The 142,500-nt window shown below is 49.0% G+C and overlaps 3 protein-coding genes and 1 long non-coding RNA gene across 4 annotated transcripts; 2 read left to right on the forward strand and 2 right to left on the reverse strand.

Moving 5' to 3' along the window:
- Positions 1-3,029: 3,029 nt before the first annotated feature.
- On the reverse strand, positions 3,030-13,768 carry NOA1 (nitric oxide associated 1). Its single transcript, XM_029073681.1, has 8 exons — positions 13,756-13,768; positions 11,061-12,116; positions 9,293-9,457; positions 8,459-8,667; positions 6,990-7,121; positions 5,915-6,031; positions 4,263-4,380; positions 3,030-3,723 (listed from the first exon to the last, which is right to left on the reverse strand). The coding sequence occupies exons 1-8, from the start codon at positions 13,766-13,768 to the stop codon at positions 3,476-3,478; spliced, it is 2,058 nt and encodes a 685-aa protein (XP_028929514.1). The 3' UTR covers positions 3,030-3,475.
- Positions 13,769-15,870: 2,102 nt separating this feature from the next.
- On the forward strand, positions 15,871-43,009 carry POLR2B (RNA polymerase II subunit B). The gene is made up of 25 exons (XM_029074255.2): positions 15,871-15,992; positions 19,598-19,670; positions 20,176-20,326; positions 21,047-21,159; positions 21,329-21,548; positions 23,154-23,312; positions 24,171-24,335; positions 25,317-25,513; positions 25,700-25,819; positions 28,026-28,212; positions 28,792-28,935; positions 29,112-29,251; positions 29,340-29,451; positions 30,462-30,616; positions 31,996-32,194; positions 32,516-32,684; positions 34,096-34,192; positions 35,382-35,476; positions 38,297-38,547; positions 38,629-38,718; positions 39,562-39,669; positions 40,975-41,088; positions 41,317-41,477; positions 41,942-42,137; positions 42,820-43,009. Exons 1-25 carry the CDS (start codon positions 15,974-15,976, stop codon positions 42,907-42,909), a joined length of 3,525 nt encoding a protein of 1,174 aa, XP_028930088.1. The 5' UTR covers positions 15,871-15,973; the 3' UTR covers positions 42,910-43,009.
- Positions 42,953-85,584, reverse strand: IGFBP7 (insulin like growth factor binding protein 7). Its single transcript, XM_029074256.2, has 5 exons — positions 84,803-85,584; positions 49,550-49,659; positions 44,895-45,011; positions 44,179-44,305; positions 42,953-43,201 (listed from the first exon to the last, which is right to left on the reverse strand). The coding sequence occupies exons 1-5, from the start codon at positions 85,392-85,394 to the stop codon at positions 43,182-43,184; spliced, it is 966 nt and encodes a 321-aa protein (XP_028930089.1). The 5' UTR covers positions 85,395-85,584; the 3' UTR covers positions 42,953-43,181.
- A 12,218-nt stretch (positions 85,585-97,802) lies between these two features.
- Positions 97,803-102,057, forward strand: LOC114814791. The gene is made up of 3 exons (XR_003762591.1): positions 97,803-98,325; positions 99,013-99,039; positions 101,162-102,057. It is a non-coding gene; the product is annotated as an uncharacterized LOC114814791 (long non-coding RNA).
- The last annotated feature ends 40,443 nt before the right edge of the window (positions 102,058-142,500 follow it).

A 142,500-nucleotide genomic window follows, 5' to 3' on the forward strand; every position in this document is an offset into this window, starting at 1 on the left:
GCAGGAGGAGGAAGAAGGAAGGGTCTAGGAGAGAAGAGCTGGTCCTCCGTGCTGTGGGTAGAGGGAAGCCCGGGGAGAAATGAGTCCAAAAGTAGGGCCCTAAAGCAGTGTGGGCTGCTTTACAGTGGGATGACCCAAGGGAAGTCAGGGGAACGTGCCAGGACCATCCACCAATCAGCCCATCAGTGAACCCTTACCCAGTGCTGGACACTGGACTAAGCCCTTGGGAGAGTGCAGCAGTAGCCAGGAACATAGTCCCTGCCCTCAAGGAGCATGCCTTCTAATGAGGGAGACAAGTGAAAATGATTTACAGGGATGACAGCCAGAGAAAGAGCAAGGATAAACAGGAAGCAGTCAGGAAAACACACCAGGACAAAACAGTTGAACAAATCGAACGTTCAGATAATTGCAGATATAATCTATCAACTAAAATCTGCATATGTACACCAGTGCTGAGGATAGGATTGAAGTTCACAGGTGATAAGGGTGGGTGTTGGGAATCAATCAGGGAGGGCTTTCTAAACTTCTTGGAAGCTCTTGGAAGCAGGTTGACTCTCTGAAAAGTAGGTAAGAGGGGATTCTGGGGGCAAGGGGAGAGGGAGAGAGGAGGGGAGAAAAGAGGGAAAGGGGGGAAAAGGAGGAAGGAATGGACAAGAAGAGGATGGTAGGAAAGGGAGAAAGGAGGCCGGGAGGGTGGAAGAGGAGACAAAGATGGAGGGAAGACTGGGCATACGGGGCGAGGAGGGTTGGGAGGAAGTGAGGAGAGGGCAGGAAGATAGGGAAAGGGACCGTGGAGAGAGGAAAAAAGGATGTCAGGGTTGGGAAGGATGCCAAAGAAGGAGGATGCTGAGAACAGTGACACCAGTTTACCTTTTGTGTTTGGGCCATAATCATCATCAATGGTACTTCCTAAGCACTTGGGTGTGCTGAGCACTGTAAGTGCCTGAAAGAGTACAGTACAACATAATGTCCCAGTAAAGCCCACAAAAGGGAGGGAAACTCAGCCAAGGCTGGGCTGGGAAGGAGCAGCTACGGGAACTTCTAAAATTACGACACTGGAGGGTTTTTATGTTTCCTGCTTCAATTTCTGCATCTGCGTGTGGCAATTGGTAGCATCCCCCTCCACTCTGGGGAATGTCTCCGGCAGCAACCTGACTACACAGCACACACGTACATACACCCATGTGCACATACATGCAGCACTCACCAGTACCCCCACACATCCGTGTGCATGCACACACACACACATACGTGTGCAGACCGGAGAGAGGGGAAAGGAGCTGCTCTTGGTGCTCCTGGCTAAGTGGAGCCAAGTGGGAACGCAGCCAGAGCAAATGTTCCGAGCTGCCACCTGAAACAACACGCCCCTGCTCGAAAACTTCGCCCTGGACGCACCCAGCACATCACCCTCCCGGGGTCCCTGCAGCTGGAAGCCAAGGAACAGCTCCATTTAGGAGAAAGTTTCCCAATCGTCAAAGGTGACAGAGAAGGCGAGTGAGAGAAAAAAAGGGAGAGAGTGAGTTCTGGGCTTTGCCTCCACCCACTGCCACTGTTACCATGGGAAGTAAAATGCCCAAACAAAAACAAAGTTTAGCTTTGGGAGGGTAGGGCCAAGGCTCTCCATGGTGACTGGTTCAGGTTAGCCCTCCAACAGCTGCTGGGAATTGTGGAGTGGGCAGGGCAACTCTGTTATATTCTAGTCTCCCAAGTGGTTAGTACAGTGTTGTGCACACACTAAGTGCTCAATAAATACCATGGAGGTTTTCCTCGTGGATTTCAGCTGGATTTAATAACTCATGGCCCCCTGTGACTGAGGGAGAGAAGACAAGTAGTTAGTAGAAGTAGGAGCAGCTGCAAGAAGCAGCATGACCTAGTGGAAAGAGCATGAGCCTGGGAGTCAAGAGGACCTGGGTTCTAATCCCAGCTCTGCCATGTATTTGCTGTATGACCTTGGGCAAGTCACTTCCCATCTCTGTGTCTCAGTTGCCTAGCTGTAAAATGGGGATAAAAATAATGACAGTATGTGTTAAATGCTTACTCTGTGCCAGGTACTGTACTAAGTGTTGGGATGGCTCAAGCCAATTGGGTTGGATATAGTCCCTGTCCCATGTGGAGGTCAGTCTCAATCCCTATTTTACAGACGAGGGAACTGAAGCACAGAGAAGTGAAATGACTTGCCCAAGGTCACACAATGGACAAGTGGTGGAGTTGGAATTAGAACCCACAACCTTCTCACTCCCAGGCCCGGGCTTTATCCTCTAGGATGCTGCTTCCCATCCTACCCTCTCCTGCTTAGACTGAACTCCATGTGGGACAGGGACTGTATCCAACCTGATTCATTCATTCAGTTGTATTTATTAAGCGCTTAGTGTGTGCCCAACACTGGACTCAGGGCTGGGGAAGAATGTATAGGTGGGAATTAGATGGGGTCCCTGGGCCTCAGGGCTCTTGCAACCTGAAAACAAAAAGGAGGAGATAGGACTGGTAACCCTAGGGAGTTTGGACTTAACACACTCTTTTGATAAGGAAACCTGGGACCCTTTCCCAGCTTGTGGTTCATCTCATTCTCTTTCACTGAGGCTTTGCAATTGCTCCCCCTTTTATTCCCTCCTCAGTAGCTTGCAGGCTTTAACTGTGAACCACACTCTAGCTACTTATCTGCCTTTTCCTCCTTTGGATAGTGACTGCTCCGTGGTCTGTGGCCCGGTCTTCCACACCTTCCCAGTTCTCTGCCCAGACTCCAGTTTGAGGGCCTCATGGCGGAATCAAAGAGGCTCCGCAGCAGCTGGGAGATAACCGCAGCAGATGGATCGGCCTGTGGCATGGGAACCAGCCACAGGGCGTTTCTTTTGGATCGGACCGGGCAGATCCCGATAGCAGGAGTCGCAGATCAAACAGTACAGTCAGGGAGGTCAACCTGTGTGGGTGCCGTGCGGAGGCCCTGTCAGTCACATACGGGTGGGCAGCCCACGCCGGGCCCCGGGGACAACAGTGCCCTGGCAAGGAACCTCTTCACATGCACACACACGTCAATTTTTAAAAACGGCATTTACTCTCACCGATTGCTGAAGCAAAGATGGTATCCACACGATATACTACATACAAATGTGGAGCGAGAAGGGCACCGAGGGGCCAACAAATATAGGAAAACCCCCAAAGGGGAATGTGAAAGAGGTGCATCTCCTCGGAACGCCCATTATGGCTGCCTTCGCCCTATAACTCTCACTACTGAAAACCCACATCCCTCCACTCTTCTCCCCAGGCCACCGACCCCTTGTTTGGGCAAGGTGGGATGGGGCGTTGGTAGGAACTGGGGAAGAGTCTAGGTAGGCAGATGCCTGCCAACCTCCCTGCATCAACGACTCGTTCAGTGCACGGCCAACAGACACCCCAAAGCCCGTCGACGACAGGGCCGAAGGGCTTCGAGGTTGGGGGAGACTCCAGGGCCGGTGCCTGCGACTGTGCTGGGGGTCAGCTAGACCAACCCTTCCGCGTGGAGGAGTTTCGAGTCTCTCTGAGGTCGGCTTCTGCGTGACTTCAGGTTGCTCACCAGGGCCGGAGGCTTCTTGGTCTTATAAGCGACGCTCTTCTTGATCCGTTCGCCTTTGAGATTGACGATGTGGGGCAGCAGGGGAGGCTGGCGCACCGTCAAAGCACAGCCCCCGGGAACGTGGCCACGGAGTTGCAGCGGCCCCAGCTCCTGAACTGTTATGGCCACCCAACCTGCACAATAATAATCATCATTATGGTACCTGTTAAGGACTTATTGAATACCAAGTACTGTTCTAAGTGTTGAGGTAGATACAAACCATCAGGATGGACACAGTTCCTGTCCCACACGGGGCTCACACTCTTATTCATCCTTTTACGGATGAGGGAACTGAGGCTCAGAGAAGTTAAGTGACCCACTCAAGTGTCACAGAGCAGACATGTGGGGGAGCTGGGATTAGAACCCAGGTCCTTTTGACTCCCAGTCCTGTGCTCGATCCACTAAGTCACGTTGCTTCTAGGTTGTGTCAGTAGGATGGACGATGTAGCCGAGCTGCCGACTTGTCAGTGGCCAGTCCGGGCCCCGCCCCACCCAGAACCACCCCGGAATGTCTGGGACAGCAGTGGTTCCGGGTAACCCGGGCAAAACTGCCCCATGGCTCCATACCGTCCTTCTGGATTCTTGGGCCTGGTCCAGTTGGCACCAGCCATTGCTTCCGCCCAGAAAAACCCTGGCAAACTCAAGCCTCAAGGCAGAGCCCGGGCGGAATTACCGGCAGAGGACAGCTTAATGTCGGCCACAGCTTCCTGGAGCACGTTCCCTTCCAGTGTGAGATCCTGGGGGATGAGAGGCGGGAACTCCGACATGCGCTCTGTCCCGCCCATAGGTACCTGTTGTTGAAACAAGGCGCAAAGGCTCACAACTTCACACTCCTTTGGCAGGAAGCAGAGTCACGAAAGGATTTTATTGAGCAAGAAACTCCACCGTGGAAACATTTTAGCATTCTGTAATGCACAGAAAACATTCTCACGCAATCTCTTATACTCTATGCACTGAGAACAGATCCACTTTTTCTTCCTCGCACCTGCAAATTATCTTGGTGTCTCTCTCTTCCATTAGACCATAAAACCCTTCAGGGTAAACTACAGACTCTACTCTCCCAAGCACTTAGTAAAGTGCTTTGCGCAGCATAGGTTCTCAAGCAATACTATTGATTGACTGACTGAAATGAACACACCAGAAGTGCCCCGTGCTGCGTTTCCTTATGAAGTACCACGTCTCGGATGGAAGTCCGGCTTAGCCTACACAAAGTGCAGACGAGAGGGGAGCCGAGGAGCTGAAGCCTAGGCATTTTTTCTCTCGTTGAATAACCGAACCTGCCAAGAGCAGAATTAGAAGCCAAAGGCTCAGATTCAGCTAAGGTCAATATTTCAGGGGACAAAGAGTATGAAGAAGCTAAGGAAAACGGCAGTGATCCCCAAGTAAGGTTTTTCCAAGCTGATCGCACAAGCGTCTGGGCTTGGCTGCACTTTCTTCACACTAGCTGCTGGGCACTTTTCTCCTTATTTAACCAAGTCACTTAGCTCCCAAGCACTTAGCACAGTGCTCTGCCAATCGACCAGTTGATCAATGGTATTTATTGAGCGCTTACTGTGTGCAGAGCACTGGACTGAGCAGTTGGGAGCATGCAATATGATGGAGTTGGTAGACACAATCTCTGCCCCCAAGGAGCCTACAACCAAAAAGGGTGACAGACATTAAAAATAAGTGACCTACAGGGAGACTGAGTAGAGTAAGCACGTTCTGTGGGGCTGAGGGTGGGATGAATAGCTAGTATTTAAGGAAGTACTCAATAGATACTACCGCTTGACTGCATCCTCCATGTATATGGGGTCCCTGAGGCTACCTTAAGGTTGCCTCACTTTTAATTACAAGCTGACTGAGCCAAACTATGACCGTTCCTTGTGGGCTCCAGATCGTGTGGCGTCATTACTCTGTACTTCCAAAGCACCTTGTGTGGTGCAACCAGGGGGTGCCAAATAAACACCATTACTACCACAATTTCCCTCTCACAGAAAATCAAATCAACCAATCAATGATATTAATTGAGTACTAAGGGCAGAGCACTTGGGAGAGTTCACTCCAACAGAGTTGGCAGACATGTTCCCTGCCCACAAAAAGCTTACAGTCTAGAGGGAGCTCTAGAATGTACTAAGCCCTTAGGACATTTAAAGGAGCAGGACCCCTGTCCAAAGGTGAGAACTGGGCCGACTTAGCGCCCAGGAAATGCTTCTTGTGTCTGCCCTCTCACAAAGCTTCACTGGCCCAGCCACACCAACAGCGATCAAGGCCTGGCGTGAAGGTCTACAGTGATAGGGACATCTGTGCTCACACACATGATCACGTATGTAGGAGACGCCTCACCTGTAGCAATGCTTGGCCTGCGTGCTTCTGATAGATAGCATCTGCTTTCTCCACCGTAGTTATGTGGACCGGCAGCAAGTTGGAAGCCATCACCGAAAACCAAGCTGACTTACTTCCCTGATGCGAGGGGCAATAAGATATGAAGTTATTTCCCCAAATGGAACCCAATCAATCAAAGGTATTTTTTGAGCACTTACTATGTGTAGAGCATTGTAATAATAATAATAGCGGTATTTATTAAGTGCTTTCTGTGTGCCAGAGACTGTACTATGCGCTGGGGTGGATACAAGCAAATAGGGTTGGACACGGTCCCTGTCCCACTTGGGGCTCAGTCTCAATCCCCATTTTTCAGATGAGGAAACTGAGGCCCAGAGAAATGAAGTGACTTTGCCCAAGGTCACACAAGTGGCAAGTAGTGTAGCCAGGACTAGAACCCAGGTCCTCTGACTCCCTGGCCTGTGCTTTTTCCACTATGCCACACTGCTGACTGGCAAAAGGGATTAACATAACATTTCCCTGGTCCATTTGAGCAATTTTTTTTAGGATTTCCTACTATCCCTCTTCCCCACCAACTTTAATTCTCTTTAAAAAAAATAAATCACACTTTAGTGAAAACTGATTCTTTGCATGGTCTGGTGGAAAGAGAATGTGGCTGGGAGTCAGGAGAGATGGATTCTAGTCATGGCTCCACTACTGGCCTGCCATTTGATTGTGGGCAGGTTATTTAACCTCTCTGGACCTCAGGTTCCCCTTCTGTAAAATGGGTTTAAGGTAGATTGGGAACCCTGTGTGGGATAGGGATTGGGTCCAATCCTAATTATCTGGGATTTACCCCATTATTAAAATTATTTAGCAGCATCCTGACTGCAATGTTGTTGTCAGATCAAAATGCTAAAACATATCCAAGCTAGTTTGGATAAGTGGGTGAAAAAAAAAAATTGAGAAACGTAGAGGTCTGGGACCAGATCTTTTCTGGAAGCCATTTTGTATGCTGATAAGAAAACTGTCATTTCAGAAATCAGAAAATGCAAACCACTGGAAGAATCAGGCTTTTCAAGAGACAGGGCTTACTTACCTGCAGATAATCTATGCGACCCAAAGCTCCCAAAAACAGAACCATTCCGGGCTTAAGCATATAGGTTCTTGGGATAATGGAATGCGTTGGCAAGACGAGCTTTACTTCCTTATCTGTCAGCAGATTCAAGACCTGTAAAATAAACAGGACAGAGCTAAGTTGGCACCCCATCCCCAGTGACACAGCAAGGCTAGACTGTGGGAGCCTTGTGGGACGGGGGAACCGTGTCTGAGCTGATCACTGAGAAGCTACCCCAGCACTCAGCACATCACCTAGTAAGTGCTCTACGGATATCGCTGCCATCGTGAAGACTATCAATCCGCTCATGTGCACAGCTAATCTAGCCTCTTTTTTTTTAAAATGATATTTGCTAAGGGCTTACTATGTGCCAAGCACTGTGGTAGGTACACGATAATCATGTTGGGCACAGTCCCTGTCCCACATAGGGCTCAGGGTCTTACTCTCCATTATACAGATATTATACCTGAGGCATAGAGAAGTTAAATGACTTGCCCAAGATCACACAGAAGACAAGTAGCAGGGCTGGGAATAAAATTTGGATCCTCTGAGTCCCAAGCCCATGCTCTTTCCATTGGGCCAAGCTGCCTCTTGGCAGAACTCCTCGCCAACCTCCCTGCCTCCCGTCTCTCCCCACTCCAACCAATACTTCACTAGGCTGCCTGGATCATTTCTCTACAAAAATGCTCAAGACATGTTTCCCCACTCCTCAAGAACACCCAATGGTTGCCCATCCAACTTCGCAAGAAGCAGAAACTCCTCACCATTGGCTTTTAAGCAGTCCATCACCTTGCCTTGCTACTCTAACTACATCCCAGCCTGCACAGTTTGCTCCTCTAATGCTAACCTTCTCACTGAACCTTGATCTCATCTATCTCACCGCTGACCTCTTGCCCATGCCCTGCCTGTGGCCCAGAACACCCTCCCTCCTCCTCTGACAATTTACTCTGCCCCCTTCAAAGCCTTATTGAAGGCACATCTCCAGCGGGCCTTCCCTGACTAAGCCCTCCTTTACTTTTTTCCCCACTCTCTTCTGGGTCGCCCTGACTTGCTCCCTCTATCCATTCCCCCTCCCAGACCCGGAGCAAACTTGTAATTTATTTATATTCATGTCTGCCTCCAACTGTAGACAGGGAATGTGTGTTTATTGTTATATTGTACTCTCTCAAGCGCTTAGTACAGTGCTCTGCACACAGTAAACATGATTGACTGACCGACTGAATACTTATTAATCACGAATTAATAAGCTGTCTATTTTTCTAAATTAACCCTTGGGGGTGCCCAATATAAATGGAAGGACAGGGCTCTTTTTCCAAACCTTGAAATCTCTAGGCAATTTTTCCTAAATTTGTTCTGCCTTAGTATAACTGCGGGGAAGGGGAAGAGGATGCCAGGGATTAGGGGAGGAGATCGGGACAGCCGATCATTCCTTAACAAAACAAAGCCCATACACAGTTCTCTTTCATAATCCCGGGGGTGTCATAAAACCAGTGAGCATCTTTCACGTCTTGAGGGGTCAGTTCCACTCTGTCTGCAGGGGGCTTGGGCTCTGTCACTCCTGGCTCCATGCTAAAGGCGAGGCTGTCCGCATCAAATTCAAAGACCTCAGCATTGTTTTGGATTTGCTTTTGTGAATAATGGAACGTTTTTCCAACTCTTCCTAGAATAAGAGAACAGCCAAGTGAAATGAATGAGTTTATCATAAACAAGTCATTAATTAGTTACTGAGTCCACAAAAACCAGGAGTGATTGATTAGGGAGGCAGTGTAGCTAAGTGGAAAGAGCATGGACAAGGGCTGGGGAGGTCAGGAGGCCTGGGTTCTAGTCCCAGCTCTGCCCCTGGCTTGGTGTATGGTCTTGGGCATTTCGCTTAACCTCTCTGGGCCTTAGTTTGCTAACCTGCCTGTAAAATGGAGATACTGCTCTAAACCCTGGAGTACCACATCAGTTGCTGAGCCCCTTGTGGCACTGATCTGATGATTATGTACCTCCCCAAGACTAGCATAGTGCTTTGACACACAATAAGTACTTAATATACCAGTAACAATAATACAATATGAAAAAGGACAGCAAGGCCACTGAAGCTTGGCTAAGCGTGGCATTTCAATCTTTTCTCTGTTTTACCTCTCCAGCATGTTGAAAGGAGGCCTCGATCAAGTCACCCTTCAACACCTGGGCATCGTAATTTGCCCAGTCAATAAAAAGATGGAAAATGGGACCCTGACTTCATAATCAAGAATTTTATGACAAACCCATTAACATGACTCCCCAAAGAAACTACTTACCTACTAAGTAGCCACATTTCTTAAGGTGATTGAGATGCTTTTGCTCCTGCTTACTAAGGTCTTCTTCAGCTTTAGCCGCATCTTCTTTGAGTCTCTTATGCCTTTTGAACATCCGGTAAGGAGTGGGGTTGCTAATGGGGAACTTCAGAAGGTTTAAGGTAGTACCTATAAGTGGAGAACACACACCTGAGTTTTTGAAACAAAGTTGCAGGCCCAAACCAATCAGAAGCATTTAGGGTCTGTGGGCACTATGGGCAGGCCACCCTGGAGGCCTAATGGAAAGACACGGGCCTGGGAATGAGGAAACCTGAGTTCTGATCCTGGCTTTGCCACTTGCCTGCTGGGCATCTTTGGGCAAGTCACTTAACCTCTCTGTGCCTCATATTCCTCACTGCAAAATGGGGACCACATAGCTGTTCTCCCACTCAGACTGTGAGCCTCAGGAGGGACAGGGCCCTGACTCATCTGACCGTGTTGACTCTACTGCAGGATTTAGCACAGTCCTGGGCACACTGTAAGTACTTAAATACCACCTGTATAATTACCATTGCTGTTTGCTGAGCGATTGGGAGGTGCAACGCACTGCACTTATCAATCAATCCTATTTACTAAGCTCTTACTTTTTTATGATATTTGTTAAGCACTTACTATGTGCCAGGCACTGTTCTAAGAACTGGGGTAGATACGTGCCTTTCATTCATTTATTCAGGTCGGACTTCTCAATGAATGTCTCACATGGGGCTCACGGTCTTAACGGAGGCCCAGAGAAGTGAAGTGAGTTGCCCAAGGTCACGCAGCAGACAACTGGAGAAGCTGGGATTAGAACCTTCTGATTCCCAAGCTGTGCTCTATCCACTAGGCCGTGATGAGTCCCACGCTGCTTCCTGTGTGCAGAGCACTGTACTAAGGGCTTACGAGGGTATTAGAGAAGCAGCATGGCTTAGTGGAAAGAGCCCGGGCTTGGGCGTCAGAGGACGTGGGTTCTAATCCCGGCTCCGCCACTTGTCTGCTGTGTGACCTTGGGCAAGTTATTTCACTTTCTCTATTCCTCAGTTACCTCACCTGTAAAATGGGGATTAAGACTGTGATGAGCTGATGGGATGAGCCCCATGTGGGACAAGCCGATTACCTTATATCCACCCCAGGGCTTAGAACAGTGCTTGGCATATAGTAAGCGCTTAACAAATACCATTATTATTATTACTAGTATACTAGACTTGGCAGGTACGTTCCCTGCCCACCACGGGCTTACAGTCTAGATGGCTGTAGAGTCTCTGGCGTGTCCATCTTGGAGGGTGTGGGGCCTCTCTGGGCTCGTGACCTCCTTGCCTCCTGCCACCGCTCGTCTGGCCAGGGGGAGATGGTGGGCCGACTCGCCTGGCCAGGAGGTGATGGTAGCTCGCTCACCTGGACAGAGGGAGATGGCAGCCTGCTCACCAGGCCAGGGGGAGATGGTGGCCTGCTCTCCTGGCTGGTGGAGACGGTGGCCCGCTCACCTGGCCAGGGGGAGACGGTGGCCCTTTCACCCGATCGGGGGGGACGGTGGCCCTTTCGCCTGTCCAGGGGGAGACGGTGGCCCTTTCGCCTGTCCAGGAGGAGACGGTGGCCCACTCGCCTGTCCAGGAGGAGACGGTGGCCCTTTTCCTGGCTAGGGAGAGACGGTGGCCCGCTCGCCTGTCCAGGAGGAGACGGTGGCCCTTTTATTTACCTGGCTAGGGAGAGACGGCGGCCCTTTCACCTGGCTAGGGAGAGACGGTGGCCCGCTCACCTGGCCAGGGGGAGATGGTGGCCCGGTCGATGGCCTCGGCGCCTTTGGCGGTGCAGTAGTCGGACTGCAGGAGGGTGTTGAAGAGGGTCGACTTGCCGGCGTTGGTGGCCCCGACCAGGTAGACGTCTCCCCGGTAGCGCCAGGACCGCTGCAGCGTGGAGATCAGCTCCTCCACCCCGTAGCCCGTCTTGGCGCTGATGAGCAGCACGTCCGGGAGCTTGGGCTTGGAGCCCGACCCCGACCCCGACCCCGACCCCGTCCCCAGCCCGGCCCGGGCGCACTCGGCCCCCAGCCGGTCCCGGAGGCGGCGCAGGTAGCCGGCCGAGTCCCCGGGCAGCAGGTCCACCTTGTTGCCCAGCACGAGCAGCCGCCGGGGGCCCAGCAGCTTGGGCAGGCCGGGCAGGAAGGCGTCGGGCAGGTCGAGGAGGTCGGCCACGTAGAGCAGCAGGGCCGGGCCGGGCCGGCGGAGCGCGTCGCTCAGCAGCTGTCGGTGGTGGCCGGGGGGCAGCCGGACTCGCAGCGCCCGCCGGTGATGCACCAGCAGCCAGCAGCGCCGGCACACCAACCGCCCCGGCCCCGGCCCCGGCCCCGGCCCCGGCCCCGGCCCCGGCCCGTCCTCCGCCTCCAGCCCCGGGCCCGGCCCGTCCTCCGCCTCCAGCCCCTCGTACTTGGCGGCGGGCAGGTAGCCGGGCCCGCCGGGGTCCCCGCACTGCAGCTCCGCGCCGCAGCCCGAGCAGTGCACGCCGCTGGCAGGACCCCCCGGCTCCCCCGGACCCCCGGACCCCCGGGCCTCGGCCTCCCAACGCCGCTCCTGCAGCCGCCGCCTCCTCTCCTCCCGCTCCCGCTCCCGCTCCCGCTCCTGCTCCCGCAGCCGCCGCCGCAGCCGCTCCTCGAACTCGGGCCCCGGCTCGGGCTCCGGCTCATACTCGGGAAAGACGAAGGGCTCCTCCGGCACGGCTCCCTCCGGGGCCAAGCTCGCCGCCCAGCTCCGGCCCGCCCCGGGCCCCCCACCGAGGCCCGAGCCGGAGGCCCAGGCGGAGGCGGAGGCCAGGCGGAGGCGGAGGCGGGGCGGCCGGGCCGGCCACCGCCAGCCCCAGGGCGGCCTCGGGATCCGCGGCAGCAACAGCAGCAGGCGGCGCGGGAGCATGCGGGGAAAGGCCCCGGCCTCCCGGGAGCAGGAGCAGGAGCAGGAGCAGGAGGAGGAGCAGGAGGAGGAGGGGCAGGAGGAAGCAGGAGGAGGAGGAGGGGAGAGGAGGAGGAGCAAGAGGGAGAAGAGGAGGAGCAGGAGGAAGAAGGAGGAACAGGAGGAGGAGGAGGGGAGAAGAGGACGAGCAAGAGGGAGAAGAGGACGAGCAGGAGGAAGAAGAGAAGGAGGAGGAGCAAGAGGGGGAAGAGGAGCAGGAGGAAGAAGAGAAGGAGGAACAGGAGGAACAGGAGGAGGAGGAGGGGAGAAGAGGAGGAGCAAGAGGGAGAAGAAGAGGAGCAGGAGGAAGAAGAGAAGGAGGAACAGGAGGAGGAGGAGGGGAGAAGAGGAGGAGCAGGAGAAGAGGAGGAGCAGGAGGAAGAAGAGGAGGAACAGGAGGAGGAGCAGGGGAAAGAAGAGGATCAGGAGCAGAAGAATGAGGAGGAGGAGGAGGAGCGTAGGGCGGGTGACGAGCAGGGCCTTGGCCTCGGCCACCGGGGACAGCCGAGAGGGTGACTTCCGGGCCAGCCAGGAGGGCTACATCCGGGCCACCAACGCGGCCTCCCTCTCTCCTTCCCTCCCTGCGGGCCCCTGTCAGAGCCCACCCCAGACCCCCGGGCCCTCACTTACCCCAGAGGGGGCATTAGGAATCTGGGCCCCAAGTGGCACGGAGACTTTTTCCAACCTGACCAGCGTGTAATAATTATAATTAAGCGCTTACAATGCGGCAGACACTGAACTAAGCGCCGGGGCGGATACAGACATCGCGTTGGACACAGTCCCCGTCTCACGTGACGCTCCTTGGCCCATTTTACAGAGGCAACGGAGGCCCGGAGAAGTGAAGGGAGTTGCCCGAGATCACACAGCGGACAAGTGGCAGAGCTGGGATTAGAAGTCATGACCTCTCGGCTCCCAGGCCCGTGCTCTGTCCACTGTGCCATGCTGCTTCTCTGCCTACCCCAGTGTTTAGTACAGTGCCGGGCACATAGGAAGTGCTTAAACACCATAAAAAATAAAACAAACAGCCCTGGGGCTGAAGCCTTAGTTTCTCCAACTGAGCTCAAAGGGGTCCGGGATAATTTGGAGGGCTAGGGCGGATCCGGGTGCTATTCATAGCGGGAGGGACAATGCCTCTCCCTCCTTCAAAGCCCTATAGAAGGCACATCTCCTCCAAGAGGCCCTCCCTGACTAAGCCCTCTTTTCATTGTCTTCAATTCCCTTCTGTGTCGCCCTGAATCACAGCCTTTATTAATCCCCTCTCCCAGCCCCACCAGCACTTAAGTACATATCTATAATTTCTTTATATATTAATGCCTGCCACCCTCTCTGGAGTGTAAGCTCGTTGTGGGCAGGGAATATGTGTTATATTGTTATAGCGTACTTTCCCACAGTAGGCAAGTGGCAGAGCAGAGATTAGAACCCAGGTCTTTCCACTACAACTCAACCAACACACTTCAGTCCACTAACACCAACCTACCATTGTACCTGGATCTCATCTGTCTCACCACCAACCCCTTGACCACATCTTTCCCCTGACACAGAACTCCCAGCCCCTTCATATCTGACAGACCACCACTCTCCCCATCTTCAAAGCCTTATTAAAATCACCTCCAAGAAAACTTCCTTGATTATCCTCTCATTCCTCATTCTATTGGCCCTCCTTTCCGCAACGCCTATGCAGTTTGTTCTGTTCCTAATCATACTTGGTCCAAGTGGCCTTCCCAGACTAAGCCCTCATTTCCCTTCCTCCCTCTTCCTTCTGCATTGTCCTTGTACTTGGATTTGTACCCTATATTCACCCCACCCTCAGCCCCACAGCACTTATGTAGGTATCTGTAATTTATTTAATGTCTGCAATGTTTCTACCAACTCCACTGTATCATTACTCTCCCCAGCGCTTAGTGTAGTTCTACAGTAAATGCTTAATAAAATGACTGATTTTATTCCTCTAGACTGTAAGGTCCTTATTGTCAGGAAACATGTCCACCAACTCTGTAATATTGTATTTTCCCAAATGCTTAGTATAGTGCCCTGCACAAAGTAAGCACTCAATAAATACCCCTGATTGATTGACCCTACTTAGATCGTGAGTCCCATGAGGGACAGGGACTGTCCAAACAGGTTATTTCATTCATCCATTCAGTTGTATTTATTGAGTGCTTACTCTGTGCAGAGCACAGTACTAAGCACTTGTTTTCATTCATTCATTCATTCATTCATTCAATTCAATCGTATTTATTGAGTGCTTAGTGTATGCAAAGCACCGTACTAAGTGCTTATCCCAGTGTTTAGAACAGTGCTTGAAGAACAGCGCTTGGCCCAGAGTAGACCCTTAATAAATACCACAGTTATTCAGTGCTTAGAACAGTGCCAGTGCTAGAGCAATGCTTGTCACATAGTAAATCCTTAACAAATACCTCCATTATTATTTATCCCTATTATTACTAGAAGCGTTTTCTGTGTTCAAAGCGGCTTAGCCCAGGAAGGCCTTCCCAGACTGAACCCCCTGCTTTCCCTCTGCTCCCCCTCTCCTCCCCTCCCTTTCTTCTCCCTTTCCCTCCCCTCAGCACTGTGGTCATTTGCATATATTATTTATTACCCTATTTATTTTGTTAACCTTGATGATGTTTTTGTTTTGTTTTGCTTTGCTGTCCATCTCCCCCGTTTAGACCATGAGCCTGTCATTGGGCAGGGATGGTCTCTATCTGTGGCCCGATAGTCCAAGTGCTTAGAACAGCGCTTTGCACATAGTAAGCACTCACTAAATACTATCGAATGAATATATATTCTTATTACCCTATTTATTTTGTTAATGAGGTGTCCATCCCCTTGATTTTATTTATTGCCATTGTTTTTGTCTGTGTCTCCCCCGATTAGACTGTAAGCCCGTCACCGGGCAGGGATGGTCTCTCTCTGTTGCCAAATTGTCCATTCCAAGCGCTTAGTACATTGCTCTCACACACAGTAAGCGCTCAATAAATACTATTGAGTGAGTGAATGAATGCTCTGCACATAATAATAATAATGTTGGTATTAGTTAAGCGCTTACTACATGCAGAGCACTGTTCTAAGCACTGGGGTAGACACAAGGGAATCAGGTGGTCCCACGTGGGGCTCACAGTCTTCGAGAAGCATCGTGGCTCAGTGGAAAGAGCAGGGGCTTTGGAGTCAGAGGTCATGGGTTCGAATCCCAACTCGGCCACTTGTCAGCTGTGTGACTTTGGGCAAGTCACTTCACTTCTCGGTGCCTCAGTTCCCTCCTCTGTAAAATGGGGATGAAGACTGTGAGCCCCACGAGGGACAACCTGATTCCCCCGGGCCTACCCCAGCGCTTAGAACAGTGCTCGGCACTTATAGTAAGCGCTTAAGAAATACCAACATTATTATTAATCCCCATTTCCCAGATGAGGTAACTGAGGCCCAGCGGAAGGACTTGCCCCCAAGTGGCCGAGCCGGGATTCGAACCCATGACTTCTAACTCCAAAGCCCGGGCTCTTTCCACTGAGCCACGCTAGTGAATGAAGGAGAGGAGGGAGGGAGGAAGGAAAGCGGGTGGGGAAGGGGCGGGGAAAGGGGCGCCGTGCGCAGGCGCGGAAGGGCGGGCGGGCGGGAGCAGCGCGAGCCGGGGGCGCATGCGCGGCGGGCGGAGGCAGACCGGGCCCTGCGGCGCTTCGGGCCTTTTGGCCTCCATCTTTCTCGTCGGTTTAAGTAGCCGGGACCGTTTGCCAAGATGTACGACGCGGACGAGGGTAGGTGGGCATGCCTCCTCACCCCCGACTCCCACATCCCCCTCGTGGGCCGGCGGCGGGAGAGGAAGCGCGCCTCCCAACCGCGCGACCCCGAACCAAGCGCCCCCGCGCCCTCCCCCCCCCCCCCCGGCCCCCCATAATCATCAGGCGCTTACTATGTGCCGAACACTGTGCTAAGCGCGGGGGGACAGAGGAGCTCATCGGGTTGTCCCACATGGGGCTCCCAGGCTTCAGCCCCATTTTGATAATAATGACACTTGTTAAGCGCTTACTACGTGTCGAGCACTGTTCTAAGCGCTGGGGGACAGAGGAGCTCATCAGGTTGCCCCACATGGGGCTCCCAGTCTACGTCCCCATTTTAATAGTAGTAATAATGGCACCTGGTAAACCCTGACTATGTGCCAAGCACTGTTCTAAGCGCTGGGGGACAGAGGAGCTCATCGGGTTGTCCCACATGGGGCTCCCAGTCCACATCCCCATTTTAATAATAGTAATAATGGCAGTTGTTAAGCGCTTACTATGTGCCAAACACTGTTCTAAGCGCTGGGGCACATAGGAGCTCATCAGGTAGTCCCACATGGGGCTCCCAGTCTTCACCCCCATTTTAATAATAATGACACTTGTTAAGTGCTTACTGTATGCCAAGCACTGTTCTAAGCGCTGGGGGACAGAGGAGCTCATCGGGTTGTCCCACATGGGGCTCCCAGTCCTCACCCCCATTTTAATAATAACAATAATATTTGTTAAGCCTTGACTATGTGCAAAGCACTGTTCTGAGCGCTGGAGGACATAGGAGCTAAGGTTGTCCCACATGGGGGTTCCCAAGTCTTCATCCCCATTTTAATAATAATAATGATGGCACTTGTTAAGCCCTATGTGCCGAGCACTATTCTAAGCACTGGGGGACAGAGGAGCTCATCGGGTTGTCCCACATGGGGCTCCCAGTCTTCATCCCTATTTTAATAATAATGGCACTTGTTAAGTACTTACTGTGTGCCGAGCACTGTTCTAAGCGCTGGGGGAGATACAGGGTAATCAGGTTGTCCCACGTGAGGGTCGCAGTCTTAATCCCCATTTTAATATGGTGCCTCTTAGTCTCTCGTCCCTTCCTCCCCCCCATATACCTCCTTGGGGTCTGGCCACTAGGAGAAGGCTGACAATGACAAATCCCCAAGTCTCGTCTTCTGCACCTGCCAGACCCATTTTCCTCTCAGTACATCAGTAAACACCATTACCACTAATCAAACTCTTCCTAAATGCCCGGGAGGGTGCCAAGACATGCATAGACAGTACTCTGCGCATGGTAGATGCTCAGTAAATACGACTGAAAGAATATTTTCTGCCCTCAAGAAGATTATGGTTTAGCTGGGCAGAGAGAAACTGAAATAAACCCTGTCCCCTTGTCACCCACAGCCTTAAAAAGTGGGCTGGGACATATCTGGGCAAAGCTGCCCCCCCAAATTCTTGCATAAATGCCATGTGCCCGGTAATAAAGATAACTGTGTACATCCCTTCATGAGAACTCTAGGCTCCTTTTGGTCAGGGATTGTGTTTACCAACCCTGTTGTAGTCTCCCAAGTGTTTAATACAGTGCTGTGCGCACAGTAAGTACTCAATATCTACCACTGATTGAGAAGGTACAGTTTCCCACATTGCCGCACCACCGACCCTGTAGCTGGGTTTGGTGCTACTGGAGTTTCCTTTAGAAGGGGGTTATAGAAGTAGTAATGGGTAGTCTTGAAGTTATTACTATGTGCCAAGCACTGTGTACAGAGTGCTGAAGTAGATGCAAGATAATCAGGTCAGACCACAACCCCTTTCCCATGGGAGGGAGAACAGGTATTGAATTACCATTTTACAAATGAGGACACTGAGACCCAGAGAAGCTAAGTGACATGCTTGAAGTCACACAGCAGGCAAGGGACAGAGCTAGGATTGGTGAGCTCCAGGTTCTCTAACTCCCAGTCTTGTGCTTGAGGCTACACTGCTTCTTGTGGTGCCTAATGTTGTCAACCGACAGTGCTCTAACAAACATCTCAGAAACAACAGCAGACTTTTCCAGGTTTGGCTTGGGGTTATCCAGTGTGATGGGAGGATTGCAGTAAACTCTCAATTCCTCAAATGTTATTTATTACTGTTGTAGTTCAGGCAGCAGCCTTTGCAAATCTTTATTACAGTGTGACACTTCGAATGTGTTGTTCTTATAAATCAGTCAATGGGATTTATTGAATGCTTTCTGTGTGCAGAGCACTGTACTAACTGCTTGGGAGAGTTCAGTACAACAGAGTTGGCAGGCACATTCTCTGCCCACAATGAGCTTACAGGCTAGAGGGGGAGAAAGACATTAATATAAATAAATTGTGGATATTTACTGTGGGACTGAAGTTGAGCTGAGAACCAAGTTCCCAAAGGGTGCTGATCAAAATACAGGCACAGATACAAGTGCTTGTAAAGCTTATCTGGTATGGTTGGACATCACTTTCTGAAAAAACAAATTATTTTAATTTTATTTCTTAACTTTGTGTTCTAGTGTTAATTAAGTCTTCCAGAAAGAAAGTCTGAACTTCATACAGTTTAAATGATCTATTACCATTTCTGTGTAGTCACCACAAGATTATGGGCATAAGAGCTTGGAAGGTCTCTTTAGTTAAATACACTGGGAAGCAGTGATGATTTTTGCATATGTGTTTTCCAATGGGCCTTTGGCAGAATCACTGGGCCTTTGCATTAACAGGCGCCTAAATTCTTTCAGGGACCTGCATACTTCCTGGGTGCTTGCCCGTTGTGGGCCAGTTATCATTTAGTAGAAGACAGCAAACTTTCCAGGTCCAACCATTCAGGGAATCAATTCAAAAAGTGCTGCTGAGTATATACGCCTAAGTACTTAGGTACTCCCACACTCCTGTTGCACTTATGTACCTAGTTTTATGCCCTATCGCTTCCTTTTAGCAGTCATTTATTGTCTCCCCCGCTAGACTAGAAGCTCCCTGAGGAGAGGGATTGTTTTTGCTACCTCAGTACATCACTCAGTATAGTGCTCGCATCCACAATGAGCACTTAGTAAGTCCTATTAATTGGTTAGTTCAAAAAGTGTCACCCTAGCTAAATCACTGCTTCCAAATTGCCCAGACGTGAAAAGACAGGTGTAAGTCTAAAAAAGCCTTGATCTCGGAATCAAGTACAGTGCCCTGCACTCAGGAAGCGCTCAATAAGTACGATTGATTGATTCTTCCCTTAACTCTGAGTTTCTCTTTAGTGTACTATTTAAATTCCTTTCCAATCTGTGCTTTCAAGAAATTCATGGTCATGTGGAGTGGGGATGGTTTTCTACATAATAAATACATGGGCAAGGCTATTGAATAAATTTCAGCCCAAGTGATAAAGTAAACTAGATTTTATTCCATCATCAATTCCAGAACTTGGCCCACTGAGAGTGGAAGATCTATTAATTCTCTTGGTTGAAAGCTTATTGAGTTGAAAAAGCTTTATTTAAATTTAGAAAAAAAGTGGTAGTGATTCTAACCTAACGCAAGCAGGTTTATGACAGTGAAGTGGGCCGAAGTGAAATATGGAGAGTTAAGATTTTAATCCCTTTTCCCTTGCAGATATGCAGTATGATGAAGATGATGATGAAATCACTCCAGATTTGTGGCAGGAAGCATGCTGGATTGTAATTAGGTAACAGTTTTTTATGGCAATTGGAGGGAGGGCAATTGGAGGGATGAAGGCTCCCTGTCTTCATCCCCATTTTAATAATAATAATGATGGCAGCCAGCCATCTTTTCCTTCCTTCTTTAGCATCTACTTGTGGGTTGGAAAAATCTATAGAGATGAAGAGACAAATTTTGTCATTGTCTATGGAAGTGATGAATGTTAAGAATATTGATGGGGTAATAACTCATTCGATAGTATTTATTGAGCGCTTACTATGTGCAGAGCACTGTACTAAACGCTTGGAATGTACAATTCGGCCACAGGTAGAGACAATCCCTGCCCAATGACCGGCTTATAGCCCAGTAGGATTCGAAGAAACATTTGGAAGTGTAAGAAAATTTCCAAATGAACTAACCTCAACTCTTCTCTCTCATTCCGCCCGCATGTTCAATCAGTCATGCCTCCTTTTATTTATTAGACTGTATATATGTACCGTAAAATGTGTGTCAACAAGCTGTTTTCTTCTCAGCTCCTATTTTGATGAAAAGGGCTTGGTCCGACAACAGCTGGACTCTTTTGATGAGTTCATCCAGATGTCTGTGCAGAGAATTGTGGAGGACGCTCCTCCTATTGACCTGCAGGCTGAAGCCCAGCATGCTACTGGAGAAGTGGAAGAGCCGGTGAGTTAGCCATAGAAATGGAGACTCTTATGTTCCCAGGAGTAGCCCCTCTAGAGGCTCTGGCCTGGTAGTTCCCTTGAATCCAGGGCCCTTGGCTGAGCAGCTTCATGCCGGGAGCCTTCCTGAGTTGATGGGTTTCTCCTTGGAGGGGCTCACGGGGAGTGGAACAGGGTGGTGGGGGTCTGAACCTTGGCCAAAGATGCATCCTTGGTGGATCCTGAGTGGATCCCTTTGAGGTACCGGAGTCTCTTGGGGCTCCCTGAGGCGGGAGCAGAAGGGGACGCTGACTGTTTAGCTGCTCTCCCTCCCTTCCTCTCTCCCTCCCTCTCGAGATGCAGGGTCTCTTGCCGCGATTTGCCCCTGGGAAGAGGGCAAAAATATCACCCACTTAGGAAAGTGTGTTCACCAAGTCCAGTCTTTGAGCGTAAAAAAGCAGTGATGCTAGGAGTGAAGTAGTGGGTATTTTAACGGGGATGCAGTTTTTCCTCTCAGCCGTCGATCTTGGTTGCAAAATGTGTTTATGTAATCCCTGAAGTGTAAGCCCCTTATTGCCCCTGCAGAATGCCAGCCTGCCAGCCGTTTTAGAGCCCAAGCCCCTCCGAAGTATCTGACCTGGTTGTTGCGGGATGATGTCGATCCCTCTCAGAGCCTACAAACCGGAAAAGGCAAGCACGTCCTGCCCTTTGGTTATAACGTGGATGTGTTTTTGGTGAATTTCAGCCTCGGTACCTGCTGAAGTTTGAGCAGATTTACCTCTCCAAGCCTACTCACTGGGAAAGAGATGGCGCCCCATCCCCGATGATGCCGAATGAAGCCAGACTGCGCAACCTCACGTGAGAAATGGTTCCTTCTGCCGGTGGAGTGGGCACCCCCTTGAGGGCCAAATTGGAGCCCATTGGTAGTTGGGATTTGGCCCCCTGGATGTGGCGGATCAGCCCCCTGGCGAGCCCCACACCGTATCCCGGCTGTCCGTCCGAGCCTTCCGTGCCGTTCTTTCTGCAGGTATTCCGCCCCCCTCTACGTGGACATCACCAAAACCGTCATCAAGGAGGGAGAAGAGCAGCTTCAGACGCAGCACCAGAAAACCTTCATTGGGAAAATTCCCATCATGCTGCGGTCCACCTACTGCCTCTTGAACGGTCTGACCGATCGTGATCTCTGTGAATTGAACGAGTGCCCCCTCGACCCCGGTGGCTACTTCATCATTAACGGATCAGAAAAGGTAGGGAATCCCTCCTGGGGAAACATTCCTTTTGGCTGTGAATATGCCTTTTCGTCCATCTCTTCCCTCACCCCCCACCCAATGAATTTTACCTTTCTTATTTCCTATCGAGGCACCTCCTGACGGCCACCAGGCAACCCTTCTGACCTCCCAGTGAAGGGGGCGGGTTTGTTGGAACAGTCCTTCCTGTGGCTCCCTGGGGAAAAGTCACGTGTGAGATGGGGCAGTCCTTAGTTGGGGATAAGGGATTGGGGTTGTGGTTCTGTGGGCCAAGGAATGCCCCAGGTGCCTCAAACCAAACTGTCCCCCTGGGGAAGCCTGAGCACCTATAGGGCCTGGCGGGAGGGGGGAGGGGGCGTTTCTGAGCTCTGGGTCTCCTTGGTTCCAGGGAAACTGGACTCAGTTTGGCTCTGCTTAAGGAACTGGACCAGCTCCCAAATTATAGAGAGGGACTGGTGAAGGATGCAGTGAACCCACCATGTGATGTCTTTCCTGGTCTCTCTGTGGGCGATGAACAGGTGGAGGAGAAGAGATGAGCTTGGCTGTGGGGTGGGAAGAGGAATTGGGCGGTGCAGCCTAGGGGGTCTCTGGCTGCACCCTCACTGCATCCACTCAGAAGCCACTTGCAGCACTTGTGTCCTTCCTCCCGGCTTATGTACGTGTGCGCTCACTGACCTGTTGCCTCACTGTTTACTCCTCTGTTTCTCCTGGACGTATTCAAACCATTTCCTGCTGGATTCTTTTTCTTCTTCTTCCTTCTGCTCCTGTTTGTGAACACTGATCATGTCCCCCATCTAACTGCTGCTTGAGGACAGGGAACACGTGTCTCACTTGTCTCAAGGTCCCCCGAGGGCACAGGCCACATCCCTGAACCTGGACCCTCACGAATCACCGTGGGTCAGTCTCCAGCCCCTTACCGCAGCAGCCTGGTGCTCTAGGAAAAAAATTTTAGTTAGTGGTATATATTAAGCATCTATTCTCTGGCAAGCACTATGCTAAATGCTAGGGTAGGTATCAAATTGGACAGAGTCCCTGTCCCACCTGGCATCTTGTTCCTATTTTCCAGGTGAAGAATATGAGGCTCAAAGAGGTTAAGTGACTTGATCAAAGTCACGCAGCAGGCCAGTGGCAGAACAAGGATTAGAATCAATCAATTCGAACCCAGGTCTCGCGACACTCTGTGCTGGTCTCTTTCCACTATGCTATGTCTGTCAGAGCTTTAAACTGAGGTGAGCTCCTGCCCTAGGTTTGGACCACTACTGGTTACTATCACAAGATTGTAAACTCATTGAGGACCTAGATTAGGTCTACCTGCGCTGTTGTAAACTGTACTCAAACGCATAGTGTTCTGCACAGAGTAAGCAGTCAGTAAATATTATTGATTGTGTGTGCATGCCCACTGATACAGAAATTTGGGTGCAAAGAAGACAGTGAATGAAGATCAGGAGCCAATCTCTGAGCATGGTTTTGGGTCAGTAAAGAATAAGAGTTGGTAAAGCCATCGAATGAGAGAACGATTTCAAAATGTCATTCCAAATTTAGGCACTGTTTTTTCTAAGATGAAAGTTTTTTGGTTAATGTTCAGGCTTTGCTTTTCCATTGTAGGTTCTGATTGCTCAAGAGAAAATGGCTACAAACACCGTGTATGTCTTTGCCAAAAAAGATTCCAAGTACGCGTACACTGGAGAATGCAGATCTTGCCTGGAGAACTCTTCCCGCCCCACGAGTACCATATGGGTCAGCATGCTAGCCAGAGGAGGGCAGGTAAGGCCCGTGGTGATTGCGCTGCGAGCAGTGAGGCCTGGGGGCCGAGGGGCTAGAGATGAAGGGTAGAAACTTTTCCTGCCCTACAAGAGATGGGTAGACAACCTGGCTTCGTACAAGGCAGGATTGGGTTTTCTCACAGCTTTTGCCCCAGGAGCCTCCACCCTGGGCCCAGGCCCTAGGGGCTTTGGGGTGCCTCTTCTGCTTTCACATTCTCACAGAAAAAATCCCAGAGTTCCAAATGCGATTCAGAAATGTACACTGTTTCTCTAAACCAAAGCGCTCGAGTTCTTTCCAGTTGGAAGGAGGAGTGGGCTAGGGCTCAGATGGTTCTGGGATGTCATAGCGACATTGTGACTCCTTCCAAAACGGAAGGAAGTCGAGATTTGAAGGTGTTGGCCAAGACTGTGGCTTTGTAGTGACTTCCCCAAGCACAGGACTCCACTGGAGGGATGAATGGGAAAAGAGTGGTTCATTTTACTGGCAATGTGGAGTGATCTGCACAGTGACATGTTGCATTTTCTTACCTCCTTCTCCCTCCCCCCCCCATTCCCCTCTCCCTGTCCTAGTCCCTCATCCCCTCCCACTGGTCTGTGAGTCTGGGGGAAGGGTGGCAGAGTTGCAGTGCCACGTGGCTAGAGGAAACTTAGGAGTTGGAGAGCCCTGAAGAGACCAGTTGGTTTCTAACAGATCAGGAAGCATTGGCTTGGTGTTTTCTGACAGTTTGGGGTTTCTGGGAGTGGATGGGTTTTCAGGGTGCCTTGGGATCCCTATAAAAATGCAGTCCCATGTAGGTGCTGGCTGGGGTATGCGGATTCTTCTACATTGGTGTCTAATGAACCTTGCTTGTTTTCGTAGGGGGCAAAGAAGAGTGCTATCGGTCAGCGCATTGTAGCCACTTTACCATATATCAAGCAAGAAGTCCCTATCATCATTGTCTTTCGGGCATTAGGTTTTGTGTCTGACAGAGACATTTTAGAGCACATAATTTATGACTTTGAAGATCCAGAGATGATGGAAATGGTAATGTATAAGTGAAGCCCTTTTGCAATGTTAAATGACTTTTGGGAAGCAGCGTGGCTCACTGGAAAGAGCACGGGCTTTGGAGTCAGAGGTCATGGGTTCGAACCCCGGCTCTACCACTTGTCAGCTGTGTGACTTTGGGCAAGTCACTTAACTTCTCAGTGCCTCAGTTACCTCATCTTTAAAATGGGGATTAAGACTGTGAGCCCCACGTGGGACAACCTGATTCCCCTGTGTCTACCCCAGCGCTTAGAACAGTGCTCGGCACATAGTAGGCGCTTAACAAGTACCAACATTATTATTATTAAAGTTGGATCCTTCAGAAATCATCTGGGGCTCATTGGGTGCTTTGGGCACTCATTCCCATAATGTGGGTTTTCACCTCGGATTTTGGATCGAATGTGTCGGGAAAGTAGGGAACCTTCTTTCGATCTGGTCAGGTGTGTGGCCATTTCTTCCCTGTGCCCCCAGTGCCCTGGGCTGAGGGCTGGGGTTTGTGTCCCTCTTCCAATTTCATCATTCTGAGAAATGCTCCTGAGAACTTCCTGACTGCGGAGCAGAAGACCGGAAACCCCTATAGCGTGGGTCTGTTCTCAAAAACACGTGGCCTTTTTAATAGACGATACGAAAACCACAGGTAAATGTGGTGGGAAAATACCCCATACTACCTTTTGGCTAAATTTCCATTTGATTAGGAACCAGTCAAACCCTAGTTAGAGAAGTCTTGTCTTGAATTCCCGAGGCACACTCTTTTGGAGGGTTGAAGGACTTTCCTGCACACCATTGAACAATGGAGCTGTTGCCCCTTTTTTTTTTGTGCCCCGTTTCCTGACATTTGTTCCAAAATATTTCCTCCTTCTAGGAGTTTCGGGAGGCTGCCTGGGATTGGGCGTCGGATGGTCAGTGCCCATCAAATTTGAGGGGAGGACTATTTTGGAAAAGATTTTTGTTAGTTTCAGTGGCTTTCCTGTTACCCTGTAGGTGAAGCCATCTCTGGATGAAGCGTTCGTCATCCAGGAGCAGAACGTCGCCCTGAACTTTATCGGCTCCAGAGGGGCAAAACCCGGCGTTACCAAAGAGAAGAGGATTAAATATGCCAAAGAAGTCTTGCAAAAGGAAATGCTTCCTCACGTGGGTGTCAGTGACTTCTGTGAAACAAAAAAAGCCTATTTCTTGGGGTACGTTAAGCATCCTCGCTCTGAATGCTCTCTGGGTCCAGGGTGCCGTTTCGGGTGCCGAGGAGACGGCTTTAAAGCGTTCTCCTTCGTCGAAAGAAAGTCAGTATCTAGTATTTTGACTTGTGTTTGGAAGTGCCCCTTTCTCCCCCACCAAAATGTGACCACCTACTCTTCCTATGTTCTCAGGTATATGGTCCATAGATTGCTGCTGGCCGCTTTGGGCCGGAGAGAACTGGATGACCGAGATCACTATGGAAACAAAAGGCTGGACCTCGCTGGACCCCTGCTTGCGTTTTTGTTTCGAGGGTAAGGATCGGACACTACCGACTCAGACGATACTGGCAGGTTTTGGGTGGAGGAGAGGGCTCGTTGTTGGGCGGATCGTCGCCCAGGAACTGAGCTCTAGCCCTGCACTTTCTGCTCACTGTATTCATGTGCACAGGGGCCTCCTCCACTGCTAGGTTCCACACTGGCGTTGCAAGTTGGGCCTGGATATTCAGGGAACTTTCTCAACGTTCAATCTTGGGGATGCTGGAAACAAGAACTACCAGTTGTTCACCACCAGAGGGGGGCCTTGCTTAGTGTTTTTGGCTCGTGGACCCCTCCACCCTCAAATCTGGTTCTTAATAATAATAATAATAATAATAATTCAATAGTATTTATTGAGCGCTTACCATGTGCAGAACACTGTACTAAGCACTTGGAATGTACAATTCGGCAACAGATGGAGACAATCCCTGCCCATTGACGGGCTCACAGTCTAGTCGGGGGAGGCAGACGGACAAAAGCAAGACAACTTAATAGCAATAAATAGAATCAAGGGGATGGACACCTCATTAACTAAATAAATAGGGTAATAACAATATATACAAATGAGTACAGTGCTGAGGGGGGAAGGGAGGGGAGAGATTGCTATTTGATAATAATAATGATTGCTATTTGGTAAGCGCTTACTATGTGCCAAGCATTATTCTAAGCACTGGGGGAGATACATGGTCATCAGGTTGTCCCACGTGGGGCTCACAGTCTTACTCCCAATTTTACAGATGAGGTAACTGAGGCCCAGAGAGGTTAAGTGACTTGCCCAAAGTCACACAGCTGAAAAGTGGCAGAGCCAGGATTAGAACTCACAACCTCTGACTCCCAAGCCCGTGCTCTTTCCACTAAGCCACGCTGGTTCTTCCCCTTGGGACAGTCTTGGAAAGGGATCCCCAGCCTAAGTCCCACCAGACAACTGCTCAAACCAAACTAGCCCATCGTGGCCTGAAACAGACTCACCCGTATGAGTGAATGGTGCTTCCGGCCAAGTACACCTGCCCCCAGCCCCCTTCTTTGCAGCACACTGAGCTGTTTGTTGTGCTGAATTGCTGTGCTACAGGAGCCTTTCAGGTGGGAGGGGCCTGTGGGTTCAGGCACTTTCTCATCCTCCCTTGCCTCCCAAGGTACATGTGCACTGTGGCCTCTGCTACTTGCTGGAACATCAAGTCCCAAGCATTGGAAGCAGTGTGGCCTAGTGGAAATAGCACAGGACTTGGAGTCCGGGGTCCTGGATCTCGATCCCAGCTCTGCCACTTGCCTGCTATGTGACCTTTGGCAAGGCATTTCACTCTCTGGGCTTCACTTTCCTCATATGTTAAATAGCATTGATTGATTAGTAGTAACAGTGTTTATTGAGCACTAAAAGTGTGCAGAGCAATATACTAAGCACAGGGAAAGAATTGACAGTTGGGAATTAGCCATGGACCCTGTCCCCTAGACTCTCTCATGGGGTTCAGCTGGGGCTGACATAGGATGGAGTCCTTGGGCTTGAGTCAGTTCAACACAGAGCCCTCTCCCCCTGCCAACTGGACTCGAGCTCAGTCCCTCAGCTTCATAGAGGTCCCCAGTGGTGATGCGGTCACGGGATGTGGGGAGTTGTGGCCCCAGAAAGGGTTAGCCCCGGGTGGCCGAAATAGCCAGGAAGGTGTTGGTTTGGGCTGGGCTCAGCAGAAACCATGCTGGGGGCTCCCCCACTGTGGCGAGGGCACAGCTCCACATTCTCCCTTCCAGGGCAGGGTTCTTCTGACTGGGCTTTGGCCCAGGGGTCCCAGGGTGCAGGGCATGAAGCGGGAGAGTCCAACCTGGTCTGGATTCCATGGGGCTTATGGAAGGGTGTTGCATAGGGGGAGGAGGAGGGGTGGCCATGACCTATGGTTGACCTAGGGGGGCCCCTGTGCATTGAGAGGTACCTCGATTCATTCTGGACAATCCAGCTCGCTCTGGGCAGTAGGAGAATGTGGAGTGGGGTGATGGAGGGTGCTTAGTACTTTAGGGTCATGCCTGTGACTTTTTGGAGCAATAGGGTCTGCCAGGGGGACGTGCTGAGTTTAAAAAAACCCTCTAGACTGTGAGTCTGTGGGCCGCGAGCATAACTACCAACTATTGTGCTCTCCCCAGGGCTTAGTACGGTGCTCTGCACAAAATAGACATTTAATAAGTGTGATTGATAACAAATGCTGTATTTTTGTCACAGTATGTTTAAGAATTTGCTCAAGGAAGTGAGAATATATGCCCAGAAGTTTATTGACCGAGGGAAGGACTTTAACTTGGAATTGGCGATTAAGACGAGGATCATATCTGATGGGCTGAAGTACTCCCTGGCCACAGGCAACTGGGGAGATCAGAAGAAGGCCCACCAGGCCCGAGCTGGGGTGTCTCAGGTGAGGGACCTATTGGAAAAGAGGCTGACGGATCAGAATCTAGGAGAATTTTTTTTAGGTATATTTACTGTGAATGGAAATTGGCTTAATTTTTTCCCCTGAGTTACTAAGTACGTGTTAATAGAAGCCCTTAAATCAGAAGGTGCCTAAGGAATTCTTATCCCTGGATGACCCCCACAATGGAGCTGGACTCCTAGACTTCATCCCCCACAGGGCTGAAAAGATCCAAAATGGCTGCTTTCTTTCTTGACTGTTCACTCTTTGAAGCCTGCCTCCTCCTAGTTCCCCTGCCACCCTCCCTCCCCCCTGCCAAAAAAAGCCAGCCCTCTTCTCACTCTGCATTCACAGTGATGAGTTGGCACCTCTGCACTTCACCCATTTTGACATTTTGGCCTCTCCTCCCAGCTAACTCCCAGGGTGTTGAGTTGTGAAGGAACTCAGGAAGTCCCACAGTCGGAAAACGCAATGTGGCCCCAGCTTGGTGCCTCTTGGCTTTTCTGGTGGAAAACTGCCCGCTCAGTGGCAATAGGCAGGCACGGCTGGGCCTAGAATCTCTGGAAAACCTGTGCCCGTCTGTAGGTGCTGAACCGCCTGACCTTCGCCTCCACCCTTTCTCACTTACGTCGCTTGAATTCTCCCATCGGGCGAGACGGGAAGCTCGCGAAGCCACGGCAGCTGCACAACACCCTGTGGGGGATGGTGTGTCCTGCCGAGACGCCGGAGGTAAGCCGTCCCGCTGGCTGGCCTGCAATCAGCCCCCGGCTGGCCCGCCTCGGCGGGAAGGGCCGAAGCGGAATTTGAAGGGCTGGTGCTCGGACAGTAGAGCTTGTGTGGCTCGTGGGGCTTGTGAGTATTTTGGGCCCTGCGGGGTGTTCCACAATCCAACCTGTCTGCTCTAGGGCCATGCGGTCGGCCTGGTGAAGAACCTAGCCCTGATGGCCTACATCTCCGTGGGCTCACAGCCGTCGCCGATCCTGGAGTTTTTGGAAGAGTGGAGCATGGAGAACCTGGAGGAGATCTCTCCCGCAGCCATCGCCGAGTACGTATGCCTGACCTGAGCCTTTGGGGGCTCTGCTGGGCGGCCCGGTGGGACCGAGGGGCTAATCCGAATCGATCCCCTTTCACAGCGCCACCAAGATCTTCGTCAACGGCTGCTGGGTCGGGATCCACAAAGACCCCGAACAGCTGATGAACACTCTGAGGAAGCTGCGCCGCCAGATGGACATCATTGTGTCGGAGGCAAGCCGGGCCCCTTGGCCGGGGGTGGAGTTCAGGGGTCCGCTCGTCTGCCCACCCCCTGACCATGCCCTGCCCTGCAGTGACCGGCAAACCTTTGCTCTCACCGTCTGGCTCCGGGGTGATTTCCCTCCTGTCTCTTCTGTCACTTGTGTCACCTGTTTCACAGAGGCCCATGATAACACCAGCATGTTTGTCGTATTTCAATTAAATGCTAAAGCATTTAGGGGAAGTAATACTTCAGTGGTATTTATTAAGTCCTCATCATGAGCCAAGCGGTTTGCTTAGCGCTGGAGTAAGTAATTGAATCAGACCCAATCCCTGGCTTAGAGGGGGCTCACAGGTTTAAGAGGAAGGTAGAGTAGATAGCTTATCCCCATTTTGTAGATGGAGAAACTGAGGCCTGGAGAGGTCAAGTGTCTTGCCCAGAGGACACACAGCAGCCTGGATAAGAATCCAGGCCTCCTGACTCCCAACTCTCAGCCCTTTCCACTAGGCCATGCTGCTTTTTGAGTGGCCTGGCTTGGTGGGGTGGGAGGGGAGTTTTGCAGGGAGCAGTGTGATTCTATTTGTATTCTGTTGTATTTACACCGTCACCGTGTATTTATACTTTCAATCGTTATGCTGCTTCAGCATCCATTCTTAGCCAGCATTTAAATGAGGGCAATGTCTGCCCTCTCCTGGGCGGGTGCTTTTGGATGGGGCCTGGCCCTTCCGTGGAATCTTCCCAACGGGAATGGTGTCTAGAAGCCGATGGGTGGCTGAGTTGGGGGTGGGTGTTAGAAATTTCCTCAGGTTCTGTGGCAGAGAAAAATTGGTCTCTGTGGCAGAAAGAAATTGGTCTAGCAAATCCCGACCCTAAATTTGTTTGCTGCTCAGGAGGACGGTCTGCCTCGAATGGCTGGCTGTCGTGCTTTATACCCCTTGCATTGGCTCAGAGGCATCCAAGCTCATGGGCGCGGATGGTTGTTCCTCGGCCGGGCCTCCTTCATCCCACTTTGCCTTTTAACTAGGTGTCCATGATCAGAGACATCCGCGAGCGAGAGATCCGGATCTACACGGATGCGGGCCGCATCTGCAGGCCCCTGCTCATTGTGGAGAAACAGAAGCTGCTCCTCAAGAAGAGACACATCGATCAGCTCAAGGAGCGAGAGTACAACAACTACAGGTAGGATAATAATAATGTTGGTATTTGTTAAGCGCTTACTATGTGCAGAGCACTGTTCTAAGCACTTGGGGGAGATACAGGGTAATCAGGTTGTCCCACGTGAGGCTCACAGTTAACCCCCATTTTACAGATGAGGTAACTGAGGCTCAGAGAAGTTAAGTGACCTGACCACAGTCACACAGCTGACAAATGGCAGAGCCGGGAGTCGAACTCGGGGCTCTCAGGGTGCTGCCTGAAAGCCTTCCTTGTCTCTGCAGCCCCACATCGCTTATCAAAGCAATTCCATTTAAAATTTGAAAACTAGAGGAAACACTGCTCTTTACTTTGAAGCCATGGGTGTTAATGTTTAAAATGGCCCAGAAAGACTGTTTTCCTTCTTCCTTTTTCAAGTAATTCATATTAAGGTCTGTCTCCCATGTAGGCTGACTCAACCGTATGCTCTGGAGTGCTAGCACAGTGCTGTGAACCAAGCGGGTCCTCAGTCAGTGCTATTGATGACATGGGTGACGATGACTGGTGACTGCTAGTCAGGACCCCAAGCGACTCCTCTACTTGTTTCCCACTCACAAGCGATGCTGAGGCCTTTTGGCTCTGGTCCAGAGCAGTCAATCAATCAGTGGTATTTATTGAGCACTTCGTATGTGCAGAGCACGGTACTCAGCGCCTGGGAGAGTACAGTATAACAGAGTTGGTAGACACGTTCCCTGTAGACACGTTCCCTGCCCACAAGGATCTTACAGTCTAGAGGGAGAGGCAGACATTAATACATATAAATTATGGATATGGACCTAAGTGCTCTGGGGCTGTGGATGGCAGATCTAAGTTATCTGACACCAAGCAACACTCACTATGTGAATAGAGCTGAGTTCATTGCCTGAATCACTCATTAGGCTCTCGCCGCAAGAACTAAAGATCCATCCTCCTGCCTCCGGTCCCACACTTGGGCTCTTGTTTTCTCACCCGTGGTTCACGTGAGCGTCACCCAGAGGGGGAAATGTTGGTCACTTCCTTTCCCATTCACGCAGTGTACTACACACGCCTAGTGTGAGCTTATATGTTACCCAGACTTGGAATGAACATTCGAATGAGTTTCTCTCTACGTCAGGATCGTCATCTTTGCTGCTGCACACGTTTGGTAGCTGTGGTGAGGCCACGGGTCAGCTCCCGGGTGGCCCGCTCCCTACATCACAGTGGCGTTCCTCGTGAATTTCCAGCTGGCTCCACCGAGTCTCGAGGCTTCCCCACTATCCGTTGTATTTCCACACGATCTGTTCTCTCGGGGGACCCTCCCCCAACCATCAGGGGCACCTCAATGCTCACCCTTTGATTTCCCCACTAGTGACCAGGCAGGGTTCAGAGCGCTGTCTGCGTCTGTTCAGTTGGCAGGATCTGGTGGCTAGTGGAGTGGTGGAGTACATTGACACCTTGGAGGAGGAAACTGTGATGTTAGCAATGACCCCGGACGATCTGCAGGAGAAGGGAGTTGCCTATTGTTCCACTTACACACACTGCGAGATTCACCCGTCCATGATCCTGGGGGTGTGCGCATCCATCATTCCTTTCCCGGACCACAATCAGGTAGGTTCCCCTTTCCATCTCCCTTTAGGCCCGGCGTGTCGCGGCCCCACGGCCAGGCAGTGTCCGGGCCCAGGGTTCGTTTTTCAACCGTGGTGGGCCCTGTGGTGGTGGTGATGCCCGTTGCCAGAGAATGGTGTGGGTCTCTGCAGAACTTCCACGGGGCCCGGTTGGTGTTGGGTTTTCAGTCCTAAGATCTGCCCGGGGCAGACTTGTCCGCGACAGGGGGTTCTCCCAGGCAGATGAAGAGCTCCCAGAAGGGAGCTCGGCTCCTTCTCTGGCTAGCATGCGGTGAGGCCTGACCGGGGTTTTTTTTTGCCTCAGTCTCCTAGGAACACATACCAGTCTGCCATGGGCAAGCAAGCGATGGGCGTCTACATCACCAACTTCCACGTGCGAATGGACACGCTGGCTCACGTGCTGTATTACCCGCAGAAGCCTCTGGTGACCACCCGCTCAATGGAGTACCTGCGCTTCAGGGAGTTGCCTGCAGGTACGGTTCAGGACGACCGAGACCTCCAATGACTTGCCTCTTAAGACCGACTGAGCCCGGGGACGTGGCCAAGCTGCTGGTCAGCACTCCCTATGTAGGAAAAGGGTCGGGTGCTTTGGCCAGAGGCGTCCATGCGGTCACCGCTGCAGGGATCGACCGTCACCTCGAGAGTGGCAGCCCCTGAACTTGGCAGCCCGAGAACCGTGGCCAGAAGAAATACATACCCCTGGCACCACTGTGGTGGATAGGATCCCTAAGGGAGAGGCTATTGTGCCAGGCCCTGATCCTCGAGGCTTCTCCGAGGCCAGTATTTCCAGAATGGGAAAGCAGCAGCCTGCTCTAAGAGCAGCCCCCAGGGCGGCTCTAGGAAAGAGCCATGATAACCAAAGTGTGCAGGGGCTTGGTGGGGGTAAACGGAGGGGGTGCACTGTCTCCTGGAGGGAGCCTCTCGGAGGACAGAGGCAGCAGCGTGGTCTGAACCTTTCCCCGAGAATAGGAGTCATTTAACCATTTCTGCTACAACAGTGTCCTCAACCCCCAGCTTGGGGAAAGTGCCCTGGACCAATAAGAGAACATAGGTAGGTCCCTCAGCAGTGAATTGGCCTCTGCCAGGAATGCTGTTTCAAGAAGGTGGCAGAGGGGAAACCCTGCTTTTCGAAGAGAACCAGGTGCCTAACAATCGCAGACATTTTAAGTGAATGAAAAAATCAAAAATATTCCGTCAGAAACTGATGGATGGATCGGTCCTTCGAGGTGCTGACGATGACCCGGAAGTTGGCGGTCGATAGCTCGAGCTTCAAGAGGCTCTCAGAGTTGAATTTCAACGGTCTTGAGAGGGCTTTTTAATTTTCTACCAGCCCCTTTAATTTGTCCCGCTGTGACAGTTGCTTTGGGATCCTCTCGAGCCCCTGGTTTTTCGACGAAGTGATGGTTGGCCTAGTGAGATTGGTTTTTGGACAGTGCAGCGAGGAACACGTCTGTTCATAGGGCCAGTAGAGGAGTAAAGAGGAGAGAGGAGCACTGTGGGAGTGGTGCTTCTCTTGCGATGATAGGTTGAAGCGTTACCGTTTAGAAGTAACCAGGATTAGAGGGTGCACTTGCTAGGTTCTTCACAAGAGGGAACTGTTGTATTGAAGAAAAGGAAACTCTGTTTTCTTTGTCCCTTGAGCATTTATCTTGTTCCTGTTTCCATGGAGGAAAGGCAAGTTTTTGTGCGATTCCAGCCACTTTCCATTTCATTTTGTCCTCCCAGTCCTTCTCAGTAAGGACGCTACCTCTCAGTGCCGGTATTTGGTATTCTTGAGAAACGGTGTTTTCACACAGTAATAGCAGCTAGCCCACGGTGGCGTATGACTGAACAACAAAAAAAGCCAGACTGGCAAGTGTTAAGCGTCTACTGTAAACGTTGCAGGAATCAACTCCATTGTGGCCATCGCGTCATACACTGGGTACAACCAAGAGGACTCAGTCATCATGAACCGTTCTGCTGTGGACCGAGGCTTTTTCAGGTTGGTTCTGGACACTCGGGAATCTTGTGAGAGCTATAAAGGGGTAGGGGCAGGGAGGGGGCCCAGAGAGTGAGGGAGGCAGTGATAATTTCAAAAAGTTCCTTTGGGGTTTGATTTCCCGACTTCTACGTTCAGTTGACGAATGCTCTGTGCCCGTTTGAACTCTGAGAGGATGATGGGAAAGTGTCTGTGTCTTTGTGGCCAGCCAAGTGCAGCCAGTGAAAAAATTCCTTTGAAACTCTTGAATGTCTTGTCCCTGCCTAGCAGCAGCAGCAGCAGCAGCAGCAGCAGCAGCAGCAGCAGCAGCAGCAGCAGCAGCAAGCACACCAAACGGCTACTGAACGGGGCCTCTGTGTCCAGTAGAACCAGGGCCAAGTGTTCCAAAGACCCGTGAAGCTGCACTGCAGCGGATTCTGTATCTAGCTTTTCCTGCCAGGGAACTGTACTAGAGGCCAGGACTGAGGGTGGGGAGGAGTGGTATGGGCAACTTCACTTGAGGTCCTAGAAAGGCTTCCCCATGGAACCTGGGTTGCTGATGGGCTTGTCAGTCTCGTGGAAAATGTCAGGGCAAGGACAGAGGAGTTGGGAGCTTCAGTGGGCACCCTTTTCAATCATTGTAGCCAGACAAAGCCACACTGAAGGCCTGGAGCATTTACTAGTCGGAGTGTTAAGAATGACAGTGCTGGGTTTAGAACCTGGGTCTCCCAGGACCCAGTTCATTCATTCATTCAGTAGTATTTATTGAGCGCTTTCTATGTGCAGAGCACTGTACTAAGTGCTTGGAATGTACAATTCGGCAACAGATAGAGACCATCCCTGCCCAGTGACGGGCTCACAGTCCGATTGGGGGAGGCAGATGAACACGATCACAGGGTGGGCATTGGGAGCCCTTCAGGAAAAGAGTCTGTTCAGGAAAAGAGTCTAGTTAGGAGAGTTCTTGAGTTTATTTAGATTTCTGGCCATAAATATTGTGTAGTTATTCTTGCACAGTGCTTTGATTAAAATCTGGTGCCAGCTGTTTGAATAAAGCACGTACTGTGTGTGGAATCCCATCCTGAGCGCCTGGGCAGTAGAATGAGGAGATACGATCCCTGCCCTCAAGGAGCCTTCGGTCTGACTTATTAATTGGAAAGAGACAGGAGGTGTCCCCACGTTAAAACTAAGCGAGCGTGTGTGTGTTATATTCCAGATCTGTCTTCTATCGATCTTACAAGGAACAGGAGTCGAAGAAAGGCTTTGATCAAGAAGAAGTTTTTGAGAAACCGACGCGGGAAACCTGCCAAGGTGAGAGCCGTAAAGCACTCGCTCTCCCTGGGGAGACGTGTCCAGGGCAACAGACTCTTTTCCTGAAGGGCTCCCAATGCACACCCTGTGATCTGCGAGTGTTGGCATTAGCCAGCCGGTCACCAGTTGTCATGGAAAGGGTCGGTCGCCAGGGGTTGGGAGGAGCAACTCTGGGCAAGAGGAGAATTCCCAGGGCCCTAACGGGGCACCTATAAGAAGAAATGGATCCTCTGCCAATCTCACTGGCATCCAGCTGGTGCTGGGCTGTGGGAGCACTAATCTGCACTGATCTACCCAGTCCCAAGAAGACCCCAAAACCTGTTCTAGTGGGAGACGTGGATTTTGAGGCCAAAAATCCAAGCGTGGGAGGCAGCATGACTTGGTGGGATAGAGCACGGAACTATTGTGTCAGCCTTCTCTTATTGTGTCAGCGTTCTCTCTGGTCTCTCCCTTCCTTCTGTCTCTCCCCACTCCAGTCTATTCTTCATTCCGCTGCCCGGGTCATCTTCCTACAGAAACGCTCTAGGCATGTCACTCCCCTCCTTAAAAACCTCCAGTGGTTGCCTGTCAACCTCCGCACGAAACAAAAACTCCTCACTCTTGGCTTCAAAGCTCTCCATCACCTTGCCCTCTCCTACCTCACCTCCCTTCTCTCTTTCTACTGCCTACCCCGTACGCTCCGCTCCTCTGCCGCGCAACTCCTCACCGTCCCCCGTTCACTCCTAACCCGCCGTCGACCTCTGGCCCACATCCTACTGCTGTCCTGGAATACCCTCCCTCCTCACCTCCGCCAAACTAACTCTCTTCCCCTCTTCAAAGCCCTACTGAGAGCTCACCTCCTCCAAGAGGCCTTCCTAGATTGAGCTCCCCCCTTTTCCCTCTGCTCCCCCTCCACCCTCTGCTCCTCCCCTTTCCCCCTTCACCTCCCCTCAGCTGAGCCCCCTTTCCCTCTGCTCCCCATCCCCACCCCGTCCTCGGCTTCTCCCCCCTCTCCTTCCCCTCAGCACTGTGCTCATTTGTATATATTGTTTATTACCCTATTTGTTTTGTTAATGAGGTTTACATCCCCTTGATTCTGTTTATCGTGATAATGTTGTCTTGTTTTTGTTTCGTTCTGTTTTGCTCTGCCGTCTGTCTCCCCCGATTAGACTGTGAGCCTGTCATTGGGCAGGGATTGTCTCTATCTGTTGCTGAATTGTACATTCCAAGCAGTTAGTACAGTGCTCTACACATAGTAAGTGCTCAATAAATAATAATAATAATAATGTTGGTATTTGTTAAGCGCTTACTAGGTGCCGAGCACTGTTCTAAGCGCTGGGGTAGACACAGGGGAATCAGGTTGTCCCAAGTGGGGCTCACAGTCTTCATCCCCATTTTACAGATGAGGTAACTGAGGCACTGAGAAGTTAAGTGACTTGCCCAAAGTCACACAGCTGACAAGTGGCCGAGCCGGGATTCCAACCCATGACCTCTGACTCCAAAGTCCGTGCTCTTTCCACTGAGCCACACTGCTTCAATAAATACTGTTGAATGAATGAATGAATGAACTGGGTCCTGGGAGACCCAGGTTCTGGGACACTCAGGTTCTAAACCCAGCACTGCCATCGGCCTGCTGTGTGACTTTGGGTAGATCACTTAGCCTCTCTGAGTCTCTCTTTCCTCCTCTGTAATCGAGGACAAGATATCCATTCTCCCTCTCTCACACTGTGAGCATCCTGTGGAAGAAGCACTGAGTCTTATCTGAATCTTTTGGACCTACCCCTGCACATTGCTTGGCACACAGTGGGCAACTAGAAAATACGATCGTCACCATCATCATTATTATTATTGTCAAAGCGTGAACTGTTCCAACCCACGGGCCCCAAGAGCTGTCAGGCTGCTTGCACTGAGGTTGACCCTCTGTTGGCGGGGGGGGGGCAGGGGGGTGTATGTGTGTGTGACTGTACTCAGTGCTTGGGAGAGTACAATAGAGTTAACAGGAATCATCCCTGCTCCCAAGGAGGTTGCAGTATTGCAGTGGGGAGACAGATCCTGAGGTAATTTTACTGAGAGAAGGAAGAAGTAGAAGTGGCTGTGTATAAGCAAGCGCTGAAGTAATAGGAATTGTAAGTCCCATTGAGCACATACTCCGTACAGAGCATGATCGGTATGTGCAGAAGCGCATAGTTGGGGTTGAAGTGGTAGTTAGACTGGGACTTCGGGGTTGAGAACTTAATCGGGGAGGTGTTTCTGGAATATATGGGATTTCAGAAGGAGTTTGTCAGTTGGGGAGAGCTGTGGTCTGTCGGATATGAAGCGGGAAGGCGTTCCAGGTTGAAGGAAGGGTGTGAGAAGGAGATCGGGGGGCGAGAGTGATGAGAATGATATCTGGTGAACTGGATCTTTTAGGGTCTTCCTGCCACCCTGATTTATTTGGAGAAAGGTTGAAAGGCTCTTGTCTCTGTAGAATAATAATAATAATTACGGTATTTGTTAAGCACTTACTATGTGCCAAGCACTGTTCTTAGCACTGGGGTAGATACAAGGCGATCAGGTTGTCCCACATGGGGCTCACAGTCTCGATTCCCATTTTATAGATGAGGTAACTGAGGCATAGAGAAGTGAAGTGACTTGCCCAGGGTCACACAGCAGATGTGTGGAGCCAGGTTCAGAACCCACGTCCTCTGACTCCCAAGCCCATGCTCAAGGCCACTAGGCCACGCTGCTTCTCAGCAGTGTAGAACACAGTCCTGGACCTGTTCCCTTTAGAGACAATGGATGACTGTCGCCTCCCACCTCATATCCGCTCAGTGACCTCTGTCCTCTCCCTCACCCCCGCAGGAATGAGGCACGCCATCTACGACAAGCTGGATGACGATGGCCTGATCGCCCCAGGCGTGCGCGTGTCGGGAGACGACGTCATCATCGGGAAGACCGTCACCCTGCCGGAAAATGAGGACGAGCTGGAGAGCACCAACAGGAGGTACACCAAGCGGGACTGCAGCACTTTCCTCCGTACGAGCGAGACGGGGATCGTGGACCAGGTTATGGTCACGCTCAACCAGGAAGGCTACAAGTTCTGCAAGATTCGGGTGAGCTCGGGAGACTTTTGGCCACCGGAGCCTGGGCTAGAAAATGAAGGGTTTCACTGACCCAGCGTCTTTTGGTTCCAGGTTCGCTCCGTTCGGATCCCGCAGATAGGAGACAAATTTGCCAGTCGACATGGGCAGAAGGGTACCTGTGGCATCCAGTATCGACAAGAGGTACCGAGGCTTCTCTCTTTCCCAGAAGTTGTGGGGGTGGGAGAAGAGGTTGGCTTTCCGCATGAACCGAATTTTGCCTTTTTTAAAAAATGGAATTTGTTAAGTGCTTATTACCTGACAAGTACTGTTCTAAGTGCCAAGGTAGATACAAGTTAGGTCAGGTCAGACACAGTGCCTGTCCCTCATGGGACTCGCAGTCTAAGTAGAGGGAGAACAGGTATTGAATACTCCTTTTGCAGTGGAGGAAACTGAAGCACAGAGAAGGTTGAGTGACTTGCCCAAGGTCACCCAGCAGGCAAATGGTAGAGCCGGGATAAGGACCCAGGTCTTCTGGCTCCTAAGCCTACACTTTATCCAGTAGGTCCCGCTGCTTGCCTTGAGAAATGTTCTGTTTAGGAGCGTAATCTGTAACTGGCATACAGTCAATTTCTCGCTATTTAACAATAATAATCACAGTCATAGAACTTAACCCTTACTGGGTACCAAACGCTGGGGTAGATGTAAGATAATTGGGACAGGTACAGTGCCCGTCCCTCCCGGGACTCAACAGTCTAAGAGGGAGGCAGATAGAACAGGCACCCCCATTACTCAGATGACCAATCTGAGGCCCAGAGAGGTTGTGACTTGCTCAAGGTCACGCAGGAGGTAATGGCAAAGGTTGGGCCAGGCCTGGGTGTCTCCTGATTCCCCAGGCCCTTGCTCTGCCCCTTAGGCAACCCTGCCTCCCTGCTCCGTCTGGTCGGTGGCTTGTAAGAAGTTGGGTGATCTGGGTCCCGAGTGTTGTTCTGGAGCTGCATTAGGGGTTCCGTGTTGGTGTGATAAGTGTTTCTCTCCCCTCTCTAGGATATGCCTTTCACCTGTGAGGGCATCACACCAGACATCATCATCAACCCCCACGCCATCCCCTCCCGGATGACTATTGGTCACTTGATTGAATGTCTTCAGGGGAAGGTAAGGATATCTTGTTCTTACAACTTTTCCCGAGGTGATGGCCTGGTCGAACCATCACCAATGCCCGTTCCTGCCCTCCCTTCCAGGCAGGGGTGCCCTGGGATAGACCAAAATGGTGGGTAGGCTGCAGCCTATTTTTTTGTTCTCATCCTGGACTTATGAGCTCCTGCACTTGGTAGCTAAACAGGGCATTTTGGCCACCTTAAATTGACCTGGTTAAGGTGGAAATGTTTGTAACTAGACCTGCTATTGTCAGTCAGTGGTATTTATTGAGCACTTACTGGGTTCAGAGCCCTTTCCTAAGCACTGGGGAGCGTACGATACAGTAGAATCAGTAGACATGTTCTCTGCCCACAAAGAGCGTACAACCTAGAAGAGAAGTCAGACATTAAAGTATGGGGTAGAGGGTGGAGTGACTATTAAGGGTTTAAGGGTAGAGATCCAGGTGCATAGGTCACACAGAAGGGAGAGGGAGTAGTGGAAAAGAGGGTGTAATCGGGGAAGCCCTCCTGAAGGACATGCGATTTTAATAAGGTTTTGAAAGAGGGGAGAGTGGTGGTCTGCTGGCTATGGAGGGGGAGGAAGTTCCAGGCCAAAGAGAGAATGTGGGCAAGAAGTTGAAGATGAGAAGGAGGTAGAGTGAGAAGGTTGGCGTCAGAGGAGCAAAGCATGTGGACCGGAATGTAGTAAGAAATCAGCGAGGTTAAGGTAGGAGGGGCTGAGCTAATAGAGTGCTATGTTATGTGGGTGACTGGGGTTTCAGGGTGGAGTTGTTGTATATTAAGCTATACTATCCCAATATGGATGTGCACATTGGCTGCCTCCCACCCTGAAGGCTTGGGCCCTGTTGATCTCCTAGGGACTCTGTTCTGGGTTGCTGTGAAACAGAAGTGGGTACCAGAGTTTTCTGGTATCCAAGGTAGTCTTGGTCCAGGCATCACCTGAGGTGAGAGCTTCTTGCTTCATTAAAGGAATCAGCTTTTCATTCAGTCCCCATTATTTCCAATAATGGTATTTCTTAAGTGCTTATTATGTGCCAAGAGACAAGGTAGTCGGGTGGTCCCACGTGGGGCTCACAGTCCTAATCCCCATTTTCCACATGAGGTAACTGAGGCCCAATGAAGTGACTTGCCCTAGGTCACACAGCAGACAAGTGGAGGAACGGGGATTAGAACCCATGACCTTCTGATTTGCAGGCTTGAGTTCTATCCACTACTCTGTGCTGCTTCATGCCGTCAGGCTTGTGGATGGAGAAGAAGAGAAAGTGTTTAACGAAGACCCCTCCCAAACTGTTGCTTCCCTCAGGTTTCAGCCAACAAGGGAGAAATCGGTGATGCCACGCCTTTTAACGACGCGGTCAACGTGCAGAAGATTTCCAACCTGCTCTCCGACTACGGCTACCATCTCAGGGGCAATGAGGTGCGAGAAAGTCCTGTTGGATCAGCCTGCGGCTGAGGGGTGGGGAGATGCAAGGGGCTGGAGATCGGCCTAGGGCCACTGGGGCTTATCAAGGCTAGGGGATTTTTGAACTCCTGCCTGCTCCCAGCCCCGCCAGGGCCAGACAAATGGGCTCCTGTTCCCTGCAGTAAGCTCGCCCTCCACTTCTGGGCCCTGCTTGCATTCAGAATCCCTCTTCTCCTGTTTCAGGTTCTCTACAATGGCTTCACTGGGCGCAAAATCACCTCGCAGATCTTTATCGGCCCCACATACTATCAGCGCCTGAAACACATGGTGGATGACAAGATCCACTCTCGGGCCCGAGGGCCCATCCAGATCCTTAATCGGCAGCCCATGGAGGGGAGATCACGGTAAGCCTGACAACTCCTCCCAGTAGGTCCTTAGCATGGGGCAAGGTGGGCTACGGTTCTCCTGGCTTACCACACCCTTGTCTGAAGGTCCCAGAGCCCCATCACCTCAGCTGGGAGCCAGACGGTCTGCTGGCAATCCAAAAACTGCTTAGTACTAAGGAGGGCAAATGTGAGGGCAAGTTCCTGGTATTTGTTAAGCACAGTCTCTGTACTAAGTGCTGAGGTAGCTTTATTATAAATTGGATACTGTCCCATGCTGGGTAGGCTGTTTACCCGCCCCTCCATCCCCTTGTTTTACAGACAAGGAAATGGAGGGCCAGTTGGCTAAGTGATTTGTCCAGGGTCACACAGCAGACTTGGGGCAGAGCTGGGACTAGAACCCGGCTACCTCCATGGATCTTCTCTTCTTGGAAGCTTTTCATCTAGTGGAGGTGTTGGGTTCTAGTGATCATCTCTCTCGGTAGGGACGGCGGCCTGCGGTTTGGAGAGATGGAGCGTGACTGTCAGATTGCCCACGGAGCAGCTCAGTTCCTGAGGGAGAGGCTGTTCGAAGCGTCAGACCCCTACCAGGTTCACGTGTGTAACCTCTGTGGCATCATGGCCATCGCCAACACCAGGACCCACACGTACGAGTGCCGCGGCTGCCGCAACAAAACCCAGGTAGGTTCGGGTGGGGGAACTCAAGAAATGGTGGCCGATGCGTAGGAACTGGGCTTTTTCCTTTTGCTTCTTTTGTCTTTCCAAAAATCCAGAAGCTTAAGCGCCCAGGGCTACTTCTGGCTCTTTCCCAAACCAAAAACTCAGCTGACTTTGAAATTCTGCCCGATCCGAAAACACATTAAGTTCTGCCACCAGCTCTTGTGCTCTCACCGCATGCTTTGGGTAGGACGTCGTCAGGGAATCTCGGCCCAAGAGCGTGAGCCTGACTGCCTGTCTGGATCCAAAACCCGCAACACTCTGGTCAGAGTTCTTTCCAGTTGCCTACCAGCCTGTTGCGGAGAGAAAGTTGGAGGTGGTGGTGCAGAACAAGGACATTTTTAAAGATGATATCCGCTTGAAAAATAGGTGCTGGGGCAGGGAATGCTTAAGAGAGCCTCAAGGTGTTGTGGGGATCCCTCCCCCCACCAAACAGGCCTCCCTTTGGGCTTCTCCCAGGTACACAGCACCCAGGCAAACTGAAAGCAGAGAGAGCTTGTCCAGGGGCTCTCTTTGGGGGCCTACGCTTGTCACCAGCTGTGAGAAGAGCCCAGGACTTTTTCCACCTACAGTTTGCCCGACACCAGGTACCCAATAGTTAGGTTGCATTTACCTGGTCCTTCATGGCAGTCTCCTTCCTTTGCAGATCTCCCTGGTGCGAATGCCGTATGCCTGTAAACTTCTCTTCCAAGAACTGATGTCCATGAGCATTGCCCCCCGCATGATGAGCGTGTAGAGATCCGGCGCACCCTGCCCGGGCCCACACACGACGCAACGTGTTCCGTTTGGCCGGTTGGCTTTATTTGTAAATAGACAATAAACATTTTGTAGTTAGACGTGGTGAGGCCGCACACTTACTCTGCTGCAGTTGTGGGCAAACCGTGAATGAAGGCAGCTAAAGGGATTAGTGAATTAAGGTAAGAAGAAAGAGGTTACTGGGCAAGAGCAGCCATTGCCGTTTCCGGGATTATACTAGGCGTAAAGATGGATATGGATTGCTTCGGGTCTTCACAGCTCAGCATCTTCCTCTGTATAAAGGAAGAGAGACTCAATTAGGAATGATCACCTCCAGGCCTTTCTCAACCAATCAGTCAGCGGTATTTGAGCGCTATGTGCAGAGCACTGTAGTAAGAGTATAACAGGGACACGATTCTTGCCTACAAGGAGCGTACGGTCTAGATAGTACATGGCTTCGCTATTGCCACGGACTTGGCTGCGTCGGCCAAACGGAAGTCTCCCCCCAACCAATGAGTCAATCGTATTTATTGAGCGCTTACTGTATGTAAAGCACTGTACTTACCGCTTGGGAGAATGCAATATAACAGACACCTTCCCTGCCCACATTAAACTTACAGTCTTAGAGATCAAACTAGTGTTTGTGACAAGCCAAGGAGGAGAGCCGCTCTTTCTCTCTCAGAGGGCTGTGCAGAACTTGTCACACAATGTCAGGGGAAGTTATTGCACACTGTCACCATCCGGGACTGCTCCCACCCTCGGGGTTTGGATGCTCACGCACTGTGTGTCTGGAGGTGAAGGGAAAATTCCCACAGTGCTGCATGAGAAAAGTTTGCAGGTAAACCCTACTCCTACAGGAAGCAGAGCTGGGGGCACCCCTACCCCTGCTAGTGGCCCAAACTAAACGTTCTCATGTTTGTTCAAAGTGAATTTAACCCACACCTTGCCCTGACCCGAGGGAAGGAGAGAGCAGAGGTTTGTGGGAAAAGAAAATAAGGAGTAGCCTTAGCCTACCTCTCCCCTGTGCACACAGCCAGTGCTCAATAACTACTATTGGTCGATGAGTTTAGAAATCCTGGACTAAGGGGTTGACAGTGTCGAGTCATGACTGCCACTGTGACGCTGGCTTGCCAGAGGTATTTTTAGCAAGTTCGCTGGGGTGCGTGTCCAGAACACCCATTCGTGTCTGTTCCTGCATCCCCGGCCCCCTCTACATAGGGAACTGCAAGTCTGTGTCGCAGTAGCAGCGACACCCATCCGCCAGTCTTACCTTTCTTCACTGGCAGTTCTTGCAAGCTATTGACCACGGTGATTTTGGCGGCCGCAGCTGCCTGGCCTTGAGAGTTGGATGCGTGGCACTCGTACTCTCCCTCGTCCTCCTTGTTCAGTGGCGAGATCTGAGAAAGGAGCAGCTCAGTCACCTGAGGGCTCAGCCTGGCCCTCCCAGCCCTCCCTCCTGGGTTGGGGGATGAGGGGATTTGAGAAAGAATCAGGAGGAAACGTTTGTGAAGCCTGACTGCCCTGGGCTCGTCTGTGGTGCGGGCAGGGCTGCCTGACTGGCCAGAGAGGATGGAGGCTCTTTTAGCCCCCCACCTCCCCGAGCTCCACCCCAAGCAAGGGCAAGGGGAAACGATTGCTGTGGTGAGAGCCCCTGCCCTGGTCCTTAAGCATTTGGGACAAGGGCTCAATTAAGATTTCTGCCAGTTATTACCCCCTTAGAGTGTCCCTCCACACCTGTGAACGATCTTTACCATCATCCACATTCTCTGCCCACTGCTTCCCGGCCTCAAGCCTCAGGTCCGGCTGGGATTATGCCTCCAGCCCTTGGGAGGGAGGAAGAGAGCACATCCGGGCTTGCTTCTGGCTCGCTTCCAAGCGGACGGCCAAACCCCCGCCCCTCCCTGACTGCCCGCTGGATCTGTGAAGGGTGGTCTGCCCGGGCTCCCCTCCCCCAGTGCCGCGGATGCACGGGACCCCAGGACTCACCAGCACCCAGCCAGTGACCTCATGCTTCTCTGGACCACCCCGTGTCTGGATGGCTAGGTTGTCCCGGTCCCCGGGCAGGAGCTCTGTCCTCTGGACCCCAAACTGGCCTCTCTTCACCTGTGAGACAAAAGGTTAGCATCACCAGGGTCGGCTGTTGTAGGGGCTCAGCTTTAGTCGGGGAGACGTGAGCAGGCACATGCACAGCACAAATGTACCCTCAGATGCACACACAGTAAACAACCAATTTTGCCAAGAGTGACAGGCCGAGACTGGCCCAAGGCAGAGGGGCCAGCAGTGAGGGGCTCCTCTTCATATCCTCGGGGATGACTCCCTCACACTTCCTGCTAGCCCGGGGTCCCTGAGGCGAAGCAAAGCATACCAAAGGGGACTTCCCACTCCAACATGTGCTGACCTCCACTTCCCCCCCGACACAGACACTACAGAAGACAGTTGCGGGGTCAGGGGGTGGCAAGGCTAGGGTCGCCTTAGAGATATCCACCGAGACAGAGTCTGGCCTGTCATTCCCCTCAGGATGAATGTGGATTACTAACTACCCTGAGGGAACATAGTCACCTCTTCCCCCTTCGATAATTGACTTAAATGCCAGTTTCCCCCGACAGACTGTAAAGCTACCTGAGGGCAAAGAACAAATGGGTGTAAAGTCAATCAGTGGTAAAGAGCACTGTACTAAGCACTTGGGAGAGTAGGATACAACAGACTAGGTAAACATGTTCCCTACCCACAAGGAGCTTACAGTCTGGTTACAATCAATAAATGCTATTGCTGCTATTACTATTTTGGTTCCTCACATACTTAGAACAGTCTTCCCATAAAATTCCTGTCTTCTCCAAGACATTGATCAAGCCACTCCAGCTTTCCCTTCCCTATGCTAACCAACCTCAACTCCTTTAGCTTTTACTTGTAAATATTTTTCTCTCTCTCCCCTGTTACAAGTGGATCTCCTTATGGGTAAGGTATACATCTTGTGCTTCTTTTGAACTTTCCTAAAGGGGATGTGCCCAAAGGTGCTCAGTTAAATGCCATTATTACTTCTACAACTCAAAAGACCTACTAGTTCCCAGCCCTTCACTCTTGCTACAGTTTTCTGCACCGGTTCCAGTTTCTCCATACCCTTCTTAAAATGCTAAGCTCATTTCTGAACCCAGACCTCCAGCTTCAGGATGACATCTGCTCCTCCCAGTCGGATTCCTGTCGGTGGGAACGTTTACCTTCCAATCCTCGGGGACTTTCTGGGGGGTCCACAGAGCTTTCAAAAACAACAGCCGGTGGCCTTGTAATAACATCCGTCCATGCCTGAAATCCCCTGGGCCGCCAGCATTAAACTCGGCCTTCAGAATCCCCTCTGACTGTTTCTCCCAATCTGGTCATCCATTTTCTAACCTTCAGTCCTATAAGCCTCGCTTAGTCAGCTAGCAGGGGAGAAAGGATGCAAAGGTTGGGGGTGAGGGGTGGCACTTTTGATCTTTTTCATAAACCAAAGTGAAAAACTCATTCAAAGTCTCTGTCTCTGTCACCTGTGTCCTACTTTCTCTTTGTGTCTGGCAGAGGTCTGTCCCTCCCACAGGCCTAATATAATTAAGATTTTTTTGGTGACATTTTATGCTTTGGATTAAATAGCTTCTTTCCAACTTCTGTAATCTTTTTTTGCATATTATGCTAACAGCCCACAAATCTACCATTTTGCATCTCTTCTTGCCCCTAGGACATCACCACATAGATGTCAAACTCAACATGTTTGAAGCTCAACTTAACATTTTCCCCCATCCCCACCCCCAGCAAATTCAATCCTTCTCTTTACTTTCCCATCTCTCCTGATGACAGCAACATCCTCCCTGTCTCGCAAGTTTGCAACCTCGGTGTCATCCTCCAAATCTCCCAGTCTTTCAACTCTCTGACTTCAGCCCATTGTCAAATCCTGTGGATTTTTCCTACAAAACATTTCCTGCCCCCACCCCTTCCCCTCGACCTAGACTGCCACCTCCCTGGTTCAAGCTCTCATATCACAGTCAAACTAGGACTCTAACATCCTCCCCACTGGCTTCTCAGTCTCCTGCCTCTCCCCGCTTCAGTCCATCCTCCACTATCAATCCAACAGTAGTATTTAGTGGGCACCTACTCTGCAGAGAATTGTACTTAATCTCTTGGGAAAGTACAGTACAGCATGTTTGTTGTTGCCCAGATCATCTTTCTGAAATTTTGATTAGCTGTCTTCCCTCCCCTCTCCTCCAAAACCTTCTGCAGTCCTCAATTTAAATACTGGCTCCTTCACGTGCTTCCCTTGGTTTGTTCTCTGCACTCTTCCCAATCTAATTTAACTCTGCTACTCATTGGTTTCCCTGTCTCAGTCAATCATCAACCATAACTACTGAGAGCTTACTGTGTGCAGAGCACTCTACTAAACGTTTGGGAGAGTACAATATAACAGAGTTAGTAGACATGTTCCCTGCCCACAACGAGCTTACAGTTTAGATGAAAATGTCAGTCCCCCTGCTCCTAATAACAACTGTAGTATTTGTTAAGCGCTTACTATGTGATGGGCACTGTACTAAGCACTGGGGTGGAGCCAAGCAAATCAGGTTGGACACAGTCCTGTCCCATGTGGGGCTCACAGTCTCAATCCCCATTTTACAGATGAGGTAAATGAGGCACAGAGAAGTTAAGTGACTTGCTCAAAGTCACACAGCAGACAAGTGGCAGAGGCAGGATTAGAATCCATGACCTCCTGACTCCCAGGCCTGTGCACTATCCACTATACCATGCTGCTCATGCTGTCCCACCTGCCTCCTGCCTGGAACACCATTTCTCCCTGCACCTTCATATCCACCAGACCACAGCTCTCCCCTTTAAAACCCTCTTGAAATCCCCTCTTCCTGGAAGCCTTCCCTGCTTCATTCTCATTACATAACCATTCTCATTACAACCTGCTAAGTTGTATCAAGTCCATAGACGTCCCCCCAAGGAACATATACATTTCTACCATCCTCAGCACTCTACTCAATTGCACATTGCTTATTTATTCTGATTTCCTCAGCTAAACCATCCTGGCCCAGTCTCTACTCCCTCTCCGAGACTCGCTCTTCCTTGTGTGCAGTCGGTTCTCTGGGGTCCTCCCAGGTGCCCGCGGGACCTCTGACCAATGCTTTGGGCATTTTTCCTCTTCTGATCCACAGTCCTCGAGGGGTATTCCCACATCTCGTTTGAAAGGCCTGGAACGCCCCTGGGGGGGCAACTGGCCTGGGAACCGGCATCAGCCTCGCCCTCCTACCTGCTTCCAGCTGCCATCTCAGGGTAAGGGGCAGTGGCATTCTCCTTGGGGCCAAGAGCTAAATTTGGGACCACTCTAATTTAATCATCGTATTATTTAAGCATTTCCGATGTGCCAGTAAATACCATGGATTGATTATCAAGCACCGTGCTAAACCCTGGGGTATATAAAAGCTAATCAGATTGTACACAGTCCTTGTACCACATGAGGCTCAAGGTCTAAGAGGGATTGGAAGGCAAGTAGTAATAATAATAGTAATAATTATGGTACTTCTTAAACGCTTACTATGTGCCAAGCACTATTCTAAGTGCTGGGGTAGATTCAAGGTAATCAGGTTGGACACAGTCCCTTGTCCCACAGAGGGCTCACAGTCTTAATCCCCATTTTACAGATGAGGTAACTGAGGCCCAGAGAAGTGAAGTGACTTGCCCAAGGTCACACGGCATTATCCCCATTTCACAGATGAGGAAATGGAGGGTGAGAGAAGTTAAGGGGCTTTACCCGAGGTCTCACAGCAGGCCAGGGATGGAGCTCTGATTAGAACCCAGGTCTCCTGGCTCCCAGCCTGTGCTCCTTCCACCAGGCCAAGCTGGTTGATCGTTTCCAGTGGTGTCAGAGCCAGTTGCAAATCCTGCCCGGTCCCAGGGGGCAGCCTGCTGAGCCCAAATGCTACCAGTTAGCCCCGGATGGATTGCCCAAGCAAACTCTGCTCCGATCCTTCTGGCACCCGGGATCTGGGAGGCAGTTACCCGCAGCGGGGAAGGAGAGAAGAGACACCGCGAGGAGCATCTAGCAAAGGCCAGGCAGGACAGGCCCCAACAACTGCAACTATTTTAGCCCCTAAAACCACATGCAGCGGTGCCTAGTGGAGAAAGAGAGCACAGGGATGGGAGGCGGCAGATCTGCCTGGGTTCTAGTCTCGGGCATATCGCTGAACTTCTCTAGGCCTCAGTTTTCTCACCTGTAGAATGGGAATTAATAAATCCCTGGGGCAGGACAGGACCAGACCCGGCTCACCGCAAGCCCGGGCCCATCTCTGGGCAGCAGCATGGCGTAGTGGATAGAGCACAGGCCTGGGAGTCAGAAGCTCATGAGTTCTGAGCCCGGCTCCACCACTTGACTGCTGTGTGACCTTGGGGAAGTCAATTTACTTCTCTGGGCCTCAGTTACTTCAACTGTAAAATGGGGATTGAGACTGTGAACCCCATGTGGGACAGGGTCTGTGTCCAACCTGATTTGCTTGTATCCATCCCAGCGCTTAGTACAGTGCCTGGCACGTAGTAAGCACCTAACAGATACCACAATTAATTAAATACCACAGGGAAAGCCACCCTCGGGGCCGGCGAAGTACCCAGCCTTCTGGCCCGACCTTGTTCCAGATGAGCACCGGCGTTGGGATTCCGATGACCTCACAGCTCAGGTAGACCTGGGCCCCGGTGACATTCCAGATGTCCTTAGGTGGGGTCACAATGGAGGCACCTGCAAGCACACACACAATACGTGTCTCCCAAGTGAATGGTTTCAAGCCAGATGGGGCCGGGGTTGCTGTGGAGCCCGGGAAGCCCACCCCTCCCGAGTCCATGCCCCTTAGCCAGTGACGACGATGATGAAGATGTGGGACCCTGAAGATCACTTCCACTGGCCCCCCACACAGGAAAGGAAGGAGAAAGTCAGGAGAGTCCCCCTGAAATGTAAACACAACCAATCAAGAAGAATCGGGGACGAAACGGAGGGGCCAGGTACAGGGAAGGAGAATCTCAATCACCTTGAGGTGAGGGGAAGTGAGCTGAGGACCTGGGAGAGCAGGACACGGGGAGGGCTTGTATCGTGGACCCTGGACAGACATCGGGCACCGGGTGGAATCGGAGAGGATCTGAGGAGTTTTGGAGTCCAGTGGCCAACACTCTGGAGGAGTGAGGCTCCTGCCCCTGAGGGGGAGAAGAACGTGAGCCCCAAGGTGAGCCCCAAGATGCCTACAGGGAAGGACAAAGGCTCCTGAAGGAGGAAGTAGTAGATACAGGAAAAGTTGGTTTAAACTGGTTTTGCTTTTTTTTGTTACCTGGTTAAGAATATGTTAAATACTGTGGTGGTCCCAGATCTTGGTGTCTGCCTGTGGTAGGGGGTGGGGGAGAAACTCTGTGGACCAGGAAAACGTGACCTAGGGAGCCGGGGACCCGAATGCTTTGCCCACGGCTTCCTGCACCAGTCCCAGAGTGAGGTTGATTGGCTAGTTCCCAGTGAGTTTTATACCTCTGAGGAGACACCTGGGCTTCAGCCATAGAGTAGTGGGAGCAAGAGGGGTTCAGGGACTTGGGAGGCAGTGAGTGGGAACTCCCACAAACTGTGATAGAAGAATGAGAAATATAGAGGCCCAGCGGAGGCTGACCAGGGTCTCCGGACACCGCTGAAGTGACTCCGGAAGCTCTTTCGGCTGGGTTTTAGTGCTGAAGACCCCGACGACCATGACAACGTCATCCTCCCCTCTCTGCCGCAGGTTGCCTGGGAGGCCTGAGCCCCACGGTCAGAACAGGGGCAGGAGAAGGAGCAAGCGGTGACGGGTCAGTGAGCTCACAGCTGCACCGGAAACCAAGTGGAACGAATAAGACTTGGAGCTTGAGGCCAGGCCGGGAGAGGAGAGTAAAGTGGGAGTAAAGTGCTCTGCACACCTTAAGTGCTTAATAAATACGACTGAACGAATGAGCAGGGACAGAGCCCTGGGCCTGGGGCCTGAGCTACAAGACTCAAGTGGCCCATTTGGTTTCCGGTACAGCTGTGAGCTCGTTGACCTGTCGCCACCTCCTGCCCCCATTCTGACTGTACTAAGCGCTTGGGAAAGTACAATACAGCAGTAAAGAGTGGTGACAGTCCCTGACCACAGTGAGCTCACAGTCTGGAAGGTTTGCTTCCTTTATTCATTATCCCCGCCTCAGCCACATAGCACTTACGTACATATACGTTATTTGTTGATATCAACGTCTGTCTCCCCCTCTAACCTGTAAGCCTGTGGGCAGGGAAGGTGTCTGTTATATTGCTAGACTGTACTCCCTCCTGCGTTTAGTACGGTGCTCTGCACACGGCGAGCGCTCAATAAATACCATCGATTGATTGCCCCCCTGTCGGAGGTGGTGTACTTTCCCAAGAGCTTAGTACAGTGCTCTGCACACAGTGAGCGCTCAATAAATACGACTGAATGAACGAACGAGTGAATGAATGAATCTGCACTGACCTCAAACCCCGGAGGACAGGAGCACCGCCTCTCCACCCAGGGAGGGAGGGGAGGAGAAGGAGAACGGACAGAAGGAGAGAAAGAGAGCCAGAGACACAGAGCGACGGAGAGGGAGAGGGAGAGCACGTTAGACGAAGGGGGAAAACGAAAGAGATTGAGGGGGAGAGGAAGAGGCGGGAGGAAGGTTTCTTCTGCCTTGGGGCATGGAAAGTTCGCTGGCGTAATCCGCATGTAAAGGAACAAGGAGTTCTCTCTTTCATAAGAGCTATTTCCAGTTTCTGCTGCGCGTTCTTGAAAGAGAGAGGAGACGGCCAAAGTGCAGATGGATTTCTCTCGAGATAGTCTCCTGACCCCTGGGGTCTTCCTGGCTTTTCCCTTTAACAGTAGAAGAAGGCCCAGCTCCGGGAAGCGCATCTGGCCTGGAAGGCCGGGGGCCCGAGGGGGAAGGGGATCCTGGAGGTCGGGGGGTGGGACGGGGGACGGACCTCACTCTGGGCATTCCAAGTTTGGGAAAAGCGTTTTGTTTGTGTATTTTCCTGGCTCTGGCTCAGCCACTTCCTCCTAGGGATGTGCTGGGAAGTGGGAGATGAGTCACGGTCAGCCCCGGTCCCGTCCCCAGTGCCGCCGTCTAGGCAGGACCCAGTTGTTGGAGTCTGGAGCGACTCCGCTTCGCGCTTCTGTGCCCGTCCAGCCCATCCGGACGGGGACGTTCTCCTTGCGGCTCTGGCTCTCTCACCTCGCTCACCCTCCTGGCTGGACCTCCCTCCCCCCCACCTTCACACCCGACACACCGACCTGCTCCCCATCTTCAGAGCCCTGACAAAACCACGCCTCCTCCAGGAAGCCTTCCCTGACTAATCTTCCCACCCTATTCTCCCTCCCTCCTGCACCGGACTCCTCAACCCCTAAAGCACTTAAGTATTCACCCCAACCCCTGATAACAACAACACTAATTACGGTATTTGTTAAGCACTTACATGTTCCAATTGTACATCTGAAGAAATACTACTACTACTACTAACGGTATTTAAGTAATTAGTATGCACCAAGCACTGTACTAAGCAGTAGTTACAAGCTAACCAGGTCGGACACTGTCCCTGTCCCTAGTGGGGCTCACAGTTTAAGCAGGAAGGAGAACAGGCATCGAATCCCCATTTTACAGATGAGGAGAACCGAGGCCAGGACACTGAGGATACTGAGATGGACCTACTGCTGAATGAAGAGCTGAAATTGGGAAACCTAATACCAGGAGGGCAGAGGAAGCCTTTTAAGAATATGATAAAACAAAGCCTCAGACCGTGCTGTGTCCCAGCTGAAAACTGGGAGCCAATCGACAGGGATAGACCAGTCTGAGACACTGCTAACAAGAAAGGAATAGCTCTCTTCAAGCAAAAGCTTTGTACAAAACAAGTGACAACAACAACAATAATAATAATGGTTTTTGTTAAGTGTTTACTATGTGCCAAGCACTGTCCTAGCTATGGGGTACATACAAGATAATCAGGTCCTACATGGGGCTCACATTCTAAGTATGAGGGAGCAGATGAGAGAACTGAGACCCAGAAAAGTTAAAGCGACTTGGCCAAGGCCACACAGCAGACAAGTGGCGGAGCAGGGATTAGAACGCAGGACCTATGATCCCCAGGCCTGTGCTCATTCCACTATGCCATGTTGCTCCCCCTGGCTCTGCCACTTGTCTGCTGTGGCCTTGGGTGAACCATTTAACTTCTCTCAATTTCTCTGTTTCCACCTCTGTAAAATGGCTATTCAACATCTGTTCTCTCCCTCTCACTTAAGACTCTGAGCCCCACGTGGGATAGGGACCCGGTATAATCTATCTTCTATCTGCCCCAGTGTTTAGTACAGTGCATGGTACACAGTAAGTGCTTAACAAATCCCACTATTATAATCATCAACAATCAATCGATATTTATTAAACACTGTGTGCAGAGCACTGTACTAAACACTTGGAGAGTACAATACAGAGAAGACATGCTTTCTACCCACAAGAAACTCACAGGCTAGAGGGGGAGGAGGACATTAATATTAAAAAATTACAGATACATACTAAAGTGTTGTGGGGGAGTAAAGGGTGATGAAAGGGTACAGGTCAAAGTGCACAGGCAACACAGAAGGGAAAGGGAGTTGGGGAAAAAAGGGCTTAATCAGAGAAGGCCTCTTCGAGGAGATGTAACCTTAATAAGGCTTTGAAGATAAGGAGAGTGGTGGTCTTTCCCATATGAGGGGGGAGGGAGTTCCGGACCAGTGGGAGGACACGGAAGAAGGGTCAGCAGAGAGATAGAAGAGATCGAGATACAGTGAATAGGTTGATTTTACAGGAGTGAAGTGTGCAGGTTGGGATGTAGTAGGAAATCAGCAAGGTAAGGTAAGAGGATTGAGCTGATTGAGTGCTTTAAAGCCAATGGTAAAGGGTTTCTATCTGATATGGAGGTGGATGGGCAACCACTGGAGGTTCCTGAGAAGTGGGGAGATGTGGACATTCTTATATCGGGTGGAGGTGGGAGGGGAAGAATCACGCCTCTAGAGCAGCGGCAGGCAGGATGAGAAAGGGCAGAAACAGAGACAGGGGTCTGGGACTGGGGGTGGGCCACTTGTATAACACTTGTTTAAACTATGGGGTGTTCTAATAAACCTCAAATGAAGGCTACACAAAACAACTTTTTACTGTGTTTAATTATTCGTTATGGGGATATGCTCCCTACTCTTCCTCCCTCTTGGACTGTGTGCCCAGTTTAGGCCAGGGAGTGTATCTGATCTAACTATCCTGCATCTACTCCAGCGTTTAGCACATAGTTCAGGCTTAACAATACTATAATTATCATTGTCTTGTGTCTCCCGCAGAGCTCAGCACTTACAGAGCATTTAAATATCATAATGATTACTACAACAGAAAGTTACTGTAGAGGCTCGGCTAGCATGAAAATTGACACAGAGTTATGGTATGCCCAAATTGTAAACTCCTTGAGCGCAGGGATCATGACTACTTACTCTATTGCATTCTCTGAAGTGGTTAGTCCAATGCATCCAGTAAGTGCTCAGTAAATACCATCGACGGATTGATTATGGCAGAGGCTTAGCTGGACTTTACCCAGTAATGTTTGTCAGCAATCCATCTTTCTATTCTATTTTTCTGGTTGACTGAAATAATTTGAGGTCTGACTTTTCCACTGGACTGTAAGTTTCTTGAGAGCAGGGAATGTCTTGTCTCTACTGCACGCTCCCTAGCGCTCAGTCCAGTGGCCTGCACACAACAGGCATCGTTTAGTCCATATAGTCTTGTTTGATCAACTGATCCGAAGAATCCAAGAGACACAAAATGCCACCAAAATCCAACTCACAATGCTCACTTCCTACCCAAACCAGCGCACGTCACTCACTCACTTTCCAACTTCAGCGGCAAAAGCTGGGCTCCCTCGGGATCCCTCTGTGCCCGTGCCAGGGAGGGCCAGGTGGTCAAGGATGAGATGCCACGAGGCAGGCTGGAGTTCTCGGCAACAATTCCCACCGGGACGGTCAAACCCGATAACGATTTCGGGGGAAAATGCCAAACAAAAACCCCAGATGGGAGAATAATGGCAGGAAAGCATTAGGGTCATGAGGGGGAAGGTGGCCGAGCCAGGAGAAGCTTCCTGAAATGACCCAAGGGGAAATGTCAATTAGGGGGACCAACAAGCCTTCTGCCCGAGGCAATCCCTTTGGAAAGTCCTGGAGGCAGATGGCGGAAGGAAGCAGTGATTAGGGTGTGGGGGACGGTCAGGGGAGGCTAGGGGTGTGGGCGGGGCCGCCGAGCCACCAAGTGTGGCCAACTGTCACACGGATGTACCTGGCTATTGTACACGGACCAGTGGGTTGTTGCCCAAAGTCCAGCAAGCTATAGCATTACAGGCTACCTTAGATACACCAGGCTGTTGTCCAGGGCCCAGCCCACTGCTGCACGAGGCCTGGCTGTCTTTGCACAGGGCCCAGTTGTTTTTGCATGGGGCCTGGTCATTTTTACACGGGCCCCAGCTGGCCGTTGCAGTGTCTGGTTGCTTTTGCACAAGCTGCTCATTTTATCTACCAGGGAACGTTGTTTCTCACACAAAAATAGACTTTTGCTAAGCGGAACCAGGCTACGTTTGTTTTCTTGGAAGTGGCTTTATAATGAGGAGAGTCGGAAGAAAGTATCTGATAGTGGGTCTGCTGAGAGACAAAGCCTCGAAGCTGTGTGCTCTGGGGGAAGGAGGCTCACTCTGAAGGGGTCCTGCCCCTGGGCCCCTTCGTGGGAGTTGGGGGAGAGAGAATACCCACCAGATTTACACGCAGAATAAACCCCCAGAAATACCCAGTGCCAGGAGAAAGTGGGGAGCCTGGGTATTGATGGATCAATCAACCAATCAATCCATGGTGTTTATTGAGCACTTACTGTGTGCAGATTGTAAGCTCTCCTCTAGACCGTAAGTTCACTGTGGGCAGGGAACATGTCTACCAACTCTCTCCCAAGCTCTTGTTACTCTCCCAAGCTCTTGGTAAGTGCTCAATAAATACCATTGATAATAGTAATAATAATAATGTTGGTATTTGTTAAGCGCTTACTATGTGCAGAGCACTGTTCTAAGCGCTGGGGTAGGTACAGGGTAATCAGGTTGTCCCACATGAGGCTCACTACACTCTTAATCCCCATTTTACAGATGAGGGAACTGAGGCCCAGAGAAGTGAAGTGACTTGCCCATAGTCACACAGCTGACAAGTGGCAGAGCTGGGATTCGAACCCATGACCTCTGACTCCCAAGCCCGGGCTCTTTCCACTGAGCTACGCTGCTTGATGATGATGATGATGCACGGCAAAGTTCTAAGCGCTTGGGAGAGCACAGTACAACAGAGTTAGTAAACTCATTCCTGCCTACGATGAGTTTACAGTCCGGATGGGGAGACATACATTAATATAAATAAATTAATTACAGATAAGTCCATAAGTGCTGTGGGGCTGAGGGTGGAGTGAACATGAAATGACCAAAAGGGATCGATCCACTTCAGTGGTACACCCACTGGGAGATTTTACCCCTGGCCTTTTCTTCTCTCAGCGTGGCTCAGTGGAAAGAGCCCGGGCTTGGGAGTCATGAGTTCGAATCCCGGCTCTGCCACTTGTCAGCTGTGTGACTGTGGGCAAGTCACTTCACTTCTCTGGGCCTCAGTTACCTCATCTGTAAAATGGGGATGAAGACTGTGAGCCTCATGTGGGACAACCTGATTACCCTGTATATCCCAGCGCTTAGAACAGTGCTCTGCACATAGTAAGCGCTTAATAAATACCAACATTATTCTCTCCCCTTGCCCACCCAGGACCCAGAAAGAGTTGATTTGGTCAGCGGGAAGGATGGGAGGGTCAAGGGCACAGACACAAGGGTCAGTGGTGGTGTTGGCGGATGAGCTTCGGTCTAGTCCCGAAGGTTTCAAGCCTGGGAACTTCTGCAAATAACGGACAGTCGCTCTAGTGAGTTCATGGATCAATCGATGGTAATTTATCGAGTGTTTACTGCGTGCAGAGCATTGTACTAAGCGCTTGGGAGAGTACAGTACAACAGAGTTGGCAGACACGTTCCCCACCCACAAGGAGCTTAAAGTGGAGAATCATGCTAATATCTTGCATGAGTCGTCGCTTCTTCCTGTCAGTAATATTCATTGGTGTCCGTCTCCCTGCTAGACTGTCGTCAGGCCCTTGAAGGCAGCGATTGTTTCTACTCTCTTGAACTCTCCCAAGCGCTTAGTGCTCTGCACTCAGTAGACTGTCCTCTTCCTGAAGGCAGGGGTCGTGTCTATTAACTCTATCACACACTTCCAAGTGTTAAGTTTAGAGCTCTGCACAGAGTACGTGCTCAGTAAATACTATTGATTGACAAGCAGCCAAGATCGGACGATCCTCAGTGGCCCAAATCGAGAGAGTCTCATCTTGATTGGCTGAAATGTGTCAGACTGAGGTCCTGTGAGCGGGACACTTTCCACCATGAGGCTGTGCTCTTCATGAGCCCCTCTCCTGGCCTGGAAGCCTGAAGTGGGTATGCGGGGAGGGGAGGCACCTCAGCTAGTCTGGACTCTGCGGCGGGGGGTGGGGGGCAGGGGGTGGGGGGCGGGGGGTGGGGGCGGGCTCTTTACCAGCTGAGCTGAGCTAGCTGATCTGCAGCTGGTGCCAGATCTGATGGGAGGGGACCTGGCCCCTCTTGGAAAATGATTCTTGTCCCATGAAGACAAAGCCCATCTGCCCAGACTATAAAGAGTTAGAGTCGCCGATTCAATTTTTAGAAACTGCCTCTCTCCAGAACTCATTATTTCAAACCCCAACATTCTGGTCACTGTGCACAGCTCTGATATGATCGTGTCTTGTAAACACGAGAGCTGGAATCCAAGCCATTAAAAACAAAGAGAACACTAAAAGGAAAATGGAGTTGGGTGGTCCAGAACAAACTCAACCCCTCGGCAAGCCCTTGCTGATCCCAGGAACCCTAAAAATCTTTCCTCATGAAGCCAAGGGACCCTTAAAACTGTCTTTCGCCTTCCCTGGGCATCCTCAAAAGGACTTTCAAAACCACTCTTCACTTCCCCTGAGCACGCTCAAAACTACTCCTCCCCTCCGAGCCCTCAAAACTGCCCCTCTCCTATCCCGGGGACCTTCAATACTCCTCTTTCCCAGACAGAAGATCCTTTAGACTGCTTTCCATTAACTCTGGTAATAATAATGATGGTATTTGTTAAGTGCTTACTATGTGCCAAGCGCTGTTCTAAGCGCTGGGGTAGATACAAGGTAATCAGGTTGTCCCATGTGGGCTCACAGACTTAATCCCTATTTTACAGATGAGGTAACAGACACAGAGAGGTTAAGTGACTTGCCCAACATCACACAGCTGGCAAGTGGCGGAGCCGGGATTAGAACACGCGACCTCTGACTCCCAAGCCCATGCTCTTTCCACTGAACCACGCTGCTTCTCTTGGTACTCTCCAAACTGCCTCTTGCCTAATCCCAGGTCTCTCAAAATCACCCCTCATCCACCCCTCGGACCCTCAAACACATCCCGGACTCAAGTGTGCCAGCTGGTAGGTTTCAAGATTAGAAAGCTGCCAGGTTTTTGCTTCATGCCCGACTGAAAAGCTCCCGGCTCCTTCTCAGATCAGGATGAGCTGACTTGAAGCAGCGTGGCTCAGTGGAAAGAACCCGGGCTTGGGAGCCAGAGGTCGTGGGTTCGAATCCCGGCTCTGCCACTTGCCAGCTGTGTGACTGTGGGCAAATCACTTAACTTCTCTGTGCCTCAGTGACCTCATCTGTAAAATGGGGATTAACCGTGAGCCTCACGTGGGACAACCTGATTACCCTGTATCTCCCCCAGTGCTTAGAACAGTGTTCTGCACATAGTAAACGCTTAACAAATAACAACATTATTATTACTGAATGCAGTCAACCCGTCATCGATGAGGAAGAGGGTAAATTGATTTTGGGAAACGGCTGCATTTGTTCCAAGAAATGACCACCGAAAGCCAAAATCAGCTAACACAGAGATGAAAATATGATTGAGGAGGTTATGGAGATGCCTTCCATCATTTGTTTTGCAAGAAATATAAGGAGAACTGCCAGTATTGTCCTCTCCCAAGCCCTTAGTACAGTGCCCCCAACACGGCAAGCACTCAATATAAACATCGATTGATTCCCAGGCACCAAGAGAGTGACAAGTGCTCCTCTCCACCCAGCACGTCCTGTCTCAGTTACAGACTAAATCAGCCCTCATCAACATGCAGACATACCTAATTCAAGTGGAAAGGATCCATTTTCACTGGGGACTCTAGGGGTTTACTGAGAAGTAACGAGGCTTAGTGGAAAGAGCATAGCTTGGGAGTCAGAGGTCGTGGGTTCTAATTCCGGCTCTGCCACGTCAGCTGTGTGACTTTGGGCAATTCACTTAACTTCTCTGTGCCTCAGTTACCTCATCTATAAAACGGAGATTAAGACTGTGAGTGCCACGTGGGACAACCTGATTACCTTGTATCTACCCCAGGGCTTAGAACAGTGTTTGGCACACAGTAAGCGCTTAACGAATACCATCATAATTTTCATTAGTAGCAAGAGTAGTAGTACAGTGTCTGGCACATAGTAAGCGCTTAACAACTACCATAAAAAAAGAAAGAAAAAAGATGGAGCGTCCCAGCATGAAGCATGGAGGGAGTTCAGTCAAGGTACCAAGACGTCAGGCTGAAGCCCCAGCATGGAGGGGTTGTTTCTAGCACTGGTGGCTCGCACAAAGAAGCATTTAACAAATACCACTAAAAAAAATCCCAACTCATGCTTTCTAGTCCTGCCCGGCATATAATAATGTTGGCATTTGTTAGGCGTTTACTATGTGCAGAGCACTGTTCTAAGTGTTGGGGTAGATCCAGGGTATCCCCATCAGGGCCTGGACCATGAGCGAGGAAGTGCGCAGGCGTGCCCGCAACAAACGGTCAAGTGCACAGACAGGTGCAGCGTACATTGGTGGGCAAAGTGATCACAGCACAGGGCCCACACTGGGACCAAGCACCACCACCCAGCCGGAGGTTGCCTTGGTAGCCGCGGCGGACTTGGTTCTAGACCGTAAACTCATTATGGGCAGGGAATGTGTCCGTTTATTGTTCTGTTGTATTCTCCCTAGCTTTTAGTACAGTGCTCTGCACACGATTGACGGACCGGTTGACTTGGTTGCCCACGATGGCCAACCGATGGCACAGTTCCTGAAGGCCCAGCCCCATACTGGGGAGGAGTGGAGCTGACCTGAGGGGCTTTTGGATGGATATTTGCTTTGGAAATAGGGTGGTGAAAAGACTTCTCCCCCCACACCCCAAAATGCCCTGAACCCCCCTCATCAATCATATTCACTGAGAGCTTACCATGTGCAGAGCACTGTACTAAGCACTTAAGAGAGTATGTGGTAACAATAAAGAGACACATTCCCTGCTCACAGCAAGTTTATAGTCTCTTACGAGCAGGAGGGTGTGGGACAGGGGAGGGCAGAGAGGGAGATGGGGGACAGAAGCTCAGCAGCCCCCTGCTCTCCCCACCAGGCTTGCTAAACAGACCAAGGTCACGCCTCCCACGCAGACGCCCCCGGAGGACTCCGCGAGTGCTCGGCTCTGCCGTTCACCATGCGGTCGTTCCCATCCACCTCCTAAGCGCAGACAGGCTGAGGCAGCGGGTGGCCCCAGGACAGGGCTAGCTTTCTCAGTCACTGGATGGATTCAGCTCTTACTCTAGGCCAACCGCTGTGCTGAGAGCTGGGGAGGATACAGACAAAACAGTTCAGGGCCTCCCTATCCCAAATGGGGCTCTTAGCCTCCGGGGGCGGGAGGGGGGGCGAGAGAGAGAGAGAGAGAGAGAGAGAGAGAGAGAGGGAGAGGGCAAGAGGCCACTCCCTGAATTCTTCCAGCCCTGGAATCTGAGGCCGGGCCTGCGGAGTCAGGACTCTGTGCAGGCTGCAGAGGGCCCTGGAAATCTCCCCGGCCCGCCCACGCAGAGACGGAACCGTCGGTCCGGGTGCCGGTATCCCAGATGGAAAAACAAAGGAAAAAAAACCCAAGAAGACAGCGGGGCTTGGACTTGGGACACAACAAGCACACTGTCTGCGAAAAGTAAAAAATCACATCAATACCGTCAGTCCAAGGAGCACCCCAGTGGATCGATCAATCAGTCAATCGACCCTATTTATTAAGCACTTACTGTGTGCAGAGCACCGTGCTAAGCGCTTAGGAAAGGCCAATAGAACAGAGTTGGTAGACACATTCCTTGCCCACATCGAGCTTACAGTTTAGAGGGGGATGCACAATGGGCTTGATTTTGGGAAAACACATCAAGGGAAGAGTCTGCACGAGACACCCCATCTAATGCTCACCTGTGAATTCTCTCCCAGCGCTTAGTACCAAGCTTGGCATCCAGTAAGTGCTTAATAAACCCCAATCCCGTGGGGATGGAGGAGGTGCCCTCTTGAGGTGGGGTTGGGGGGCGGCGGGGAGGGGCTACAATCAAACCTTATCTCGGTGGGTCCTGCCCCAATCAGTCAACTGTATTTATTGAGTGATTATTGTGTACCGAGCACTTGGAAGAGCACAATATAGCAGACACATTCCCTGCCCGCCACGACCTTACAGTCTAGAAGGCTCTTCAAGCAGTCATCGGTCAGCAGCAGTTAATCAATTGTGTTTACTGGACACTTACTATGTGCACAGAACTGTACTAAGTGCTAACAGCTTGCTGATTTGCTGCGCTGGCCTCCCCCCATCGCAGTCCCGGTGGACTGGACAGGCAAGAGCTGGCCGGAGGCCAGAGGAGCAGAGACTGCAGACTGCTCTTTCCGGACGGCTCCGCTCCCACGCCCTCCTGGCAGGGAGAAGTCCCCAAGGAAAAGCCTCAGCGGGGGCAGAGGAGGAGAGGGGCCGGCGGCTAGCTTTCTCTTTATTTCCCTTTCTGTCTCTCTCCTTCCCCTCCCCTGCCTCTCTCCTTCTCTCTTCCTGGGATCCCTGCCGCGGGTCCAGTGGACAGAGCCCAGCCCTTGGAATCCGCAGACCTGGGTTCCCATCCTGGCTCTGCCAAGAGCTGCATAGCGGGGACGGAGACCACGCATACACCTCACCACGTGCTGAGCCCCCGCCTGTCTCCTCGCCTGCTGCTCTCGGGCCCTGGCGGGAGCTCCACAAGCAGGGAGGAGACGGCCCGAGTGGCGCCGTGCCAACCACCAGGGCGAGAATCAAGTCCTCGTCGCAGGGCTTTGGCATATGTCTCAGGATCGGGACCCGCCTCTCTCCACACGACACTTGATCAGTAGCACCTGAGCGAGACTGAGGGGATGGTAGTTTGTTTTAACCTGACTGACCAAATAGTCATCTTACAGCCCGGACCCTAAAGGCAGACAGGCCTTCCAACCCATTCACTGGATCTGAAAAACTGAGACCTGATCAGTCATGACAGGCTGGGATGGGTGGGGGAGGGTCTTGAACACACTTCCACCCCCTCCTCCCCAACCCTTCCCACGGTTGACCCTCGGCCCTCCACAAGGAGAAGAGGGTTTGGGGTGGAGGGCCATGAGCTCTGAGGGTTTCTGGGATCATCGGGACACCTCTGTGTCCTGGGGAGGGAGCTTGTCCAAGGCTGTAGGGGGAAGAGGTGCTCTGCAGAGCTCTTGAAGTCACCCCCTCAGCCGGGAGGAGTCCCCCAATCCCAAGGTTCCCCCCTCAAGGTCTGAAGCAGCACGCACCCAACTTTTTCATAATTCTACACCACGAAATAGGTTCTGAGCACTCAAATTAGCTCATGCCAAGAGGCACGGACTTGTTGAGATCTGAAAAGCTCAGTCTCTGGGCAGCGATTATTCACCCCACCTCTCCCCTCCAGCCCGCCCCCACCAATCCCTCCTGGAGATGATGTCACCTCTTCACAATCTACTCCTCCCTAGAGGAGAGAAAGCCAAGAAAACCAGGGAAGATGCCACCCAACCCGAGGGGAAGGGAGGGAATGGAGGCAGCGAGCAGAGACCGAGGGTCCAGATAAGTCTGAGAAGGGCCGGTCACTCCACAACTGCAAGGTGAGAAAGTCGCAGATACACGGTAGTAGCCCCGGAGGAGACCAGAGCCGACAACCAAAGGCCCAGAAAGACTGGTCCCTTACAGCGGCAGCTTGCCGAGGAGGCAGAAACGGTGGCGACACGAGTTTTCCCAGAAAAACAAACTGTCACATGAGCTGATGAAAACCACACAGCCCTTCTCTGGACGGGGTGTAGACAGGAGCAGGAGGAGGAGAAGACCCTCCCAAGCAGTGTCCACCACCAGCACCAGGTGTCGTGCTTGCCTGGTTCTTCTGTTCAAGAGCACTACTAAGAGCTTGAGAGAGTACAACAGGCTTAGCAGAAATCTTTCTTGCCCACAGGAAGCTTACAATCTAGAGGGGGAGGCAGACATTAAAGTACATTATGGATATGTTCATAAGTGCTTGGGCCTGAAGACAAGGTGAATAAAGGGTACAGATCCAAGGGCAGAGGCGATGCATAAGGGAGAGGGAGTAGGGGAAATGAGGGCTTAGGAAAGGCCTCTTGGAGGAGATGTGATTTTTAAGGCTTTGAAGGTGGGAAAAGTCATGGTGCTCCATAAATATCATTGACTGATTGATTTGCCAGCCTCCCTTCAAACCCAATATCTCCCAGAAGTCCTCTGATATCAATCCTCTATGGCAGGTGGTTCTCGAGGCCAAGAGGGAGAAGGAGAAAGTCTGTGGGATGCCAAAGTCTTAAACCAGGGAGCAGCTTACCCCGGCTGGGGCCAGAGAGCCCAGTCAGCGGGACAGAAAGGGAAGATGCCAACGGTAGGGAATTCTCCTGGCCAGAATGGGGGGTGTGCCTTGGACCTGTTACCAAGACTGCAGGACAGCGAGCCCACATGTGGAAATGATCCATCATTTTCCTGCTGCATGATCAATCAATGGTACTTATTTAGTACTTTACTTCGCACAATAAATTCTGAGAGCACAATACAGTTGGTAAAAATGACCACTGCTCTGATAGTGTTTGTTAAGAGCTATTTGCCAAGCTCTGTATTAATGTTGCTACAAGATACAAGATAATCAGGTCAGACACAGTCCCCGCCTCACCTGGAGCTCACAGTCGGTGTAGGACTGAGAACAGCTATTGAATCCCATTTTTCAGAAAAGGAAGCTGAGACCTAGAGAAATTAAGAGGCTTGCCTTAGACCAAAAGCAGGCAGGTGGGGGTAGTCAGGATTAGAACCCAGGTCCTCTGTCTTCCAGGCCCATGGTCTTTTCACTAGGCCACACTGCTTCTCAAGTGACCTTGGGCAAATCACTTACCATCCCTGGGCCTCCGATTCCATGCCTGTAAAATGGGGGTTAAATACTTTTTCCCTCCTGCTTAGGCTGAGAGGCCAATGAGGGACTGGGAGTGGGACTGAGATGACTGCATTGAATCTTACATTGAACTGCAGTGAAGGGTTTGGCTCATAGTAAGTGCTTAACAAACATGGTGATTGTTACTTCTTCTTATTACTATTATGTCCACGCCCCCTCTCCACCCTCATCCCTTTCTCAGCTCTCTTCTGGAAACTGACAATTAGGTACTTCTTGACTCTGGACTACCCACAAATGGTTCTACTAGCAGCAGGCCCGGTCTTATCTTGTTTCTGGAATGAAGTCACTTCCTCATGCAAGGGTCATAGAGCGGCCCTCTCTGCCTTAAGACAGCTGGAAGCCCTTTGGGCCAAGGCCCGGTCTTGGCCCGGACGGGTTTACAGAGACCCGCTCGAATTCCGACTAAGGCCCACAGAGCTCGGGGAAGGGGGTGACATTTCCGAGGGAGCCCTCATGCCTCTCTAAAGTGTCCACGGACAGTCAGGCGGTTAGCGACTAGCCATCGGAAAGGCTGAACCTGTTCGCTCCGGGGGAGGGGAGCAACTTGCAGAAGTCAGCCCTGCTCAGAATCGCTCCACAGGACCCTGGGGTATACGGCCAGGCGAAGCTGCCAGACTCAGGGTCGAGAGGAGGATGGGGTGGGTGGAGAGAAGCATTTCCCGGTTCCCTCTCCCACTTAGCTGGCTCCTATCCATGTTTATTTTGAGAGGTTTAAGAAGAGAACAGCCACTTTACAATAAACCCGAAGACCTGGAGGGAGGATTAAACAATCCCCATTCCTCTGGGAATTCCCCAGTTCTCAGCAGCACCTTGATTCAGAGCTGGAGAATGTTCAAAGTCCTGTCTGCAGGACAGATTACTACTAAACTGCTTCTGTAACGACATTTCATCAAGGGAACCACAAACCTCAAGTTACTAAGCATTAGTGAACAACATCAGAAAAATAAATCCAAAGGCAACAATAACTAGGGCATTTATTCAGTTCTTACTATGTGCCAAGCACCAGATAATCAGATGAGACCCAGTCCCTTTCCTATCTAGGTCCCAGTGTAAAGAAGAAGGGACAGAAGGACCAAGCGCTGAAGACCACCGATTGATCCATTACAATCCTCTATACTCTAAGCTCCTTGTGGGCAGGGAATGTGTCTACCAACTCTGTTATATTGTACTCTCCCAAGAGTTTAGAACAGCACTCTGCACACAGGTGCTCAATAAATGATTGATTTATTGTATCCCCATTTTACAAAGGAGGAAACTGAAGCCCAGAGAGGCTAAATGACTTGGGTAAGGTCACACAGCAGGCCAGGGGCAGAGTTGAAATTAGAACTCGAGACTAGGCTCCTGCTCTTCCCAGTTTAAGGGATGGAAAATACAGTTCTGGATGGAGGCTGAAAGCATCTGGCAGGCGTAAAGAGTCAGCCAATCAATCATATTTGTTGAGCACTTACAGTGTGCAGAGCACTGTACTAAGAACTTCCAGGTCATTAATACATATGAAACCCAGTGGGGGGATTTACTTCAGTGCCCAGAGGCCCATTGAGCCAATAGAAGTGGGACCAGATGACCCCTCAAGCTCCCGATGGTCCACTGGGATAGTGGGGAGGTGGGACCAATCGGCTCCTCAAACTTCCACTGGCTCCCTGGGACCAGGGAAATGTCCCAGGGAACCAGGACCTGTGGAGGTTGTGTCAACTCCATGTGGCTCCCAGAAATGCCTTTACTTAGGAGAGCAGTGCAACTGGCAGACAGAGAGATGGACAGATAGGGCTTTCTTCTTCTGGGACTCTGCCTCCTGCACCCTCACCCCAGAATCCTCTCTCCCCACAGGCACCCACTCAATCGTATTTATTAAGCGTTTACTGTGTGCAGAGCAACCCCAACCAGTATAAAGATTTCAGAGCCGCCAACAGATTTGCAAGTTCCCCTCCACTTTGAGGGGCTAGTGAAAGTCATTTTCTGGAAAGAGGCTCCCCCACCGTGCATCTGGCCTGGCCTTTCTCAGGGGTCTGGACAGAAATAGATCTGAACTAGGATAGAACCGGTCCTCTTGGGACTCAATCACATGGCATCGATGACCAACCACGGATCAGAGAGCTTCAGCAGATCCCGAAACCCAGCCTGCCCCACTATGGACCCGGAGTTGGGAAAAGGCCTGGTGGTCTCTCTCTTCTAATGAGTCCGAAGGTCATGGGTTCTAATCCCGGCTCCACCACTTGTCTGCTGTGGGACCTTAGGCAAGTCACTCAACTTCTCTGGGTCTCAGTTACCTCTTCTGTAAAATGGGGATTGACACTGTGAGCCCCAGGTGGGACAAGGGACTGTGTCCAACCTGATTTGCTCATATCTACCCTACTGCTTAGTACAGTGCCTGACACATAGTAAGTGCTTAACAAATACCATCATTATTATTATTATTATTATTATTAGTAGTAGTAGCAGCAACAGCACAGCATTATTTGTTGAGGGCCTCCTTGGTGTGGTGCATTGAACTAAGTGCTTGGGAAGAGTAGAATAAAGAAGCGATCTGTTTCCTGTCCACAATGAGCTTACACTCTGATTAAAGTCTTCTACTTTTGATGAGAAAAAGAACACTACTGACAGACTGCCCTTCATCTATCCGCTACTATCAGCCAAGAATGTTCCTGGGCAAAGATAAACCACACTTAGGAGGCAGTGTGGTCTAGTGGAACGAGCACAGGCCTGGGTTCTAGTCCAGGCGGTGCCACTGACCTGCTGGGTGACCTTGGGCAAGTCACTTCAACTCTCTAGGCTGGTGTTTCCTCCTCTGTAAAATGGGGAGAAGATTTCTGTTCTCCCTCTTTTAAGACTATGTGAGTCTACCCTATATCTACCCCAGCACTGATCAGTGCTTGGCACAGAGTAAGCACTTAATACCATAGTGAATTCAATAGTCTTCCTCCCTCATCTTTCTCACTTCATAAATTTTTTGCTCCCTTAAGCGAGGTCTCAAACGATTTTACTGCTGGTTTGAGGGGGTATAGGTGATTCAATCCACTGAGTTGGCAAACAACCTTGGCAGAGCAGAGTTTTTTTTCTCTCTCTCGCCTTCTCTCTCCACCCCACCCTGCATCTGCAAATACCGCTTCAGGCCTACAAGACCTCTAGAGGATGCAAAAAGGACCATTTCAGTTTTCCAGCTCAACAGGCCTGAAACAAATAAGTCAGACTTTTACTTCTCTTCGTGTTAATAAGTAATCCAGTATCCCTTCTGCAGAATTTCTGGGAGGGAAGGGCACCCAGTCAAAAGATCTAAGGTAGAGAAGTCCCAAGTCCCATGGGATTGTTGGGATATGGATTTCGGAGCAAAGCTGTGGGAGAACAAAACTCCTGACCGTCGGCACTCAAACAGCTTTCTCCTGCTACTTATCCTCCTTCCTCTCCTACTGTAGCTCAGTCCACTCCCACTTCGCTCCACTCAAGCCAACCTATTTAATGAGCCTTGTTCTCTTCTTTCCTGCTACTGACTTCTTGCTCACACCCTCCTTTCTCCCTGTCGCTTCCCCCCCCCCCCCGCCTTTACATCCAGCAGACTGCTTCAAAGCAGGTAGGGGAAGCCAGATTCAGTGCATCTCGTCTCTCAGGGACACAGTCCACCCCTCTTCCTCCCCTTTGGTCAGCACAGGAAGCGGTATCAGGCCTGGCATCAGGCTCCCAACCCAGCTGCCCACGGTAGGGGTCCTCGGCCAGGGACCACCTCCTCACCACCAACCCCGCCAACATGGCCCTCTCCCCCTCCAGTTGGGCCTGTTGCTTGTCAAGGAAGCTTGCTGGGATATTAAAACTAATCTTCATCACAATGTTCCACGATTGTGCAAAGCGGAAGCTGATGTTTAGATTCTGCCTCTATTTCCTACTGGGCCTGTGTATCTTCCCCTCGGAAAGGAGACTGAGGGTGACCTGGCTGTTTAAATATTTATGAGAGGTTGCTCCGTTGGGGGCCTCCGGAGTCACGTTCTTTTTGAGGCCACATTCTCATCTAATGCTTGACCTCACTAAGTCACCTGGAAGAAATGAGCTCCAAGCTCTGGAAACAAAAGTCCCTCGGCGTGGGATGCCAGGAAAGAGCACAGGGTCATCTCTCTGCCAACCGGCAAAGGAGCAGAGGGTGGCACCTGCTACACCCTGAGACAGCCAGCTGGGACCCAGTCTGGACAAAATTCATTGGTGTATGGCCCGAGTGATGAACTCAACTGAGGGCTGGGCACTGTACTAAGCTCTTGGGAGAGCACGCTGCCCTCAAGGAACTCATTGTCTAATGGTGCGTGAGCAGACACTACGCCAATCTTGGTAAACGGGACTCTCTAGAATTTGTGCTAGGCTGGGTCACACACACACACAAAAACCCAAAATTGACACATGAACTGGAAACATTATGATGTGGGAGCCTCTCAGGTTTACCTTCTGGAGGTAAAGTGAAAATGCTATACCTAGCTAGTGATCTTAGTTACTTCCAATGAAATAGAATGTCACAGGAAAGAATGCTAAATTGGATAGTTTACCACACATAGTAATATAAAGTGCATCAATGAGGTCCCAAGAGCCAAAAAAGGACCGAAATAAAAGTATTTTAAAAAGTAATAAAAAATAATTACATGATCAAATAGCAATGCAAGTATGTACCAATAATAAAAGATCATGAATTTGATTTTGTATGAACATAAATGACTACAAGCTCCTTGTGCATAGATCTGGCATCGCCTAGACTAAGTAGATCTGCCATTATCATCATCATCATCAGTGGCATTTCTTGAGTGCTATGAGCAGGGCACTGACTAATGCTACACTGAGATGGGCTTTAATCCCTCTATTCAAGTCAGTCAAAATCCTTCAAAGGTGTTCATTTATTTGTGCGTTCAATTGTATTTACTGAGCACATACTGTAGAGTACACTACAACAAAAAACGGACACACTCACTGTCTAAAATGAGCTTACAGTCTAGAGATGGGGAACAGTCTAGAGGGAAGCCAAGGTAAATTTTGAAACATTACCATTCAGCAGTGCTTTTGTGAAAGAGCACTAAAAGAAGATGAGCTTCTATGGCAGTGCAGAAGAGCCTTGCCAGGTTAACAACGTGACCCTGGATGCCGGGACCATAGGGGCCCTTTTCTCTGTTCACCCTTTTGGGGTGTGTATTTTTGTGTTGAGGGTACGGATTCAAGTTTCCAGCCTGAAACCCAACAATGCAGGGGAGGATGGGCTCTAAGGGCACTCCTTTCCCTGGCCATTTGGTACCAATAGTAGCTTCCTGCTGCATGTTCACCACTGACCTACTTCTCTGAGCCAAATTCCAGCAAGGAAAGCCCATAGTCCCACGGTCCACTGACCAGAGACACTTTGAGGTTGCTTAATATCATTTGCCCCCAAACTAAGTCTCAAGAGAAAGTAAATAAGTCATCGAGTTACCCGCCCACTTCTAAATCTCTCTCACCCTCCTCTTCCTCCTCCTTCCCACCAAACTGAAGGAAAATGCCCTTCTCTTTTGGTCCCCAGTGGGATGTTGATCTCATTCCCATTAGGAGAGAAGATGCAAAGATAGGTCTAAAGATAATCTCGGACAAAAATGTCACCGGGTCATAATGGTCAGAATTGGGGCTAAGTGTCATGGTCGAGGGAGGAAGGACCAGGGAGAAGCCAACACTCCTTCCCCGGTTGAGCTCAATTTTGGATTTTCAGTTTCTTGCTGAATGTTCCCTCTGGGCAGGTTCCCTCTGTCCTGGTGTTCTCTCACCCCAACCTCTCCCTTTCACAGTAGGAGGAAAAAGAGGGGAGGCGGAAAGGAAAAGGAGGAGGAGAATGGAGGAGAACAAGGAGCAAGAAAACAAGGAGCAGAATGAAGAGGAGGAAGAGGAGGAGGAGAAGAATGAGGAGGAGAACGAGGAAGAGGAGGAGAATGAGGAATAGTAGGAGGAGAACAAGGAGGGGGAGAAAGAGGACAAGGAGGAGAATTAGGAGGAGAATTACAAGAATGAGAAGTAGGAGAAGAGGAGGAGAGACTGACGAGAGAGAACGAGGAGGAGAAGAGAATGAGGAGGAGGAGGAGGAGAAGAATGAGAATGAGGACTAGACTGTAGGTTCCTTGTGTGAAGGGAACTATGTGTACCAAATCTGTTATACTGGAGTATCCCAAGTGCTTAGTACAGACCTCTGCACACAGTAAGCACTCAATAAATAAAATTGATTGATTGAGGGAAGAACTGCTGTGCACTGAGTGGAATGATTGAAGGTGAAGTCCAGCTAGTCTGAAAATACAGACTGGGCCAGGGAGGAGTCAGGTCATCTGGAAACCAGACTCCCCAGCATAAACCTGGCTGGATGGCTATTCTAAACAGCTTACTAATTCTACTGGCTGAGAGGTTGAGCCTTTGCCATTCCAAGTAGCAAAATAGCTTTTATTTCCGATGGTATCTGTGAAGTGTTTACTTATGTGCCAGGCACTGTACCAAGCATTGGGGTAGATACAAGCTAATCAGGTTGGACACGGTGCATGTTCCACTGTGGGGCTCACATTCTTAATTCCCATTTTACAGATAAGGCATAGAGAAGTTAAGTGCCTTGCCCAAGGTCACACAGCAAACATGTTTCTGTCTGCTTGTTTTCCAAGAAGCACACACCAAGAAAGTCTTGACCAACTTCGACTTTTAATAAATTTAGGCCAGTGCTTTCAAGGTGATAACTGGAGCACGGTGATAGCCTTAGCCACAACTTCTAATAACAATAATAGTATTTGTTAAGCATTTACTATATGTCTAGCAGTGTTCTTGTCTGTCTGTCTCCCCCGATTAGACTGTAAGCCCGTCAAATGGCAGAGACTGTCTCTATCTGTTGCCGACTTGTTCATTCCAAGCGCTTAGTACAGTGCTCTGCACATAGTAAGCGCTCAATAAATACTATTGAATGACTGAATGAATGAATTCTAAGTGCTGGGGTAGATGAAAGCTAATCAGGTTGGACACAGTTCCTGTTCCACAGTGGGCTCACAGTCTTAACCTCCATTTCATAGATGAGGTAACTGAGGCTCGAAAAGTTAAATGACTTGCCCTAGGTCACTCAGCAGACAAGTGTCGGAGCCAGGATTAGAACCAAGGTTCTTCTGACTCCCAGGCCCACGCTCTAACCACTAGGCCATGCTACTCATTGGTCACGTCCTTTGTCCACTGGCCATGTTTCTTCCATGCAAACCCTGCCCAGCTTAGAACGACATTCCCATTTAGAACTATAGTACATCCTTTTGCTACAGACATGAAGACATTATTAAAGAACTCTGAGCCTGTGGGCTAAATGTGCTCTAGATTTAAGGATTTCAGGAAACAGAAAACAGGTCCAGGAAGCCTCCCCCGGCAGTTCTCCCACCCTCTCTATGGCTTCCAGAAGAAACAGCCCCAAGGACAAGGTCAGAACGGAAAAAAACAAATGCCACTATTACACGTGAGCTGGGGCTGGCGGGGGGGGAACCCTCCAAAAATAGAAATAGTAATAATTACAGTACTTGTTAAGCACTTACTATGAGCCAAACACTCTTCTAAGCACTGGGGTAGATATAAATTAATCAGATTGGACATAGTCCCTGTCCCACATGGATCTCACACTCTTAATCCCCATTTTAACGAGGTAATTGAGATACAGAGAAGTGACGTGACCTGCCTAAGGGCACACGGCAGACATGTGGCAGAGCGAGGATTAGAACTCAGGTCCTTCCGATTCCCAGACCTGTGTTTTATCCACTAAGCCACCCTGCTATATTCCCAGAGCCTGGGAGCGCCAGAGGGTGGACCAGGCCCAGGTACCCTGTGGATCTCGGTTGCCCCCCAACTTTGGCACTTTAAATATATAGGAAAAGAGCTGGGACCCACAGGAAGCTTTACTGGATCCTCCAATGGGTCCCCGGAGTCCAGCCCTTCCATTGCCCAGACGGACGGAGGCGTTGCGTTTACTCTTTCAGGGCCCCCGAATGCTCCTCGGCTGGAGATGGAAATGCAGAAGATGGGAGTCCCCTGGTTTCACTGTCCAGAAGCAGTCACAATATAGAGCCGGCTCTGGCCCCAAGAGCACATGAGTGACCGGCTCATGACCTCTGTCTGTCTCCACCACCTTGTCGGGCCCCAGCAGAGGAAGGGGATTCAAAAACAAGCACCCTGAAATAAGCTCCTAGGGGGCAAGGTTTATGTCTAATAACCCAACTGTACTCTCCTCAGAGCTCTTCAATATAGCGCTCTGCACACAGCAGGGACTCAATCACTAGTATGGACTCTATTACTAGTATTAGATTGCCAATTCCTTGAGGACAGGGACCATATCTAATAACTACTACTAACTACTGTACTCTCCCCAGCGCTCAGTTCAGTGCTCTACACCCAGCAGGGTCTCAATCAGTAGAATTAGACTGTCAATTCTTTGAGGGCAAAGGCCACGTCTAATAACTCCTGTACTTTCCCAAGTGCTCGGACCACAGGGACCGTGTCTAATTCCCACCTGTGTATTCTCTCCCAGTATTTGGCACACAGTAAGTGCTTAATAAATGCTATTACTACCACAGGGCTCTCCAACTAGTAGACTGGCAGCTCCTTGAGGGCAGGGATTGTGACTAACTCTACTGTACTCTCTCAAGGGCTTAGCACAATGCTCTGCACATAGTAGGTGCTCAGTAAATACCATTCATTCATTCATTCGTATTTATCGAGTGCTTACTGTGTGCAGAGCACTGTATTAAGTGCTTGGAAAGTACAATTTGGCAACAGAAAGAGAATCCTTAACCAACGATGGGCTCGCAGTCTAGAAGGGGGATGGAACGATCGAATCCTAGGGACTGAAAAGTGTTCATGGAGTTTCCAATGTGTCATCCCTAACCAAGAAAAATTCAGCTCATTCAATAGTGGAAAAATTCCTACACCATTTGCACTTTCTCCAACCCCACAAGTACAAAGACATCTCTGAATTATGCTGAGTGCATTTACTTCAAGAATCTCTCTTAGCATCAGAAGGTTCAAACAAATCCTAAGAAGGTCTTTCCTTTGTCATGGGACCAGCTCTCCTTAATTTTTGCAAACAAGATTCTTTTCCACCCTGAAAATGCTACTTTGTGAGTTTTCCCAGCAAATTTACTCTACATTTCTAAAGTTTGCATTGGGAACAGTCGTAACGTTCAACTGGCAGAACATTGAGAACTGGGCCAACACAATTCAGCCTGAACATGGATTTGCTCGAGTGTTAATTCCTTTCATTCTTTCTGTGCAAAATATAAAAACACTGCCAAAGGTTAAAAGAAAACTAATGAAAGGTATTTGGCTCAGAAGCATTTGTGTCTGTCTCATGACTCAGGTTATGGGTAGATTCACTCACCCCTGCTCCCTCTGCTCTGCTCGCTCTCTCCGGCTGCCCCAGGTTGGACCCGGTGGTATTTGTATTTGTTAAGCGCTTACTATGTGCCGAGCACTGTTCTAAGCGCTGGGGTAGACACAGGGGAATCGGGTTGTCCCACGTGGGGCTCACAGTCTTCATCCCCATTTTACAGATGAGGGAACTGAGGCCCAGAGAAGTTAAGTGACTCGCCCACAGTCACACAGCCGACAAGTGGCAGAGCTGGGATTCGAACTCATGAGCCCTGACTCCAAAGCCCGTGCTCTTTCCACTGAGCCACGCTGCTTCTCTGGGGAACTCTCACCCAAAGCCCCATCTGAAGACTGGTGGGATTATGGCCATGAGAGCGTGGGGACCGGGAAGAGGCAAAGGGCAGGCTTGAAGGAGTGGAGAGGCCATAAATCCACCATTTTGGACTTTATAGTCTTGACTGGTGGCTCCAGTCTGGTCTGGCCAGAGGTGGAGGCTGAGTGAGGCAGAAAGTCTGGCTCCCACAGCTGCGGGGTACCCCTCTCCCTCGCTTCTGTGGAGGGGGCCCCCCATGGTTCTGTCTCTGTTGAGTTGTCGGCTGCTTCACTGAGTTCCTAACCCCACCCTTAACCCAAGAAGCCTCCTGGCTCGGGTGACCTAGGGTCCCACCCGCATTTGGAAAGGCTGTTGTCCTATTGACTACCACAGAGAAAGACAAGTCCCTGGTCACCTCATCTTTGCCCATCCTTAAACAGGTCCCCCCATGGGCACGGACTGGCCCACCACCACCCTTGGCCCCAGGCGTGGGCTGGCCCACCTGCCTGGTCCTGGGCAGCGACTGGCCTACTGGACCAGCACCCTCGGCCCAGGGCCGACAACTGTGGAGGATCAGGTCTGCCAATCGGGTGAGCCCAGGTGGTGGAAGTGTGAACATTTTACTGAATGATCACGAGCGGCAGAGAGCAGGCGTTCCTGGGGACAGCAGCTGGGAGACCAATCTCGCCTTTGTTCCCTGCTTCCAAATCATTTCGGAAGACCTTGCTGACTGGGAGGGGCTGGGACAACGTGGTGAATGAGATCCCTCCAAAGAGGGAAGTGGCGCGGCCCAGTGGAAAGAACATGGGGAAAAGAGCCTGGATATTTTGAGCCCATGTGGGATAGGGACTGTGCCTGATTTGACCGCATGTCTACTTCAGAGACTAGCACAGTGCCTAGCACATAGCACTTAAATACTACTATTATTATTGTTGTTATCATTATGGGGCTGGGAGTCAGGAGATCTAAGTTCTAGTCCCAGCTCTGCTGGGTGACCTTGGGCAGGTTGGTTAACCTTTCTGGGGCTCTAGTCAGCAAGCTCCTTGTGGGCAGTGATCATGTCGACTAGCTATTGTACTCTCCTCAAGTGTTCTGCACGCTGTAAGTGCTCAAGAAATACCACTGATTGATTGGACCTGAGTTTCTTCATCTGTGAAATGGAGATATGATCTGATTATCCTGTTTCCACCCAAGGACTTGCCACAGTGCTCGGCACATAGAGAGCACTTAAGAAATACCACGATCATTACTATCTGCTCTTTTCTTCTTTCTTCTGAAGATATTAGATCTAGAAAGAGCAGCAGGGAGGAGGAGGAGAACCCAGGACCAAGCTAAATGACAGAGTGGAGTGCTCAGCTGGGGAGAGCTGAGTATGGGCTTACCTCAGGAAGCAGTACGGCCTAATACAAAGAGCACAGGCCTGGGAGTCAGAAGACCAGTGTTCTAATCCCAACTCCACCACTCGTGGGCAAGTCGCTTAATTTCTCTGTCCCTCAGTTACTTCATCTGTAAAATGGGGATTAAATTCTATTCCCTCCTACTTAGACTGTGAGCTCCTTGTGGGACAGATACTGTGTCCAACCTGATTATCTTGTGCTTGGTACAGTGTCTGGCACATAGTAAAGGCTTTAAAAATGTCATTAAATTTTTTGAGGGGGAAGGGGCATGACCAGCACAATGGGGATAAGTCATTCTCGAAGGACCACCAGCCAATTAATCAAGAGTACTTATTGAACTTGCCGATTTGTCCATTCCAAGCGCTTAGTACAGTGCTCTGCACATAGCAAGCGCTCAATAAATACTATTGAATGAATGAACTTGAACACCTTCTGTGGGCAAAGCACTCTCTTAAGAGCTTGGATGGATATGCTGGAGTTGGATATGATCTCTACTCCTGAGGAGTTTACAATCTACAGTAAGCGGAGCACTTGGGAAAGAGCTCTAGAATTAGCAGACAGGATTCCTGCCCTCAAGGGATGTACAATCCCTGAAACTGACTGATACTGTAACCTCATTTCCTTGGCTGGGGGCGGGGGAAGGGGGGAGGAGGAGAGAGAGAGAAAAAGAAAGAAGCATACTCTCAGTCTTTCCTTCTATGTACAAGTCTCTTGTTCATGAGGTGAGCCAGAGCTGGCCCTGGAAATTAAACACCACCCTCCCCAACCCACCCCCGTATTCCTGGCTGACATAACGTAAACCATTCTCTGAAAACTGGGGCGCACAGCTCATGCCAAATTCCGGATCAGGATTGCTAAAACAAGCGGCTCTGCCCACAGCTGGCAGCAAGGTTCTCTGCCCATAGTTGGCACCAAGCCACCCTACCCACAGCTGGCACTAAACTAACCTGGACACGGTGGGGACCAAGCCACCCTGCCCACAGCTGGCACTCCCACAGCTTGCACCAAGCTGCCCTAAACACAGCCGGCATTTCCCACAGCCGGCACGAAGACACTCTGCCCACAGCTCCGTCCCAAGTGGGCATCAAACAGGGACAATGCCCAGAGGTGTCTTTGGTGGGCCCAGCGGCACATTCTTTCTCAGGCTCTGGCCAGGTGGAATTCTTGGCATCGGGTAAACGGTCCCTGCCGACTTGGCTCCGTATCTGGGTTTTGCGCCCATGGCAGGCAGGCTGAGTCCAATCTGACTAACCTGAATCTACTCTGGCACTCGTCCCCCATAAGTGCTCCATAAATACAGCATTGTTATTATTATTATCAAAGAAAGTGGGGTTGGGAGTCCCTGGGACCGAAAGGCTGACAAGAAACTGTATTGAAGTCCTCTTCTTAGAAAAGCCAGATGGAATTTTGTTCCCCCACCCCACCCCACCCTCTTTTTCCTTCTTCCCCGAGCTTCTAACGATCAGTGTGGAGAAGGCCTGAGAGAAAGGAAATTCCACCATTCAATCACCTCCTTCCGCAAAACCCAATTCCTTTCAAGCTGAGACTTCCCCAGATTCCTCCCAGTCCCTCTTGGGAGAGCGGTCTCTAAGTCCCCGTCCACCCTGCCGGCCCCAGACGGCCTTGTCGACGCCAGAAAAACGCGCCGTTGCAGTGGTTACTCCGCATAACACGATATGGTGCGTTACTTGCCAGTCTGCAGAACTCTGACTCTTCTCCAGGGGGACCCCCTCTCTGCCTCCCGCCACTGGATCCCTGGGAAGACGGGCACTGTATCTGAGCCACAGGCCTCAGTGGGAGGTGCCAAAGTGGCAGAGGGAGGCTGGCACTCGGAATACAGTCGATCGGACCGTAAGCCCGTCAGAGGGCAGGGACTGTCTCTATCTGTTACCGATTTGTACATTCCAAGCGCTTAGTACAGTGCTCTGCACATAGTAAGCGCTCAATAAATACTATTGAATGAATGAAGACACCGGAGACAAAGGTGTCAGGGCCGTGTCTGTAGTGGGCAGGGGGCAGAGCAGTTGGGCACCGGCCTGTCCCCGTAGGAATAAGCTGGGCATCTGGCTACCCTAGGGACCAGGGAAAGACTGGCTAAACCCTAGACACTTCCAGTGGGATAAAACTGGATCTGTGGCTGCCCTGCGGACAGGGGACACAAGGCTGGACACTAGATTGTCACTTCAGTCAGTCAACCATATTTATTGAGCGCTTACCTTGGGAAGAGCAAAGTACTAAGCACTTGGGAGAGTACAAAATAACGGAGACGTTCCCTGCCCACAACGAGATTACAGTCTAGACAGGGAGTCAGATGTTAACATAAATAAATAAAATTACAGACATGTAAGTAAGTGCTCTGAGGCTGGGAAGGGGGATGAATAAAAAGGAGCAAGTCAAGGTGACTCAGAAGGGAGTGAGACAAGAGGAAAGGAGGGCTTAGTCATGGAAGGCCTCTTGGAGGAGATGTGCCTTCAATAAGGCTTTGAAGGGGGAGAGAATAACTGTCTGTCGGATTCAAGGAGGAAGGGCATTCCAGGCCAGAGACAGGAGGTGGGCGAGAGGTCGGTGGCGAGACAGACGAGATGGAGGTAAAGTCACAGGGTAAAGTCACAAGGTTGATATTAGAGGAGCAAAGTGTGTGGGCTGGGTTGGAGTAGGACAGTAGAGAGGTGAGGTAGGAGGGGGCAAAGTGATTGAGTGCTTTAAAGACTGTCCCTGTGGGGTGGACCTGGATGATTGGCTACCCTACAGATAAGGGATAGAGGGCTAGACACTGGACTGTTTTTCCAACTACTTCATTCCAGAAGTATTTTGAAAAACCCAGCTGGAAAAAAGGGCTTGTCCTGGGCCCGATTCTGTCAGGTCTGAAAACCCCTTCTTCTGAAAACCCCTTCTTTTTTTTTAATGGTATTTCTTAGGTACTTACTATGTGCCAGACACTGTACTAAGAGCTGGGGCAGATACAAGCTGATCAGGTTGGACAAAGACCATGTCTCATATGGGGCTCACAATCTTAATTCCTATTTTACAGATGAGGTAACTGAGGCCCAGCGAAGTCAAGTGACTCGCCCAAAGTCACACAGCAGACGTGTCAGAGCCGGAATTAGAACAGATCTGGGTTTTTAGCTTGCAGCTCCAAACAGAAAAGGGGGATGGCTCTCACTCTCTGGGTCGCTGGAGGGAAAGGAAGCAATTTTCTTCTTAAATGGCAATCCTCTCTTTCCTAGCCAATCTGGGTGGGGACAAAGACAGTCGGCTCTGCCAGACCACGGGCAGGAAAGAGACAGTAGAAAGAGGAATCGTTCTTCTGACAATGTGGGTCTGTTGATCCTGAGCCTGGGGCTGGGAGCCAGGATGCTTGGATTCTAATCCCAGCTCTGCCCCTGACCCGCTGTGTGACCTTGGCCAAGTCACTTAAACTCTCTGGGCTTCAGTTTCCTCATCTGTAAAATTGGGATAAGATCTTTGCTCTTCCTCTCTTTTAGACTACGAGCCCCAGGTGGGACAGGGACTGTCTGATTCAATTACCTCGTGTCTACCTCAGGGCTTAGCACAGTGCTTGGCACAGAGGAAGTGCCAACTCAACACCATCTCTGTTACAGACTGGGTTCCAGTGCCAAAAGAAATGGTGGAGCAGTGGGGCATTTGCCAGCTCAGGCTTGATGAGAACTTGGATAGCAGAATGTATCTTAAACCATCCAGCACATCAACCACAGGCAGCAAATGGATGGGTTTCAAACAATATCTTGAGGTTTTTTATGGTGCTTTTATTCCCCCAGTACTTACTATACTTCTCATTTTTGCCTTCCTAACAACCCTGGGGGGTAGCTAGAGAGGCAGGCTCTGCAATCCCCATGACACAGATGAGCAAACTGAGATTCAGAAATGTTAAGTGATTTGTCCACGGTCACCCAGCAAGCTGATGGCAGAGCTCCAACTCGAACCCAGGTCCTCCGGCTTTCAGACCAGCCCTCTTCCTTTACACCCCACTGCCATCCCTGAAAAGTGATTAATGTCTCCATCTGGCAGCCTTACTGGCAACGGTGCACATGACGCTCTACAAAGCACTACAGAAAGTACACTAGAAGTGCAAGGCATGTTCCCTGCTCACCAGGAGCTTAAAATCAAACAACTAGCTTATTCTTAAAAACCCAGGAATAGAGACTTCACAGTCCCTGCTTCAAGAGCCCATTCCAGTGTTCAACCACCCTCACTGTCATAATCATTCTAATGTCTGAACTAAATCTCTCTTGTTGCCATTGAAGTTCCTTTATCCTCTAGGGAAATGGAGGAACAACTGGCCAGCATCCTCCTTAATTCCATGCTTGAATGATTTTTCCTGTACTTTCTTAAGCTGTCCCTCTGCCAGTCCAACTGTTCTAAAATATAAGGAGGGCAGAGGAAATGTTTTAAGGAACCGGTAAAACAAAGCCTCAAATAGGGCTGCATCCCAGCTGAAAACCAGGAGGCAATTGCCACAGACTGACCAGCCTGGCATGCTGCAATCGAGAATGAGAGACGAGGCAAAAGAGAGAAAACAGAGCCAAGTGCTGAAAATTCAAAACCAACAGCCCAACAAGGGGCTGTGTGTGTGTGGGCACGCACGCACGTATGTGCATGCGCACACATCTGTGTTCACAAAATGTAGTCAAGATTATGGATCCCACCTGATTCCTTCCAGACTCACATGCACCCAAATGGGAATTTCAGCATCAGAGGCTCCTTCTCTGAGTTCACAGGATAACTTCTGTCAGAACGCACTGCCTGTAGGTGCTATCTATTTCCACCTCCAAGTTCCCCTCCGCCCAGCTCTCCACAGCGTAAGGGCCACAGCTGGACACAGGAAGCTGATCGTAACATGAGAAGTGGTAATAGCAACAGGAAATATTTACTGAGTATCAATTTGGTGCAGTGCACTGGAATAGGCTCTTAAGAAGTAAAGCATAAAGTGACATGTTCCCTGCCCATAAGGTGTTTACACTCTAATGGAGGAAACAAATATAAAAATATTTACAACTAGAGTGGTGAAAATAAACTGAGCAGAAATACATTCACGAGGGCTAAGGAGGGTGTAAAGGTTTATAAGTGCTAGTGTGGCTGAAGGGAATGGTATGGTTCAGGGTGTTGGAAATCAATCAGGAAAGGCTTGTTGGAGGAGGTGGAATCTGGGAGGGATTAGAATGTGGGGACAGCTGGGCTCTATCTGAAGTTGGGAGAGAGAGCAAGGGAACAGAGGCAGCTAAGTCGAGAGTGAGTTACGGTTTGGGAGGTCGGCTTGGGAGGAGCCTAATGAGCCAGTGGGGAAACAGAAGGTGACACGTAAGGTGGGGCCAGGTGATGGAGAACCTTGAAGTTGACTGAGGGAGTGGAGAGATCCAAAAGAGGATCTGTGCTGCAGCTGCAGCAGCAGCGTGGTGAATAGACTGGATGGAGACACGCTGGAGGCTGGGAGACTGGCAAGGAAGCTCACGGTCTCTTCCCTTTGCCAACGGTCGGCTGTGGGCAGAGCTCGCTGGAAACAGATGTTTGGGACCACTCTGGGGTGGATGCCAGTGATGGGAGCGAAGGCTCTGAGATGAGAGCCAGGAAGGGAGGTAGCCCCACATCCTTGGAGGAGAGGACCAGCAGGGAAGCAGCGTGGTCTAGTGGAAAGAGCCCGGGCCTGGGAGTCAGAGGACCTGGGTTCTAATCCCAACTCTGCCACTTGTCTGCTGTTTGACACTGGCCAAGTCACTTCACTTCTCTGTGCCCCAGTTACCTCATCTGTAAAATGGGGATTAAAACTGTGAGGCCATGTGGGACACATGCCCAACCTGATTAGCTTGTATTTATGCCAGGGCTTAGTAAAGTTCCTGGAACATAGTAGTCACTTAAATTCCAAAAACAAACAAGAAAACTAGGTTGGAAATTTCATAAACCTTCTAATTATGCTCTGGTCAACTTCAGAGCGCATTTGGAAAGGTTACCTTTTCTATGTCATAAACAGGATCTCCACCCTTTTGGACTGTGAATTCATTTTGGGCAGGAAATAGGTCTATCAACTCTGTTGTAACGTACTCCCCCGAGCACTTACTACAGCTCTGTACATAGTAAGTGCTCAGAAGATACCATGGGTTGATTTTATTAATATTGTCATCATCATCAATGCTTGTGAGAAGCAGCCTGGCTCTGTGGAAAGAGCACGGGCTTAGGAGTCAGAGGTCTTGGGTTCTAATCCCGGCTCCGCCACCCGTCAGCTGTGCGACTTCGGGCAAGTCACTTCACTTCTCAGTGCCTCAGTTATCTCATCTGTAAAAGGGGGATTAAGACTGTGAGCCTCACGTGGGACAACCTGATAACCTGTATCTACCCCAGTGCTTAGAACAGTGCTCGGCACATAGTAAGCGCTTAACAAATGCCAACTTTTTTTTAAAATAATACTATTTGTTAAGTGCTTACTATATGTCAAGCACTTTACTAAGCGTGGGGTAGATACAATATAAACAGGTCTCACACAGGGCTCAGACCCCAAGCGGAGGGAGAACAGGTATTGAATCTCCATTTCGCAAATGAGGGAACTGAGGCTCAGAGAAGTTAAATGACTTGCCCATGGTCACAAAGTAGGCAAGTAGCAGAGCCGGAATTAGAACCCACGTCCTCTGACTCCGATGCCCGTGCTCTTTCCACTAGGCCATGGTCCTTCATTGCCCCAAAGGATCTAATTCATCTACTGGGGGATGAAACTATATGTGTTATACTAAGGAAATAATTTTCCTGCACTATACATTGACCCCCCAAAGATATAGAATTTAGGAGGAATGTCCGTCCCCCCACCCCCACCAGGACTGTAAGCCCCACGTGGGTCAGGTAATGCATCCAAACCTCTTATCTTGTATCCATCCCAGGTCCTAGGACGCAGCAAGCGCTTAAACACCACAGTTATTAGTATTATGCAGAAGTATTTACAGTCTGACCATTACCCTTGGTGACCTTTTAAGTAGAAGACATCGAATGTTTGAGACCTATTCCATTTTCTGAGGAAATGTTACCAAACTCTCATTTAAAGCCTGGGGAAAAAGCTAGCTCTGCTCAGGCCATCCGACTGTCAGCTGAACTGCCTCCTCCTTGTCCTCTTCCTTCTTCTCCCAGGAACTTTGCACTACCCTGTTGCACTCAGTCAATCAATTAATGGTATTGACTGAGTGCCTTCTGGGTGCAGAACCCTGCACAAAGAGCTTGGGACAGCGTGACGGAACTCAAGGAGTTTACATTCTGACAAAAATTTGCTCCTCAGGGAGAATATCTCTGAGGCCTCGTCCTTGGGCTGGGACCACCAGAGACGCTGCCAGCTGGGAGCTCCAACTCTCCCTTGATATATCGCGGCTTGTTCAAGGCCTTCCAAGGCCCGGCACATGGTTTTGCTGGAGCAGACTTATGTTTTCTGCCGACTTCTCTGCCTTTTCTTCTACTACAAGGTCTGGGCTGTGTTTGTTTTATTGTTGTTGCACCTTGGCTTCCCTTTCTTTTATACTGACCTTGGGCTAGTTGGAGGTAAAGGAAGGAAACCAGATAAATGCATCAAAAATAATTTCAAAGGCATCTCTGCTGACAGTCTTGAAAACAATCCGAGTTGGAGAGCAACACGGCCAGGTGGGGAAGGGCACTGTCACGAATTGTGAACGCCCGAACCCAGTGCACGGTTTGAGCCTGGGGGTTCGCTCATCCTGGAGGGACCACCCCCACTGCCAGGACCCAGTCAGAAAGCAAATCATCACTGGAAATTGCCTCCTGGCCACAACCAAGCGTGCCAGCCCCTCGCCCACCCACCTGGTCTCTGGAGGGTGAGACTGGGGCCACCCAACTCTTCCCCCTCTCTTCCTTTATGCTATTTGTTAAGCCGTCACTACTTGTCATAACTGTTCTAAGCACTGGGGTAGCTACAGGTTCATTAGTTTGAACAGAGTCACTGTCCCACATGGGGCTCACAGTCTAAGTAGGAGGGAGAACAGGAGAACTGAAGCCCAGAGAAGTTAAAAGTGATTTGCCCAAGGTCACGCAGCAAGCGATGGGCAGAGCTGACTCCCAAGCCCACGTTCTTTCCACTAGTCCATGCTGCTTCTCTCAGGAGGATGAGGGGAGGGGCAGAGAACAGGAATGCAGGCTTGTGAAAGAAAGATTCGGTTGGCTTGCGGGGCTGCTGGGCAGCAGGAAGACTTTTCTCTAAATAAAGAGCCCTCTGCGGGCGTCTTTCTTGGGATTCACCTCAGGTGCCCTGAAGTAAAGGCGAAAAACTCTCCCAAGATACTCCATGAAACACCCTCGGCCCGGCCACCGCACTTCCCCTCAGCCCAGGGTCTCGGTGCCTCCTCCTCTCCTGGGCCCAGTCCCCAAGGAGAAGGTGACTGGGCACCGACCCACCTCCGCCCTGCATCTGCGAGTGAGGGTGGGGGAGAGAAGCATGTCTCCCTCTCACTGTCTTGGGATGCGCTGAAAGTGGAAAGGTGGAGGGAAAGGGAAGACGATGAAGAGGGAGGAGGGAAGTAAGGGAAGAAGATTAAGAGGAAGCCAGGAAGCAAGGGGAGAAAGGAGGAAGGAAAAGGGAGGAAAGAGGAGAAAAGGAAGGGGGGAGGTGTGAAGGGAGGAAAGAGGAGACAAGCAAGGGGGAGGAGGGAAGAAGGAGAGGAGGGAAGGGGGGGGGAGGAGGGAAGGAAGGGAAGTGGGAAAGGAGGAGGGAAGCAGCACGGTCTACTGCAAAGAGCTTGGGCCTGGGAGTCAGAGGACCTGCGTTTTAATGGCGGCTTCATCACTCGTGTGCCGTGCGACTCCGGGCAGATCACTTACTTTCTCTATGCCTCAGTCACCTCGTCTGTGAAATGGGGATTAAGACTGTGAGAGTCCCATGTAGGACGTGGACCGTGTCCAACCCGATGATCTTGTATCCACCCCATCTCTTAGTACGGTACCCGGTATGTAGTGAGCGCTTAACGAGTACCGTGAAAGAAAGAGGAAGAGAGGGAGGATGGAAGGGAGGAAGGAGGAGGGAGAGTGGAAGGAGGAGGCGGGGGAGGGAGGTGGAAAGGGGGGAGGAGGAGGAAGGGAGGAAGGGAGGAAGGAGGATGGAGGAGAGCTGAGTATGGAGGAGGGAAAGGGGGAGGTAGAAGGAAGGAAAGTGAAAGGATGGAGGAGGGAAAGGGGGAGGAAGGAGAAAGGGAGGATGGAGGAGGGAAAGGGGGAGGAAGAAGGGAGGAAAAGGAAAGGATGGAGGAAGGGGAAAGGGGGAGGGAAGAGAAAGGGGGAGGAAGAAGGAAAGGCTGGAGGAAGGAGAAAGGGAGGATGGAGGAAAGGGACGAGGGGGCGGGTAAGGGAGTGGGGCCCGTCAGGGAGAGAGGGAGGCGGGGCGGGGAGCCGGGAGCCGGGAGCCGGGAGTCGGGACCCACCTTGCTCGCAGGTGCCCTTGCTGAGCTGGCTGACGGGCTTCTCCCCGCGGCTCTGGGCGCGCAGGCTGGCGGCCCGCAGCTGGCAGCCGCTGGGGTAGGTGAGCCCGTCGCTGCCGCACACGGGGTAGGCGGCCTTGCACACGCACACCCCCGCCCCCGCCGCCGCCCCCGGCCCGGCCCCCGGCCCGGCCCCCGCCGCCGCCGCCGCTGCTGCCCCGGCTTTACCCTTGCGCCTCTTGCGGCTCTTGAGGCACTCCAGCCCCGGGGCGCAGTGGCCCCTGCCGGCCCCGCCGCCCCCGCACGGCTCGCCCTCGCCGCGGGTGCACACCGGGCAGCAGCCGCAGGCGTCCCGCGTCTCGCCCAGCGGGCAGCCCGGCGCGGGCAGAGGCGGGCAGGCGGCCGGCCGGCAGGGCCCGCAGGCGGGGCCCGGCCCGGCGCTCGCCTCGGACGACTCCCCTGCCGAGCCGGAGGCGAGGGGCACCAGCGGGGGCAGCAGCAGCAGCAGCAGCAGCAGCGGCAGCAGCAGCGGAGCCGGGGGCACCGGGGGCACCGGCCAGGAGCCCGCCCGCCGCCGCCCAGGGGACCCGGCCATGCTGCCCGCCTTCCTGGGACGGGACAGGACAGGACAGGACAGGACCGGACCGGACCGGGGGCGCACACACACACTCCCACGCACGCTCAGGCCCCCGCCGGCCGCCCGGCCCGCTCCGGACCACCGCCTCCTCAAACCGCGCCCCCGGACCGCCCCGGACAAACCACTCCCCGGGGCAGGACGGAGAGGAGGGAGGGGGACTCACAGGGGGAGACGAAAGAGGAGGAAAGACGGAGGACGGGGAGAGGGAGGAGGAGGAGGTCAGATGGAGAGGGGGAGGGAGGAGGAGGAGGACCACCAAGAGGGGGGAGAGGAGGAGAGGAAAGAGGGAGGAGGTGCAGAGGGAGGGCGGGGAGGGAGGAGGTCAGATGGAGAGAGGGGAGAGGGGAGGACTGACGGGAGAGGAAAGAGGAGGAGAGGGAGGAGGTGGAGAGGGAAGACAGGGAAAGGGAGCACGAGGAGAGGGAGAAGGAGGTCGGATGGACAGAAGGGGAGAGAGGAAGAGGAGGACTGAGAGGGGAGAGGAGAGAGGGAGGAAGAGGACAGGGAAGAGGTGGAGATGGAGGAGCTGGAGAAGAAGCGCGGGGAGAGGGGAGAGGAGTGGGATCATCTTCCTACAGAAACGCTCTGGGAATGTCACTCCCCTCCTTAAAAACCTCCAGTTTTCAACCTCCACACGAAACAGAAACTCCTCACTCTTGGCTTCAAAGCTCTCCATCACCTCGCCCCCTCCTACCTCACCTCCCTTCTCTCTTTCTACTGCCTACCCCGTACGCTCCGCTCCTCTGCCGCTCACCTCCTCACTGTCTCCCGTTCACGACTATCCCACCGTCGACCCCTGGCCCACATCCTACCGCTGTCTTGGAATGCCCTCCCTTCTCACCTCCGCCAAACTCTCTTCCCCTCTTCAAAGCCCTACTGAGAGCTCACCTCCTCCAAGAGGCCTTCCCAGACTGAGCTCCCCCATTTTCCCTCTGCTCCGCCTCCACCCTCTGCTCCTCCCCCTTCCCCCTTCACCTCCCCTCAGCTGAACCCCCTTTCCCTCTGCTGCTCCCCCTCAGCACTGTGCTCATTTGTATATGTTTTTATTACCCTATTTATTTTGTTAATGAGGTGTACATCCCCTTGATTTATTTATCGTGATTATGTTGTTTTTGTCCGTCTGTCTCCCCCGATTAGACTGTGAGCCCATCACTGGGCAGGGATTGTCTCTCTCTGTTGCCGAATTGTCCATTCCAAGCGCTCAGTACGGTGCTCTGCACATAGCAAGCGCTCAATAGATACTATTGAATGAATGCTCCTCCTCCTCCCCCTTCACCTCCCCTCAGCTGAACCCCCTTTGCCTCTGTTCCTCCCCCTGCCCCTCAGCACTGTGCTCATTTGTATATATTTTTCTTACCCTATTTATTTTGTTAATGAGGTGAACATCCCCTTGATTCTATTTATCGTGATAATGTTGTCTTGTTTTTGTTCCGTTCTGTTTTGCTCTGCCCTCTGTCTCCCCCTGATTAGACTGTGAGCCCGTCGTTGGGCAGGGATGGTCTCTCTCTGTTGTCGAATTGTCCATTCCAAGCCCCTCGTCCAGTGCTCTGCACATAGTAAGCGCTCAATAGATACTATTGAATGACTGAAGCTCTCTGTACCCCCGCCACCTGGTGCTGTAGCAGCTCCCGGGGCCTGTGCGGAGGCGGCGAGGGCGGCCTGCCTCTCCTTGGGAAAAAGGAGTGGGCGGCGGGTTGGGAAAGCTGCGGCGGGAGGCCTGTCTCACGCTTCCCTGGTCCCACCTGTTCCCTGACCTTCGCCGTCCCCCAACGAGGCCTCCTTCGGGCCAAGTCCCCCAGCTCCCCCCCGGGGCCCCAGACACGGGGGGTGAGCTTCGTCCAGCCCGCCCCAGAGCCGATCCACGGCCTCCCCAGCCAGCACCGCCATCCTCCTCCTCCTCACTGGGCCGGCAGCTGCCAGTCTCACCCCAGGTCCGGCCGGATGGGCCAACTACAGTTAATAATGATAACTATTATTATCATGGTCTTTCTTAAGCGCTTACTATGTGCCGTGCACTGTTCTAAGTGCTGGGGTAGAGAAGCAGTGTCTCTCAGTGGAAAGAGCACGGGCTTGGGAGTCAGAAGTCATGGGTTCGAATCCCAGCTCCGCCACTTGTCAGCTGTGTGACTGTGGGCAAGTCACTTGACTTCTCCATGCCTCAGTTACCTCATCTGTAAAATGGGGATGAAGACTGTGAGCCTCACGAGGGACAACCTGATTGCCCTGTATCTACCCCAGCGCTTAGAACAGTGCTCTGCACATAGTAAGTGCTTAACAAATACCAACATTATTATTATTATTATTACAAGATATTCATGTTGGACACAATCCCTGTCCCACTCAGGGCTCACAGTCTTAATCCCCATTTTACAGTTGAGGGAACTGAGGCACGGAGAAGTCAAGTCACACAGCAGACAAGTGGTGGAGCCGGGATTAGAAGCCATGACCTTCTGATTCCCAGGCCGGGGCTTTGTCCATTAGGACCGGCTGCTTGCCCATCCTACCCAGGAATGTGTGGGGGCAAACTCAGAGTCCATTAGTGGTACCAAGCCCACGGAGATGATCACTCCCTCTGTCTCATGTAGTAGTACTGGTATGTAAAATGCACTATACTGAGTGCATCCTGAGCACAATGTACTGTACTGAGCACCTCCTGAGTGCAAAAACACTGTACAGAGTGCCTCCTGAGTGCAACACAATGTACTGAGCACCTCCTAGGTGTAACACACTGTATAGAGTGCCTCCTGAATGCAACACAATACTAATCCTAATAATAATAGTATTTGTTAAGCCCTTACTATGTGCCAAGGACTGTTCTAAGCACTGGGGTAGATACAAGGCAATCAGGTTGTCTCAGTCTTAATCCCCATTTTACAGTTGAGGGAACTGAGGCACAGAGAAGTTAAGTGGCTCGCCCGAGGTCACACAGCAGACAAGTGGCAGAGATGGGATTAGAACCCACGTCTTCTGACTCCCAAGCCTCTGCTCTTTCCACTAAGCCACACTGCACCTCTGTTCTCTGCTGCTTCTCACAATGTACTGAGTGCTTGGGCAAGTCTAGTAGGAGCGGTAACGTTCCCCACCCTTAAAGACGTGCAGGAGAGATTGGGTCTACAGACACTGATTCCGAAAGTAACTGTGGCCCCATGGCTCTCACAGTGATAGGTTAAGCTGGGTCGATTTTCCAAAAGAAACAGCAGACGGAAGTGCATTCCTGCAGTTGGTAGATCTCTTGAGGTTCCTGGCAATACTGTCCTCGGTCTAAACCATCAAAACTTCCCTGAAGAAAGCTTTGGGCCGGCGGGTTGTCAGGCAGTGTCAGCTCCTCTCAAGAACCAGTTCTGGAGACAGGGGATACCAGTTACCAGTCAATCGATCATATTTATCGAGCGCTTACCATGTGCAGAGCACTATGCTTACTATGCCTCATCATTAGTTACCTCATCATTCACCCACCCACCTGTACAGTGGTTGGTCTTCAATCGATGGCATTTACTAAATGTTTAACTAAGCATTCGAGAGTGTACAGTAGAGTAAGCAGATATAATCCCTGCCCCCCCAGGAAGCTTACAATCTAGAAGGGGAGACAGACATTTGAGGAAGAAAACTCCTTAAATGGTAGGATGTATAAAACTACTCACACCATACCAAGAAGTAGTGAGTGCCAAGATAGGGCTGAGATGACGGTCGGGTAGATGAGACCTGAAGATGGTAGAAAGTCAGTGGGGAAGGCCTCCTGGAGGAGGTGGGGGCTTCAGAAGGAGATAGAGCTGAGGTTTGGTGGATTTGAAAGTGCTCCAAGCAGGAGGGAGGGTGTGAGCCAGGGAGGTGAGGTGGGCGAGTCGAGGACGAGGCACAGTGAGAAGGTGAGTTTGGGAGCAACAGAGAGAAATAGATCAGGGATGATGTGGGAGAAGAGAGTGGATGATAGGAAGGACAGTGTCTTTTGCCTCCCTTGCTTTCCAATCCCACTGTGTTATCTGGCTCTTGTTACCTTCTGGCTGTGATTCGAAAGCACAGCCTTTCTTTGCCAGAGAAAGACGTAGCTACCACATCTGCCTGGTCCACTTAAAGAGTGAGAGAGGAAGGGAGGAGGTTGTTAGAGTATTGAGCTCCCAGCGGGCACGGGGCTACAGTGTGGGAAGCAACAAATATGCCAGAAAGTTTCATCAAAAGGAGAAAGAGCAAAACGGCCAAACTGAGCAAGAAATAGAACGCTCTCTCTCTTCCTCTTTTAATGGTATTTGTTAAGTGCTTACTATGTGCCAGGCACTGTTCTAAGCACTTGGATAGAAACAAAGTAGTCAGGTTAGACAGAGTCCTTACCCCACATGGGGCTCACAGTTTTAATCCCCATTTTACAGATGAGGTAGCTGAGGCACAGAAGTGTCTTGCCCAAGATCACACAGCAGACAAGTGGCAGCCAGAATCACCACCCAGATTCTTCTGACTCCCAGGCCCGTGCCCTTTGCACTTGGTCACGCTGCTTCTCCATTCAGAAAAAAATTCATTGATTTGGGATACACAAGGCTGAGGCTCTGTGTTATTCATGAAATCGTAAATTCAGAACAAGGTTTCCTCTTGGGGGCTGTAGGGGCTTCTTTTTTTTAGGAATCTGGAGGGCCACTGATGTTTCCTCTGGGGCTGGGGACTGACTCAATGTTCTCCAGAGACCCTGGCAATGGGATAGGGAACAGAAGGGGCAGTGATCCCGATACACCTGCAGCTGTGCTGGCAGTTTTTCAGGAATGAAGAGCTGAAATTTCCAGCTCTGCAGCCCAAGTCGAGGCATTTTTAGTGCTTAGTTCATAATGACATAGTCTGCACTCCAAGAAGTTTCCTCCAGGAAACTTCACATTCCGATCCTCTTCCTGGGCAGTCAGCATACCTTAGTCCAAATAGGCAGAGAGGCCTAGTGGAGCAAGGCCAGGTCTGGGAGTCATGAGACCCGAGTTCTAGTCCCACCTCTGCCACTGCCCTACTGTGTGATTTTTGGATAAATCACAATCTCTCTGGGCCACAGTTTCTTCTTCCGGAAAGTGGGGATTAGATGCTTATTCTCTCTCCTTCTCAGACGGGGAGCTCCATCGGGGACAGGGACTGTGTCCGAGCTGACTTGTATCCATCACAGCGTTTAGTACAGCGCTTGGCACCTAGCAAACATACGATGAGCTGCATCCTTATTACGCCAGGCTCTACCACCCAGGGTGGCTTCCTCCACAGAACCGCGACAGCCCTCACGCGTCCCCAACGAGGTTGCGTGACTGTCAGCTGCAAGATGGTGGCTGGAAACTTGGCTTCCAGCGGCGTCACCACTTAACAGCCGGGGTGGCTCGACCCCCCCCCCCACATTGTAGACAATGTCCTGGCTCCAAAGACTTTGGGGCCCACCAGCTTCTTCTCTGGCACCGAGCAGGGGGCTCGAGGATGCTCCCTCCCTCTGGGCGATGTGTCTCAGCGACCCCTTCAATCTCAGCCCGCCTGACTCCCATCCTCGGGGAGAGGGAGAAAGATGCAGCCACGTGGGTGTTGGTGGGGGGCGAGGAGGCAGGAGAAGAAGAGGGTGGCGCCCATGCACAGCTGTGGATGCTCTGTCACTCCCTGTGGAACATTTCTACCAACTCTGTTCTACTGCACTCGCCTAAATGCTTAGCACAGTGCTCTGCAATAAAGTCCATCGATTGCCTCGTTGAAGCTCCTGCTGCAGTACGGTTTGGTGGAACGAGCACGGGCTTGGGAGTCAGAGGTCATGGGTTCGAATCCCAGCTCTGCCACTTGTCAGCTGTGTGACTGTGGGCAAGTCACTTCACTTCTCTGTGCCTCAGTAACCTCATCTGTAAAATGGGGATTAAAACTGTACCCTGTATCTACCTCAGCTCTTAGAACAGTGCTCTGCACATAGAAAGCGTTTAACAAATACCAACATTATTATTATTCTCTGTGCCTCAGTTCCCTCATCTGTAAAATGGGGATGAAGACCGTGAGCCCCATGTGGGGCAACCTGATTACCTTGTATCAACCCCAGCGTATAGAACGGTGCTTGGCACCTAATAAGCGCTTAACAAATACCATCATTATGCCCCAACCTGGAAAGGGGGCCTGGTGAGGGGGTGTGACTGGAGGGCGGCAGGTGGAGGGACGAGCCTGGGACGGGCTCTCTGGTCCCCTTCTACTGGGCGTGCGGAGGGTCCTTGGCCAGGGGGCAGCCGCCTGGCCCCCTCGCACAGGTGTGAGGAAGGTGGTGGGGAGGAAGCTTCGGGGTACGTGGTGCTTAGCACAGGCTGAAACGTGCACGCCGTCCCCCAAGGAAGCAGCACCACCTGGTGGGAAGAGCTCGGGACTAGCTTTCTGGAAACTGGAGCTGATCACCGCCTCTCAGGGCCTCAGTTTCCCATCCCGTACGAGGGGGACTCACGCAGCGAGTGTCCACCAAGTGCTTCATTCATTCATTCGTATTTATCGAGCGCTTACTATGTGCAGAGCACTGTACTAAGCGCTTGGAATGTACAATTCGGCAACACACAGAGACCATCCCTGCCCAATGACGGGTTTACAGTCTAATCCGGGGAGACAGACGCTCAAAAACAAGACACCACAATCACCAGTAAATAAATGCCAGAACCGATAAGGCAAGCATCACTAACTCCATTCCGGCCGGCGTGAATTCCTCTTTGTCCATCAGGTTGGGCAAAGGGAAGTGCCCGGGCTCTCCTCCGGAGCTGTCCTAAAGGCCCCATCAGGGCTGGTCCTAAACCCAGGGATCGGCAGGAGGCCTGGGGCAGTTTGAGACTGGTCCCCGAACGCACGTTGTAAATCTAACAGTAAATGCACATCTCCGGTTCCTCCTTTATACCAGCGTTACCAGCCTCAGTTTCCCTCACCGGAAAGGAGACTTAGAATCTAAACCTTTTCTTCATGATTCTCCACGAGAGGGCCTGGGAAAGACTAGGTTAGGCTTGTGTAGGCAAATGGGGAGAAGCGGCGTGGCCTAGTGGAAAGAACATAGGTCTAGGAATCAGAGGGTCTGGGTTCTAATTCCACCTCCCTCACTTGTCTGCTGTGTCACCTTGGGCAAGTCACTAAACTTCTCTGGGCCTCAGTTACCTCCTCTGTAAAATGGGAAAGAAAACTGTGAGCCCTATGTGGGACGGGGACTGTGTCCAACCTGATTATCTTGTATTTACCCCAGTGCTCAGTATAGTGTACCTGGCACATAGTAAGTGCTTAAATACGGGGATTCAATACCTGTTCTCCCTCCTACTTAGATCGAGAACCCCATGTGTGTGAAGGGGACTGTGTTGGACCAGATTATCTTCTATTTATCCCAGTGCTTAGGATAGTGCTAGCGCATTGTAAGCACATCTATACCTTTATTATTATTATTAGTATTGTTGTCAGGTCCCGTGACTGAGTTGTGCTGATTTCCAGTGAACAAAAGACCTCAGAAACACGTCAACCCCATCCGGGTGCCCCCGTTCCCTAACCGCCTGCTCGGTTTTACCATGGGGCCATTCTCTCCTTGGAGAGCGAGAAGGTGGGTTGGAGTTAGAGGAGAGAAGTGTGGGGCTGGGTTCTAGTAGGAGGTTAGCGAGGTGAGGTAGGAGGAGAGCTGAGTGAGTGCTTTAAGTCCAATTGATGTAGAGACAGATGAACAAGCACTGAAGGTTCTTGAGGGGGTGGGAAGTGTGCACTGAACTTCTTTTAGAAAAACGATCTGGGCAGCAGAGTCAAGTAAGGACTGGAGTGGGGATAGGCTGGAGGCAGGGAGGTCAGTGAGGAGGCCGATGCAGTAGGCATGGCGGGATACGCTGAGTGCTTAGATCAGTATAGTAACAATTTGGATGGAGAGGGAGGGGTGGATTTTAGACATGTTGTGAAGGAAGAACCGAGAGGACTTGGTGATAGATTGACCTGAATTTGTGGGTTAAAGGAGACAGATGAGTCTCTCATTTCATCTCATGAAATGAGATGGAGATGCCAAGTATGGGCTTGAGAGACAGGCAGGAAGGTGGTGCTATCCACAGTGATGGGAAAAGCAGGAAGAGGAGAGAGTTTGGATGGGAAGATGAGGAGTTCTGTTTTGGACATGTTAAATTTGAGGTGTTGGCAGTTTGAGTGTTGCTTTATTACTCAACTAGAATTAATTGAGGGCCCAGTACCGGGACATTTTGGTAAATGCAGAGTAGTCAGCCCTGGCTCAGGAACCAACCCCTGAATACAGTTCCTATGGGGTTCTGTCTCACAGTGCTTATGACACCATTTTCAGGTACCGATTGTGTCAAATGCTGAAGTTGCTCTGAACATGTCTCAGCAAATCGACTGGTTGGTGCTGACTCAGACCGGGATGGTGAAGGAGTATATATACACACACACATATATATATGTACTGGCTGTGGATGCTGGCTCTCCTGAGATCTGTGAAGGGATTGTTGGGAGATAGGGAGTTTGCTTACAGTCCCAGCCAAACTGAGGTATTTACTGGCCATAGAGCTCTCTGGAATGACTGTTGCTTAGCAACCGGGCACTAAGCCAAGAGGAGCCTGGAGCAGGCCCAGTCTGGCTTCAGCAGCCGGTGAGGTGAGCGGGTTGGCAGGGCGTGAACTCGGCCCTGAGCCTGGGCTCTGGGGTTGGGTGCTTTTTTCCCCGTCCCCCTTCCCCCCTCCCCTCCGGATTACAACTACAGATGCACTAGGCAAACACCAGTCCACAGGCAGGGCAGACAAGAGCCACTGGTCTTTTTCTGCTGTCAACCGGCAGGGTGCTCGGGGTAACATCACCACTCCTTCCCTTTGAAGTTCTGTACAAAGAGCAACTCACTTTATGCCCAAAGAGGGGTGATGGATTGTGTATGGGTTAGCATCCAGCAGAGTCCCTCTCTCTGGCTCCTCTCCCCTCCCTGAAACTTGTATTCCCCTCTATTTTTTTATGGATCTTGTTAAAGTTGGTTTTTAATATGGCATTTGTTAAGCACTTACTTTGTGTCAAGTGCTATACCAGGTGCTGGGGTAGATACCGGCTAATCAGATTGGACACAGTCCATGTTCCACATGGGACTCTCAGACTGTGTCCAACCTGATCAGGTTGTATCTACACGAGGGCTTAATACAGTGCCTGGCACATAATAAGCACTCTACGAATACCATTTAAAAAAATGAGGAAACTGAGGCACGGAGAAGTTAAATGACTTACCTAAGGTCACACAGGAGGCAAGTGGTGGAACCAGGATTAGAACCCAGATCCTCGACTTCCAGGCCTATGGTCTTTCCACTAGGCCATGCTGCATCCCGCGATATTCCCATTAAGCTGCTCCCAAGACCTTGGTTTAGCTGTTATGAAGGATGTTTTGACAGAGAACAGCTGGGGCTGTTTCCAATTAAATATCGCATCTCTAAACTTTGATTAGAAACTGTTTTCAAATTGTTAATAGCTCCTTATTTGGGAGCTGGTTAAATGCAAAGGAAAGTGTCACTTATTTCAAGGGCTCTTTTCTTTGTTGCTTTTTCCAAACGACTTTCCATTAGTGGCTACTCCCAAACCCATGCTGTTTTTGATGGGGTAAGTCTAGATAAATAAAATGTCTACATCAACTTAGCTGTTGTCTTATTCTTTGTGATACTGAGCCCTCATTTGCTTTTTATGTTTTAATTAAATTGGCTGTATTTTATGTTTCTATTTATTTTAAAAACAGCCACAATGCTTATATAATTGGCACTATTTCATCCTCTCTAGAAAGTGCTGAGTTGAACTAAACCCACTCAAATTTCATTGTCCACAATGAAGAAAGAGATATTATGGACCATATTTCTTAGGTTGTTCTCCTACCTGGAAATAATTAACTGGTGAATGATCAAAAGTAAAACTTCCCCTCAATGCTTCACTCACAGTGCACTTAGGTCCACCTGTTCCCATGGCCAGAAAATGGAGGAAGCATCAACAACTGTCCTGAGAGTCCTTAAGCAGGGGCTATTTTTCATCTTAACAACAGTAAATGCTTTGGATCACGTGGTAAGCTTTTGCCTCAAGAATCCATCAATTGATCACATTTATTGAGCTGTTACTGTGGGCAAAGCACTGTACTAAGCAGGAGAAACAGCGTGGCATAGAAAGCACAGGCTGGGAGTCAGAGGATCTGGATTCTAATCCCAGCTCCGTCCCTTGCCTGTTATGTGACTTAGGCCAATCACTCAACTTCTCTGTTCGTCAGTTTCCTCATCTGCAAAATGGGGATTCAATACCAGCTCTCCTTCCCACTTTAGACCATGAGCCCTTTGTGGGACAGGAACTGTCCAGTCTGCTTAAATTGTATCTAATCTCTACCATGCTTGGAATATGGTAAATGCTTAACAAATACGACACCTATTATTCATCATTCTCCAACATATTGATATCTTTGCACCGCCCCAAGTAGGTACTAACTAGTACCACTACAGCTATGGGCTACTTCATTCCTTGAAATTACAGCTGTGAGATCTGCCCTCCCAAGATTGGGAAGCAAATTGAAGTCACAGGTGTAGTGTGAACTGTGGGACTTACACCAGGCTCAAATGAGATGGAGCTTGGGTGCAGAGCGTAGAAAGTGAGCGGTGATTTCTCTGCTCTAAGTCCTTCGTTTCCCATTTCTTCTGGGTTTGGCCGGGGCTGCTTGTTTGCTCTTTGCTCTTTCCCAGCTTTGTTGGTAGATACCAGGGCAGGGAGTGACAATAGTGCGCACAAAGTAGAGATGCAGTGTGGCCTAATGGAGAGAGCATGGGTCTGGGAATCCGAAGACCTGCGTTCTAATCCCAAATCTGCCACTTACCTGCTGTGAAGCCTTGGTCAAGCCCCTTAACGTCTCTGTGCCTCAGTTACCTCAACTCTAAAAATGAGGATTTAATACCTGTTCTTCCTCCTACTTAACCTGTGAGCACCATGTGGGATAGGGACCATGTCTGACCTGATTAACTTGCTTCTAACTTGGTGATGATAGTAATAATAATAACAACAATTCGGGTATTTGTTAAGTACTTACTATGTGCCAAGCACTGTACTAAGCACTGGCGTGGACACAAGTAAATCGGGTTGGACACGGTCCCTGTCCCACATGGGGCTCACAGTCTCAATCCCCATTTTACAGATGAGGTAACTGAGGCACAGAGAAGTAAAGTGACTTGCCCAAGGTCCCACAGCAGACAAGCGATGAAGCCGGGGTTAGAACCTATGACCTAAGAGCGTTCTTAGTGCTTAGAACAGTGCTTGAGACATAATAAGAGTTAAACAGATGCCCTAAAAAGTCCTGCCAACGGGACTGCCCTCTAGCCAGCGAACAGAAGGGCCCTTGGTTCAGGGGTCCGAGGCAGCCGCTCCCAAAGGATGGGGTTATTCCTCCGTGCGGGCCTTAAAGGACAGTTACTCCGCCTTCTCTCGGGCAATGCGCGAAGGGCAGAAGGCCCAGCTGTTGCCAAGGCCGGGATGGATTTTCCAATTTCCCTGAGCCCTGGAGGGAGGAAGGGAGGGAGAGAGAGAGAGAAAGGGAGGGGGAGAGAGAGAGAAAGGGAGGGAGAGAGAGAGAAAGGGAGGGAGGGAGGGAGAGAGGGAGGGAAAGAGGGAAAGAGGGACGGAGGGAGGGAAAGAGGGAGAGAGGGAGGGAGGGAGGGAAAGGGAGAGAGGGAGGGAGGGAAAGGGAGAGAGGGAGGGAGGGAAAGGGAGAGAGGGAGGGAGGGAAAGGGAGAGAGGGAGGGAGGGAAAGGGAGAGAGGGAGGGAGGGAAAGGGAGAGAGGGAGGGAAAGGGAGAGAGGGAGGGAGGGAGGGAGGGAGGGAGGGAGGGAGGGAAAGAGGGAGGGAGGGAGGGAAAGAGGGAAAGAGGGAGGGAGGGAGGGAAAGAGGGAAAGAGGGAAAGAGGGAGGGAGGGAAAGAGGGAAAGAGGGAGGGAGGGAAAGAGGGAGGGAGGGAAAGAGGGAGGGAGGGAGGGAGGGAGGGAGGAAGAAAGGGAGGGAGGGAGAGAGGAAGAAAGGGAGGGAGGGAGGAAGAAGGGAGAAAGGGAGGGAGGAAGAAAGGGAGAAAGGAGGGAGGGAGAAAGGGAGGGAGGGAGGGAGGGAGGGAGAAAGGGAGGGAGGGAGGGAGGGAGAAAGGGAGGGAGAAAGGGAGGGAGGGAGGGAGGGAGGGAGAAAGGGAGGGAGGGAGGGAGGGAGGGAGAAAGGGAGAGAGGGAGGGAGGGAGAAAGGGAGGGAGGGAGGGAGGGAGAAAGGGAGGGAGGGAGGGAGAATCGGGAGCTGAGACTGCGGGCTCGCCCTGGGAGCAGTTCCACTAGCGGCCAGCAGGTGGCAGCATCGGGCAGCTGATCTCCAGGAGAGCCGGAGGGTCGCCTCGCTGGGAGGCGCCGCTAAACGCTCCGCAAAGCCGTTCCTCAGTTCGCCGGCGGAGCTGCCCCGGGCTGCTCCACTCCAATCATCTCATCCAGACAAATGGGCAAAACCCGGCTGGCCTCCCTCTGCCATTCTCAGATTTTTTAAAAACCCCCAAACCCCAAACCACCACCACTAAAAACGATTCAAGAGTACACCATCGGGAAGGCTGACGACTCCCCGGAATCGTTTTCTCCCTCCCATCTCACCCCTTTATTCTAATCTAGATCAGCAGAGGCTCCCGCTGACTCCTCTTACCCAATCCTCATACCTCTCTCGCCAGTCAATCAGTTGCATCGACTGGGCGCCTGCCGTGTGCTGAGCCTGAACTGAGTGCTGGCGAGAGTGCAGTGGAGGTATAAAACAGGAGTTTGCAATCTCATGGTGGAGAGAGAATAATAATATATTAATAAGAATACTGGTTTACTCTGTTAGGTGCCGGGGCAGCGTGTCAGATCATACAGTTCCTGTTCCACTGTGGCTCGCGGTCTAAGGGAGCCGGAGAACAGGTATTTAATCCCCATTTTAGAGATAAGGAAACCGAGGCACAGATAAGTGACTTGTCCGAGATTATGCAGCAGGCAAGCGGGGAGCTGGGACTAGAATTTATTTTACCAATTTGTAAATTACAAGCAGGAGGTAAAAGTGAAAATATAAATCTGTGAAGAAGTGCAAAAAAATAGCAGAAAAGTAAACGATCGAGGTGCATGAAAGTGCTCGCTACCTGTGGCTGGGATTATGTCAGTGCTGACGTGGAGGTTGGGAAGAATAATAGGGTAAACACCGAGGTATTTATCGAGCAGAGACGTGCCAAGCACTGGGCTAAATGCTGGGGTAGAGGGAAACTGGGAATCACCTCCCCAGTTTATCGATAGGAAACCGAGGCCCAGAGAAGTTAAGTGATTTACCAGAGTCACACAGCAGGAGAGTGGCAGAGCTGAGGTGAGACCTCAGGTTTCTCAATTCTTTCCAGAACCCTGGCTCCAAGCTGACGCTACACCATAGTTGGCCTCTTTCACCCTAACCCATCTATCTGCCCAGTATCCCAACTCGCTACTTTTCCACCGACTTCATGTTTCTGGCACAGCGTGGGGGTCGACAAAGTCGTTTCTGCCACCGATCCTTCGGGGTTACCTTCTGGGCCTCTCCAAATCGCTGTCCTCTGAATTTTCACTGATGCCCTTTTGTCTCCTCAGCTGTTTGGAGTTGAAAATAGGCATGAGGTATGACCTTTTTATCTACCACTTAAAATTTTATAGTCTTTTGTTAAATCTCATTTTAGTAAACATTGCTAAGCTATAGATTTTAGGTTCTCTGCCCCACTGGTCAGTTATCAGGGGATAAAAACTTTACTGTCCCTCTCTGGGGCTGCCAGAGCCTTTGCCGTGCTTCATCTTTCTGATAAAGCAGCGTGGCTTAGTGGAAAGAACCCGGGTTTGGGAGTCAGAGGTCAAGGGTTCTAATCCTGCCTCCATCACTTATCAGCTGTATGACTTTGGGTAAGTCACTTCACTTCTCTGTGCCTCAGTTCTCTCATCTGTAAAATGGGGAGTAAGTCTATGAGCCCCACATGGGACAACTTAATTACTTTGTATCTACCCCAGCGCTCAGAACAGTGCTTGGCACATAGTAAGCATTTAAATACTATTATTATTACTGTTATTATTATAAGGGTCAGGCAGAAAGGGTCACTTTCTTCTCTGTAGAGGGATGGGGGTAGGGAAGAAACGTGGCAAGGAGGGGAAAAGGACAGAGGGGTATCGAGGAATAGTGACTTTGTCTAAATAATTTCATTTCCATCCCATCTTGGGGTTTCTAGGGTTCTCTGCAGCTCCATGAGGGCAGGGAACATTTCTATCAACTCTATTATATTCTGCTGTCCCAAGTGCTTAGTACAGTGCTCTGCGGCAGTAACTGCTCAATAAATACCATTGATTGATCGATTGACACTAAATGCCATGGCTGGCGACCAACAGTGTGGCAAGTTTGGGTAAGCAGCATGATCTAGTGGCAATCAATCAGTGGTATGTATTGAGCTTTTGCTGTGTACAGAGCACTGTACTTGGCACTTGGGAGAGTACAGAACAATAAAGTTGGTCGACAGTTCCTGCCCACGAGGAGTTTACAGTCTAGAGGGAAGAGCACTGGTTTGGGAGTCAGAGGTCCTGGATTCTAATCCCGGCCTTGACACCTGCCTGCTGGGTGGCCTTGGGGAAGTCATTTATCTGTGCCTGTTTTCTCATCTGTAAAATGGGGATTCAACAACTGATCTCCCTCCTATTTAGACTGAGACTCATATAATAATAATAATAATGGTATTTGTTAAGCACTGGGTTAGATATAAGGTTATCAGGTTGACCACGATTCCTATCCCACATGGGGCTCATAGTCTTAATCCCCATTTTACAGATGAGGTAACATGCACATAAATTAAGTGGCTTGCCCTAGGTCACACAGCAGACACAAGGATTGGAACCCACATTCTCTTGACTCTGAAGGCTGTTCTCTTGCCATCCACCTTCAGCATTTATACGCAATTATTCATTTGAATAATTGAAACATCACTTCACTCCACTATACTGATGTTACTAACCACTACAACTCTGTTTTTGCTCCTGATATACCATTATGATTGACATCTGCTGCCCTGCCCAACAGGGATCATAGTTTTGGCACATGGTTGTGCCTTCCCAAAAAGTAAGCACTAAAATACCATCGACCGATTTGACTAACAAACTCAGTACAGACCAGTGCAGCCCTAAGGTCCTGCCTGGTTAGAACCTTGCTTATGAACCTAATCTTCAAAGAGGTGTGACCTAGATAACAGTATAGCCGATTTTCTCTTGACCAAAGAGGTAATCTCTTGGCACCGAATCCCCAGTTTTCTGTTCATCTAATAGTGTAGTTCGATAAAAGTTTTTAATGAGCCCAAGTTCAATAGTCCCTTATATTCAAAATAACATCCAAGTCATAAACCTAGTGAAAATTGGAATCTCACGAGGGAACTTAGTCCTCCCATCTATGAAGCTCACCTACGTTCAGCTCTTGGGTTTTATGCAGATAATATTATGGAACCTCAGACCCGACCTAAACTCCAGGTGTCTGCTGCAGTAAATATCTTCTTGCTTTAGAGGACCAAGGTGGAGCCTTTGATGGTGGCAGCTTTGATTGACAGAAACAGCCTCCCAGCATGGCTATGCAAATTCCACCACCTTTCAATGGGAGCATGATGACCTGCTGAAATAGTACACAAGTGTTCTGAGGGGATAGATGCCTGGCAGATGAGAGCAAATCAGCCACTGGGCAACCTTTCTACTTGTGACGGACTCATCTTCCTTCATTTAGAGGACACCCCGGGAGAACTGAACTGGCTTCGGAAAACCTCTCCTTCCCAAGTTCCAGTGAAACGAGGGACTCCACTGTTTGGAGCTGGTTCTCAATCACGTAGTGAGTGACCCGAGCTGGTGAGCTGATGCAGCCAATTGATGGCCCCGCAAAGTTGGCAAGTTTCTACACCTCTCAATATTTAGATCAAAAGGAGTGTAAACCTGACCCAAAGAATTTTTCCCCAAAGTGCAATGTAGTCTGACCGCTAATGCAGTATTGATACCGACAAACATCAATGTCATTATGACTGTGTACACAACTTTACACCACCCCAAACAAAAACAAAGAAATGCAGCACTGATATTGACACATTGTTAGCAGTCATTATGACTAACTAAGCTGCACAAACAAAAACAACAACACAAAAACCCACATATATTTTCTGTGCCTGGATTGCAGAACTAGCCTGAAAGCTAACCAAAAATGGTTGAGTTAATTTGAGTTATCTATCACAACACACCAGAGGTCACAGTGGAACTTGGGAAACAAAATGAGTTAGCTTATTAGTAGTAGATAATGGATTTCTTCATATTATATTTTATTGAAACCACAACATCCACAGGGCCTCATAATTTGATTCAAGCAGTGCAAGATATGGCCTGCTTCTCGAAAGAAATATAATTTACTTCAGATAAAGGCATGTGTTAGGAAGATCGATTGGTTCCAGGCATATTTCACCTCTGGTGTGAAAGCATCCTTGGGTGGCTATTACTACTACTAATAATTATGATACTCGTTAAAAGGTTATTATTTTTTTAACCAAGCACTCACTGTATTAAGAGGTGGGGTAGGCAGAAGATAACTCGGTTGGACACGTTCCCTTGTCCCTTATGGAGTCTCACAGTCTAAGTAGAAGAGAGTAGGATTTGAATAATAATTATGGTATTTGTTAAGCCCTTTTTATGTGTGAGGTGCTGTACTAAGTGCTGGGGTGGATACAAGTAAATCGGGTTGGACACAGTCCCTGTCCCTGACCTATGACCTTCAGAGTGGATAGAGTACATGTCCTACGTGGGACTCACCGTCAGCATGGCCTAGTGGATGGAGCACGGGCCTTTGAGTCAGAAGGACCTGGGTTCTAACCCCAGCTCTGCCACTTGTCTGCCGTGTAGCCTTGGGCAAGTCACTTCACTTTTCAGTCTCAGTTACCTCATCTGAAAAATGGGGATTAAGACTGTGAGCCCTATATGGGACAGGGACTGTGTCTACTCTGATTATCTTGTATCTACCCCAGCACTTAGTAAAGTGCCTGGCACAGAATAAGGGCTTAACGAGTACCACAATTATTATTATTATTAATAATAACCCCCATTTTACAAATGAGGTAACAGACATGGAGAAGCTAAATGATTTGCCCAAGGTCACACAGTAGACAGGTGGTGGAGCTGGAAATTAGAACCCAGGTCCTCTGGCTCCCAGGTCTGTGTTCTTCCTACTAGATCCCATTACTTTTGGTGAATTCTTCCATTTGCTTGCACAATAACTTTAGCTATTTTTTCTTACATCTTTTTCTGGCACTTTCCGGAGTGAGGAAATCAGGCCGCTTTCCAGAGTGAGGAGCCATATGGACTAGGGGAAAGAGCACAGACTTGAGAGTCAGGGGACCTGGGTTCTAATCCTGTGCCTGCCGTGTGACCTTGGACAAGTCATTTAACTTCTCTGGGCCTCAGTTTTCTCATCCATAAAGTGGGGATGCAATATCTTGTTGTCTGCCGCCCACCACCCCCCGCCCAAAATGTGAGTCTCATGTGGAAGAGACTGTGTCTGGCCTGATAGTACTGCACCTAACCCTAGCTCTTGGCAAATAATAAGCACTCAGCAAATACCACAATTATTATTATGATTAAAATCTAACTGATGACAACACCTGATGAAAAATTCCAGCTTTTTCCATTGCCTCCAGCAAATTGCTGTTGGTATTAGGCTAGGGTGAGGCATAGGTGCTATATTCACGGTTGTTTCTAAACCATATTTAGTGCTGCGTAAATCCCAGTTATAGTTTTTAGATTAAAAATGAATGGTGCACACATTTATCTTATCCAAGTGTCATAAATCTAACTGGCCTATGTGGAACGATGCATTATTAGCCAGTGGGACCACTGATCTGAACCAACTTTAGTTTGAAGTGGCTGGAGGTGGGTGATGTATGGGTGGCCCGAAATCCATTTTAATGCAAAAAAAATTGTGCTAAAGGATGTTTATGCTGATGTTTTCGGCTTCTTTCCTTCAAATCTTTTAGCCACAGATTCCAGAACACTTGCAGTTATGCTGACACGGTTGGGCTGGGGATAATGCTTATTTGGGCTGATTCACCCTTCTGCAGTGGAGAGACTGGACATGGGGTAGGAGCCCGTCTCTTCTGGCCGTGACTGGAGTCAGAAGAGCCACCATGCTGGAATTCTCCAGCTCTCTGTCCAGTCTCCCCTACACCTGGGCGAGGACTGGGGGCTGGTCTGAGGGCTGCAGTGGGCACTGCATACTGGGAGTATCGAGCGGCATCCTGGTATCAATCAAGAACTGTCCAAAAAGGTATGCTAATGACTGCAAACTGCTTCATCGAATCAGCTGGATTCTGTAGGCTGATAAGACTAAAGAAAACCAAGGCGATGTATCATCCTGCCCCAGGGACAAACACAACCCAGAGTTTATATTGGCAACAGCGAGTTAAACACTGTCTCAGAATTCTGTTACTTGGGGGGCTCATCCCCCCACCCCCCTACCACTTTGGCCCATAGCTTTATACTCTAACGTGGTGATATATTTCAGGGTCCGTCTCCTCCATTAGCCTCTAAGCTAGCAGTCGGGTCTACTAATTCCATTGTCCTCTCCCAAGTACTTAACACAACCCCGTTCTCGCAGTCGGCTCTCGATCAATATCATTGATTGGCTAGTGCCAGCCGAGCCATCAGCGGTGAGGGTTTCAAGCTGAACAACCACCTAGGGCATTCGGCGAAGCAGAAAGGCCCCCCGGGACTCCTGAAAACCGCTCAGCGTCGACACTCTGCAGCAGATCTATGTGGGTCAAGCCCGTGAGAAACCTGTGCTCACACTTCGCAATGTATTGCACACTAACCCACAGGGCGTGACCTGGCTGGACCCCAATAAAAATAAGACTGTGTATTATTACTTATAAAAAGTAAGAAGTTCTTACTATGTGCCAAGCACTGAAGTAAGCACTAGGGAAGATACCAGACAATCAGATCAGACAGAAAGGTACAGGGGCTCACGATCTAATGGGGAGGGAGAACAGATATTTTATCCACAATTTACAGATGAGGAAACTATGGCACAAAGAAGTTACTCATTTTTTTGACTTGAGCTAGAATTCAGAGGGTCACTCATCCCAGATTTCAGAGAGGCCAAATGAGGCAACCAGACTTGAAAAATCTCTAAATTAAGAACACCTTTCAGTGGAAGAGCAAAAATTCATACTATGCAACTCTCATACCCATAGCTTTGGGAGCATAAATCTTTCCCTCTAAGCAATAGATAAGGATCGAATAAGGTTAATACATTATCAACAGGAGAGTCAATTTTTCAGTAAATAGGTACTCAAAAGAATAATCAGGGCTATGAAGTGAAGATTAGAGTGGCCGGTTGTCCAGTTAACTCTCGGGGGCCAATTTGGCCTTCAGCTGGCCCGTCCCTGTCCAGAATGGATATGGCATTAGTTGTCTTTAGTACGGTGTTTTTGTTTTCCAGCGCCAGCCTCCAGCTGCCGAGTGCTGTGGCGTGGACCCTGGAGAAGGATACAGTGGCTCCAGAATGAGGGAGAGGTGTCAGAAGCCTTCCCGGGGACACCAGGCGGTCTCAGATGGAATCCCATAAAATGGGGCACAGGACATCACAAATGGGGCATATGACATCACCATGATATGCTGCATGTCTGGCTTAACATTCCCTGTGTTGGGATTCCAGTGCACAAAATGCCTAAAAGGGGCACATCTAAACCTTCCGTGGGGAGTCCTCGCTCCCATGGTCTCGGCCCTCCGTGACAGCTCAGAAGGCAGATGGAACACCACCGGGCCACCCATTACTCTCTCCGCCCCGATCGACATAGTTATCTTCTCTAGAGTTGTCCTTTTCTGCAGCTCAATCAGTATTGCCTGAATAGAAGGTGGCAGTTTGCTTCCCCTCAGTCTGTGACGATACCTTCTAACCAACATCAAACAACAACTACAGCAGTGCGTCTGCCTAGTCAATCTGATAGATCCCAACAAAAATATTTATTCAAGTTCCAGTGTAGAAATCAGGTTTCTCACTAGCTTGCAAGCTCCTTGAGGTCAGAGATTGTGTCTACCAACTCTATTGCGTTGCAGTCTCCCAAGCACTTAATACACTGCTCTGCATACAGTATTTAATAAATATCATTGATTGATTACTGAACACATTCTTATCAATTTCTCACAGTTTCCTAATCTAAAATGGCTTGTCTTTGACCATTTCTGTGTCTCTGACATTTATAGTAATGTCTTTTCCCCTTTTTACACTGTAAGCTCATTGTGGCCAGGAAACATGTCTGTAGGATGTCTGTAGTGCTCTCCCAAGCACTTAGTACAGTGAGCTGAGCATAGCAAGCACTCAGTGAATACCACTGATCGATTTCCAATCTGAATATAAAAGGATCCTTGTTTCAGTTCTCTTTTCTTGATGAATGACCTTTATTTATGAGAGACAATTTAGTAGAGGTCACATAGGCTTTGTGCAGCAATTTAATCTAAATGATTAACAATCCTGTATTGCCTTTTGATTATGAATGGGCAAGTGGTATTTTAATGGGTCAATGGCCTGGAATTCAATCTTAAATCTAGCTCGTGTGGGAGATTCTTAAAATTTGGATGATGATTGGCTATTTTGAGTTTGTGTTCATGTGGTTTGAGCCAGTGGAGAAGGCGACTATGAAACCTGGGTAGTCATGACAGGGGCCAACCCGGGGGGAGATGTCTATCTGCCCAGGGATGCAGAGGTACTTTCTCTGTCATTCATTCATTCAATCATATTTATTGAGTGCATACTGTGTGCAGAGCACTGTACAAAGCGCTTGGAAAGTACAATTCGGGACAGATAGAGACAATCTGGGCAGTTTGGTTACCGCAGTGATGGTGCTAGGAGCACGTTTCCTCGGCCATTCTGGAGTACTGACACCCCTAGATAATAATTATGTTGGTATTTGTTAAGCGCTTACTATGTGCAGAGCACTGTTCTAAGTGCTGGGGGAGATACAGGGTAATAAGGTTGTCCTGCATCAGGCTCACAGTCTTAATCCCCATTTTACAGATAAGGTAACTGAGGCCTAGAGAAGTTAAGTGACTTGCCCACAGTCACACATTTGAGAAGTGGCAGAGGCAGGAATCGAACCCATGACATCTGACTCCCAAGCCCGTGCTCTTTCAGCTCTTCTACTCCATCAGCTGACCAGGGGGAAGAATCTCTTCCTCCCAATGTTCCATTTCTCTTTCATGTTTGGAGAAGTGTGGCCCAGCAGAAGGAGCCCTGTGCCTCAGAGGCAGAGGACCTGTGTTCTAATCCCAGCTCTGTCGGTTGCCTGTGACCTTGGGCAAGTCGCTTCATTTCCCTATACCTCAGTTTCCTCAACTGTAAAATGGGGATTCAATACCTGTTGTTCCTCCTACTTAGACTGTGAGCTCCATGTGGGACAGGGACTATGTTCAACTATGATTAACTTGTATCTACCCCAGTGATTAGAACTGTGTTTGACATATAGTAAGCACTTAAATACAATAATAAAAGTGCCTGCATGAATGCTTGGCACCTACTAAGTGATCAATAAATATCCCACCTAACTAGCTATAAGTCCTCTTGCCCATTAAGGAAAGAAGCAGGCATTTAGAGAGACACTCTGTATCCCTCCTAGACTAACTCTTCCTTCAACAAATCTTTCTTTCCATTAGGCTGGATGATTAAGTGGCAGAGCTGTTAGAAGAAGCAGCATTCTGAATGCATTACAAGAGTCAAATTCTATGCAGTCAAAGCTACAATTTAATTGTCTTGCTAGTTGTTGCCCTCTGGCCTTCTAACAGAAAAGTCAGAGTGGTTGGTTGATTATTTGCATTTTTAAAAAATAGCTTGTTCAAATTGCTTTACATTTTTATAGCTGCTATGTTCATTGATCAGATTAGTCTGTAAGCAGTTACTAGTCCAGCTGTATATTTTAATTACACTTGAACAATCAGCCTTTCTTAGCCCATGAGTAATTTGCAGAGTTTAATTCATCCCTTTGTCTAATTTTGGCCTAAATAATTTCATTAGTGTCAGCAGTGCTGTATTACACAACCAAACTCGTCTTTTTAAATCAATTTCTCTGGGTTTTAATTATGTAGAACAGTCAATAAAAGTTGATGCCAACAAAAGAACTATTGAGGAAAACAATCATAGGCAACCGATACCCATGAGAGATATTTTATTGATCGATTAAATATCTCTCATGGGTATCTGTTGCCTGTTCAGGCAAAATGCTAAGTCATAAAACATTTCAAGATCTTGGCCAACATTTTAAATTTTCATTTGATTAATGGCAAAGCAGGAGTACAGAGAGCTCAATCGACCTGCTCAAAGTTGCACAGCAATTCACCAGCCCAACTAGGATCAGATCTGTGTCCCTGGTTTCAAGAACTGAAACAAATGAATTGCTCAAGGTCACAGAGTTTAATTCAGTTTATACTTGGCTTATTCTCTGTCCTCTTTAGACTTTTCAATATTGATATTTTCAGAGAAAAAAAAAGATCATTTTTCTCTCAGGAAATTTTAAAAAAAGAAGATTTCATCCTATTTTCTTGGATGGGGCATAAAGGGGTTAAGCCCTATAGACTCTTGTCCTTTGGAATTGGAAGCCCCAGTTGTGACTCGAGGTCTCTGACTCGGGTCACTTCAACTGTGGCCCTTGGGGGACACCGATGGAACCAACTGATCTTGAAGCTCCTCCAACCCCTCGTGCTCATCCCTGGAACACACAGTCTCAGGGAAGGGTGGATCCTGAACTGCCATTTCATATGAAGTATAAGCCAAGAGTGATTTTCTGGGAGAAATGAAGGCCAGTTCAGGAATATTGTTTTAACTGCACATGGACAGGACACATGTGAGCAGTACACTGCAAATACTGGCTGTCAGCTCTCTCCCAATACCTTTCTTCACCTAAAGGGACCAGATGATCTTGGCTATTTCAGCAGACCCAATGACAGAAGTAGGGAACAACAAAACAATAATTTTACTAAGGGGAACTCTGGGTCCAACTTATACCTGGGACACAGCTCAGGTGCTGGAAGAATCTGGCCCGCAAGCTTGACAGGAGCCAACTGGAGGCTGAGTCAGCTCTAGTACTGGGAACAGTTAATGCCTGAAGGAGGAAGGAAAGAGGAAGATGGCAACTTGAGAGGATGTAAACTTAGGTGAGTGCAGATAGGAAAGCAATACATCCCACTGAACAAAGCTTAGGGCTGGGTGGTATTTTTAAGTACTATGTATCAAGTACCATGGAAAGCATTCCCCCAGAGATGTCCCTCTCCAAGGTCGTTAGGGTTTCCCGGTAATGCTCCTCACAGAATGCAGTTTCCTGCATTATCCCTGCCCAGGGATAGAATCGAACAATGGTATTTATTGAGCGCATACTGTGTGCAGAGCACCGTATTAAGTGCTTGGGGAAAGAACAATTCAATAGAGGTGGTAGGCACAATGCCCAAGTTACTGCCTGAGAAAATTTGGGATTTATTGGAATAGAGCGGGGGCCTAGTCCGTCATCTGGGTTCACACTCCTTAGAAATCAGTAAGCGCTCACCAGTCGAGCCGTTCCCCCCCCCCCCCCCCCCGCCCGGAAGTCTCCCTCATGAATATGTAAGCTGAGTGAGCAAATCCTTAGAAAACCCCAGGAGGTAGACAACTCCTCCTAACTGCATTGGTCCTTCCACTGATCCATCAATCAGAGTTAGGTTTTGAATGCTTACTGTATGCAGAGCACTGAACTAAACATTTGGGAAAGTACAATAGAGTTGTTAGACACGATCCCTGTTCACAAGGAATCCACAAAGTATTCCACGGCCTGAAAATCCCAAGCAAGTTTAATAAAAAAAAATTCCCTCCTCCTAGGAGTAATCAGGAGGGCGAGATTAGGAGCCCAAGTTGTCCATGACTGGAAGCCTCTCCAGCCAGCAGCCGCCTCTGCTAGCCTGAACTGGCAGGTATCTTAAGAAGATGCTTAAACTTCATCATCTTCATTCAAGCCCCAGCTCAAACTTTTAAAGAGTTATTATGCACATTAAATTATTATTTAATTGTGCCCGAGCACCGTCATAAAAACAATGGAAGTGAGGTGGCACCAGAATTTAAAAAATATTACAACAGTTAAATTCTAGGAACAAACTGAAAAGGCTTACAGTCACTTCTACTAACGGTGGGGAAAACTGTGGTCATCATGCTTAGCCAGTGGTTTGTAACTGTCTTTTCTTGCTTGGGGTTTGTAGACAGGAGGTGACAAGAAAATCAGATTTATTGAGCTCTTTCTGTGTGCCAAGCACTATATTAAGCACTTGGGAGAGTACACTATAACGTGTCCCCTGTCCACAACAAGTTCACATTCTAGAGGACATAGCTAAGCAGTCTTCCCCTTGAGGCAACTTGGGAAGTGGGGTATTGACTGGTTGAGACTTGGCCAGACACACAATGCGCACCCCTCGTTCATTGTAACAATATCGACTCAGTGCTTACTCTGTGCCACACACAGTGCTAAGCAATAGGGTGTCATATCAGATATGGTCCCTGTCCCTCACAGGTCTCAGAGTTTGAGAGGTAGGGAGAGAAGGAATCTCCCCCCGATTTTTCAGAGGAGGAAACTGAGGCTCAGGAAAATCAGATCACACAACAGGTCAGCGGCAGAGGTGACATTAGAACCCGGGACTTCCAGCAAGAACCAGTGGATCTAATGCAAAGAGTCCAGGCCTGTGAGAAGGGGCCCCTGGGTTCTAATCCCAGTTTAGTCTCTTGTCTGTTGTGTGACCTTGGGCAAGTCATGTAAGTTAGCTGTGCCAGTTTCCTCCTCTGGAAAATGGAGATTAAATACGTGGTCTCCTCACCCTTAGACCGTGCACCTCTCGAGAGACAGGGACTGTGTCTATTCTGATTGTAGACGGTGTCATGTCCAGTGTGACATCACATGAATCTCCTCGTCCAAGATTCACGGGTGCCTTCGGGGGCCACCTTGGTGAGACAAGCTGCAGGGTGGCCTGTCGCAAAGCTCAAGTCCTGGTATTTTGAACCAAGAGGGGCCTATGGCTTTCACAGTCCGTACTCTAGGCCAACCGCCGAACCTCACGTAAGACGACGCAAGTGATTTCTCTCTTCCTTTTCTCTCCCTGAAACAGCCCCAAGTTGGGCTGGTTGAGCATTGGAGGTCAAGGGTAAAGAGATTTATCGGCTCAGCTGAACTGATCGAGGTGTTTTATTTAATCATCAGTTGTTTCAGGAGAGGAATTTCTATTCTTTGGAGTCACTTAAGGAGAAATATAATCTAGGAAATTAAAACCATCAGCAATATTTGCAGTGGCACTACTTCAAGGTCACCTGCTCACACACACATGCACACATGTGAAGAGAGGGCACTCTTGTCACTGGCTTCAAAGAAACTAATCCTGAGGGTGATTAGCTGCCTCAATTTACAACGCTATCCTCTCCTGAACACCAAATGCTCATTATCAAAAATTAAAGAAGCGTGGAGCTGAGATTTGAATTCTACTTTTGATAATAGATGTTGGACAGGCTTAATGTGGTTAAGATTAGACCGAAGATGAGGTCAATCGGGTCTTGGAGTGGTTCGGATCTCACAGGACCTCAGCCAGGCTCCTCTTGGTGGGGAGGGAGAGGTCAGCCTCTGGGGGTGGGGTGGGGGGTGAGGGGGAATTGGAGGATGGGGGAAAATCTGGGGGCTAGAGCAGTTGAAAATTAATTCCATTCTGCTCCGCTTTAGAGGGTGGCTACAGGGGCCTACTTTCTCTCAGGTTGCAGAACAGGGCCGGGGAGACGGCCCATCTTCCCTTCCCATTTTAGGGTCTGGATGCTGGACCAAGCTGCCTTCTGCTGGGCTTGAAATCCTCTCAGTCCCTCTTTAGCCACCTGACTTGGATAGGTCTTTGATCTGGTAATGGCTCAGAAACCTCTCCTCCAGGGGACATTCCCTCATCTCCCCTCTCTATAATCCCTTTTCTCCCACTTCAGTGTTTCCCTTTCACCTAAGCACCTGGACTCTCACACTCCTCTGTTGCATTTACGTATGTATAATAATGATGGTATTTGTATCTTACCCTCCACTGCTTCCTCCTGTCTCAAAGTTATTCTAGTGTCCTGTAGGACTGGAAACTCCTTGGGTAGGGATCACACCAAGAACTCTACTGCACTCTCCTGAGTGCTTAGTTTGGTGCTCTGCACAGAGGAAATACTAGTGCTAGGTGCTGACGTCTATAGCTCAATCAGTGGTGTTTGTTCATTCCAAGCGCTTAGTACAGTGCTCTGCACATAGTAAGCGCTCAATAAATACTATTGAATGAATGAATGGTGTTCACCGAATGCCTGAGTGAAAAATATTACACTGCACATTTGATAGAGGACATCAGAAGCAAGACATGTATTTCCTAGTAGCAGTAGTAAAAGTAGTAGTTTTCAATTATAATTGATTAATCAAAACAATAGTATTTGCTAAGTAATTACCATGCGCTAAGTGCTTACTAGACTGTGGAAAAGATACAAGATCATCACATGGGACAGAGTCCCTGTCGCACATAGGGCTCACAGTCTAAGTGGGAGGGAATAGGCATTAGTTCCCATTTTACAGATGAAGAAACTGAGGTAGAAAGAAGTGGAGTGACTTGCCCAAGGTCACCTAACAGGCAAGTGGCAGATCTGGGATTAGAACTCAGGTCCTCTGACTTCCAGATCTGTGCCCTTTCCAATAGGTTACTCTGATTCAAAGAGTAATAATATTAGCAGCAATATTATTTTAGTAATAATAGTTAATAAGCACCAATTAAGAACTTGGGAAATACAAAAAAGTTTCCTGGCCTCTGGGTGTTTATATTCCCTTATTCAGCTCTTCCACGTGTGTCACAGGTGTCAGGTTCATGCTCTTTGGATAATGCCAGGGGTGTGAGAGTGGCTAGTGGGGATGGGGGTGGGGGATAAGCCTCAGAGAGCGAGGCCCGGGATAGAAGGTGGCAGAAGGGGTGAGCCCCAGAGAGCAGCCAAGTTAAAAACAAAACTTGACTTGTTGGCTGGATGGGGTAGAAGCTCGGGAGCAGCCGGTTAGTACCACTCTGGCCTCGATAAACCTCATAACGACTGCCTACTGCAGTTTTCACATCTCAATCATATTTACTGAGCACGCATTGTGTGCAGAACACTGGTGTACTAAGCACTTGGGAGAGTACAACAGAACAGAGGTGGTAGATTTATTCCCTGTCCACAACAAGCTTACTGTGTTTCAAAATGCTCCTAAACGTGACTCTTTGGCTCCCTTTAGCCCTCACCACTGCCCCTCACACACCTTCCTTCCAGCTCTGTTTCTCCTCTGAAATATTTCTCGATGAACACATATTCTCTGCTCAGCCCTTTGGGGAAAGTTCACCATTAAATAAAATGTGTACCAACCATTTGAAACGGCTACATTTTGAAGCAGAACAGAGATATGCCCCTTTCACTATATTATGCACAAATGATTTCAGGGCAGGGTGGAACAATAAATAACCAGGCAGTCACCATGACACATTCACCACAAGTTTAGCTACTTCTGAATTGGCCCAGTCTCCTCCTCCAGCTTCCAACGTGTTGTGGACGGCTCGACTGGTGAGCGCTTACTGATTTCTAAGGAGTGTGAACCCAGATGACGGACTAGGCCCCCGCTCTATTCCAATAAATCCCAAATTTTCTCAGGCAGTAACTTGGGCATTGTGCCTACCACCTCTATTGAATTGTTCTTTCCCCAAGCACTTAATACGGTGCTCTGCACACAGTATGCGCTCAATAAATACCATTGTTCGATTCTAATACACATTTCCCCAGAAAACGAATAGTGACAGAACACAAGAGTAGAGAAATGAACAGCTGAAACATTCCTTTGTTGCAGAAAGACCCTTGGCAACTTTCACTGGGAACAGGAGATGATTTCTGCTGTCTGAGTCAGCCTTTTGAGAGCTGTGATATTCTCCAAAACGATAAGATGGAGCCATTCCTTAACTTTAGGAGTCTTTAGAACTTACTATTCCACTTAACAGATGTCTTATTTGGGCAGTTCTTATACCGCATGCGACTGTTTTCCTTCTCTCTGTTCTGGTGACATCTTCAGAATGACTCCAGTGAAATTCTGTACAGCACCTGGGAACTCAGTGGTACTGACTGAGCACCAAGCACTGAATTAAGCTCTTGAAAAGTATGATAGAAGCAAGACTCACATTTCCTGTCCTTGAGGAATTTATAAGCTAATGGGGGACAGTTACTCTCCCAAGTGCTTAGTACAGTGCTCTGACATAGTAATAATAATAATGTTGGTATTTGTTAAGCACTTACTATGTGCCGGGCACTGTTTTAAGTGCTGGGGTAGATACAGGGTAACAATTTTGTCCCACGTGAGGCTCACAGTCTTAATCTCCATTTTACAGATGAGGTAACTGAGGCACTGAGAAGTCAAGTGACTTGCCCAAAGTCACAAAGCTGACAGGTGGCGGAGCCGGGATTAGAACCCATGACCTCTGACTCCTAAGCCCGTGTTCTTTTCACTGAGCCATGTTATAGTAAGCACTCAACAAATGCCATCGATGGATTAATTCCAGGAAACAGAAAGAGGAAAAACAAGGATGGTAAGAAGAAAGTGTGTGTAAAATATCCATATCGTTAAACTATTGTTTCCCCTTTCTGTAATTTATTTTAGTGTCTGTCTCCACCTCCCCCTAGACTGTAAATTACCTGAGGGCAGGGATTGTGTCTCCCATCTAAAGGACTCTCCCAAGTGCTTAGTATGGTGCTCTGCAAAGAGTTAAGCACAAATACTACTTTTTCCTACCCTGTTCTTTCTGAGGTATCTGGGGACCATTTCTCAGGGAAGGGGCTAAGATTTCCCAAAAGGATGATGTAAAAGATTGGGATATGATTTTCAAAGATGAACAGAGAACTCCCCCTTTTTCTCTGCTTCCCCCATCTCCCTCCTCACTGTGTGACCTTACACCCACTGAGTCGCTAGCCCTTGGTGCCGCTGCTTGATGAGAAGAGGAGCGGAGGGAATCAGGAGCCTGATAGTCCTGTACATGGCTTAGCCCCTTGCCATCCCCTCTTCCTTTAAAGTGGAGAAATTAATGAAGCAACTCTCCATCTTCCCATTCAGCAAGAAAATGGAGATATCCCATCACACTCTGGGAAGTGTGGGCCCCTTCTCAGTCTGAGACTGTTATCTTTCTCTAAATTTAGCCTTCTCTTTCAGTTGTGATGAATGGAAGACCCATAGAGGACAAGCTCCTATATTTGTTGGGAGTCAACCAGGTATTAACACGCTTCCTTATTTACCTAAGCCCAAGATTTTTCTAACAAAGCAACAAGCCCCTCTGTGCTCCCATAGTAGCTGTGGGAGTTTGACATCCTTACGTGCTGGCAGTATTTACTGAGTGCAAACGCTGTGATAAGAATTTGGGAGAATGCAATCTCATGTTTCCCCCAGAAAGCCTTACCTAATTGTTCCTCCCTCTCCCCAGGTTATTTCCCTCTTTTTCCCTCTCCCCAGGGCATTTGTTAAGTGCTTACTCTGTGCCAGGCACTGTTCTAAGTACTAGGGTAGAAACAAGCTAATTAGGTTGGACACTGTACAAATGCCCATTTTATAGATAAGGGAACTGAGTCACATAGAAGTTAAGTGGCTTGCCCAAGGATATACAGCAGACAAGTGGTGGAGCTGGGATTAAAACCCAGTTCCTTCTGACTCCCAGCCTGGGCTCTAATCCACTGGGTCATGCTGTTACTAACTCTTCAGCATTTGTGTTGGCTACACTCTTATGCAATCACACCTACCTAAAACGCTTCTGTACAGATCAATTTACATGTCCTACTACTTACACACATATTCAATGGTATTTACTGAGTGCTCACTGTGTTCAGAGAACTCACTGTGTTCAGAGCACTGTACTAAACACTAGAGCGAGAAAACAATACAAGAAAATTGGTAGACACATTCCTCACCCACAGAGAACTTACATCTAGAGGACTTTTCCTTTCTCTCCTTTCTGTAAAATATTTTGTGCCTTTTCCCACCGGATGGATTATAAATTCCTTAAAGGCAGGGATCATGTCTTCTTACTCTATTGTACTCTCCCAAGCATTTAGAGTAGCAGTGTGGCCTAGTGAATAGAGCACAGTCCTGGGAATCAGAAGGATCTGAGTTCCAATCCCAGCTCCACCACTTGCCTTCTGTGAGACCTTCACTTCACTGGGCCTCAGTTGTCTCTTTTGTAAATGGGGATTAAGACTGTGAGCCCTATGTGGGACAAGGACTGTGTCCAACCTGATTAGTTTGTACCTACCCTAGAGCTTAGAACAGTGCCTGGCACATAGTAAGCCCTTAAATTCCACAATTATTACTTATTAAAGTGCTCTGAGCATAGTAGGTGCTCAATAAACACACTTGTAGGTTAGTTACAATAGTCTTAGAAGACTCACAGGAGTTTACAACAAACTTAACTGGGGAGTTTGCAATCTCTTGTTACTAATTTTAACCTAAAGGGTGATCTTCATGCTCTTTTGCAGGTCCATTCCCCAACTCTCATTCTTATCAGGTATAATATATCCCTCTTGGCTGCTTGATTTAATTGGGCTTGTGGTAACGGATTCAATTGAGCACTTTAATGAGGTAATTATTTTGTTATAAAAGCTACTTTCCACTTGCCAGAGAGATAGGGTTCTCCATTTTTCTTAAACCAAAATAGAACCTGGGCTCTGTTCTTTTATAACAAAGTAAAAGAAAAATGACCCAAAGTGGAATTAAGAGGACATTGAGATTGAGTTGTAAGATCCAGGTTTTTAGCAGGGAAGATGCTGATATAAGGAAAAATGACCTGAGTCTATCAGTGAAAGGCAATGTGATTAAAAACAAGTGAAGGAGGAGAGTCAGAGACCATGTCCAATTGTCCCTGTGCATTTGTTCCCAGAACTCAGTACAAGCTGGGCTCCAAGTAGCTGTTCAGTAGATACTAGTGTCACCCAGGCTTTGGAAGCAGAAATGACCATCCTGGACTGGGTGGGGGAAAACGATGGCTGCAAAGACAGAGGGTGACTGGGCATGCCAGATGAGGGTCAGTGGGGAGCTCTGCCCCTTCACCCCCTGCCCATCAGGCTCACCTTTGGATAGTGAGCAGGGGAGGTGGCCACCAGTGGAGACAGGGCTAACAGGGGAGCAGCAGGCCCTTAACAGAGATGATGGTGGCTGGGCCTTAAAGGTCTCTCTGCCCCTTTCTAAGGAGAGGGCAGTTGAGGCATGTCAGGTAGGAAGGAAGTGACGATGGCTACCTGAGCAACTGTTGGGGGTGGTCTCAGGCTGAAGCTGCCCAGAGAGGCTGGGCAAGAGGCAATGGCAGGACGGTCATGGGGGAGAAGACTCTCTGGACAACTTCCACTGTTACACTGCACACACCTAAGGAGACCAGGCAAGGTGTTCTGGGTTTACCCAGTCCCTAGCCCTCTCCCCAGCTTTTCTGTTCCTCTCAGGGTCTTTCTTCATGACTGGCTGAGAGGCTGTGTGCAGCACCTGCTGGGAAAATGGAACTCCTAGACTGGTCAAGAAGTCACAGCCGCCCCTTCGAATCCTTAAGTCTGGACTCATAATGGACTTTGTCCTCTCTCCACACCTGGAGGTCAGCAGTCACCCTCTCCTCTCTGATGGTTCTCTGGCACCCTGTGCTCTGCATGCAGCAGACACTCACTAGGTTAGCCACAGATAGAGCATTTATGAGCCACCACTATCAGGACCCGAACAATTCCTTTCTCACCCCTCTTTGGTTTCTTTACGAGACTGCAAGCTCACTCCACCTCTGCTTGTTAGCTGTGTGACTTGGGCAAGTCACTTAACTTCCCTGTGCCTCAGTTACCTCATCTATAAAATGGGGATTAAGACTGTGAGCCTCAAGTGGGACAACCTGATAACCTTGTATCTATCCCAGTGCTTAGAACAGTGCTCGGCACATAGTAAGCACTGAACAAATGTCAACATTATTATCTATAATAACTAAGCCCACTGTGGGCAGGAAACATGTCTACCAACTCTGTTGCACTTTACTTTTCCAAGCACTTAGTACAGTGCTCTGCACACAGTGACAGCTCAATAAATACCACTGATCAATTGATTCCATGGGACATGAGGCCCAAACCCTAATGCTCTTGAGAGCTGGAACAGACTGTTTTTGTCCCAAGATGGACATGACACTGAACCTCTCTCTCCTCTGAGTCTCCCATGGTGGGGAACAAGCCCAACCCTGGTAGGCAGACCAAGATGGAGAAGGTCAATTCTGGGAACATGCAGGGACTTCATGTCCCTCTGACAAGTGTTCAGCAAGCCAAGCACTAGCCTCCCAGTGAGGCCAAATACACTACCTTCCACCTTACGTATAGATTTTCAAGTCACCCGCCAACTCCAGAGCAAAGAGAACACACACTGCACATTTCCCCTTCCAAAACGTTTTGTCTGTTGCACAGTCATGGCCTTCCCTGATGGAGATGGCTTTTATCCTCCCAGGCCCTGCAATCAGCCTGAAGGAGTCGAGGCTTGTCTGGACTAAAAACAGGCCTCATTTCTTCTCCCAAAGGCACGGCATGCATCCCGTCATCTCCAGTGGCTTCCACAGCCACTATGACACCTTTTATCCAAACTGGGTTCCCCCTCCCCAGCTCCTCTCAAGATTGTTCCTGGTGAGAAATAAACATATGAAACACCTGGCTGAGAAGTCAGAGGAGTGAATCACCTCCTAGTCTGATCACAAAACCCAAATGTTTGTGATCTATGTCAGATCTCTTACCACTCATCCATCTACCCCTTTTTTTTTTTTAAAAGTGTCTTCGTACTGAAATGGACAGAGTAGTTTTAAGAATTTTGCTTTGAGGTAATGCCAAAGTCATAATTGGAGCAGAGTACAAATTATATTTGCCATCGACCGAAGGATAGAGTTCAGACCCCTAGGAATAAGGCAACATGATATCCCTTCTGAATATTAGAAAAGAATATGAACTCTAACCTGGAGTTCCCCAGAAATGAGTCTGGACCATAGTCTTTGAGCAGTCTTGTTAATGCCAATGGATTGTCCGCCAGGCCATTGGTTTGCAGAACTATGTCTGGATTTTCATCTGAAAAACCCATCATCAGTCCCAACTCTCTAATTTCAGACCCTTCCAGCCACATTCAAACCCCCAGAGCACACCGATCAAAGCTTTCTCAACTGTAGGTTCCCCACTGCTAAATTGGATGTCAATTCAGGAACTCAACTTGAGACTCGCCTGAGTTGGTTTCTGAAAACTGAGCCTCCTTCAACGGATCAAACGTTGCCAAAGCACAGTCACGAACAGAGTTTGCCATTTTCAAATGTAACTTCCTCATGAGAGTGACAAAGGATGGGAGAGTTAATAGCCTCTCCCACTCAATTCCTTCTCAGAAAATGGAAACAAACCAGTTTGGTGGCTTAGAAAGGGACAAAGCCCCCCACCCTGCATCAATACTGTGTCACATCCAGTGATAGCCTTGTGTGTACCTGAGTCTTCAATGTGCAGTCAGCATTCAAAGATGTATCTTTCTTCCATTTCTTCCTAAGTTCTCTGCTGGATGACTAAATAATTTTCTGCTGGATGATTAAATAACAAGAGCAAATTACCATTGGGGATAAGAAAGCACTAAATCCACATAAATACAGTTTCTTCTTCCTCTCCACTTCTCTCACCAGCTTCAGCGTCTCAACTGAGAGTGAGTTCCTGAAGGCAGGGCAGGTGTTGGAAATCAAACGTTTCACCCCAGATGGAAAGAATAAAGTTTTGATTGTCTTCTCTCTCTATCCCAGGGAGCTCACTTCCTTTACCTTGGAGATAGCCAGGGCAATGCTACCAGAGGCTGTGACCGGCTCCAAAGATTTCTCTTTGAACCAGGAGCTATGTCTGTCCCTGAACAACTCCAGCCTGAAGGAGTCGGGGGCTCCAGGGGCAGTTCTGATCCAGATGACTCATCCCTTGGAGGTGCAAGACAATGGCAACGTGAAGCGGTGCTCTGTGGCAGACTTTTGGCTACGAAAATCTCAGAGGTCATTGCAGCATGTTGGGCCTGCGGTGGACCATTTTGTTTCAATTTAGTTAGCCAGCCCGCAAATAGTTGGGCCGACTTCCGATGGACAACCAGCCCATCATTTGTGTCATGTCCACACAAATAGGTCAGCAATTAGTCATCAATGATATTTACTGAGTGCTTTATATGTGTAGAGCAATTTCACATAATCCCCTAATAGAGAAACCTGTACTCTTACTGTGGCCTGGAAAAGCAACTGCCTAAGACTTAATGACCCAATACCATCCGCTGGCCTTAGCAAACATCCCCCCTGTGCCTGATGTCCTGTTGTAACTAGTGACCCAGTACAGGTAAATAAACTGAGTGCCAATCCAGCCACTGACTGCTTCTTGCTCCTGGGTTTTCAGGGGCCTGGGGAGAGGTCAAGCAATTTTCTTAAGATCCCAATTTCAGACTCCTGATTCTATGGAAAGCATTCACCTGTGTCTATCATAGTGCATAATGAGCATTTGATAAATACTAATTAAAATGATACTTGGGAGAGTACAACAGGGGCAAGAGACATGTTTCCTGCTGTAGAGGAGCTTCCACTTGAATGCAGGAAACAAAAAGACAACAGTTCCCCTAGCCAGGATGCCTCCGTCTCTTAAGCAGCTGCCCCTCTTCCTATGCCACACACAACTCCAGGATTTCTCCTTCCACCGATGTCCCCAGGAGCCCACAATCCTTCGTTTGCATGTGACTTTTACAAGGCTCCATGGGATCACCCTTTTTTGTCTCTTCAGTGCAACCAAGTTTTAATTCAACTTCTTCCTATTCCACTTCTCACCTCTTAGATGCTCTTCCTTTGATATGGATCTCTGTCAGGGTGCTTTTTAATGGTATTTTTTTTAAGTGCTTACTCTGTGCCAGGCACCATATTAAGCTCGTTATGGGCAGGGAACATGTAAATTCTGTTGTATTGTACTCACCCAATGCTTAGTACAGTGTTCTGCGCTACCTAAGTGCTTGATAAATACCACTGATTGATTCATTAAGCACTGAGGTAGATACGAGCTAATTAGATTGGACACAGTCCACGTCCCACATGGGGCTCACAGTATTAATCCCCATTTTCCTGATGAGGTAACCGAGGCACAGAGAAGTGAAATGATTTGCCCAAGGTAACATAGCAGACATGTGGCAAAAAGAGGATTAGAACCCAGGTCCTTCTGACTCCCAAGCCTGGACTCTGTTCAAAAAACCATATTACTTCTCATTGCTTATTTGTGTGAAGAGCACCGTACTAAGCTTCTGGGAGAGTACAGGAGAAGCAGCGTGGCTCAGTGGAAAGAGCACGGACTTTGGAGTCAGGGCTCATGAGTTCGAATCCCAGCTCTGCCACTTGTCGGCTGTGTGACTGTGGGCAAGTCACTTAACTTCTCTGTGCCTCAGTTCCCTCATCTGTAAAATGGGGATTAAGACTGTGAGCCCCACGTGGGACAACCTGATTCCCCTATGTCTACCCCAGCGCTTAGAACAGTGCTCGGCACATAGTAAGCGCTTAACAAATACCAACATTATTAATACAACAGAGTTGATAGTCATGCACTCTCCTCACAGAGAAGCAGTATGGCTTAGTGGAAAGAGCACAGGTTTGGGAGTCAGAGGTCATGGGTTCTAATCCCAGATCTGCCACTTGTCAGCTGTGTGACCTTGGGCAAGTCACTTAACTTCTCTGTGCCTCATCTGTAAAATGGGGATGAAGACTGTGAGTCCTACATGGGACAACCTGATTACCTTGTACCTACCCCAGCCCTTCTAACAGTGTTTGGCACAGAGTGCTTAACAAATACCAACATTATTATTATTATTATTGTTAATGGGCTTACAGTCTAGAAGGGATCTAGGTAATGATTAATTGTATTTGTAAAAAGCTTACTATGAGCCAAATACTGCACTAAATGTTGGGGTAGTCACACAAATTAAGATACATGGGGCTCAAAGTCTTAGTAGGAGGGAGAACAGGTACTGAATCTCCATTTTACAGATGAGGAAACTGAGATATACAGAGAAGAGAAGTGACTTATCCAAGGTGACCCAGCAGGCAGCATAGCTGGGATTAGAACCTGGGTCTTCAGAACCCAGGTCTTCAGACTCCCAGACTCAGGCTCTTTCCATTAGGCTACATTGCTTCCCCAGATGGCTGGTTATTCCACGGCCACCTACCCGGGGCAGTGATGGCCAAATGGAGTGCCCAGCTGTGCTGTTTTGTGTTCCTGGGACCTAAGCCTCAGTGGCCACTGAGCCACCCCACCCCTTGAACTGACTACTGATCCGCTCCAGAGCCAGGCCCTGATGGCCCCTGGCACAGAGGGTTAAAACCCTGGCCAATCAGCGAGTCCCTGGCTACCAACCATCGCTCCCGAGCAGGGAATGTGTCTATCAACTCTGTCATATTGTTCTCTCCCAAGGGTTTACTACAGTGCTCTGCATACAGTGAGTGCTCAATAAATACAATTGATAGACTGATTGATGCAAAAGCAGCCTCATCTTCCTGAACTCAATAAGGTCCTTAAGCACCTCCCTATTCTTGTTTATAACTTTTGTTGGGTGGCATTCTTCTCCCTGTTCGGGCTCTGCCCCGCACTGATCCTCAGTTTGTGCTCTGAGGTCAGGAGGCTTCGTTAATTAATGTTTGTAAAGCACTTTGAGATCCACTTATGAAAGTCACCGTGGAACTCCAGAGGGCTCTCATCCTCTTACTTGTTGGGAATTGATGAATGTATTTCTTAAAATAGTCCTGTTCTTTGTGGTATCAAAAGCTCGCTGTACTAAATCCCATTTGTCTTGGGTATGGAGGTTCTTGAAGATGAATGGAAAGAGGAAATTAGCAGAATCTGGAGTTTCTTGAACAATTGGGGAAAAGAAAGCCCCTTTCCTTTGTGTGATAAATGCTAGAAAATGTCTTTTTGCACCACTTAGGACTGCCAATTGTCACTATAAAGAAAGGGCACGCATACCACTGCTACCTCAGATTCCAACAGAGAGAGAGAGGTAAAAGGAAAGGTTCCTGAAAATAAAAAGGATCCAGGAAGGGAGAGAGATTTAGTGGAAAGAACCCGGGACTAGGAGTAGGGAGACATGGGTTATAAGTCCAGACCTGCCCATGGCCTGCTGTGTGACCTTGGGTAAGTCACCTATCTTCTCTGGGACTTGGTTTCCCCACCTGTAAAATGGGGATAAGATACCTGCCCTCCCCCCTTCTTGGGGCATGGGGCAGGGACTTTGTCCAATCTGCAGATTATCTTGTACCTACGCCAATGTTTAAAACAGGGCTTGAACCATAGTAAGCATGGAATAAATAACGTAATTACTATTACTGATCAAAGTCTATTATTCCCTGGTACCCTGTGGTTCCAATGGCCCCAAATGGTGGGGCCCTTGTCTTGTTGTTCAACTCCTGCCCTGCCACTGTGGTGGCCGTGACCTGATTTCCATTATTAATGCAATGTTTAGAGGGGCACTGGAGTTCCTTAATGCCTATTCACTAGACTGGAAGCTCAATGAGGGCAGGGATAATGTCTGCTCACTCTACTGTACTATGAACTATTGTACTAATAGAGTGCTAAGCCCACAGTAGACTGGTAGTTCCTCTAGGGCAGGGATCATGTCTACTCTGTGTATTGCATTCTCACTGTGTCCTGCACAGAAGCTCAGCAAATACAAGCACATGATCCTTTCAGCTCGTTGCTACAGGATTCTTCTGTACAGACATCCATTCTTGCTCCTGTCCATTCTAGCTTCAAACCCAGGCTCTCTGGGCCTCCAGTCCACAGATACTTTCCCACTCTTCCCAACTCAGGCGTGTCCTTTCCAGGTCTTCGGTGAATCCGTTGTTCATTCCGGGCAGCACAGTCTTTGCACAGTTGACATTTTCTGACTCAACTCCTAGTATAATTGAAATTACTTTATTAAACAAGCTTGAATCATTTCAATGACTTCAGGGCCCAGAGAGCTGGTGGCATACATGATGACTCCTGTGCTGATTAAATTAGGGCCAGTGCACCACTGAAAGATGCTCCCACCAGAAAATGGCTTTCCGTTTTTTCACTGTAAAAAAGACTACTCTAATTCATATTCACAAGATAGACCCCTATGGGTTGTATATTAATATTCATAAGATAAACCACACAGCTAAAGCAGAAGATTAAAGTCAAGTCTCTTAATAAAGAAGCAAGAGTAATGACTACAGTAAAATCTCCAAAAATGCCATTATCCCCCAGAAGAGTGAACATTGCTACTGTACACGTGTTGCTGCTAAGCAAAAGAACAATATAGAATGAATTACTGCAGTGATTTGGATTTTAGAATCCACTAGAGAGGAATGTGAAAACAAATATGAACGTTAGCCTTAGAAAAGAGCATCCGGGATAAAGGTGACTAGGGAGAGCCGTGAACTTAGAGTAGCCTAGAATCAGAGGTCCTCAGGGTTGGCTGGTGCCTCCAGAGGTTGTCATGTCTAATCTCCTGCCTCCAGACAGGTGACTGTCCCCATCAGGTGGTAGTTTATTCTCTCCTTAAAGATCTCCAGGAATGCAGATGTTTCAGTTTCCCTTCACTGTCGGTTCCCCTGTTTCATCATCTTGTATGTAAGTCCAGTTAGAGTCAAGCTAAAGGTGCTAGGATAAGGGAAAGAGAGAGCTGCTACTTGGGAAATGGCCTATCTAGCTTGTCTGAATCCTTCTAGAGAAAGAATGTACATTTTCTAGAGAAAATTTGGAATTTTTCTACATGACGTATGGAATCCTTTGATATTTATAGGCCAATTAAACTATTAACCATGGAGAGGCCCTTTGAAGAATTTTCTGAGAACCTTTAATACTCTTCTTTTTAGGATGAGAACATTAGTTTGGCATTCTAGATAAGAGAATAAAGACTTCTACCTACACTTGAATACGATGTAATAAAATAATGAATGCAAAAGTGATAATGTCTCACTTCATAGTGGTTTCTCTCTTTAAAAACTAATAAGTTCCTGATGAAATGGGAAGGCATTTCATAGTCCTTCTGGGGACCTCAGACCAAACTTTTGGGGCTTTCTATCCATTTGGTTGCCTTCCTCCCTCCTCCTACATAGCACCTTATAACGTACTATTTTCTCCTCTCGGTAACTAATTTTAGTGTTGCTCCCCCCTGTTATATTGCAAGCTCCTCGAGAGCAGGGATTGGATCCGTTAACTCTAGTGCTCTCTCTGAAGCACTTAAGAACACTCCCAAACAGCAGAAATCCAACCAGGGAATGCTGGTCTTTGAATTCTGCACCGAGGGTTCTATTGGACAGAGGCAACTAAATTGGTTTCATTGACTCTGACCTGAGGGAATTCAGTCGGTTTCACTGAATCTGACCTGCAAATACCAAGCGTCCCCAAATCTCCCTTTATAGGCATTTCGATTCCCTTTTCCAGACCCTCACCTCTATTCTAGGTTCTTCTTTTATCCTTTAATGTTTTCTTCTTACTTTGATCTGTCAGTTTCAAATTTATAATGTTTGGAATCAAGCACCAAACCAGCTCAAGAATAGTAAAGGAGCATAGCATGGGCGAGTGGATAAGAAAGGTTGTCAGACACATCCATGCAAACCATAACAACACTCGAGCTGCTCAAATGCTCAGCACAGTGCTCATTTGCTTAGTTCTGTGCTCTGCACACAATAAGTGCTCAGTAGATACCATTGATTAATTGTGTGGCTTTACATCAGTAGGGCTGAGAGGGATCTGAATCGAGCACTTACCATGTGTAGAGCAGTGTATTAAGTGCTTGGGATAGTACACCGCAACAGAGTTGGTAGACACATTTTCCTTGCCTATAAGGAACTTTCAGTCTAGAGAGGGATTTTTCAGTCTAGAGATTAATCCCTGAAATTCAGAAAGGGAAGAAAGGCATTCTATTTACATTTCCAGACTATGGGCATAAAACTCAACTGCCCAAAGCCCCCTCTGAGGGCTACTCCACACCAAAGGGAAAGCTCCAACCTGCATCATGAGTTTCAGTGAATTGCTTGCTCTTTTATTAAGCGGAAGTTTGGCAAAGTTCCTTATTCCTCAGTCAATGGTATTTACTGAATACCTGCTCTGTGCAGAGTTCTGTACTGAGTGCTTGGGAGAGTGCAATGGAGTTATAAGACACAACCCCGACCCTCGGAGAGTTTAGAGCCTGAATATTTTTATGCTTGTCTTCTTCAATGGAGTGTAAGTTTCTTATAGGCAGAGAATTTATCACTTCTTTACTGTGTACTTCCCAAACTCCTAGTCCAATCAATCAGATTTATTGAGCGCTTAATGTGCGCAAAGCTTTGTACTACACACTTGGAAGAGTTTAGTATAAGAGATGGTAGACATGTTCCCTGCCCACAGTGAGTTTACAATCTAGAGTCTGCAGTCTAGAGCTTACAGTCTAGACCAGTGCATCCTAACAAGAGCTATGGGGAGCAGTGTGGTCCAGTGGAAAGAACACGGGCCTGGGAGTCAGAGGACCCAAGTTCTAATCCTGACTCCACCACTTTTTTGCTATGTGACTTTGGAAAAATCACTTTCCCCCTCTGAGCCTCATTCACTTCATCTATAAAATGGGGATTAAATCATCCTCTGTCTGATTTAGACTGGGATCCCCATGTGGGAAAGTGACTGTGTCCAACCTGATTATATCTCCCTCATGCTTAGTAAAGTCCCTGTCACATAGTGAGTGCTTAACAAGTAGCAGTAAAATTAATTTAGCATTTACTGTGTGCAAAACACTGTACTAGGTGCTGGGAGAAAATACATGGATGGTAATTAAACTCAGTCCTTGTCCCTTGTAGGGTTCACAATCTAAAACTAAGTACTGTAAAAAGAGTCAGTGCTCAGTAAGTGCTGCTATTACTACTATTATTATTTTACTATTACTGCTACTACTAGACTGTAGCAGTAGGCTGCAGACTGTCAGCTCTCTATGGGCAGGGAATGTGTCTGTTATAGTGTTTCATTGTACTCTCCAAGAGCTTAGTACAGTGCTCTGCACACATGGCCTAGTGGATAGAACATGGACTTGGGAGTAAGAAGGGCCTGGGTTCTAATCCCGACTCCATCACCTGTCTGCTTGTGGCCTTGGGCAAGTCACTTCACTTCTCTGGGCCTCAGTTCCCTCATCTGTAAAATGGGGATTAAGACCCTGAGCCTCATGTGGGAGAGGGACTTTGTCCAACCTGATTAGCTTGTACCTACCTAAATGCTATTCAATAAATACGATTTACTGACTGACTACTACTAGAATTATTATTACTGTTATTACCAGTGCTATTATTATTACTGGTATGACTACTACTGTTAGTACTAATACAACTGCTAAAACTATTACTAGTCCTGCTCCTATATCAAATCAGTTAGGAAACCCTCCCAGGTCTCTTTAACAGGTTTTTCACCAATTCAGATGGGCAGCAGTAAGTGGGTGAGAGCCCTGTAAATTCAGAGAAATGGTGAATTGGAAATTTTCTGGGTCTTTAAGCAGACCTTGGGTTCCAAACACCTCTTTTAGCAGGCTTTCTGAAAATGTTTGGTTTACGAAATGCTTCCGCTTGTTTTTTAATGTGGGAATGTCTACATTTTTATAACTCCTTCTGAGGTATCTCATGTTCATTACTGTCTCCATAAAAGCTGGTGATATGCAGTAGAACACTTTATGGGCTGTCATGGGATAGGATACATATTATGCAGAGACTAGAAAGAAGAGATGACAAATAAATCATAAAGTTGCCTATTTTCCTAGACAATTTTGCATCTGGTTTCTTCTGTTTTGTCAAAAAAAAATTCCAGTGATATATGTTTGACAAAGCAGTATGTTGGTTCTTCACTTTTCTCTTTCACACCAATACCCTGGGGTGACAGAGTTCTTGTCACAAATTTATGGACTCTTCATCCCAACAAAGAGAACATTTCTTTGGTTACTAATCAATTGACAATCAGCACGATTAAGTGCTTACTATGTGGAGAGCAAGTGGACTTTTGAAGTCACTGATTAGATTGTGGGTCAGGGAAGGGAAAGGGGGTCTGGATATCCATTCATTCATTTATCCATTCACCCACCCATTCCTCTCTGCACGGTCACCCACCTTGTCATATGAGTCCAATGGATCTCAGAGCCTTGATGTTATCTTTTCTTTCACTGGCAGAAAATAAGATGTCTTCCTCAATCAAGTACTGGTGTTCACTGAGCTCCTACTGTGTGCGAAGTACTGTATTAAATGCTTGGGAGTGTACTTACTAGTAAGACCCATTACCTACTCTCAAGGAGCTTACACTTAAATACAGGAAGGCGGAGGAGAAACCTACTCTAGATTTAACACAATATTTGGCACAGAATAAATGCTGAATAAATGTGGTGACTAACTGGGGTGGTGGTGGGGGTGTGTGTTTCCTCTCACTAACAGCTGAGGGAGAGGGTAGCATGGCCTAATGGGAAGAGGATGGGCCTGGGAGTCAGAAGAGCCTGAGTTTTAATCCCGGCTCTGCCAATTGCTTGCTGTGTGACCTTCGGGCAAATCACTTAACTTCTCTGTCCCTCAGTTTCCTCAACCGTAAAGTGGGATACCTATTCTCCCTCCCACATAGACTGTGAGCCCCATGTGGGACAGGGACTTTGCCCAACCTAATTAACTTACATTTTCCCCACTGCTTAGAACAGTGTTTGAGACATAGTAAGCACTTAACAAATACCATAAAAAGGTCTTTCTTCCATTTGGTGGGCTGAGCTACTCTGCCAGGGTTCCCATGACTCAAGAAACTCCCTTTTCCCAGGAGTGGAACCCAGCTGAACTGAACATACACCCTGTGCTGAGGAGGCCTGTGAATACATACATGTTAAGCATGGCTACTGGGTGAGGTATTGGGAACTAATCAAGAATGGATTTCTGGAGGAAGGGGCAATCAGGAGGAGTTTGAAGATGGGGAGAGTCGGTCTGTCAGTTGTGTTTATTGAGTGTTTACTGTGTGCAGAACACTGGACTAAGTGCTTGGGAGAGTACAATAGATCAATTTAACAGGCACATTCTCTGCCCACGGTGAGCTTACAGTCTAGAGGGGAGAGCATTTAGGGGTGGGGAGGGGCGTTCCGTCTGGGGAACTGGGTAAGTGAGAAGTGGGAGAGTCAACGGTGATCTTCAGAATCCTTTTTTTGATCCTGAAACATTTGAGTTAAAATTCAAATGGCTCAAGATCAGACTTTTATTTCCCTGAATTGCAAAAAATATCTCAACATGTTTCTCCCATGAAGAGTCATATAAACCTTTTTAATGTTCCTTCTAATGGTTTCCTTTTGAGATGAAAGGAATAAATTATAGCTACTTTCTATATGAGGATGTGCACTGGTAGTGATTCTCCTAAAAAGAGGGTGTCCAGACATCAGAGCACCCCGGGGAGGGAAGCTCAGCAGTTTGTCCTCACGTTGGTCTGGGACTAAAAGGAAGCTGGTTATGGGATGAGAAATGGGAATCTCAATCCCAGTTTCCCACAGTTCCTTCCACCGGTGCTGTGGGAACTATACCAACTTCCCAACTGCTTCAGCATGCATATACTAATATTACCAATTGTGCTATTTGTTAAGTGCTTACTAGGTGCCAAGCACTGTAATAAGAGCTAATCAGATCGGACATGGTCTCTTTTCCCCATGAGGATCACAGTCAACTGCGGAGAGGGAGAACAGGTATTGAACCCCCATTTTACAGAGGCTCAAACTGAGGCCCAGAGAAGTTAAGTGACTTTCCCCAGGTCACACAGCAGGCAAGAGGTGAGGTAAGATCAGAACTCAGGTCTCCTGACCCAGGCCTGTGTTGTTTCTCACTTGGGACTGGTGAGCTGTAGGGGTTGATGCTTGGCTAGTTCGGAGTCGGGGGAGGCCAAGGGCCACAGCATTTTATGTTGCAATGTAAATTTGCCCACAACGGGGGCAGTGGAGGACGAATGTGTGCAGGAACAAGCCGGGGAGCCTGTAGGGGAATGTACAGGGGAAGGCACAGGGGAGCATCCAAGGGAGCATGCAGGGCAGTATACAGAGGAAACAGCATGGCCTAATGGATAAAGCACAGGCCTGGGAGCCAGAAGGACTTGAGTCTTAATCCTGGCCCCACCACTTGTCTGCTGTGTGACCTTGGGCAAATCAGTTCACCTCTCTGGGCCTCAGTTACCTCATCTATAAAATGGGGATCAAGACTGTGAGCCCTGTGAGGGACATGGACTTTGTCCAACCTAATTAGATTACCCCAGGGTTTAGAACAGAGCTCAGCACATAGTAAGTGCTATTATTATTATTATTATTATTAGGAACATGCAGGGGAATGTGCAGGGAAACTTGCAGGGATTCTTGCAAGCACATGGGGGCTGCTTGAATGAGCCAATTGCTCTGTCCTGGTGCCTCCAATCTTCTAGCTATTTGGGAATGGGGCTGAGAGAGAGCTCACTGATTTTCAGTCTTGTTCTCTGCCAGCACACATCCTCTCCCATCATCCTAGACACTGGTGAGAAACCCATTTCTCCATCTCCCTATCATTACTCCAAAGTACTTTGGAGGAGAGACTTTCTCTGCCTGTCTCTGAACACTTGGAGATGAAACCAAGAGGGTGAGACTGTGAATTTCCTGATGAGGTTTTCTTCGTCTTGATGGATGGAGACCCTGGGATTCTGGGAAGTGAGTAGTAAGTAGAACCCTGATCCAATCTCATGGCAAAGGGAATCCAGTTAGGTACTCTGCCCTTGCTCTTTCTTTTTTTTTTCTAATATTTCTAGAGAAAGACTACAATGAGAAAACTCTCAATCAATTTGACACTGCCATTTGCCAAGGAAACTAACGCTTCATCCCCCAGGCCAGCTTCTCCCTGTGATCATCTGAGCCCTTTTGCATAGCCTTAGCACTCTGCCACTCATCTCCCTTGCCTTCACTTTTACTATCTGTAAGCTTCTTCCTCTTCTTTGTATATGATTTCATTGTCAAGCTCTCCCATAGATTGTAAGATCCCTGGGGTATTATATCTTCTAGCTCTGTTGTTCTCTCCCAAGTGCATAATACAGTGCTAGGCACATAGTAAGTGCTCACTGGAGCAGTGTGTCCTAGAGGAAATACCACTGGCCTGGGAGACAGAGGACCTGAGTTCTCCGTGCCTCCTGTGTAACTTTGGGAAAGTTTATTTAGTTTGTTTTGTGGTACACTTACTATGTGTCAAACGCTGTTCAAGTGCTGGGGTAGGTAAAAGTTAATTAATTAGGACACAGTCCCTGTCCTCCATGGGGGCAGTCTTAAGTAGGAGGGAGAAGAGGTATTGAATCCTAATTTTACAGTTGAGGAAACTGAGGCACAGAGAAGTTAAGTGACTTACTCAAGGTCACACAGCAAGCAATTAGAACCCAGGTCCTCTGACTCCCAGGCCTGTGCTCTTTCCACTACTTACCTCATCTGTAAAATGAGATTTCAACACCTGTTCTCTCTCCTACTTAGATTGTGAGCCCTTTGTGGGACAGACACAGTCTGAGCGGATTATCTTGTATCTTCCCCAATGCTTTGAACTGTGCTTGACACATAGTAAGAGCTAAACACATATCACTGTTATTATTATTATTACTAAATACCACTGACTGATGAATGGATTCCTGACTGGAATTTTTGGAGATGGTCAATTTCCCACTGATCTGGGAGAGTTGAGAATTGGCTGTTTTTACACTACTTTTTCTTTCTCCACCCCCCATCTCCCCACCAAGGGCGTTCCAGAACATTCCATCCTCTCCAGTTCTCAGGAGCAGAGGAGATTGCTCTGTTCTAACCCAACGAATGGCACCATTCTCCTTGCAGACAATGGGGAATCGCGGCCACTCCTTGCAGCACATCCTCCAAGTCCTCCAGTGTGACTCTTGCTTCTCTAGCTAATAGAGGAGTCACATCCACAAAAATGAAGAGGGGAAAGTTCCCCTCTCTGGCTATAAAGATGGTTGAAAAAAACACAATTGGTGTTTGTCATGAAGAAGGTGAAGATAAAGTGGGCTGGGTGTGACTATAATTTGAGAAGCCTCATAGCCTAATGGATAGATAGAGCACAGGCCTGGGAGTCAGAAGGATCTGGGTTCTAATCCCAGATCTAATAATGTTGGTATTTGTTAAGCACTTACTATGTGCCGAGCACTGTTCTAAGCGCTGGGGTAGACACAGGGGAATCAGGATGTCCCACGTGGGGCTCACAGTCTTCATCCCCATTTTACAGATGAGGGAACTGAGGCCCAGAGAAGTGAAGTGACTTGCCCACAGTCACACAGCTGACAAGTGGCAGAGCTGGGATTCGAACTCATGAGCCCTGACTCCAAAGCCCGTGCTCTTTCCACTGAGCCACGAGATCTGCCCCTTGTCTGCTGTGTGACCTTGGACAAGTCACTTAATTCTCTGTACCTCAGTTAACTCATCTGTAAAAATGTGGATTAAGACTGTGAGCTCCATGAGGGACATGGACTGATTATCTTGTATCCACCTCAGGGTTTAGTACATTGCCTGTCACATACTAAGTGCTGAATAAATATCATGAAGTAAAACACTGTTCTAAATGCTGGGGTAGGATCAAATTTATCAGGTTGAATGCAGTCCCTGTCCCCCATGGAGTTCAAAATCTAAGAGAGAAAACAGGTATTGAATCCCCATTTTACTGATGAGGTAACTGAGGCACAGAGAAGTGAAGTGACTTGTCCAAAGTCACACAGCAGACAAGCAGCAGATTCCGAATTAGAACCCAGGTCCTCTGACTCCCAGGTCCATACTCTTTCTGCCAGATCCTAGTGCTGCTTCATTATCCAAATAGTCATTAGCCATAGATCACCTGTGGAAGATTCACAACAATTTTTCAATGGAAGGAGGAGGAAAGAAACTTTGATTTGTCATTGAGTGGTCCCTCCACATCCACTCTCTCCCCACCAACCCCACTCCCAAGAACCTGAGAGGAGAATTTATCCCTAGCCTTTCCTGCTATCAAAAGGGAATCTGTGGAGGAGGCAGACTTTATCTTCGATCAGTTTCCAGAAAGGTGAACCTGGAGCATATAGGGGGTTTGCATTCAACCATTTTAATAATCAACGAATGGGAATTTGAGGTCAAGACCAATGTTGGAAGAAAGCTAGATGTAGTTTTTGGCTACATTGTTAAGCTTTTTTGAATCTGATATGATGAGACTGTGACCTTGAAGGAAAGGAATTAACTGTGATGTTGAGGAGTGGAAGGCATTAAAGTGATGGTGTTACTAAGAGGCAGAATCTAAAGTGGTGCTAGGCACAGCCTCTAAGAAATGAAGCACCGTGGTCTGGAATGAGCACGGGCCTGAGAGTCAGAGGACCTAGGTTCTAATCCCACCTCCACCACCTGCCTGCTGTGTGACCTTGGATAAGTCACTTAACTTCTCTGTGCCTTAGGGACCTCATCTGTTCAATGAGGATTAAGACTGGAAACACTGTCTCGGAAAGGGACTGTGCCCAACCTGATGCTCCTATGTCTACCCAAGTGCTTAGTATTAGTGTCTGGCACACAAGTAACTGCTTAACAAATACCATTAAAAAATACAATAGGACAAGATGGGTGGGTCGGAGGAGGGGGCCCTTAATTGACTATTGCAGCCCCACCTATGTGCAGGGATCAGAATCAGACTCAGTAATGCCATCTTCAACACAAAGGCTGGGAATGTTTGTGAAATGAAAAACCCTTTGATTGCTTTTTCTTGGGACTGAAGTTGCTACTGAAACCCTAATGAATATATATGCCCAGTTGACTACTCTAGCCCTCCCAGTTTAATATAGAAATTTAGTGCTTTAAGGGGATGAACATAGCAAATGAACCAATGACTTGAGAAAATGCACACTACAGAAGAAATTCAAGAAATTCTAATTTGAAGTAAAGCTACAGGGTGAAATTCCATTTCACTGGCTCAACGGTTTTGGAACCTGTGGTTTCTGAGGAGGAGGAAGAACACAGGACATTAGCATTTTAAAATAACCAATACCAACAGAGGAGGAAATGAAGGAGCTGTCCTAATCTGAGGGAACACTTTCAATTTCAGAAGGTTTGCACTTGGTTTAGCGTGAGTACTCAGTACAGAGTTCAGCATAAAGTAAACTCTCACTAATTAACAAGGATTGATTGATTTGTGTCAAATCACCAATTACCACCACCAGCAATGAAGATATGGGTTTTGAGAAGGGGAAATAAGCATTTTGAACTAAAGCATCACCCTAGTAATCTAATAATCCCATTTTAGGCTAATCAGCCCTATGTCAAGCCAGCTCATTTTGCCAGAATCTGTGTGTGTCACCACCAACATCTTGTGAAACAGGATTTTACCCTTTCTAATAACTGGGAATTTACAGGGTAGAAAGCCAATGTATTTGCCCTTCTGAGTAACTCTTCCTCATCAAGGTGATAAAGTGCTGCCGTGTTTGCTGAGTTGGCCCTGGTATGTTGAGACACTCACATATTTTATGTTCCCAAAGAAAATGCTTGGTTGTCACAGTGGCCCCAAGCCTCCTTTCTTAGTGAAATTAGAGGTAGCAGCATAATGACAGCCAATCCCTAAAAGAGCTCTGGTTTTGAAGCAATTACTCTCTCCATCAGGAGTATAAAGGGAAGAGTTGAAAATTATTACCATAGTTGTTATTGTTATGATTAAAGGAGAGAACACTTCAATCACTTGTACTGATTGAGCACTTACGATTGTGCCTGGCACTGCACTAAGCAAGTGAGCCCCACTATGGGATATAGACTGTGTCCAACCTGATTATCTTGTATCTAACCCAGTGCTTAAAACAGTGTTTGGCACACAGTAAGTGCTTAATAAATACTATTATTATTACAATAGTTAGTACACATCTTCTTGCCTTTAAGGATCTTACAATCTACTATGTGCAGAGAATTATAAGAGGAGAGTACAGAATAGTTAGAAGACCCAATCCTTGGCCTTGAGGAGCTTACAGTCTAGCAGGGTAGTACAATCTAACTGTTGTCCTGTGGTTTTTTTTTTCATGCTTTTGTTAATCTTTATACATAATCTGTGAAAGTTCATAAAAAAATTCCTAAAATACATATTCTGAAAATCCAACATGGAATGGACTATAGAACTGCCATTCTCATCGTATGAGTTCCCAGAGCACCCATGGTCCCACAGGTATCAATCAGTCAATCATATTCATTTAGAGTTTACTGCATGCAGAGAGCTTGGAGAGTGTAGTAGAACAGAGTTGGTTGATATGTTCTCTGTCAACAAGGAGCTCACCTCAATCCCTTCGGATTGGAAGGATCATTTGGAAAAGTTGTAACTCATTCTGCAGTACTTGTGCTTTTTTTTAAAAATGTGGTAATTGTTAGATGCTTACTATGTTCCAGGCACTGTATTAAATGCTAGGGTAGATACAAGTTAATCAGGTTGGGCACAGTCCCTGTCTCACATGGGGCTCACAGTCTTTAATGTTCTTAGCCCATTCCCTCATAAAACACCTGGGGACCTTATGGGGGGATTATAAAGTGCCTCAGTTTCTTTGAAGGAAGGAGACCAGAAACCCGCTAACATCTAGAGTTAAAACAATGTAATGGGATCTATGCAACCATTTACTGGGCACAATCAAGATATAATGAAGGTACCAGTGACACCCCCCATTGGTGTGTCTCATTGGGTGTGTGGTGTAGTGGACTCGCTGAGAGTCCAATTGCTCCCTAGGTTCCAATGGCACTTAAGAACATAATTTGATCATGAATATTAAAAAGAAAAGCCTGAGACAACCTCCCATATACTCTATTTGCCTAGAGAGAGGCCTTTCTCTCTGAGGCTTGAGGGAGAATAATATCTGCTTGAAATCACCTCACATCTGCTCCACTCTCCCGAACCTGAGTGTCTACAAGACTTCCTCCCATGGAACAAAGAATGACTTTTTATATTGGAGTGGGCTTCTCTACCTCTACTTGGTAGGTCTGTTGGGGATGGAGGCGGGGAGGGGAGACACATGTTGAGGATCTTGAACAATAAATCTCCCCAAAAAGAGAAATTCTGATTGAGAGTGTAAACTCAACCCAGATTGGCTTCCATAATTTTTTTAAGGTATTTGTTAAGCACTTACTGTGTGCCAGGTGATGGGTAGATACAAGCTAATCAGGTTGGACACTTGGATTATCCCAGGTCACATAGTAGACAAGTGGTGAAGTCGAATTAGAACTCAGGTCCTTCTGACTCCCAGGCTCATGCTCTATCCGTGAGGTCATGTTTCTTCTCCATCCCAACCTCCCAGCTTGCCCTTTTAGATTGTGAACTCCCTGAGGGCGAGGGACTGAGTCTTAGTTAGCCTTTATTGTATTACTCTTTCCCTGACAGAGTACAGTGCTCTGCACACAGTAGGTGCTTAGTAAGTACCAGTGAATGAATGATGAAAAGATTTCTCCCTCCCAAAGAGAAATAAAATGCAGCATTTAAAAAAAGTAATATGAAAGAAAAGTTTCTATGCTTCAGCTCTGTCACAGAAAAATCTCTATAATCCATTTCAAAAGGGGCTTTCACGTATATTGTGCATGACATTTCTGGGCTGGTAGGTTTCCAGCTGAACTGGTGTTTAGAAGGCAATAGAAAACCTCCTCCTCTTTTTCCTCCTCTTTCTTCCAAGTGTGACTTCACCTCTCTTTCAGCTCAACACTCTCATGAATCAGAGAAAAGGGAGAGAGAAAGAGAGAGCATGAACCAGCTCTGTTGTATCAAAGAGTTGATTTCTTTGAACAGAATCAATCAGTGGTATTCATTGAGCTCTTACTGTATGCAGAGCACAGTAGCGCTTAGAACAGTGCTTGGCACATAGTAAGCACTTAACAAATACTCTCATTATTATTATTTAGCACTAGGGATAGCAAAATACAATAGAGTTGGAAGGCACATTCCCTGCCCACAGTTAATTTAAAGTCTAGAGGAAGTCATTGAAGAGAGAGAGGTGGAAAAGAGAGAGAGAGGGAGGGAGAGAGATTTTGGCCATCCTTGGGATTTGGTATTGGACCCAATTACCCCTCCAAGACTTCTCCCTTCCCATCCCCGACCATCTCCCCCCACCATCCCCGCTGAGTCCCAGGCAGGGAAGTTTTATCTAACTTTCCCCCACTATTAGATTGCAAGCCCTAAGAGGACTGAGCCTGTACATAATCTCCATAATCTTCTGGGCATAATCCCTAACCCTAAACCTAAATACCTCAAGCAACTGGTAGTTATTTCCACTATAACATGCGTTTTCATGATGCAATTTGGATAGAACTTGATGGAAGGTTTAAGCGACATTCTTCCTACCCCATGTGTCTGTCTTGACAGGATTTGATCCCCATGTTGGTGCAGGTGGATTTGGTGCATCAAACGCTTAGTACAGTGCTTTGCACACAGTGAGCACTCAATAAATATCAATGATAGGAAGAAATGGTGGAATCCCTTTGTGTGGTGTTGGTCACGGCTGCTACTCCCAAGAGTTCCAGCCTCTGCCTCAGCCCCGTGGCACTTGGACTGTGTGTTTCTGTGACTTTACAGAGTTTAAAGGAGCAAGATAGCACTAAGTGGAAATGATGGGAAGTGTTTTGCTAGTGTTGGCATAACAATAACATGGCATTAGTGTTGGAAAATGTCGGTCATTGTGGTCTCTTGGAACCATCTTCCTCCCAACCCATTTATTCCCAATAAGTCGGTGTTTACTGTAATGAGGTTTCCCCACAACCTGAGATTCTTCAAGAACACAGTCCCTCTCCCCACCTGTTTCCTGCCATTATAGGAGAACTGGCCTGCATCTTCTACACTGAGTGAAGTAAAGCAGTGTGGAAAGAGCAGGAGCCTGGAGAGTCGCTAATTCCAGCTCTGCCACTTGTTTGCTGTGTGACCTTGAGCAAGTCTCAACTTCTTTGTGCTTCAATCACCTCATCTGTAAAATGGGGATTAAAGCTATGAGCTCCGCCTGGAACACAGACTGTTTCCGACCTGATTATCTCATATCTATCCCAGAGCTTAGTACAGTGCCTGGCACACAGTAAGCACTTAACAAATACCATAAAGAAAAAAGAAAGCTCTGAAGTAAAGCTCCTTAGGCAGGTCTGAGGAGAAATTGCTCATTTTCACTCTGTGTGCTTACATCATGTAGCCCAACTGGCCTGTTGAGGCCCAAGAGACTGATGGGATGCAGCCACAGGGAGGTGTGGCTGTGCCTGAGGGTGTCAGAGAGAGTTAAAAGTAGTAATTTATTGTGATTGCTTTCTACGCTCTGTAATAGACCACTTTCGAGCCATCGGGATGAGCTCTGGCAGGGCTGTGGGGTGGTGCCGAGAGCCATTATTTAATTCATCTGTAGGAGAGGGTTTTCTAGAGATGAAGGGGAATTAATCAGACCTGTATGGGTTTAGGGATGCCTGCCTCTGCTTCAGTCTAAGTGAGCTTCTGGGAAATCAATCCCTGCTTTCAGGTAATGCACACGTCTTAGTCTAATGGGCCAAGAAACATTGGAAGCCTTTCCACCACCTGGAGTCCTCCAGTTCGAGCCTTCCTAATGATCCTCAGAAAATTCATAAGCCAAAAGGAATTTGTTCCAGAAGTAGCATGGTCTAGTGGATAGAGCATGGCCCTGGGAGTCAGAAGGACCTGGGTCCTAATCCCAGCCCCACCACTTGTCTGCTGCGTGACTTTGGGCAAGTCACTTTACTTCTCTGAGTCTCAGCTACCTCATCTGTAAAATGGGGATTAAGACTATGAGCCCCATGTAAGATGTGGACTGTGTCCAACCTGATTATCTTGTATTTATCCCAGTGCTTAGAACAGTGTCTGGCACATAGTAAGCGCTTCACAGATATCCTAAAAAAACCCCCAAAATTCCCAGGGGTGCGGACAAGGACTTCAGCTCAGATCTCAGGGCTGCACTTCATTCATTCATTCATTCATTCATTCATTCATTCATTCATTCAATCGTATTTAAATTGAGCACTTACGATGTGCAAAGCGCTGTACCAAGCACTCGGGAGAGTACAATATAACAATAGACACATTCCCTGCCCACAGTGAGTTTACAGTCTAGAGGACGTTCAGGATGGCCCCAGAGACTTTGAGCACAGCACTGAGCTGCTTGTGAGAACCAGAAGGAAGCTGCTAAGACCCATCAGAAGGAAGTTTCAAGGTTCCTAGGTGTCCGGAAGCCCTGCTGTGGATTTGCTAATGCCTGTTCCTCAGTTTTGCTGTCAGAAAAGGGGACGTGATAATGGCCTCTCTAATCCTCATCCTTATGTTTTTTCCCAGTGCTTAGTATAGTGTTTTGTCCACAGGAAGTGCTCAATAGATACTACTGAAGAAGAGCAAGAGTTAAGTGCTGACACTACCCAAGGCCAAACAACAATAATACCAACAACGAATCGTGTTGGAGAGTAAGATAAGCCCTCAGGGAGGTAGGAGGCAATCGAGTGCCTTGATCTAAAATAATAATAATAATAATAATAATAATAATAATGTTGGTATTTGTTAAGTGCTTACTATGCGCAGAGCACTGTTCTAAGCGCTGGGGTAGATACAGGGTAATCAAGTTGTCCCACGTGAGGCTCACAGTCTTAATCCCCATTTTACAGATAAGGTAACTGAGGCACAGAGAAGTGAAGTGACTTGCCCACAGTCACACAGCTAAGTGGCAGAGTCAGAATTCGAACCCATGACCTCAGACTCCCAACTCCAGAGCACTAAGTGGAAGGGCTGAAACAGCCAGAAGCAGGGGCTGGCCTTAGGGGGTTGCACCATTAACAATCAATCATTCATATTTATTGACCCCTTACTGTGGCAGATCACCATACTGAGCATTTGGGAGCATATAGCAGAGTTGGTAGATATGCTCCCTGCCTACCTTGAGTTTACAATCTAGAGTGGGAGACAGACATTAATGTCAATAAATAAATTACAGATATTCACTGAAGTGCTGTGGGCCTGAGGGTGGGGTGAATAGAAGGTATAAATCCAAGCGCAGTGAAAAAGTGAAGTCTTCTGTCCAAAGAACTACTAGGACATTCCGTGAGGACTAACGTGTTATGGGTCTGGGGACAGAGGAAGGCTTGTTAGGAGCAATTAGACACCTTGTTATGGGTCTGGGGAGAGAGGAAGGCTTGTAGGAGCAATTAGGCAATATGAGTCAGTGCTCTATTCGTCTAAGGAACCCTGAGGGAATCGACTGAGTAGGGATTTTGGACATGGGCTAGGGGCCCCGGACTGAGGTATACAGACACAGCGTCATACTCTGAGGTTGTAGAATAGAAGGCGGCAGTGGTCTTTTCCTGCAAGACTTAAGAGACCATCCCTCTGCCTCTGGCTAGGACTTCTGTCCACTGACAAAAGGACTGACATTTGTCCACTCCAAGCAGATAGGGTCTCTTCCACTGGGGCAGATCTCCAGGGAGGAGTCTGGACCATCTCTTTTGGTGATTCATTCATTCACTCACATTTATTGAGTGCTTACTGTTGTGCGGAGCTCTGTATCAAGCATTTGGGAGAGCACAATACAACAATAAATAGACACATTCCCTGTTACAAACGAGCTTATAGTCTACAATGATAAGGTGACCAGTTCCTCCACCTGTAACCCCGAATAAGGGGGGTGGTCTCCATCCTAGCAACTGACCTCTGCAGCTCAAACCCTGCAATCTTAATGGACTTGGTTTCTGAACTCTATACAGTCAAGCGGAAGGACTCTGGCTCGAGTCTCTATGTAACCTGTACAGAGGGGTCAATTTAATTATTTAATTATGGTACTTGTTAAGCACTTACTATGTGTCAATCGCTGTTATAAATGCTGCGGTATATACAAGTCAACCAGGTTGGACACAGTCCTTGTCCCACATAGGGCTCACAGTCTCAATCCCCATTTTACAGATGAGGTAATTGAGGCCCAGAGAAGTGAAGTGACTTGCCCAAGGTCACACATCAGACATGTGGTGAAGCTGGGATTAGAATCCAGGTCCTTCTGATCCCAGGACCGTGCCCCAAGCAGAGACACTTGGGACACACCCACCCACAGGAAGGAAACAGATCACTTTTAAAGACTTCAGAGGAGGAGAAAAATGCACAAAAGTTCAAATAATTTTCTTTGCTCATGAGCGTGAGAGTGTCTTGTGCAAGGAAGAACTAATATGTAGTGCACTGTGTTACCTAGTAAGGAACAAGTTTCTATTTATTAAAGGTTTCATCCAGAGGCATCTCAAATTTGATTACTGTCTCTTGGGACTCATTTATTACCGATAAATAATTCTAATGTGATGGATCAACTTTGCTAATCATTGTCTGAAAATGACTCAAAATGATGTTCTAAGTCTGTAAAACAGTGACTGTAGACACAGTTCTGGACTCTTGACAACATTCACTGCTGAGGGCTTTTTGGAGGACCTGGCTCAGGCGGCAGGCAATGTTCTCAACAGAGATGTTGAGAGGGCTCTAGAAAGCTCAAGAAAGCTTGAGAGAAAGAAAGAAAAAGAGACACATATACACATACAAACAAACACAGAAATAAAACAGGCTCCTGGCATTCTCCTGCTGGACAGTTTCATTTCTCTATGTGGCCCACCTCTCCTCCAGAGCACCACAGCCCACCATCTCCCCTCCAGACCACCACACCTTCCCTTGGAATGAGGCCCTGAGTGGCCTCTTGGAGAACTTGTCAGGATGACACACAACAATGCAAAAAATGATCCTCAGAATTCTGTGATAATCAGATCCACCCTCCCTATGCCAGGTTCCCTGCATCCTACTTGTGGGCGAGGGAGAAGAGGAGAGGAGCTCAGATTTGGGAAGGACATTTGCATTTGTGGGATGTCTCTGTCTCCCCATGCCCCCTCTACCCACCAGTCCCCCAGGAAGACAGCAGGATACCCATTCCATGGAGTGATAGGATTGGACCGGGGGACAGTATAAAAAATATAAGTGTGTGGGAAGCATTGAGAAGGGCAATGAACTGGGGAGATGGAGAAGGGAAGCAGTGTGGTCTAGTGGAAAGAGCATAGGCCTAGGATTCAGAGGACCTGGTTTCTAGCCCTGGCTCCACCATATATCTGCTGTTTGGCTTTGGGCCAGTCAATAAATTCCATTGGTTAATTGATTGAAATCTTCCCTAGCAGAGCAAACATGCAGGGGCCAAGATTAAATCCACTGGAAGTTTTGAGAACTTTGGTCCTCTGCACAATTTCTTTTCCTAATGAAAAGGTGGCAGTATCCTTTCCAAGAATATTAGGAACCTCTGGGAAGAGCTGGATAAGAGCCGTTTTGAAGTAACAGGTAGAGGTGCTGCCTGATGTCATCACGATTCCAGGAGATAATCACAATTGCCTTCCTGCCTCCAGAGGGAATCCAAAATGGCCTCAGTAGCCAAAGGGGACTGTGATTTCCTGTGGGCTCTAGGAGCCGGGCTCTCTTCCTCCCCATTCTGTGTCACTGTGAAGCCACAGTATCACTCAATCAAACCACAGTATTGGTGGAGCACCTACTACTTTCATATTGCAAGTCCCTTGTGGCAGGAAACCTATCACTTTTATTTCCCAAGTGCTTAATACAGTGTGGATTGCACCTAGTCGGTGCTCAATAAATACTATCACTATACTAAAAGTTTGGGAGAGTATAAGAGAGTTAGTAGACACGGTCCCTGCACTCAAGGAGCTTCAATCTACCATGTGCAGATCACTGTACTGAGCACTTGGGAGAGCAGAATAGAGAAGCAGTCCTGCCTGGTGGAAAGAGCACACCTCTGAGTAACGGATGAATTAGGTTCTAAACCTCAGTTCTACCAATTGCCTGTTGTGTGATCTTGGGTAAATTACTTAACTTCCCTGTGCCTCAGGTGCCTCATCTGTAAAATGCCGATTTAGTAACTGTTTTCCCTCCTCCTTAAACTGGAAGCCCCTGTGAGACAGGGAATGGATATGACCTGAGTGTCTGGTACCTACCCCAGGGCTTAGTACAGTGCTTGGCACA

This window comes from Ornithorhynchus anatinus, chromosome 10 (genome assembly GCF_004115215.2).
Source record: "Ornithorhynchus anatinus isolate Pmale09 chromosome 10, mOrnAna1.pri.v4, whole genome shotgun sequence".
Lineage (NCBI taxonomy): Eukaryota > Metazoa > Chordata > Mammalia > Monotremata > Ornithorhynchidae > Ornithorhynchus > Ornithorhynchus anatinus.

What these genes read in the sequence shown, in the direction of transcription:
- NOA1 (XM_029073681.1), bottom strand. An exon ending in GAAATGTGGCTACTTAGTAG is followed by an intron (nt 8,668 to 9,292) that starts GTAAGTAGTTTC and finishes CTCTTATTCTAG; the next exon opens with GAAGAGTTGGAAAAACGTTC. An exon ending in CAGGCCAAGCATTGCTACAG is followed by an intron (nt 4,381 to 5,914) that starts GTGAGGCGTCTC and finishes TTTCAACAACAG; the next exon opens with GTACCTATGGGCGGGACAGA.
- POLR2B (XM_029074255.2), top strand. An exon ending in GCATGCTGGATTGTAATTAG is followed by an intron (nt 19,671 to 20,175) that starts GTAACAGTTTTT and finishes TTTTCTTCTCAG; the next exon opens with CTCCTATTTTGATGAAAAGG. An exon ending in AAAAAAGCCTATTTCTTGGG is followed by an intron (nt 25,514 to 25,699) that starts GTACGTTAAGCA and finishes CTATGTTCTCAG; the next exon opens with GTATATGGTCCATAGATTGC.
- IGFBP7 (XM_029074256.2), bottom strand. Translation starts at nt 85,394, where the DNA reads ATGGCCGGGTCCCCTGGGCGGCGGCGGGCGGGCTCCTGGCCGGTGCCC. An exon ending in AGGTCACTGGCTGGGTGCTG is followed by an intron (nt 44,306 to 44,894) that starts GTGAGTCCTGGG and finishes CTCCTTTCTCAG; the next exon opens with ATCTCGCCACTGAACAAGGA. An exon ending in AGAACTGCCAGTGAAGAAAG is followed by an intron (nt 43,202 to 44,178) that starts GTAAGACTGGCG and finishes TCCTTTATACAG; the next exon opens with AGGAAGATGCTGAGCTGTGA.